At 35.4% G+C, this 144,179-nt stretch overlaps 4 protein-coding genes across 6 annotated transcripts in view; 2 read left to right on the top strand and 2 right to left on the bottom strand.

Moving 5' to 3' along the window:
• The window catches only part of pbdc1 (polysaccharide biosynthesis domain containing 1), a 2,825-nt gene extending 640 nt beyond the window's left edge, over nucleotides 1-2,185 (bottom strand). The window contains exons 1-6 of the mRNA XM_056466352.1: nucleotides 2,123-2,185; nucleotides 1,653-1,718; nucleotides 1,404-1,463; nucleotides 1,173-1,313; nucleotides 403-514; nucleotides 1-62 (exon numbers count right to left, since the gene is read on the bottom strand). The exon at nucleotides 1-62 is cut by the window's left edge and continues 640 nt beyond it. Coding sequence (XP_056322327.1) covers nucleotides 1-62; nucleotides 403-514; nucleotides 1,173-1,313; nucleotides 1,404-1,463; nucleotides 1,653-1,718; nucleotides 2,123-2,152 — 471 coding nt within the window. The 5' untranslated portion in view covers nucleotides 2,153-2,185. The remainder of the gene's footprint in view (nucleotides 63-402; nucleotides 515-1,172; nucleotides 1,314-1,403; nucleotides 1,464-1,652; nucleotides 1,719-2,122) is intronic.
• A 2,693-nt stretch (nucleotides 2,186-4,878) lies between these two features.
• Nucleotides 4,879-47,495, top strand: dmtn (dematin actin binding protein). 2 transcript variants are annotated; one of them, XM_056466371.1, is made up of 16 exons: nucleotides 4,879-5,021; nucleotides 23,228-23,280; nucleotides 23,609-23,671; nucleotides 26,550-26,705; nucleotides 27,554-27,598; nucleotides 29,879-30,011; nucleotides 32,383-32,427; nucleotides 32,539-32,682; nucleotides 34,011-34,120; nucleotides 34,291-34,396; nucleotides 35,830-35,894; nucleotides 41,796-41,841; nucleotides 41,981-41,988; nucleotides 44,266-44,331; nucleotides 44,571-44,651; nucleotides 46,350-47,495. In XM_056466371.1, exons 2-16 carry the CDS (start codon nucleotides 23,272-23,274, stop codon nucleotides 46,461-46,463), a joined length of 1,191 nt encoding a protein of 396 aa, XP_056322346.1. In that variant the 5' UTR covers nucleotides 4,879-5,021; nucleotides 23,228-23,271; the 3' UTR covers nucleotides 46,464-47,495. The 2 variants fall into 2 exon arrangements, with proteins under 2 accessions (XP_056322346.1, XP_056322345.1); XM_056466370.1 differs by lacking the exons at nucleotides 4,879-5,021; nucleotides 44,266-44,331; nucleotides 44,571-44,651; nucleotides 46,350-47,495 and adding an exon at nucleotides 9,547-9,688 and having other exon boundaries at nucleotides 41,981-42,202.
• A 17,922-nt stretch (nucleotides 47,496-65,417) lies between these two features.
• Nucleotides 65,418-83,071, bottom strand: LOC130235858 (5-hydroxytryptamine receptor 7). The gene is made up of 2 exons (XM_056466369.1): nucleotides 82,608-83,071; nucleotides 65,418-66,168 (listed from the first exon to the last, which is right to left on the bottom strand). The coding sequence occupies exons 1-2, from the start codon at nucleotides 83,069-83,071 to the stop codon at nucleotides 65,418-65,420; spliced, it is 1,215 nt and encodes a 404-aa protein (XP_056322344.1).
• Nucleotides 83,072-88,718: 5,647 nt separating this feature from the next.
• Nucleotides 88,719-143,804, top strand: ppp3ccb (protein phosphatase 3, catalytic subunit, gamma isozyme, b). Of its 2 annotated transcripts, XM_056466367.1 has the most exons (14): nucleotides 88,719-89,092; nucleotides 102,093-102,290; nucleotides 103,326-103,450; nucleotides 116,017-116,128; nucleotides 121,408-121,553; nucleotides 125,651-125,790; nucleotides 125,997-126,074; nucleotides 126,166-126,260; nucleotides 128,566-128,691; nucleotides 128,896-128,973; nucleotides 130,959-131,043; nucleotides 133,180-133,277; nucleotides 136,599-136,625; nucleotides 141,071-143,804. In XM_056466367.1, exons 1-14 carry the CDS (start codon nucleotides 89,041-89,043, stop codon nucleotides 141,244-141,246), a joined length of 1,536 nt encoding a protein of 511 aa, XP_056322342.1. In that variant the 5' UTR covers nucleotides 88,719-89,040; the 3' UTR covers nucleotides 141,247-143,804. The 2 variants fall into 2 exon arrangements, with proteins under 2 accessions (XP_056322342.1, XP_056322343.1); XM_056466368.1 differs by lacking the exon at nucleotides 136,599-136,625.
• Nucleotides 143,805-144,179: the final 375 nt, after the last annotated feature.

Genomic DNA, 144,179 nt, shown 5'->3' with positions numbered 1-144,179 from the left:
AAAGTCATTGTAGCCTTCTCTGTTTCTGGCAATCTCAATGGCGTAAAACTGGATTCTGGTTGCTGAAAAGAAAACGGTGCAATATATTAATTAATGATTCCCAACGGAGGTATATGGGCAATTCTGAAGTTGCATCTATTGTCTACCATCACATCCAAATGATTGTTTTAACAATAGCTGTGTGGATATTTTCAAGCATGTCACTCACTTAGCAAAGCATTCACTGGGTGTCAAATGTAAATAACTCTAAAATTCAAGTGATATCACTGTATGGGTTTGTGCTTTTAATTAGATAACATTTAAATTATCACACAAGCAAGAGTGCTATTTTCTTCTATTATCATTAATCGTGTGATCATAAACGTGATATTTATTTTATCCAGCACATGTGGCATCACATACCAAATATTGTGTTCTCTTCAGTGTAGTCCTTTTGACAGTCTAGACGTAGTAGTGTACCATAGTTGAAATCCTCAACAATCCCTTCAAACTGGTTACAAAAGGGTCTCCAGTTCTGGAAAAAATCAATTTAAGAGCTTGAACCATAAGAACCTAACCACATGTGGGACATTCTACCAGAAACATACATTTTTACCTATAAATAATGTGACAGGGCCAGATTTAAGCTTGTCCTCAAAAAAAAAAACATACAATTCAATGATTCTCAGTCAAATGATCATGTCACTTCCGAGTCATATCCTTAAAGGGTATTGCACGCATTTTAAGTTAAATTTAATGCAAATGTGACGGGACTGACAGAAACATGAGGACAATTGTACATTTATTTGTATAACTTATTTATAATTTCAACTTTTTAATCTATTGTGAATGACAATTCACAAGTATTTTTTTTTTTTCTAAATAACAGATTTAGCGTAACAATTATTAAAACTGTTGGATCAATTGGGCTGAGGACGAGGACAATGACAGGATTTGTACATTTGTAAAGTGTTTTTAATAAAGAAATAAAAATCTGCGAACCAAATGAAAGACATATTCCTTCACAGAACAACTCACAGAAATCAACCATCAGTCCATATTAGACGTTTTTGGGATGAAACACTTTTTATTCACTGTATTTGTTTTTATTTCAGGGACAGATCATGTATGTTTCTGGTAGAATGTCCCATATACGAATTATTAACCTCCAAATGCAAGATAATATTACAAACCTCTTTAGCCTCTGCTGACTTCAACAGCTCCGGGTCCAATAGTTGAATATTGAGGTCAGGAAAAGCTTCCCGAAATTTAGTATAAATCTCCTCATCCGATTTAGTTAGTTTTAGAAATTTAGGATCAACTGATGAAATAAGCTGTAGAAAAACAAACCATAAGTAAACTCAAAATATATACACCAAAGCTATCAAAACAGCCTAATAGATGGTGGCATTTTGTTCACTTACGTTGAAGTAAACTTCAGCATGATTGTAGGCTTTCATAGCCCACATTACCTCTAATTGGGCCTGAAGGGAGAAAAAAAGGTGGTATTTTAAGGTGATTTTAAAAAGTTGTGTGTATATGTATGTATGTGTGTGTATATATATATATATATATATATATATATATATATATATATATATATATATATATATACACTGACACACACACATTGGTTTATTATAAATATGCAAAATCAAAACATCCCAACTCACATCATTTCCATAGGCCTCAGCTGGAAGAGAGAGCGCATGCGCAGCCGCGGTGGCTCCCTCTACACCCTGTTTATTAAAAGAAATAGTACATTCAGTGGAAAATTAAACACTACTGTAACGTACAGTAATGCGTAAAACCATTGCATTGGTGAAAAACAATGACACAAGACGGTTTACATTACAATGTCAAGCACTTTAAAGACATATAAAAGCACTTCTATCTTTGGATAAATGTAAATAATACGCGATGTAAGCGCTATTCACTCGTATTCCTTATTAATTTAGTTATTTTTTGCCATACGCTCAAAACATGCTTGTTAGCATGCAAGCTAACTAAGATACACATGTAGCCATTTGGACTGTAGACAGCAATGAATGTTTGTGCGCTGAACGCGTTTAAATAACTACTCTTGTCGCGTTATTCTGCAGTGTTTTTGTTTGTTGATAAGTTAAAATAAATCGCTATTTACCAGAGATGCGAGCACATCTCCCGTGTCCATGCTGACGACTTCTGACCCGGATGAGCTTTGAGCACGTCATGACGACAGCTCACTTGATTTAAATACGTCGTGTTTTGTTTTCCCTCAGATTACTGTTTAAATTAGGTCAAAAATGCAAGGAAACGTAATTTAGAAGAATGAAAAATAAAACACGTTTGCTGTATATGGCGTTATATAATAAAACGACAAACACAAGAAGGCATCACAATACAATAAATGGTTGCATTGCGTCCTCTAGTGGTCAGGTACAGCTCTCAAGTTTTGTGAAAGTAGCATTGTTTGTTTATATGTGTCATGTGTTAGGCCAAACGGTAACTTTTAATTAGCTTATATCGTATCTATACAGCATACCATCTAGTCTAGTGGATACGCTACGTAAAATCGATGTCTATGTCTATACCATGTTTTCTAAATGTCCTGTCTGGTCTAGATCCATTCTTCTGTTCTATTTTGATGTTTTTTTTTAGATCAATTCTCTTAAACTGTTCTGTTCAGTCATATATTTTATTTATTCCTGCCACATTCTATTTTAGGACAGGACTATTCTATTCTTCTATTCTCATCTCATACTTTTTAATACATGACATATACAGTTGAAGTCAGAATTATTAGCCCACCTGTTTATTTTTTTCCCCAATTTCTGTTTAACGAACTGAAGAATTTTTCAACACATTTCTAAACACAACAGTTTTAATAACTCATTTCTAATACCTGATTTATTTTATCTTTGCCATGATGACAGTAAATTATATTTTACTGGATATTTTTCAAGACACTTCTATACAGCTTAAAGTGACATTTAAAAACTTAATTAGGTTAACTAGGCAGGTTAGTGTAACTAGGCAAATTACTGTATAACAATGGTTTGTTCTGTAGATTATCAAAAATATATATAGCTTAAAATGGGTAATAATTTTGTCCTTAAAATAATGTGTTTAAAAAATTAACAACTTCTTTTATTCTAGCCTAAATAAGATTTTTTCCAGAAAAACAAATATTATCACCCATACTGTGAATATTTCCTTGCTCTGTTAAACATCATTTGGGAAATAAATTTGGGAAAAAATTTTATTCTGTACATTCATGCCATTTGCTGTTTTATTCTATTCTGTGTTCTATTCTATTTTATGTTCTGTTCTATTCTATTCTTTTTTAATGTTCTATTCTATGTTCTATTCTATTCAATGTTCTGTTCTATTCTATGTTCTACTCTATTCTTTTATGTGTTCTATTGTATTCTTTTCTTCTATTCTATTCTATGTTCTATTATATTCTATGTTCTGTTATATACTATTCTATTCTGTCCTGTCCTGTACTGTCTAGCCAATATACCCCCTGCACGCTACTGTCATAGTTCTCCTGTCCAATTCTTTTCTATTCTAATCTGCTATGTTTTTGTGAAATTTTATATTCTATTCTATTCTTTTCTATTCCATTCGGTCTAGTATAGGCTACATCTTTTCCTTTCTTTGTCATATTCATTCTTGTCCAGTTCTATTCTATTTAGTCACAACTTCTTTAGGGCAAGAGACTATCCACTTTGTTAATACTCAGTACATCTCTTTTTTTTTTTTTTTTTTTTTTTTTTTTTTTTGGATTCTCAGACTAAGAAATTGCATCTTGATCTTACAAGAAACATTACAAGACAAAGTCTAAACAATGTGAAACATAATCACAGACCGGGGGTTCATTTAAAATAGCTATGCCATTAAATTCATAAAAAAATAAGGCATGCTGTCTACGTCCAAAGAGAAATAAATGCCATAGACATAAACAGAACAATCCCAGTAGTCTACAGTTGACTTGGTTTAATGGTAATCTGTGCCAAGAAACCAGGGGCGTAGCAACTGGGGGGGACGGGGGGGATCCGTCCCCCTCACTTTTAGAGACTGACCATTTAGAAACAGGTGATTGATAATTATATGAACATATGATCTCATACAGCAGTTCCCCCACTTTTAAAATGTCCGCTACGGCCCTGCAAGAAATGCACCCCTGCCGTAAAAAAACACCCCTTTTATAGACTTTCATTAGCATTCTCAGACTACATTAAAAAACAAATCAAAGGCCATAATTGATTAAACTGTAATATGATAAATTGGCGGTTTATTCCGCTGTGGTGACACCAGATTAAAAAGGGATCAAGCCAATAAGAAAAAGAATGGATTATTGTTAGTTTGATGGCAAGAACAAAAAGTGAAATGCGTTTTAAAACACACTAGGTTTACAAATAAATGTTAAATAAAAACATTGATTGTAGTGTAGCTTAAAAATAGACTTTTTGGTGGATTTTAAACAAACATTTACATGAAAAACATCAAATTGTTGATGTTGTTTTTAACTAAACCACGCATTAGCAATTCACTCAACTTAATCTCATCGGTATTGCATTTAAAGTCAGTATACATGTATATCTTCAGTAAGCGAAAGGTTCCATTCATAAAACTCACCTCAGTCACTCTCACTAGTGTCATAACTCTATAATTAAAAATTTGTATCAATTTCAGTTAATAGATGCACTTTTCAGAAGAAGTGCGTTTTACGGCAGGGCTGCGTTTCTCTGGACATCACCCTTTACTGTAAAAGCCGCTTCAGGCGCACATTTCCTCCACAATGGACGCGTCTCAAAAACTACCCACCGCATTTATTGGCGCGTTTCCAGTCAGCTGACGCCGACAGCGATTATGACGCCCAAAACTGCGGTCTCTAGGTAGGCAGCACACTGGTGTTTGAGACACAGCCAATGTGGCACTAGCAAATGAACGCGTAATCCACGCAGTGCTCCAGAATGAGTGTTTAAGAGAGAAACACTGAAATCCTGCATCCCCGCACGGAAAGGACTGAACAAACCGCTGCCTTTTAATCTGAGGTACGATTTGCACGACATATTTCTCTATTATTTTTCAGCCGAGATGCAGTGAAGGATCTGTAAATGTTGATATTATTGACGTGTATGGATTTGCAGTCATCGTTTGGCAGTTGAGTGATGTATTGATGGATGTATCGGTTAATATTTTGCCGTGTAAGCATCAGCAGAGGTTGTGGTTTACAGAAGCAGCATCATACACTTGTCCTTCTATAACGCACAGATGAGTCTCGCGGTCTCTAGAGGACATCACAATTACAGTTTTATTAGGAGAAATATGGCGGATTGTGATTTTTAAAGACACGACTAGAAAATAAAAGGTGTTATTTGATTAGGCCATGTTGATATAACCTTAAACACAACCGTGAGACCTCAAATAAGGTTTGTGGACTGTATAGGCCTGTCCTTTAACTGCCCTGTGCGCGTTATTATTCAGCACTCGATCCATACGTTTAATAATCTTCACAAAATTTGCTTTTTAACATTGTAATACTCTTTAAAAGCTTCATTTTGTAACCGTGTTATCCTGTACGTTTTGTTTGATATATTAATGAATTATATTTGTCATGTGCCCTGCTAACGTCACGAAATGACAATTAATGGATTAAATAAAGCAAGAAACGAAGGGAAAGGAGAGGATAAGAACAACGTCTTATGGCAGGCACTTAAAGACGCGCCCCCGAACAGCTGCGCGTCCCCGCTGCTTCAGTGTTTTCCTGTCAAAAGCAACAGGAAACCACTGCTTCCTTAAAGGATACCTCAATCCTGCAGTATTTCTCTTTGAAGAACACTATTGGGTAAAATTGTACATTTTATTAGAATAAAATTTTACTAACATTAAATTATTATTAGAATTTATTAGAAAATTATTCTTTAAATATAGTAAATAATATAGAAAATAATTGTATTAATTATTATAACTATTTTTATAATTTATTTGTATAATATTGACATTTTTTGGGAAATTATCAGTATTTGTATTTATAATAACAGCAGCTCTGATTGTTATGTATATAAATATTATTGTTATTATTATTATTATTTGTAGTAGTAAACTCTGCACATATCAGTAATTATTTAACTATTACAGTATATTTTGCTTTATTTCTGCTAGAGGCAAATAAGTATTGTTTGGCTAATTCCAACAGCTCTAATTCTTATATCTTTAGAAATATCAATCAGAGGATTACTTGCACACAAAACCAAACAAAGGAGTGATTGGCTGTCATATTTCCTCATGAACACACGCTGATAATTGACAGCACTGATGGCAGCAGTAAAAAGACTGTCTCGTCATCAGATAAAAGGCTGTAAGATGTAGAGTAAAGAGTCTCATGTTGATTGTCTAGATGTAGAGATCGTTCAGTCCCGCATGTCAGATTCCCTGCTGGTATTTTCCACCTTTAGATAAATATTGTTTAGTGTTCATTAAATCTTCCACATAACTCTGGAGAGAGACTGTATGTTCTGAAACAGCTGGAGATGTGTGGGGATGGTCTGTAAAGTAACTCTGAAACAGACTGAACTTCCTATTGATATTATAAACATCAAACCTGCACTGTTGCATTTAGATCAGATTTGCACAAATGATCAGTGCTGAAGTGAAATTTATATTCTATTATATCCTGACATATATAGATTTATTTATTCTTTTCTGTTCATCCTGCATTCTATTCTATTCTAGTTTAGATCATATTCTATTCCATTTTGCATTTTAGGACAGGGTGGGCCTTTTTCTGTTCTGTATTCTGTTCTATTTTCTATGTATAGATTTATTTCAATATCATATATTTTCTGTCATATTTTGTTCCACTCTATTTTACTGTGGCTTAGATAATTCTATTTCATTTTGCAGTATAAGACAGGCTGGACATCTGTTCTGTTACATTCTCTTCTATTGTCTGGTCTGTTTTTTCTCTTATCCTGTATTATTTTCTGTCATATCATACGCTATTCTGTTCTATTCTTGCATATTCTATTTTGTCATATTCCATTCTAGTCTTTAGGTTAAACTCTATACCCATCTCCTCATTTTTATTCTGTTCTATTCTGTTATTTCTTGACAAATGGTATTCTATTCTGATCTAGATCTAATCATGTCTGTTCTATTTTATTTTCATTCTCCCATATTCTATTCTATTCTATTCTATTCTATTCTATTCTTTGTGTGCTTTTGTTTAGTACAGGGCTATTCTGTTTGCTTATATTCTATTCTTTCATGTCTGGTTGTTTTAATTCTTTTCTTCTCTGGTCTAGATCTATTGCTGTTTCTTCTATTTGATTTTTATTTGGTCATATTTTATTATTTCCTATCATATTCATTTATCTTCTCTTCTAGTGTTATTTTATTATATTTATGCTATTTTATATTCTGTGTTCAATTCTCTTCCATTTGTTCCTACAGTTAAGGCTGGACTATTCTATTATGTTCTGCTATATTCTGTTAATTCTCCCAGTAATGTCCAGTTTGTTGTTTAGTTATTCTATTTGATTTGATTTTGTTATTTGCTGTCTGGTTTGTTTCCTTCTATACTACTCATATTCTCTTAATTCCCATCCAATTTTTATTTGATTCCAGTATTCTAATTCCATTCCATTCTATTCTATTCTGTCCTGTCTGTTCTACACTGAAAAACATATTCAAAGATGATTAATTGAATTTACTAATTTTCTAAGTTAAATGGTTGTAAACAATTTAAACAAACTAAGTTGAACATTACTAAATTTAATTTGTTTGTTTAAATTCAACACATATAAATTGGTTGCAACAATTTTTCAGGCATCATTTTTTTCAGTGTATTATACTCTACTATATTATATTCTGTTCTTTTTTGACTATTCTATTATATTCTATTTTATACTATTCTATTCTTTCCTGTCTGTTGTATTATACTTTGTTTTATTTTATTCTATTCTTTCTTGGATGTTCTGTTATACTCTATTTTATTATACTCCATCTATTCTATTATACTCTATTCTATCCTGTTTATTATATTTTATTCTATTCTTTTATTTCTGTTCTTTTCTATTATATTATACTCTATTTTATTATTGTTCTATTCTTTCCTATGTTCTATTATACTGTATTTAATTCTATTTGTTTACATTCAGTTCTTTCCTGTCTATTCTATCATACTCTATTTTGTTTTATTCCATTCTGTTTTTTCCTGTCTATTCCATTATACTCTATTTTATTCTAATTTTTCTGTCTCTTCTATTATACATAGTTTTATTCTGATCTATTCTTTCCTGTCTCTTCTACTCTATTTTATACAATTCTATTCTTTCCTGTCTGTTGTATTATACTTTGTTTTATTTTATTCTATTCTTTCTTGTATGTTCTCTTATACTCTATTTTATTATACTCCATCTATTATATTATACTCTATTATTGTTTTATTTTTTCCTATATGTTCTATTATACTGTATTTAATTCTATTTGTTTACATTCAGTTCTTTCCTGTCTATTCCATTATACTCTATTTTATTCTATTTTCCTGTCTCTTCTATTATACTTTGTTTTATTCTATTCTATTCTTTTCTGTCTGTTCTATTATTATTTTTTAAATTCTATTCTATTCTTTCATGTCTGTTCTATTATACTTTGTTTTATTCTATTCTATTGGTTTCTGTCTGTTCTGTTATACTCTTTTTTTTATTTGATTATATACTTTGCTGTCTATTCTATTATACTCTATTTTATTTTATTCTGTCTATTTTGTTATATTATATTTTGTTTCATCTTTTTCTATTCTTTCCTGTCTATTCTATTATACTCTGTTTTATTCAGTTCTATATTCTTTCCTGTCTGGTTTTGCAGCTTTGGGACTATTCCAAACTTCATTGTATGCTTTCCTTTTCCATTCTGAAATTGCAATACTGTTTTGCTCATTTTAAAAACAATTTCCTCTCCTAAGACTGCCAAAATGGGCTGTAATGTTTAGAATTTAATAACCCGTTTCTAATAAAGCAGGCCACTGTCGGTCTCCTCCTGTCATCCAGTTAGCCGTCAGCTGATTGGCTAAGACCAGCAACTGAGAGGCATTGCAGGTTTAATCAATATAACACTAATCTGATTGAGCAAATCCAGCAGTCAGTCTCTGCGCTCTCCAGGATGATCACAGCACTGTAGTCTAAACCAAACTAGCCTCTAAACCCCCAGGCTTATGACCCCGATAACACAACAAGCGGAAAAAAAAACGTAAAAAAAAAACATGGCCGCCTTCAGACCACGTGTAGAAGTGACTGATAGAAAGGTCATGTTTTCTGAATCATGATGTGCAGTAGAGTCATTGTTCCAACAAGAAAGAGCTTCCTCGGGCTGTTGGTATCCATGCAGAAACACAATCCCTGTCACTTCACTCTCTCTCTGCCTCTCCCAGCGGAGCAGCAAGGTAATGGATCCCGTCTCCATCAGCGCTGCTTGGAGAGTCTCAGCAGACGGAGCATCGTGACGTGTGATTGGGCGTTGGCTGCTCTTGGTCTGCTGAGATAAGTGCGTTTCAGTTTGGGTGGAGAGACGAGCGGGTGGCTCTACTAGGCTAGCGTGTAGACAGAGAGAGAAACCGAGATGAGGACTGGGGAGAACGTGAGCAGGATGACAGGAAGTCTGGATCTCTCAGTGTAGGATTTCCTCTTCATCACAGGGCTGGAGCTGGAGTGAAAGCCTGGTATTGTGGCTTATTTTGACTTGGCTTTCCTTTTTGGCTAGTTGTGGCTGTTTTCTATTATTAATAATCATTATTTTGAAATGATTCTTGGTGCTTGGCCTTATGAAGTTGGTGATTTAGATATGCAAGATACATGTAGGATTTAATTTATTATTTGTTTCATACTACAATAAGCACTTGTTTGTTTTGTTTTCTTTAGTAAAAAAAAATAAAAAAATTAGTATTTGTATTAATATAGTTTAGAAGTTTTTTTTATAAAGTTTACAGTTTTTTTCACAGTTTTTACAAAACAATTATTGTTTTTAATCCTCAAATGATTATTAATTAAAATACACTTGATTAAATTAGATTAGATTAGATTCAACTTTATTGTCATTACACATGTACAAGTACCAGGCAATGAAATGCAGTTTAGGTCTAACCAGGAGTGCAACAGTAGCAAGTGCAAGATATAGGTTTTATATAGGTTATAAAGTGCAATTATAGAAAAATTATGGTAATATTTAAAGATGGATGTACTATGAACATTATATACAGCTTGTATTAGCTATGAACAGTGATTAACAATAGATTAATATGTGTACAGGTTGATATTAGTAATCAGAATTGTGCCGATATATATAAACAACTCTATATGTATATATAATTACAAATGTGTATGTGCAGTGGATATGTACAAGTGTACATGTACAATTACATTAGGAGACAAAATTATTGGCCATCCTGTGAAGTTTTTAATTATTTTTCAAATATTCCGCAGTTGTTGTTTAACTTAGCAAGCACATTCTCACAGTATTTCCTTTTTTACTATGATTCTGGAAATAAAATCTTATTTCTATGAGTTTATCTTGAATGGAATAAAGGAAACAAAAAACTTTAAATGTAAAAAAAAGCTAAGGTCATTATTATTATTATTATTATTATTATTATTATTATTATTATTATTATTATTATTATTATTATTATTATTATTTAATTGGCTACACAACAAACCACTGTTGTCCAATGACATGCCCAATTAACCTAATTTGCCTAGTTAACTTAATTAACCCAGTTAATCATTTAAATTGCATTCTAAGATAAATACTAGTATCTTGCGAAATAAAATTGTATGTACTGCCATCATGCCGAATACAAAAGAAGTGAACTATTATGAGTTATTAAAACTGTTGGATTTAAATCTTCACTCCATTAAAGATCATCTGGGAAATTTGAAAACGAATTGAAATTTCACAGAAGGGCTAATCATTTTGTCTTCAACCATGTTGTATGTTAGGAAGTGTGTTCACTGTAAAAAAATCCTGGTTGCCTTAAATTTTTATGCTAAATCAGATTCCATTGAACTTATTTTATGTTAACCTGACTTAAAACAGCTTGTATAACTTATAAAATTAAGTTAGAACAAGATTAACTTTAGTTTAATAAGTTACAATGAACTAAAAACAAATGCTGTCAGGATTTATTAAGCATATCATTTTTTACAGTGTTAATGCTATGAAAAGGTGCTCTGTTTGCTTCAGTATGTCATTTTTCTTAACCCTTTAACTACCCCACCGAGAAAAACATGTTTGGATTGCATTTCTTAACTCCTAATGTTGTTAGTTAACACAGTCAGTGCATTTTTTCCAACACATCCCATAATTTCTAAAACATCAACCTCTACCAAATGGTAGATATGTCGGTTTATGGTAAAAGTATCAGAATTAATGCGAAAACTATAAAAAATCTGAAAATATGAAGTGTAAGACCAAGTTATTTAAGAACATAATCAAAATAAAACATTTTTGAATACTAAATCATTATTCATTGAAGTATGCCATAAAATATCTCAGAATCTCATTTAACAGATTTTTTTTTTGTTGTTTGTTTTTGTTTTTTTGTTTTTTTTTTTACAATAAAACCAAAATCAAGTGTAGTAGTGCAACAGGATTATATTACTTTGATTTATTTATTATTATAATTTTTTTGTAAACCAACGGTATCGATAGATATTCAAAATCAAATGACTCGGACTCAAGTCCAAAAAAACCTGACCGGGACATCCCTATATAGTATATAATTTTGTAGTTGTTACATACCAAACTTATTACTGTATTATAAGTGATTATTTACATTAACTAAACTATGTGTACCTGGTATCGGGTCTGTAACATTATTTACTTCAGCATTCTTTACATTGTAAATGTCTGTTCTGACCCAATACCCCCATGAGTGGTTCTGTTCTCTCATCAGTTAGAATAGAATAACTTTTGCATAGATTATGATAGAGACATCTTTTTGATTACTGACATGTGCAGGAACCAACAAAATTAATTACAGCAACTTGGACCACACAGAACCTAAAGGTACACTTTCAAATTTGAGTTTACAAAAAAAAGTGCTTCTTTTTGGAGGGGTTTATTATATATAACAGACAACATATACAATTATTTTACATCTCTGCATGTGGATTTGTGAAGCTTTTGAATTTGGGTAGGCAAAATCCAGGCAGAAACCCTAAAATAGCACTTGACTTTAAAATGTTAAGGTTCAGATTTAAATCTTGTACAAGTACTTGTTCTAAAATCTAGTAACTTTTTTGAAATCATTTCTAAAATTCCAATGTCCTTAACATTCTCTTAATCAGCATTTATTTTGTCAGTAAAATATCTTAAAAATCCATAAAATGTATTCGGATTATTAGTTTTCAGACACAAACAGAATGGTTTCTTTGCAGTAAATAAGAAGCATGTTCCCCCTCTGCTCCCTCGCGCATGTCTCTCTGATGGAGATAAGAGCATTTTCTGGATCTCATGAGTGCACAGCCTCACTTCCTTATTAACACACACTGTTTTCTGTAATGCCTCAAGCAGGCCATTAATACCGCTCTGACACACTAATGCTGTCTTTAACAGGGTAATGTTTGTGTGCATGCATGGCTGATCAGCATGTTTTGTGGTAGTATGCAAGTTTTTCTCCTGCTATGACCACGACAAGCAGTGCATGTGTTTTAAGTACACTAATACTAATAGAAGAGATCGATCTGAAGATCTCTTCCTACAATTGTAAAGTGTAGTAACAGCAGCCCACTGTCTGTTTCTGTGGATGCTTATTATTTTGATTTATTCACCTTCTGGCCATCTAAGATGTAGGCGTTGATGTGGGTGTTTTTTTTTTTCAGAAGAGCGTTAAAGATGATTTTTTTTAGCTGAATCTGGGGTCCTTAGTGGTTCATACAATGCAAGTCAATGCTATCTGTGCTGTAGGGCTGCACAATTGATTGTTTCAGCATTTATATTACAATATATCTGCAATAGCTACATCACAGGTTATGTATTGTTGAGTTAATATTATAGGAGCCAGTTCAGATTTGTGGAGTCACTGCAGAATTAAACCATAATGGAGTGAAAGTTTGTCATTTGGCTGTGTTTTAAGGCCTGTGAGGGAGTTTAAAGCTTTTTTGTAATAATTATATTTCATTATTTATGCAGTGAAAACGACACAGTTATTTAACATTTGATTATCTGATTTTTGTACCTTAATACTGTTAGAATGTTCAGAAAATCCTAAGTATGACTCATTTCACTTTTATCTTTGCTCTATTTGCTTGTAATTTAATTATTTTTTGCATGATTCACTCAACTACAGAATCATCTTTCTCAATCAATAACTATGCTTGCATGGACATCAGTAATTGAACTATTTGCCTTAATCTGAATAAGACAATAGCATGATTAAGGTGTTTACATGAGTTTCTTTTTGAATGTTCCTTTCATGATCCCGATTTACATGTTATAGCACATTATTCGATTAACATCATTGCGTCACTGCGCTATCCACGTTTCCTCTGGTGCTTCATGTAATTTCGGGTGTTTCATTTTTAATTTGTCAACTTAAATTGAATGTCTGACTTTCATTCAGGAACATTTCATGGATGCCCCCCATGACAAATGAGATATTTGATGCGAGTATGAACTGCTGGAAGAGTGTTGTTTTAATCAAATTTGGTACTGCGTACCGTATGGAGGAAAAAAAAACTCCGCTTTTCGCAATGCAGGTGGTCCTTTATTGGCTCGATAGGTGCAGAGAATAGTGTCAAGTAGTCTTGTATGCAATATCCTGTCGCAAAAAATGGTGAAAAGTCCTACATGACGTTAATAGTTTGATAAGGTGTTTACATGTTTGGACTGCTCTTCAATAATGCCACTACAATAGGCATACTCCACATGTCTTAATTCAATTTCTGTTTAGTTCGATTATGATTTTAATCAAGTTAAGGTAATCAAAAATCACTGTTTACATGGTAGACTCTTAGAGTATTGTCTTAATCATTTTAAAATAAGATTATTGGTGTCCTTGTAAACCTACTGCCTATTTCCAAATAGAGCTGTTTAAGTCATCTGGTGAAATTATATTCATATCACAATATATATTGCATAAAAATGAATGCGTTGGCAGATTTTTACAGCTATAACATGGGCTTTGAGAGTAGGGATGCAATGATTAACTGATTTCACTATTAACCACGCCTTAATTCATCACGGTTAATTAATCGTAATTGTCTCTCGATACAGTGTTTCTGCATGGAACAAAACTGCTGCAACTAAAAGTTATGCCAACTGTATCTCATCTTTTGTGCAATCAAGTTCGTCATTTCCAATGGACGCGCACATATTTGCAGTGGTCAGCGCGCCACGCTCATGCTTTCAACGTGCACCTAGTTGAAAGAATGGCATGTGCGCACCACAAGTAACGAGACAAGAACTGAACAGTCAGCTTCATACTTTGTATGGAATATACACATTTCTACTCCAATGGGAAAAAATACTAAATGAAAATACCAAACAAGTTCATAATATCGTTGATCAAAAGTGCCTTTCAGACAGCGGTTCAGCAGCCTTTGACTACATTTGTTCTCTTAAAAAGGGAAATGCTTAGCTGATATGTAGCTTAGATATACATCAGACAAATACTTCATTCATTTATTCATTTTCTTTTCGGCTTAGTCCCTTAATTAATCCGGGGTCGCCACAGTGGAATGAACCGCCAACTTATCCAGCACATGTTTTTTCGCAGCGGATGCCCTTCCAGCCACAACCAATCTCTGAAAAACATTCATACACACGCACTCACACTCATATACTACGGACAATTTAGCGTACCCAATTCACTTGTACCGCATGTCTTTGGACTGTGGGGGAAACCGGAGCACCCGTTTTCTTTCTTATTTATTTATTGAATAGCTGTGGCCCCTGATGATACACTCAGGTCTTATGAAGTGAAATAATCAGTCTGTGCAAGAAACGAAACATTATTTACAATGTTAACAATCTAATCTAGTCTAAATGTCCAAACACATACGTGGCAGAGTAAAGTGTGAGCTTTCTGTCACATAATGCTCAGTGTATACTATAGTGACTGGTGTTACTGTAATTATGTGTTGTCTTTATATGTTTCTGACTCTCAGATTGCTGGACGCTGACTTGCATATTATTGACTCATTAAAGGACCACAGTTTCTGGTTAAATCCTCTGCTTTAATATTCCACTGAAGAAAAGAGTCAATGGAGAGCAGAAGCTGTCATTTCTGCTGTGATAGTCGCAAAACTACACTTAACACTGTGGAGTTGTGTTAGCATCAGAACTGCTAAGAAAACATTATGCTTCATTGGCTTTCAAACCAAACTTACAATGTCAGATGGCCCTGTCTGGCTGGTACACATCAACAACAACTCCTATAATGTTGGTCAGAATGAAAATCGGTATGAGGCTAGTAGGAGAAAAGTTGGTCTTTTGTGGATGGTTTGACCTTATGAGCGTTTACACAATGAGAGCAATCTGCTTTCACATGTCTCTAAAAGTAGTCTAAAGTTTCAGTGTCCGTTTACACCTTTAATGACATCTGATTGCGATTGGGTTATCAAAAAATGCAACTTGATAGATTAGTTCCCTCAAAAAGTGAAAATTCTGTTATTAATTACTCACCCATGTGTCGTTCCAAAACTCTAGTTCATCTTCAGAACACAAATTAAGATATTTTGGATGAAATCTAGTCTGACCATCCATAAACAGCAACAGTCACAGGACATTCAATGTCCTGAATCGGAACCAAAAACTTTGTCTGAACATTTCATGTGCTTCAACAGTAATCGTACGAAGCTCCAAGAACACTTTTGTGCACCAAAATCTGTAAAAACTACTTTGTTTGCCAACGTCTTCATCAGATCAGAGTGCATTTTTACTTTGGGCTATATGAAGCTTGCCTATTGCGCTGCTGACTCTAATGTGTCGTATTGACTGTAGTGCTTGCGCACACTGACCTAATGAAAAAGACATTGGTAAACAAAGTGGTATTTACAGGTATTTTGCTGCACGATTGTGTTTTTGGAGGGTCATATTATTACAGTCGAAGCACTGACGCCATATGGGATGTTCTGACAATGTCTTTGGTTCCTTTTCTGGACTTTTGCTGCATATGGATGAAAGGTCAGAGAGCTCCCGGATTTCATCTAAAATATCTTAATTTGTGTTCTGAAGATGAATGAAGGTCTCAGAGGTTTTGGAAGGACATGAAGATGAGCGATTAATAGCAGTATTTTCATTTTTGGAGGAACTAATACCTCCCACGATTCATGAAATTCAGGAATAATTTGTCAAATCTTATTTTTTATCAGGCTGTGTTTTGTCTGTTGTTATGTTTAAGCTATCAGCCATTTTATTCCTTTTCAGTTTGTCAACCAGCAATCAAATGCTGTCGCCGGGCTGGCTGTACCTGTTAAAATACTCTCTGTGGCTGCTTCTTGCATCTTCTTAGTGCTCAATCTGTCCCTCGTGAATTATTTTGGAAAAAGATCTGATTATTGCTGGCTAAAACAGCTCAGGAAAGTTGATGATAACTCGAGTTATCACTCACCAAATGAACACTTTATAAAACAATATAAATATAAAACAGCAATACTATTATAACAATATTAATATAAAACAGCTTCATTCCAGTGTCCCGACTGGCCAAAATCAGCAGCAATTAAAAAATTGTAAGCTCCTCTAAATTTAACATTAAAATTTACATTAAATTCAGCAACCGCGAATCACAAAATTCTTGATGCACTGCTCAGCACAACAGTTTATCTAAATTCATTTGCAGGTCATGGAAATTCAGCTTCTTGGTCAGTTAAAGTCAGTGGGAAAAAAGTGGGAATCCTGAATATCAGATGTAAACAGAGCCTCGGCCTCTGCTGTCGCTTGAGGTGATTTTTGCGATCAGATTCCAGCAAAAACAGCAAATGGCTCCAATTTGAGGTTACCTTCAAAGCACACTTCACAGCATAAGCACGATCCAATGTGTGAGATCTCCATACAGATGGTATAATTGAATATCCACGCACGTGTGAAGTGATTATTATGTGTTAATTGTCTTCAGTCGCCTCTAGATGAAGCTTTATTTGCGTCTGGAGCTCAGGGACTCCTCTTAGCCAGATTGAAGCTGAATTGCAGATGGCTTGATGCACATGAGTCCTTCATCTCAAATGGTAGAGCTCCTTCAGGGTGATCAATCACGTCAGGTTAAGCAGGCACCTTCACGCCAGACTAAACCTGACCTGAGCTGATGGCTAACCCTGCTAACCGGCACAGACAGATGCTTTATGGCTAAGAGAGATGGAGGAAAACAAACCGACTGTGATGTTTGGTGCGACAACAGATTTCTGTCCTACTGCCTTTGTTTGAGGTAAACATGCTAATCAGGAGTTTTAGCTTTAATATGCTGTTTGTGGGCAAATTTCTGATCTGGGTAACCCAAAATTAATTTAGCCGTAGTAGATGTTGCCATATTCCTTCTATTTTTATGTTTTTTTTACATTATGTAACTTTAAAATGGGGAAAATGTAATTATTTAAATCATTCTATATTAAGATTTGAAAAAACAAATTAGGGCGTCACGGTGGCGCAGCAAGAAGGTCGCTGGTTCGAGCCTCGGCTGGGTCAGTTGCCATTTCTGTGTGGAGTTTGCATGTTCTCCCCATGTTTGCGTGGGTTTCCCCTACAGTCAAAAGACGTGGTAAAAGTGATTTGGGTAGGCTAAATTGTCCGTAGTGTATCTGTGTGAATGAGTGTATGGATGTTTCCCAGTGATGGGTTGCAGCTGGAAGGGCATCCGCTGCGTAAAACATATGCTGGGTAAGTTAGCGGTTCATTCCACTGTGGCCAGAGAGCTCCTGGTTTTCATTTAAAATGTCTTAATTTGAAGATAGTTTTATCTTAATAATAATTATGAAGATGAATGAAGGTCTCGGGTTTGGAACGACATGAGGGTGAGAATGGGTTGCGGCTGGAAGGGCATCTGCTGTGTAAAACATGTGCTGGATTAGTTGGCGGTTCATTCCACTGTGGCGACCCCAGATTAATAAAAGGACTAAGCCAAAAAAGAAAAAGAATAAATGAATGAATGAACAAATTAATTTAAAATAAAAAGTTAAAATGTATATTTAAATTAAAAAAATAATTTAATATTTTTTAAATTGTTTACTGTTTGTTATTTTTTGTATAACTATTATCGTTTTATTTTATTATTAAACATTTTATAGTACTGTTAAAAAAAAGTATAATTATTATATTTTGTCATTTCATTTATTTATTTTTCATAAACTTTTTCTATTTACTATTTTTAGTTAATTTTATTCCATTTTATTTTTTTACTTTTATTATTTTATTTTAAGGATGTATGCTTTATTGCAGAAATAAAAATTTTATTTAAATTAATATTTAATTTATTTAGATTTTTATTTGCAGTATTTTTAAACACCTTTTAAAAATACATTTATTTTACATAAATAAATCTATTATATATATATAAATCTAAATTATTAATAAATCTAATGTATTTAAAGTATTTTCATAATTATATTGTGTTGTGGGCGTCATGGTGGTGCAGTGGGTAGCACGATTGCCTCACAACAAAAAGGTCACTGGTTCGAGCCTCGGCTGGGTCAGTTGGTTCTTTGTGGAGTTTGCATGTTCTCCCTGTCCAAAGTCCAAAGACATGTGGTATAGGTGAATTGAATAAGCTAAATTGGCCGTAGTGTATGTATGTGAATGAGTGTGTATGGGTGTTTCCCAGTGATGGGTTGCAGCTGAAAGGGCATCCGCTGTGTAAAACATTTGGTAAGTTGGCGGTTCATTTCGCTGTGGTGAAGCCAGATTAATAAAGGAACTATGCCAAAAAGAAAATGAATAAAAATTGTGTAGTTTTGGGTGGAACTTAGATGGAAATATGCATAAAAATCTTAAAAATATTGTTGTAAACTCATAATGCAATACATCTTCAAGTCGTAAAATATACCACTTATTTTTTAAATATAAATACAATATATGTTTGCTTTAAATTTCAAGGAGAAACAACATCCAGACGTTTCCTTTTGCGATTTAATCATAAATGTTGTGTTATCCATGTTCTTTGTCAATTGTTTCTCCCTAAAGCAACTCATAAATAGTCAAAACAAACCACAATGAGAATCCTCTAGCATTACCACAAGCGAACTTCATTACTTCAACTATTTTTTTGCCAATAGAGCATCTTTTGTAGACCATTTTAATGCAAGGAAATGGATTCAAATGCCTTTAGGCTTGTGCCCTGCTTAAAGTGTGTTAATCAGCTCTTTTGATAAAATATTAAGCTCCTTATATGAAATTGAAATTGCTGTTGAAAATAATTAGCACATTTCCATCTGTAAGCAGTGTAATTCAGTGCTGCTATCTGATGCTGCAGTCTGAGAAATGCTGTGGACAATAAAAATCCTCATTTCTCTGTGAAGGTGAAATTGGGTGAGCAGTCATGATGTCACTTCCCCTCCCCCACACGAACAGGACGTCCCTGAGCCTATTGAATGACCGTCTCGTTTCATAAAGACATCATTTCATTAGTCCACTCTGGAGACGGGACGGGACAGATAGTATGACTGCTCTCCTTTATATTTCTTCAATCTGGAAGCAGCTTCAATCAATTCTTGCAGTGAATGGACAAAAATAGTCCCGCCCCCAACTCATGCTATTGGCTGGGGTGATGTTGTTGTGTCAAGCTGGTTAAGATTCAGGTGTTAAAAGAATCACAGAATAAGTGTCACTATTGTTAAAAAAATGTTGGTTTATTGAAATAAATGTGAAGTAAAGAACAAATTGGTGAAACATTTTCTAATTATCACTATTAATAGTTGATATATTCAATATATAAACAAACTGGATGCACAAGTCATTTAAAAATCTTATAGTACTTTAAAAAAAAATATTGAATGTTTTTAAATTTGTTAATTACTTTAATGAGTTAAAGTATGTGTGTACGCATATTTTACCATGAGTTACTACACTGTAAAACCCAACAGTCAACTTTATTAAATGAATTGAGTGTAGTAAACTGAAAAATAAATTGATTCTACTCATTTGAAGAGTTTTGAACTCAGTGTTGAATGTAAGGAGTTAATTTAATACTTAAAGGGGGTACTGTAAGTTCACAGTACTTATATGGATTAGTTTTTTAACTCAAATGGTTTGTTGTTATCGGTTTCCTCAAATGGTTTGAGTTGTCTTTACTTGGGTTTTACAGTACTCAGTTGGATTGAGTTCTCTTCATTTATTGGGTTTTACTATGCTCAAATTGCTTAGTTTACTCAAATGGATTAAGTTCACAGTATTCATTACGATTAGTTTTTAAACTTAAATGGTTTGTTGCAATCGGTTTCCTCAAATTGTTTGAGTTACCTTAACTTTTAGAGTTTTACAGTGTAATTATAAATTTTATATATATATATATATATATATATATATATATATATATATATATATATATATATATATATATATATATATATATATATATATATATATATAGGCAAGGCAAGTTTATATAGCACATTTCATACACAGTGGCAATTCAAAGTGCTTTACATAAACAGGAATAAAAGACACAAGTATAAGAGAAATAAAAACAAATAATAAAAATGGTAAAAAAAAATAAATAAATAAGCATAAAAACAGATAAAATGTGTTATAAAAGAATGAAAAAGAAGAGAAAAACATAACAGTGCAATCTGTCAGACGTAGCACAGTGCTCATTTAGTAAAGGCACAGCTAAACAGATGTGTTTTCAGTCTTATATATATATATATATATATATATATATATATATAGCTGTTTTTATGAAAATAATATTTTAGTCACCAAACATATTTAGAAATTGAAAGAAAATACAATTAAGTAAAATATTCAAAAAAAAAAATGTAAAAAAAAAATCTAAATTTTTCCATTTTTTTGCTTCTCTTGATTTTTCCCCTTTTTTAAAATTTGGGATTAATATTTTTCTATAACAGATAAATTAGGGTGTTCTAGTTTTTGGACCATTGCAAGTGTTTTTGTTAGATAAGCTACAGATTTGGCTTTAGTACTGACCAATCTAATGTATATGCACAAATATAATATTTACATTTACATTTAGTCATTTAGCAGACGCTTTTATCCAAAGCGACTTACAAATGAGTACAAGGAAGCAATTTACACAACTATAAGAGCAGCAGTGAACAAGTGCTATAGACAAGTTTCAGGTGTGTAAAGTCTAAGAAGCAAAGCATTAGTAATGTTTTTTTTTTGAGAGAGTACAGTTAGTGGTATAGCCAGAGAGGCAGTTAAGATTAGGAAGGAAAGTGGAGACTATAGTCGTTTCTTGAAGACAGCAAGTGACTCTGCTGTTCTGATGTAGTTAGGGAGTTCATTCCACCAACTGGGCAGGTTGAATGCGAGAGTTCGGGAAAGTGATTTCTTCCCTCTTAGGGATGGAACCACGAGGCGACGTTTATTTACCGAACGCAAGTTTTTGGAGGGCACATAAATCCTGCAGAAGTGAGAGCAGAATATTGCAAAGCTTCCTATTAAAAATATGAATTTAAAGGATAGATTTGTGAGGGGTGTGCTTATATATGCTGAGCACTGTATATAACATTATATTTGGATATTAAGTGAACGTTTTTTTACTCAAATGACATTTGGTAACTAAATAGAAATGATATGGTGGCTTTGCATTATAAAAGCAGATGATATGCAGCGTGGAATAACCTTGTGGTGAGTGATGAAGTGTGTGTGTGAGATTTCAATGAGTGTGTTGAACACTCTGAGTGGGAGGCAAATTAAATGGATCAGCTAACACTCGATTTCAGCACTGTTTTGGTGATACAGTGTGCTAATGTGATGTTTCATCCAGAAACAACAGCTTTCATGTGAGGTTTAGGTGAACTCTATTCAATTTCACAGAGTTGTTTTGTATATTTGCACTCACTACTTCAATTTTTTAAAATATATTTATTATCTGTTTTTTGTTCTGTCTCTGTAATCCTGTTGCACTGTAGAAGCTCTGTCACGAAAACAAATTCCTAGTATGTGTGAACATACCTGGCAATAAAGCTCTTTCTGATTCTGATTGTTTTGGAAGAGATTGTCATTTCGGCTATCATCTTTTTTATAATTGCTATAGGTTTTGACATGCTGCAAACCACAAAATAGGCAAGACAAGTTTATTTATATAGCACATTTCATACACATTGGTTATTCAAATTGCTTTTTATAAACAAGAATAAAAGAAACAAGGAAATAAAAATCATTAAAATAATTAAAAAGATTTAAAACTGATTAAAATGTGTTAAAATGATCTGTGGGATGTAGCACAGTGCTCATTCAGTAAAGGCACAGCTAAACAGACGTGTTTTCAGTCTTGATTTGAATGTGCCTAATGTTGGAGCACATCTGATCATTTCTGGAAGCTGATTCCAGCAGTGGTGGGCGCAATAGCTGAAGGCCGATTCACCCTGCTTTGACTAAACTCTTGGATATTCCAGTTTGAACTGTTAGGTTTGTATTCAGTGAGCATATCTGTAATGTATTGAGGTCCTAGGCCATTTAGTGATTTATAGACCAGTAATAATACTTTAAAATCTATTCTGAATGTAACTGGGAGCCAGCTTAAAGACCTGAGGACAGGTGTGATGTGCTCGGATTTCCTGGTTCTGGTCAGAATCCTGGCAGCAGCGTTCAGGATGAGCTGCAACTGTCTGACTGTCTTTAATATAAAAATACAAAACTAATATCTTTAGTGTGTCTAAATATCTAGGTAACAGTTAAAGAGGTAGCTCAACCAAATTGCTTCGTTTACTCTCAGACTACCAAAGATGTAAGTGATGTTTTCTTCAGAGAACTATTAAACACCTTTTACCTGAAATTGTGGCCTTGGTCATTTATATAATGGAAGTCAATGAATACCAGCACTTTGAGAGTCTAAATTAAACAGATGGAGAAAACACAACATTAATACCTGTAGATCATGACGACATATTGAGCAAAATGAATGGCCTGTGCTAGAAAGTAAATATTAATTATAACATAATTACTCTTAAACCAAATCCACAGCAAACAGACGAGAGATTGTTTACCAATCCATCCATCCATCCATCCATCCATCCATCCCTTAAAAGTACTTTTATTATACATTATCTAATTTGCTTTTGGCCTTTCTATGTTTTTTTTGCAGATCTGTGTAACTGAAAGGAGGGAGTTTTATAGTTTACCTCAGTCATGCAGAAGGTAAATCCTATTTTATTTCCTTTACATCCCAATTCATTCTACCATTATGCCCACTGTTGTCATAAATCATTCATCAACTAAAACTGAAATTTCTGAAATATTTACAGAGCTTTTTTGCAGATGCTAACCTCTGTTATATTTCTGTCAAAGTAAACTGAGTATAGTTCAATCAGATCCGCGCTGTTTTTCTGAGGGGGCGTGGCTGAGTGACAGACATCATCAGTATGATTGATGATATTAGATATAGATCTTATTTCTCATTAACAACGTGTCATTGGATAGGAGCGGTTCAATTATGACCTCTGACCTTCTTGCTCTACCTCTGCAGGCAGGGACGGCCCCGTCTTCCCGGGGTCCAAGTGCGCCAGGGTCCCCCGCCACCTCTATTGTGGTAAGTACATCCTTTCATTAATTAGGCAGTTGAGTAGGATGTGCGATGTCAGGTAGGGATCATGCACTGAAAAAAAGTGAAACAACTGTGTCTTTCATTCAAAGTAGATTTTTATATTGAGTTAAGTAAAAAATATGGTTTCTGGTTTTAATTTATTCAATTTATCTTAAAGCAAAAAACAAACCCCCATTATGGCCAAACTGAAAGTACTAGCAGAAAAAAATGCAATAGCATAATCGAACATTATTCATATTTAATATATTTAGTCCAAAGTACACTTTTACATGGATTTTTTTAATTTCCAGGTTCTGCAGGTTGCATTTCCCAAATTTTCATTGCCTATCTTAAGCCAATTCTAATCTTTGTTTTGGTTCAATTTGGAATTTCCCTAACCAACGCAGAGCCCGGGGGATCAGAGAGAGTGCTCCAACTCTCATCCTGGATTTTTATTTTAAGTTGAACCACAGTAATTTAATTAACTTATCAATATTAGATTAGATTAGATTAGATTAGATTCAACTTTATTGTCATTACACATGTACAAGTACAAGGCAACGAAATGCAGTTTCGGTCTAACCAGCAGTGCAATAGCAGCAAGTGCAGGATATAGGTATAAGTTATAAAGTGCAGTTATAGAAAAACTATGGTAATATTTACAGATGGATGTACTGTGAACATTATATACAGGTTGTATTAGCTATGAACACATATTCATTGCACTGATTCATTTACTTGAACTATATTAACAATAATATTGACATATTATATTGTTGTTATTATTATATAAACAGTATTTTGCCTTTGAGTCAATGTAATTATTTCCCTTTGGGCAGAAGAAATATTTTGATTGATATTAATTTACGTTTCAAAACTATAATTTGAGTGAAATTTATAAATTTAGCTTTTACAAATTACAGTAACTTTTTAGGTTGGCCCAAAGCAAAATTATACTTTGTTCTAAGGATAAAAAAAGATAAATATTCCATTCCATAATAAAAATCTACAATATTTTGACTTTGTGGGAATACAGTTTTGTTCATAACAACAACAAACATTTTTGATTTAGATTTAAAATTTTAAAGTTTGAACCAAAGTTAAATCCCTTTGAGAAAAACAATATATAAATTGCAGGGTTTTTTTTAAGTTGGTTTAAAGTATAATTTTTTTCAGTGTAGTTAGGGTTTGGTAACAAACTCATTATCAATATGGCACCAGTACCTCTATGCATTTTGATAAATCACAATACAGATTTTAATGCGACTTTAATGCCTTAGCTGTCAAAAAGACATTCGAGACACTTGAAGTAGATGATTGGAAACATGCTTGTTTATATGAAAAAATTAGTAAGCTGTAAGTGATTTGTATTTATTTTTAAACTTGCTTACTGAATGTGCACAACTGATGTAAGAGCTGCTCACACGTGCTTTGAATCGTTTTCGCACTCAGTTTGTTTGTCCATAGGTTGTCAGCACTGAAATAGGCTGTTGTTTGTCTCAAAGTTGGAAAAGAAAAGGAGACAACAACAGCACAACTAAAGACAATTACTATAAACGCAATGTGTTGACAAAGGGCATGTGTGAAGGGAATAATTGATATCAGCTACAGTACTTTAAATCAGTCCAAAGACATTTTTATTAATTATGACTTTTGTGAAAAGCGCAGACATGACATGCTATGGCATGATAGATTGTGACTTAGGCTTGTCACTATTTATACTTATCACTAGTAACATTTATACTGACTTTTATTGTGTACTCAGTTTTAAATGTATCAATGTTAGTAGGACAGGTCATGCAGTAACTCAGGAGAGGTGTTGTTTGTCAAAGACTGCAGATATGGTCATATTTCTGCAAAAGAATAGCTGAAATCTGACATTAATTTGTGGTTATTAGTACTGTAACTGTTATTTAGAGTTAAATTACTGTTGAGGTAAGTGACTTGGGTTGTAATATAAATTGTTGGGTTTTGAATTTATAAATTTCTATTTTTGTATGTACATATTCTTTAAACTTTTACCTATTGTCATCCAGGATCACTTTGTGGTTCTTTTTTCTTTTGTAAGTATAGGTTCAGGCATTGAATGCCACTGATGCCATTTTTAAAGTCTTTTCAAAAGTATAATAAAATGCCCTAATAATAGCTGAACAGGCAGCACTCATCAGAACACATGTGATTAGTGGGATTGCAAATATTAATATTGATAAAATATTGTTTTATGGTTCAGTGGCCTTAACACATAAATTTAAGTTTTACATTGAAGAATATGCAGTTTATGTAGGATTTATTAATGAAATTTCTCTGCATAAATACTGTTTATATATATTTTTAATACAGATAAAATATTTATTTGTATTTGTATGTGTTAATTATATTTTACACAGATGTATTCCGCTACTAAATGACCCCAATCATTATAAAATAATGAATTATATCAGTCCTGGTGTTTATTGTTGTTTGTTGTTGATCTTTTTCCATCTCCATTTCTTTTCTGCTTGTGAAACAGTGGCCTGGTTCAGTGTTGCCCCCTTGTGGACAATATAAGCAGTACAAAAACAACTCAAAACAAACTGCATATACATTGTTCGTGCCATCAAAATTGTGCTGCATTGTGCTGTATGCATACAGCATGGGTATACTGTGCCGATGGCAAAATTCACACGTGTACAGTTTTAAAAAAAAGTTTACTAAAGTTCAAAACTGTAGTCTGGACGCTAAAAAGCTTTCAGTTTCACAGATAACACATTCCGCTCTGTTATCTGCCATTAAGCACATGCTTGGTATCCCAGTTCCCAGGAACCCCGTGAGGCATTTCAGAGGACAAGCATTTCTTTCACGCCAAACTGAACTCTTTGCCTCTTTTTTTTCAAACTCCCCAAAGGCACGAATGGACAATCAGGTCATTGGATATAAAGACTTGGCCGCCATTCCCAAAGACAAAGCCATACTAGAGGTGGAACGGCCAGATCTGATGGTGTACGAGCCACATTTCAATATGGCAGCACTGGATCATGTGGGTCTCTCCAGAAGCAGAGAGGTCAGAAAAAAAAGTCTCTTTAGAGAGAGTTTCTGTTTGATTGTACCATTGGGAAGCATTTGATAAGGTCAATTGTACGTTTTACGACTTCCACTTAAAGCGGAATCAATAGATAGTGCACTCCACTAATATTGGCACCCTTGGTTAATATAAGCAAAGGGGGATGTAAAAAAATTCTTTGTTGTTTAACCTTTCAATCTTTTACTCAACAAAAAAAAAAACAAATAAAAAGCAAACAATCAACAAAAACAAATGAATTGCAATCAATACAGTTTGATAACAAAACAAATATGAATTTATACGAGTAAAATATATATATATAGTAAGTATTTCCATTGATATTTACATTTTTGGGGTGATAAAAGCTGGAAATTGTTCAATCATGAAGTATACATGAGATTTAAACGAAATCCAAACGCAACCAAATTCCTCACAATGGGAAAAATGAAAGAACATTGCTGTTATATGTGGGGAAAAAGGTTGTTGAGCTTCACAAAATAGCAAATGGCTGTTTAAAAAATGTCCGAAACACAGAAAAACACTCATTTCCATCATCATGGCAATAATTAAAAAACTCCAGTTAACTGGAAGAGTTATGAATCAAGCTGAAGGAGGACGTGTGTTTATCTTGTTTATCAGCCATTTTTCATATCTTCATATTCACCAAGGGTGCCAATATTAGTGGAGTGCACTGTATCTATTTCAGCAAGCAGTCAGCTGGATGTAACAGTGAGATGTTATTAGTCAGGCTTTGTTAAGCGTGTTCAACCATCTGTGTGTGTGTAAAAGTGAAGGCGACATGTGTCTATGTGTGCGTGTTCTCTGTTTTCTTTCCTTGTCTCCTCCAGAGATCAATGTCTCCTCATTCAATCTCGCCTCCTCCTTCCCCTGAGGTGAGAAAGCCAGTCTCTGTCCATCACTAGTCACTGATCACCAGCTTTAACTAACACAGTCAACACTCAATTAATGAGCGCTGCAGACGCTTTCAATGACTCTCAGTTCCTGTGTTGCATTTCAGTTGTTCGTCAGTGTGAAAATGACATGTTTGTTTGTTTGCTTATTGACTTATATATTATTATTTTAATAATCAAGAATGTAGTGTGTTTAATTCACATTATTTTTGCATATAGAAATTCATCCATTCGGCTTAGTACCTGACCACAGCGGAATGAGCTGCCAATTACTCTGTCATATGTTTTATGGAGCAGATGCCGCCTATAGAAATGATTCAACAAATCACTAATTAGCAAATAATAAGTGGTAATAAATCTTAATGTTGTCTATTTATTGATTATCTGGCAAAACATGAATCTAATTAGTTGTATATCAATATATAATATCGTGTTGTACATTTTGATAATCAAATAAAATGAATAAGATTATTCTCAACACCATTAATGTAAGTAATAAATTACAATCAATTTGTACCCATTGATATATTGTTGTAATATTAAATATGGATTCATAATATTAATTTAACACAAAATAAGTAGCATCTGGAATTTTTATGTAATTAATTTTAACATGGTTTGTTTTCTATAAACTGACAAAATTCGATAATATTCTGACAGTTTTATATTAACATTATCTATCATAACAATTAAAATTATCCACTGATTAATATTATACATTTCTCTTCATAATTAATACAATTGTTTATATATATATATATATATATATATATATATATATATATATATATATATATATATATATATATATATATATATATATATCTCAGAAGTCAGAATAATTAGCCCCCTGTTTATTTTTTCCCCAATTTTTGCTTTACAGAGCGAATTTCTAAGCATAATAATTTTAATAACTCATTTCTAATAACTGATTTATTTTATCTTTGTCATGATGACAGTAAATAATATTTGACTAGATATTTTTCAAGACACTTCTATACAGCTTAAAGTGACATTTAAAGGCTTAACTAGGTTAATTAGGTTAACTAGGCAGGTTAGGGTAATTAGGCAAGTTATTGTATATTGATGTATGTTCTGTAGAGTATCAACAAAAAAAATATATATAGCTTAAAGAGGCTGATAATTTTGACCTTAAAATGTTTTTTGTTTAAGTTTAAAACTGTATTTATACCAACTGAAATAAATCAAATAAGACTTTCCTAAAATATCATCAGACATACTGTGAAAATTTCCTTGCTCTGTTAAACATCATTTAGGAAATATTTAACAAAGAAAAAAAAATTCAAAGGGGGGCTAATAATTCTGACTTTAACTGTATATACTATACTGTTTCCCAGTGATGGGTTGCAGCTGAAAGGGCATCCGCTGCGTAAAACGTGCCGGGTAAATTGGCAGTTCATTCCTGATTAATAACCCCTGATTAATAAAGGGACTAAGCCTAAAAGAAAATGAATGAATATACTTTACTGGTATATTCGAATGTTGTTGTATTATTAGATTTTTAATTATTAAATCGCATTAATGTTTTAACAAACTAACATTTATTTGCAGAACATATAACTCTGTTTTAGTCATTTTAGGATTTCATCATGTTTATGTTGTGCATTGTAGAGTATAAAAAAAAAAACATTATTTATGGAAATTAATAAAACCTTAACTACTTAGTAGTTTTACATTTAATAGTTTTACATTAGTAGAGTTCAGTCGCAAAAAATACAGCAATTTCTAAAAAATGTAGGAAAATTTGTTGGTTTTGCAAATAAATGCAAATATTTCATTGTTTCGTGACTATAATTTATATAGATTTTTATTTTATTGTGATGCAGCCATATCAACATTATTCAACAAATCATTATTTAGCATATCTTAAAAGCAACGTCCACTCATCCACTAAATATAATATCCATATTGCATTTCATTGTGAAAAATATTAAAACATGAATATAATTTGCTTATTACTTATCAGCCATAACAAAACAACAATTACCTGCATACCACTATCAGCCATAATGTTAATATTGTGCATTCTATAAGTCAAACTGAAGTGTGTCAGTCTTCTGCTGACCACCTTCAGCATATTTTACAGTCAGCCATGAGTTTGCAGTGTCATATTATTGATGGTGGCAGTGAAATATGATGATCTGGATTTGTTGCTCACATGCTAAGTGATTAAATTGTGGAGTGTTTGGATTAGAAGCACTCCAGAATAACAGAAGTTATATGAACGTCTTGTTTGGTCAGATATCCGCATCTAAAGAGCTAAAGGACTGGTCAGAGCAGGGCTCTCCAGGAGGCTCCAACATGGGCTCCACGACGCAGCTCCGCAAAATCAGCCCTGCATCCAAAGGCCCCATGCAGCACTTCCACAGGCCAGGTACTAATATTTATAACATGCACGCTGTAAAAATAATAATGACAAAAAGTCAAGACAACTTAATATTTTTATGTTAATTAAATATTTATATACTATACTTGATTTAATACGTGAATCGGGTTTCAACTAAAACAAGTTATAGAAAGTTTAACTTCATATTTTTAGTCAGTTTGATTGATGCAAGTTAAGATGACTTGAAAAAGTTAATTGGATTAAACTGAAATTTTGAAGGTAGAAAGAATTATTTTACAGTGCACTATTTATGCTTATTATTGTTATTATCATTAGCATTATTATTAGCATTCATAAAATATATATTGTGTTATATACCCACTTTTTAATCCATATGTATTATTAATTTTTTGGTTTTATTTGACTTTATTCCTTTGCATTAAAGCACAGGTGTCAACGCCAGTTCCTGGAGCGCTGCAGCCCTGCACAGTTTAGTTCCAACCCTGATTCAACACACTAACCTGTATGTTTCAAACAAGCCTGAAGGACTCAATTAGTTTGATCAGGTGTGTTTAATTAGGGATGAAACTAAACTGTCCTCCAGCAACTGGCTTTGACACCTGTACATTAGAGTCTTGTAATATTCACTTACTGGTTATGATTTCATACTATTAAAATATTAAACAGCAAGTGGTTGTCAATCAATTAAATTAATTATTATTATTATTAATATCATTATATTAAATATTATAACATGAATTAATTTAATTCAAATTATTTAATTGACATTATTGCAGAGTCATGTAAACGTTATTCAGTGAATCATTATTCAGCAAATTTCAAAAGAAATACTCATTTAATACTCATATTATTGTAATAGTGAATATTAATATGAATTTATGATTCAATTATTGTAATTATTGCCCTGTTATATTTCAATTCAATATATTTTTTTATTAGTGATTGACAAAGGTTAATCATACTCAAAATAAGTTTGTTTTGACATAATATATGTGCGTGTACTGTGTGTGTGTGTCCATGCATACATACATTTGAGACTTTTAGGTAAAAAAAAAAAAAAAAAAAAAAAAAAAAAAATATATATATATATATATATATATATATATATATATATATATATATATATATAATATAATGCTAATAACAATAATAAGAATATATATATATATATATATATATATATATATATATATATATATATATATATATATATATATATATATATATATATATATTCTTATTATTGTTATTAGCATTATTATTAGAATTCATAAAATTATATTGTTTTATATACCCACGTTTTAATTCATATTTATTATAAATGTTTTGATATATATATATATATATATATATATATATATATATATATATATATATATATATATATATATATATATATATATATATATATATATATATATATATATATATATATATATATATATATATATATTGATGCAAATAGATATATATATAGCCAGCAGCTAGCTCTCTGCAACTCTCACATGGTCGCCCACTGAAGCTAAGCAGGGCTGCGCCCGGTCAGTACCTGAATGAGAGACATCATGGGAAAGCTAGGTTGCTGCCAGAAGTGGTGTTAGTGAGATGAGCAGGGGGCGCTCAACCTGCAGTCTGTGTGGATCCTAACACCCCAGGGGACTCTATACTGCTCAGTGAGTGCTGTCTTTCAAATGAGATGTTAAACCGAGGTCCTGACTCTCTGTGGGTTTTAAAAATCCCAGCATCCTGGCCAAATTTGCCCACTGGCCAGCATGGCCTCCTAACTATCACCATCGCCACTATCTTCATCAATCTGTCTCCTCTCCACCAATCAGCTGGTGTGCGGTCTGGCGCAATATGGCTGCCGTCGCATCATCCAGGTGGATGAGGCACACTGGTGGTGGAGATTGCCTCCAGTGTGTAAAGCGCTTTGAATGTCCAGAAAAGCCCTATATAAATGTAAGGAATTATTATTATATGGTACAAATTATATATGAATTTAAATATGTATAATGAAATACTTTTAAAAAGTTTAGTTTTTTTTGTCGGCGCCAATAGCCTAGTGGTTAGTGCGTCGACACATAGCATTCAGATGCTCGCGGCGACCCGAGTTCGATTCCCGGCTTGAGGTCCTTTGCCGATCCTTCCCCTATCTATGCTCCCCACACTTTCCTGTCAGTAAATCTCCACTGTCCTGTTAATAAAGGTTAAAACCCCTAAAAAAAAAAAAAAAGTTTAGTTTTTATGTATGTGTGTATCAAATATATACGTAATATAAATAACACACACATATTGTCAAAACCAACTTTTATTTTGGATATATAAACAGTGATATAAACATTGTTTTGTGAATGATTATTTATCACATGCTCTTATCATACATTCAATCATCTTTCAGACAGTGGCATCAACCTCTATAAGAAGCCGCCGATTTACAAAAACGGTATTTGTTCTTTTATTACCCGTGTCATTTTAATTTTCTATTATTTGTACTTGTCTGTGATGTATAGTGTAATGAAAGGTTGACTGGTCTGATGTTGATCTTGTTCCTCAGAGAGACAAACTGGAGCGCCTCACAGTAAACAGGACTTGATCATCGTGTCCTCTAAGTTTCCAGCAGCTCAGCCTCCAGACCCCAGCCTGCCGTCAAAGATCGAGACTGAGTACTGGCCCTGTCCTCCTTCACTCGCTACTATGGGTAAATGATCCACTGATGCCGTGTGTCCGTTGTACAGGGTTGCCAGGTTTTCACAATGGCCAGTCAAAATCAGCCCAAAAGAGACCAGTGATTGTCAAAACTAGCCTATGACCAGTCAAAAGTAGCCCAATGTTCTACTGGAAAACCACAGACTTGGCATTCTGCTGTTGTGCGGGGCTTTAGCTCCACCCATGATCAATTTGATTGGTCTAAATCAGGGATGGGCAAACTCGATCCTGGAGGGCCGGTGTCCCTGCATAGTTTTGCACCAACCCTAATTAAACACACCTGCTTGTAGCTTTCTAGTGATCCTGAAGACACTAATTAGGGTGTTCAGGTGTGTTTGATTAGTGTTGGAGCAAAACTCTGCAGGGACACCAGCCCTCCAGAATCGAGTTTGCCCATGCCTGGTCTAAATGAAGCTGTGTTGTAAAGGGAAATGCCATATTTTTTTGTTCATCCTAATAAACCTTTGGCTAATGGAAGTTTAAGATGAGAGCATAGTGGCAGGAATTGTGGAAATAAGCTTGCGTGTTTAAAATGTAGTGTGGTTAACATTAGTTTAAGTAATAATAACTGATAGTTATCAATAATAATAATATTTTATTTAATATTAAATGAAAAAAAAATTATAAACATTGCGTTATTAAAATATTACAACTATGCTGGTGATAATAATTATCACTGTTATTATTAAATTATAATTATTTTAATTATAATTAATGCAATATATTTCAATGCAGTATTATAATATCATGAATATTAATATTAATGAAAATATGACTGAATATAATTCATAATAAAAAATATTAAATAATTAAACAGCAATTAAATAATACAAATATTATATAAATATATAAATCATTATAAGTACAATTCAGTCTATATTGTACAAAATGACAATATTTTTGTAGTAATAATTTTGAACAATCAATTTAACACAAATAAAATAAAATAAATTCATACTAATCATGAAATGCTTCTATTAATAATTATTATTATTTAAATCATTAAACTACAATCATTGGTTTACAATGTAAATAATGTTAATTATAATAAATGCCATTATAATTATTATTATTATTATTATTATTATTATTATTATTATTATTCATGCCATTAATCATATTATATAGTAATATTCTAATACAATTGTGATATTAAAGTTATGCAATCTAGTAAATGTCATTATTAGTATTATATTAATTATAATAACTAACATATTTTAGAATAATGAATAGCAGTATTATATTGGAATATTTCAGCACTTTATCAGACTGTAATGAATCATCAAGACCCTCATTGGTGTTTTTTTTTTCCTCTGTCAGAGATTGAGTGGAGGAGGAAGGCAGCAGAACAGGGAAAGCCAATGGAGGATGATGAGTTTGAGGATTTGACAGAAGATGCAAAGAGACTCCAGGAGCAGGAGCTTCAGAAGGTGAGCACTCGCATCAGAACATGCTCACTGTCTGCAACAATACATCAGATGCCAGACTTGATGATCAACTGTTTTGTTTTCAGCCGTATAAGTGAAATTTGCAGTGCTGGAAGGGTATGAGGAGCTTAATGGAGCTCTAATCATGACAGGAGTGTTTGTTTGTTTTTCAGATACAGTCCAACTTAGGCAAACTGATCCTGAAGGAGGAAATAGAGAAGTCCGGGCTCATCCGCAGAAAAACACGCTCTCTGCCAGACGGGACAAACATACATTTGGGTATGTAATGCTTGTTTTACTTTAGCTCTTCAGCCCAAAGGAACAGTTCAACTAAAAATCAGCATTTGCTCACCTAATCACCCTTGCTGAACACAAAAGAAGATATTTTAAAGAAAGTTGACAATAGCTTTTGACTGCCATAGTAGAGGAAAAAATATGGAAGCCAGTGGCCATCAATTTAACATTTATATGTAACATTTATATAGGTATAAAATTATAATAGTTATTGTGATATTCTAATATTATTGTGATTAAAATAAAACTGATCAATAAATGGTAAGATTAAAAATTGTTATTATAGAAACAATATTTTAAATTGTAAATTTATTCCTATAATTTATTATATTATATTAATTATATTATTTAATTATTTGTCCAATTGTATTATTTATATTATAATTTTATAATTTTATATAATGTAAAAAATCTTTAAAATATATATATATATATATATATATATATATATATATATATATATATATATATATATATATATATATATATATATATATAAATATAAAATATTTGTAAAAAAAAAAAAAAAATTTATCTGCCTGAAATATCATTGTAAAATCTGCCTGGAAATAAAAACCTGAAACAAAACAGTATAGTTTAGTATCTAAATACATGTAATTTCAAGATTTAAAAAATTATATTAATATAATTATTAATAATAATAATAATAATAATAATAATAATACCAACAAATGTGAGATATTTGTTAATAAAAATAAAATAATGATTAAAATAAATGCAAATAATGATGATTATTGACAATAGTAGTATTTAATAATTGCAATTAATTGGCATTGATTTATACACACATAATATTACAAAAACAAATTGGAATATTAATATATATTAATATTCTAATGTATATTAATATTCATATATTAGTGTAATATTAAACATACCAATGCCGTATCAGTCAATATAAATTATTAAATACTAATATCATCAATAATCATCATTACTTTTGAGTCAATGGCTTGTTTACTCTCTAGTTTTCAACATTCTGTAAAATATCTTCTTTTGCATTCAACAGAATTAGTTTTAGAAAATAGAATTAGATTTAGAATGAGTTTCTTTATTAAAAAAAATAATAATAATAAAATAAATAAATAAATAAATATATATATATATATATATATATATATATATATATATATATATATATATATATATATATATATATATATATATATAAACAGGTTTGAAACCAGAAATTATGTAAAATACATGTAAATTATGATGAGTCATTTATAATGAAATGTTTATTTTGGGGTGAACTGTAACTTTAAACACCTGATGTGTTTTTCCTCAGCCTGCAGGTCACTGAGGACGCCAAGTGTTTGAATGATGAACTGCATACAAAATCTATTCAGAATGTCTGTTGTGTTCATAATTGCATGTTTCATTTCTGTTTGCTGCAGGATCATCAGCCAGCACTACTAAATCTGCCTCTTTACCTCCATGCAGTCGAACAGGCCTTACCAGGGTAAGAGACCTTCATCATTTAAAGGACTCTATAATACATTTCAGCTATATTATGTGTTCCCCTGGGTTTGTCTGTGATGTTTATGAGAGATTTTTTTGCTATTAAGACTTCATATTAAATATTAACATTTAATGTACAGCATGATTTTTAGAATGGTGGTGCTTAATAGATATATTTTTATTATTTTAAATGATTATAAATTAATAATATCAATTATATTATATTAATTGTATTAATAATTGATATTTAAAATTTTTATATAGTTTTTAATCACTGATTTCTGTACAAAAACACAAATATCTTTTATATGATAATACTGTACTTTAATTGTCTCACTTCAGATAGTTTTTTATTAATAATAAAACATTATATTAATAGTAATAATACATACATTATTTCTGCTGTACATTTAGGACTGTGTGTACATTTGAATATGAAAGTAGCATCTGTTTTGATTGGCTCACTTTTAAAATATTTCACAGTTATTATTATTATTGTTATTATTAAAAATAATAATAAAATATTCTTTGATTTTGAAATTACATGTTGTTATGAAGCGGACAGGAGACAGAGGTAAGGAAACGTTAGGGTGTTTATTAAATGACAACAAGGAGCACATGAAGGATAGCCAGGAGGATCAGGAATGATGTTGGGGTCTTTTCCTCCGTGGCTGGGTAACAGGAATACACGAGGATGGACAGCACACACCAGATACAGCTGACAGAGGATGACACAGACTTGGAAGGACTGGAAGACAGGACGATTCGGGAGGACCAGGAAGACTAGGAGGGATACAAAGAGAACAGGTAAGTAAATCGTTTGTTTTAGCTGAGGATGACTACGCTGAGTGGTCGCTCAGTTGTCCGCTTTCGTCGAGACGAGCCCGGACAATGAGCGACTGGAGTGCTGTGCTTTTATCTGGTGCTCGTGAATGTGATGCAGCTGTGTGCTCATTAGAAGTCAGGTGATGGTGATCTTCGTGAGTGGGGGTCGTGAGAGCCTGACCAATCCATGACAGTACCCCCCTCCCCAGGGCCCGCTCCTGAGGGCCGACACCTCCGACGCCGTGGTGGTCTCCCTCTGCCTCTAGGCGCTGGGAACTCAGGGTGGCTCTCATGAAACTCCACCATGAGACTAGGATCGAGAATATCAGCTCTGGGAACCCATGTCCTTTCTTCGGGGCCGTACCCTTCCCAGTCCACCAGGTACTCCAACTGGCCACCACGACGTCGGGAACGCAAGATCTCCTTCACTGCGTAGACGGCTCCTTCTTCTAGGAGCAGTGGAGGAGGGGGTTCCTCTTCGTGGTCAGGCTCTGTGGAGGGAAGAACAGGATCGTGATAGGGTTTCAGGAGTGATACGTGGAATGTAGGGTGAATACGGTAGTGAGAGGGTAATTGTAGTTTGTAGGTGACGGGGTTAACCTGTTCCACGATGGTGAAGGGACCAACAAATCGGGGACTTAACTTGCGAGAGGGCAGTCGCATGCGTATGTCCCGGGTGGATAGCCACACCTTTTGTCCGGGTGTGTATCTGGGTTCTTCAGACCTTCTCCTATCGGCGGTTACCTTGCTTCGACGGACTGCCCTCTGCAGATGTTGATGAGCCTCGTCCCAGACTCTCTCGCTCTCCCGGAACCAGTGATCCACTGCGGGGACATCAGATGGTTCGCCATCCCAGGGAAAGAGCGGTGGTTGGAAGCCCAGGACGCACTGGAATGGCGTGAGTCCGGTGGAGGGTTGCCGCAGTGAATTTTGGGCATATTCTGCCCAGCCCAAATACTGGCTCCAGGAGTTCTGGTGACCACTGCAGAAGGTCCTCAGGAACCGTCCCACCTCCTGAATCTTCCTCTCTGTCTGCCCGTTGGTTTGGGGATGATATCCAGAAGAGAGGCTGACGGCCACACCTAGGAGCTTGAAGAAGGCTTTCCATAGACGTGAGATGAACTGTGGACCTCTGTCCGACACAATATCTTCTGGAATACCAAATGACCTGAAGACTTGATTAAAGATATTGTCGGCAGTTTCAAAGGCTGTGGGAAGACCTTTCAGAGGGATTAGTTTGACAAACTTTGAGAATCTATCTACTATGACTAGAATACAGGTATTACCTTCTGACGAAGGGAGGTCAGTGATAAAGTCCACTCCTAGGTGTGACCAGGGACGGTTCGGAATCGGCAAGGGATGGAGCTTTCCAGCGGGTAGATGACGTGGGCTCTTGGATTGGGCACAGTCCTTACAGCCCTGAACATATTGCCTCACATCCCTTGCCATGTTTGGCCACCAGAATCGTTGGGATACTAGCGAGAGAGTATTGTTGATCCCTGGATGTCCAGTGCCTAGCGAGGTATGTAAGGAGTGGATCAGATCTACCCGGTGTTCAGGTGGTATGAACTGCCGATGAGGAGGGCATCCCGGCGGAGCAGGGGCTTCCGGAGTGGCAACGACTGGAGGAGCGTTCCAGGTGATCGGACAAATGGAGATGTGTTCGGGAAGAATCTTCGTTGGGAGTTCTTCATGATCGTGATGCTCGTGTAAACGAGAGAGAGCGTCTGCTCTTAGATTCTTGGGTCCTGGACGATAGGAAATGGAGAAATCAAAACGTGAGAAGAAAAGTGACCATCTGGCTTGACGTGGACATAGTCTCTTGGCCTCTTTGATGTATTGGAGGTTTTTGTGATCTGTGATCACCTGGAACGGATGTTTGGCTCCCTCCAACCAGTGACGCCACTCCTCCAAGGCTAGCTTGATTGCTAGAAGCTCCCTGTCTCCTATGCTGTAATTCTGCTCCGCCGGGCTCAACTTCCGAGAGAAATAGGCACAGGGATGCAGTCGGGGCGGTGTATCATGATGTTGAGATAATACTGCCCCGACGCCGGTGGTGGATGCGTCCACTTCCACCACGAAAGGAAGATTTGGGTCAGGATGAGTCAGGAGTGGGGCCCTTGTGAACTCCTTCTTAAGAAGGCGGAAGGCTGCGGCTGCTTCTTTGGTCCACTCCAGTCCTTTGGGTTTACCCTTGAGGAGATTAGTGAGAGGTGATGTAATCCTGCTGTAGTCCTTGATAAACCGTCTATAAAAGTTAGCAAACCCAAGAAACCTCTGGAGCTCCTTAATGGAAGTGGGTTCTGACCAGGATAGAACAGCCTCAATTTTCTTCCCATCCATACGTATACCGGTTTGGTCAATGATGTATCCCAAGAAATGAATCGACTTCTGGTGGAATGAGCATTTCTCCGCTTTGAGGTAGAGGTGATGTTCTCTCAATGTGTGTAGGACCTCCGCAACGTGTTGGCGATGTTCGGCCTCACTCCGGGAGTAAATGAGGATGTCATCTATGTACACTATTACACAGTGGTGAAGAAACTCCCGGAGGACTTCATGAATGAAGTTTTGGAATACGGAGGGGGCGTTGACCAGACCGTAAGGCATGACCTCATATTCATAGTGGCCAGTAGGGGTCACGAATGCTGTCTTCCATTGGTCCCCCTCACGTATTCTTATCAGATTATACGCGCTGCGGAGGTCCAATTTAGTGAAGACTTTAGCTTCTCGGAGCTGTTCCAAAGCGGCTGGTACCAGAGGAAGGGGATATCGGTATTTTACTGTACCGTTATTTAGGACCCTGTAGTCGATGCATGGACGCAGCCCTCCGTCCTTCTTGGCCACAAAGAAGAAGCTTGAGGCGGCTGGTGATTTTGAGTGACGTATGTACCCCTGACTCAGAGCCTCCCTTATGTAATCTTCCATTGCCTGATTCTCTGGAAGCGAGAGCGGGTAGATCCTACCTCTTGGCAACTGGGCATCTGGAACTAGGTCGATCGCGCAGTCCCATGGCCGATGCGGCGGTAGCTGGGAAGCTCTCTTGGGGCAGAAGACATCATGAAAGGAGCTGTACTCCTTAGGAATGTGGATAGACTGCTTCTCAGGAGGGCTCTCGACCGATGTTGCAAACAAAGAAATGGGGTTCCGACCTTGAAGAGGGAGATTTGGAAAACAGGCAGGTGTACATCCAGATCCCCATTTCTTTATCTCTCCTGTGCCCCAAGAGATGATGGGATCGTGCTTCACCAGCCACGGGCGCCCTAGAATGATGTCCATATTTGCACCCTCCAGAACCAGAAATTGAATCCTCTCTTGATGTAACAACCCCACTTGAAGAAGGATGTCTTCGCATTGTCGATGGATACGGGTCGAAGATCGAGTGCACTGGGTTATCGGTTGTATCTGGTATATATGCGAGGACGCCTCAGTACGGAGGTGGAGTTGACGACAGAGGGATTGGGAGATGAAGTTCCCTGCTGACCCGGAGTCGATGAGGGCTGTGACAAGGAGAGAAATAGAGGCAGTAGTTATTTGTACGGTGGTAGTAAGTGGTTTACATTGTTCAATATTCGTACTGAATACACTCACTGAAGTCCGAATGGGACGAAGGGGACACTCCATACGGGTGTGTCCACTGACACCGCAGTATAGACACAGACCCCGGGTCAGCCTCCTCTGTCGTTCCGCTGATGTCAGTCTTCCAGACTCTATTATCATGGGTTCTGGTTCTGGAGAGGCTGTTGACTCAGGCGATTGGAGGAGTGCAGACGAGGGGGTGATGGTGTCCTGTTGATAGGAACGGAGACGATCGGAACATCGGAGAGAATGTTGGATGAATCTCTCCAGACCCATTGTATCATCTAATGTGGCCAGTTGGATTCGGAGAGTGGGTTCCAAGCCGAGCCGGTACGTGGTCAACAACGATCTCTCATTCCATCCACTTGCAGCTGCTAGAGTGCGAAACCGGAGAGCATATTCCTGTGTAGATAGAGTACCTTGCTTTAGATGATACAGCTGCTCTCCAGCGGCTACTTCCCCATCAGAACGTCCAAACACCTCTTTGAAATACTCCGTGAAGGTAGTGATGGAATTCATGACCGGCCCGGCTTGGTTCCAGATCGTCTCAGCCCATTTAAGTGCAGGTCCAGAGAGTAGAGATACGATGTAGGCGATCTTCGACTTATCTGTGGGATATAGAGAAGGTTGCATTTCGAATATGAGGGAACATTGTAACAGAAAACCATTGCACTCCCCCGCTCCGCCTGAGTAGGGCGCTGGTCGGGCCATGGGACTGGAAGGAAGGGCCGAAGAAGAAACTGTGGAGGCGGAAGTGCTCGGTGCTGGTGGTGCGTTGGAAAGTGGAGCTGGTGGCTGTAGAATCCGCTTCAACTGGTCCACCAGCTCTTGAAGGTGATCGGGGGTGCTCATGTTGTCGTCGTTATAGGTCCGGGCTTCTGTTATGAAGCGGACAGGAGACAGAGGTAAGGAAACGTTAGGGTGTTTATTAAATGACAACAAGGAGCACATGAAGGATAGCCAGGAGGATCAGGAATGATGTTGGGGTCTTTTCCTCCGTGGCTGGGTAACAGGAATACACGAGGATGGACAGCACACACCAGATACAGCTGACAGAGGATGACACAGACTTGGAAGGACTGGAAGACAGGACGATTCGGGAGGACCAGGAAGACTAGGAGGGATACAAAGAGAACAGGTAAGTAAATCGTTTGTTTTAGCTGAGGATGACTACGCTGAGTGGTCGCTCAGTTGTCCGCTTTCGTCGAGACGAGCCCGGACAATGAGCGACTGGAGTGCTGTGCTTTTATCTGGTGCTCGTGAATGTGATGCAGCTGTGTGCTCATTAGAAGTCAGGTGATGGTGATCTTCGTGAGTGGGGGTCGTGAGAGCCTGACCAATCCATGACAGATGTATTTAGACACTGCAACTAACTTGTTTCAGTTTTCAAGCAAAGTTGCATTTAATGTGTCATAAATGTGTTTCATGTTTGTGTAGTTCTTTAGTGTCTGTGGTGATTTTAACTGTGTTGTTGTTGTTGTTGTTGTTATAATGCATGTAGCTGCAGTCTGCTGACTTCTCTACAGACAATGGAAAAGCAAAAACAGGTAAGATTTAAGGATATTAAAATAACATATTAATTAGGCTTAGGTTATAAATGCATGATTATTAATGACGTGTATTACTGAATGTTGCTAAAAAGCTTTAAAACTAATTCTCATTTGTTTTCTTTATATTTTTCTTCAGGTGTACCGGTAAGATGCTTTTGTTTATTTGATTAACCAAGCATGGCCTTTTAAGGTTTGTTTTCTAATATGCCAGCAGCTTTTAGACTCTGACATTAAAACCACATCCTGTTCCTGCTACTAATGTCTCTTTACCCTGACATACGCATTGGCCAGGGGTGTAAAAAAAAACGTTCTAGTGAAAGCACAAATGCTGAATCAAAATATTAGCAAAACATCTAGCAAAAAAATGACTTGAGTAAAAGTAAAAAAAAAAAAAAAAACGCAGCTTTAAATTATACTTAAATATTAAAAAGCAAAAGTATGAAAGTATAAATAAAAATGAAGGATAATATTTTTGTTTTGTGATATTGAATCCTCTAATGCAATGTGAAATTAATATATAAAGTAGGGCTGCACGGTTTTGGAAAATTGAGATATTTTGTTTTGCTGCTATATAGATACACTACCTGACAAAAGTCTTGTTGTCGATCCCAGTTGTAAGAGCAACAAATAATAACTTGACTTCTAGTTGATCATTTGGAAAAGTGGCAGAAGGTAGATTTTTCCGATGAATCATCTGTTGAACTACATCCCAATTATCACAAATACTGCAGAAGACCTACTGGAAACTTCATGAACCCAAGATTCTCACAGACATCAGTTAAGTTTGGGGAAGGAAAAATTATGGGTTGGGGTTACATTCCATGTCGGGGCATGCGAGAGATCTGTAGAGTGGATGGTAAAATCAGCAGCTTGAGGTATCGAGAGACATTTGTGCTGCCCATTACATTACAAACCACAGGAGAGGGCAAATTCTTCAGCAGAATATCACTCCTCCTCATACTTTAGCCTCCACATCAACATTCCTGAAAGCAAAGAATGTCAAGGTGCACAAGGATTGGCCAGCCCAATCGCCAGATATGAACATTATTGAGCATGTCTGGGGTAAAATAAAGGAGGAGGCATTGACTATGAATCCAAAGAATCTTGATAAACTCTGGGAGTCCTGCAAGAACACTTTCTTTGCCATTCCAGAGACTTTATTAATAAGTTATTTGAGTCATTGCAGAGATGGATGGATGCAGTCCTCCAAGCTCATGGGAGTCAAACACAATATTAACTCTTTTTTCACGGCACCATGACTTTATATTTTATACTGTACATTATTTATGTTAAGTGACAAGACTTTTGTCTAAGCAAAGTCAGACCCTACTGTCCTAATTAACTAATTAAAAATCAAGGTATGATCATATTTTATTTTGGTAAAATAAGCGTAATCTAGAGGCCTTTACCTTTCATATAAGCCACTTCTGACACCAAATGATCAACTAGAAGTCAAGTTATTATTTGCTGTTCCTAAAATTGGATAGGTAACAAGAGTTTTGTCAGGCAGTGTAAACTACTAATACAGTAGTATAGTACTAATATAATAGTAATACTCAAATATTAATGATAAATCAATTTCCAATTACTGGATTTTTGCACTCACTTGAAAATTCTCTTTTTTTATTCTGGATTTATTAGGCGTGTGTTTGAGTAAAATATAAATATTTGCTATTTTATAAAGGGCTGATAACACTTATTTCCAATTTCAAATAAAAATGTAATCATTTAGAGCGTTTTTTTTTTTTATTGTTTGTTTCTCAGAAAAATAACAGAATTGGTCAGAAAAAAATTGTGATTGAAAATATGCAGAAATGCGAGTTTAAAATGGGAAGGAAATGTCATCAGTAGTTTTACAGTATAAAACAAAAATGGTGTTACTCAAAGATATAACTATAAATCATAAATTCTAAGGAAATGAGAATTGTCCATTTCCCCCAGCTGTATTACAAGCTGAAATAATGCTGTGTAAAAACAAACATCATTGCTTGTTGCATGTCAAGACACATACATTTCATTTCCACTTGCCAAATTTATTAGCAAATAATGGATGTGTATACATAAATATGATTTTCAAAATTAAAAATAAGTATAAAAAAGTACAGTTTGTTCTTCAGAAGTGTACTCAAGTAAAAAAACCAACTGTAACAGAGTAAAAAAAGGAATCCACAAAATAATATTTTAGTACAGTGCTGAAGTAATTTACACCCCTGTGTTAGCCTGCGCCTTTCTCTCATGGCTTCAGACTCATTAGATCTGCTCACACACACTCTCTCTTTCTCACACACACTCTGAATAATGAGTCACGTGAGGCTGATTCATTATTGTGTATGCAGTGAGGCCTGCTCTCTGAATGTACCTGTCTCATGTTGATCTCCTGTGTCCCGCTTTTTTGGGGCTCGGGGGGGGCCGTCTTCATAGAATGGCGATTCACAGAGCGGCCGCATGGACAGAGGAAACTCTCTTCCTAGTATTCTGGAACAGAAGGTGAGGCAGATCTCAAGAGACGCTTCATAACCCCTGCCATACATTCACTCACATGCTTTCGAGCCTGGCATCGGTCAATGCTGAACTCTGTATGCAAGTATGATTTAAGACGATGCTGAATGAAAACATCCAAACCGCTGGATGTGTGACGGCTTGATTTCGGTGTCTAGTTCATTAAAATGCATGCATACTGAATGTAGTGTTTATAAAGTTGAATGAAATCTTGTGTCTTTCTTCAGATCTATCCTTATGAGATGCTGATTGTGACCCACAGAGGGCGCACTAAACTTCCTCCTGGTGTTGACAGGACCAGATTAGAGGTAAATCTTAATATGAAATAATTAAACAAAGTTAAAAGTTTAAATTAGGTGAGCTTCTTTGGCAAAAAAGTAGCCATTAAAGTAGCCAAAATTGTTATTATTGTTTAAAAAAAAAATTGTATTATTAGCAATGACATTATTGTTAGCAGTATACATGTTTTTTTTTAATAAATTCCAATGTTTTCAAATGATTCGTTATAATAATTATAGTTCAGTCTTATCATTATTGCTTTTGTTGTTTCTCAAACACTCCTACAAATAAAATATAACTAAATATATAGGTTTTTAAAAATCTAATTAATAAAATATGTAAGTTATATTAAAGTAAATATATTAAATAAAAACAAACAAATATTATTTTATATTATAAATTATATTTTTTATATCACTCGTTACATGTTGTTTTAATATCAGTTAGGGCTGCACAAAATTGGAAAAATTTGACATTGTGATATTTTGTTTACTGCAATATATATTGCAATATTAGTAGTAAAAGTGCATCTGCATAAAATATAATAAACCCTCTACGGGCATGGATGAATGCAATAAAGTAAAAGATACAAATGAAATAAACAACAGTTTAACAGAGTCTAACGGTATTCAGGCATACAGTAATCGAATAACCAAATGTAAAATAATACAGCATAGTCTTCATCGTATAAAAAACTAAATAAAATTAAGTTATTAGTTACAAATGATACAATTTCTTACGCCTGAATGCTTTAAAAAAACTTCATAGAGTAACAGGCCTCAAAAACACATGCAAATGATCAATATAATCCAGAATGAACATTGCATATCCTGAAATGTGACTATTGCAAATGATCACATTGCGATATCGATGCTTAAACGGTATATTGTGCAGCTCTAATAGTAATAAAAAGAATAATAATAATAGTTAGCATTATTGTTAGCAATATAAATATTATTTTCATTATTCTTTAAATATTAGGTTCATCATTATTATTAATATTATTGTTGTTGTTGTAGCTGTTGTTTCTTAAATGCATCTAAAAATAAAATATAACTAAATTAATTTTAAAAAACAAGTAAAATATATAAATATTATTTTCATTATTCTTTAAATATTAGGTTCATCATTATTATTATTGTTGTTGTTGTAGCTGTTGCTTCTTAAACGAGTCTAAAAATAAAATATAACTAAATTAATAAAAAAACAAGTAAAATAAATAAATATTATTTAAATAACAATATATCTTATTTAAACAAAATTATAATTTTTCAAATGATTTGTTACATGTTGTTTTATTGATGATGATGATGATGATGATGATGATGATGATAATAATAATATTGCCAAGATTGTGGTTTTGATTCACATGGAAATCAAAATCTGATCAAATGTTTTTACCTTCAATGCAATGTAACTGTAACACAATGTAACTGTAACTGTAATATGATTATATTAAAATAATGTTTTTAATTTATAAATACATACTTTTGATAATTTTAATAATGGACAAAATATTTAAAATTAAAAACCCCAACTTTATATATATATAACATTATATTTTTAGATTTTTAAAACTAACTAAACATTATAACTACATTATGCATAGATCTTAACTCACATTGAAATAAAACCACCAAACACAACCGTTTCAAAAGTAACAGTCTTTAACATTTGAAATTCAGTGTATAGGGTTTTCTCTGACGGTTTTGCTTTCGCCTTCACAGAGGCATCTTTCTCCGGAAGAATTTCACAGCTTATTCGGGATGCCCATCACAGAGTTTGACCGTCTCTCACTATGGAAGAGGAACGACATGAAGAAGAAAGTGTCCCTTTTCTAACACTTGGACACATCTGCTTTTTGAACACTGAACCACTTTTCCCCTCCAGAGACGCCAGTAAAAGCCACTCTAGTTTAATACGGATGCTATGCAGACAGTTGAAGATAAGCGAAAGAAGACGACTTTACCAGATGTTCTTTCAATCACATTTCCAGTGGTCTCTGGTGTACATAATAATAAAGATGAAGATTCACCCAATCCCACACAAAAATCGGAAACAAATAAAATCGGAGTAATATTGATGGAATATCATCTCCCGCAGCCCTTTCTTTACGCCTTACGTCTATTTCAAACTTAAAGTGCCCAGAGAAGTTTATAATAATAATAAAAATAATAATAATAGGCCTATATATTTACACAAAGTTTTAATCGTGAACCATCACTTTTTTTGCTCACTAATATTACACTATTTATTGTATCACAAACATATCCAGCACTGTACATAAATCACATTATTTTTATTTATTCTCGGTGTTGACATGTGAAAAAAAAAACACATAATGAACACTTCGCAAAAAAAATCAATCGTTCATTAAATTGCATGAACTCTGAGTCTTCTTCTTAATTTATTGAGTTTTACCGATAAAAGGCATTGCGATATATGACAACATCTATTTGTGCTAATAGCGACAGTGTTATAATATTGTGGACTAATATGAAATATCTAAGCTCAGGCTTGCTGGTGAGCTCTGGCTTTTGGTTCTTGTACACTGTTGGTGCTTCATACGTTAGGTTGTAATAACTGAACAACGCTAGAAGATCTCTGCTCCACGTGAAGCCATGCTTTTAACATGGATTTCCAATGTCTGTTTTTGCTGCATACTTACGTTTTTTTTACTGTCTTTTGTAGTCGGTCTCCATTGCGGTGTGTTTTACTGCGGCATAGGTGTTCTCGAATCACTCTTCATGTGCTTTTATCAATGGAGACCGTCCAACGATTATGTGTCCGTTCATAGTTCTGTGTCTCATCTCCGTTTTTCTGTAACAACATTGTGTATTGTTGAAAAAACAAACAAGACTAAAACAATAAAAATATTCATGTTAGTTTGTGTCGAGCAAGATTATTCAAATGTGACACATTGTTGATGCGTTCATGACAGAAATTTGATTTATGAATCACTTATTCACCCTCCAATTGTTCTGAACCTGAATTTCTTTCTACTGAACACACACACACACACTTATATTTTGAAGAATGTTGATTTCTGTGACTTTTTTGTGAAATAAGTGGCAACCGGTTTCCAAAATATCTTCTTCTGTGTTAATAAGAAAAAAGAAAAGTAACTCCTAATGGTTTGGAAGCATTTGAGGGTGAATAAATTACCATTTTTGGTGAACTGTCACTTTAAATGAAATACCATTCAAAGTTTGGGTTTGTGATGGTGCGTTTACACTAGACGCGGATGAAGCATCAAGCGCGAGTGATTTACATGTTAAGTCATAGGTCTCAAAGTCAATTCCTGGAGGGCCACAGCTCTGCATATTTTGCTCCAATCCTAATCAAACACAACTGATGCAACTAATCAAGGTGTTCGATGCTCTTTTGAACAACTCGATTATTTGGATCAGCTGTGTTTGATTAGGGTTGGAGCAAAACTGTGCAGAGCTGCGGCCCTACAGGAATTGACTTTGAGACCCATGTGTTAAGTCAATGCAAAGATGCGTATAGACATCCTGCAGCGCGAACTCAGTGTTTTGTGCGTTTGGCGCACTTAACGCACTATTCGCGTGATTCACTCGAGTTGCATCATCCAGGTATCATTTCTGGAGGAGTTGATGAACTCACAGAGCTGGGTGCACCTCTGAATTCCCAATCTAGCGGACTCAGACACAGTGCTGAACTATGCTGTTTTTCAGCCTTCCTAAAGCACAGATTCTCTCAATAAAATCCATGTTAGCCATTTAGAAACAAAACTAGAGTCGTCAGGCAGACAGAAGCCCCGCCCATAATGCAAATCCACATCTATTGTGAAGTGAACTCAATGCGCAAATGAAGCAAGATTTTTTTGTGTGTTTTTGAAAACTTTCATGCTCATCAATGTCGCAATTATTTGACATTAAAAGCAGTAATAATATTAAATATTATTAACATTTTAAATATATTTTTATACATTAACCCAAATGATCCCAAAGCTTCATTTTCACAGTCACACAATCCATCAGAAATAATAGCAAAAGATTTTTAAAAGTTCTGTGATGAACAGAATAGTTTCAAAGGTTCAGTTTAAACATTTTCAAACATAAGTCTGAGGTAATATGTACTCTTTTAGTTACTTCTGATCAATTTAATGCATCACTGATGGAAAAAGTTAATTATTTCAAATCTTACTGAGATAGTGACCAAACTGACTTTTTTACTAGATGCTATGAAAAGTGTTGCATAACATTAGTTTTAAAAAAAATATCTTTTATCTTTTTATTATATTACACACACTCATATACAGTACCGGTCAAAACTTTGGGGTCAGTTTTTTTCATGCTTTTTTATTATTCTGTTCATCAGGGTGACATTTATTAAATGTAAAAAAAAAAGTAAAATTGTTAAATATTTATTACAATTTTAAATAACTGCTTATTGTATGTAGTTTCAAATGAAATTATAACTCCAGTCATTATTGCTTTTATTACTACCTACTACCATTAATAATAATAATAATCAATATTATAATGATTTCTGAAGGATCATGTGACTCTGAAGACTGGAGTAACACAGCTAAAAATTCATAAATTATTAAATTGAATGATAAACTGTATTCTGATTAAATAAATGCAGCCTTGGTGAGCAGGAGAAGCTTATTTTAAAACATTTAAAAATCATCTTGACCCCAATCTTTTGACCGGTAGTGTGCTGTATACTCAACTCCAGATTCCTTAATTTTTTTGCAGTTGTTCTAATTCTGGTTGTAATGCTCGCTCATCATTTTTTCCTCTGTACTTTTTGGCCTCTTAATTGCTGTATTCAGCTACATTTTAAATTCAAATCATTTATAGGAAGTTTCAGTGTGCCAGGCTTTCGCTGATTTTAATCAGCTAATGAGGACACTGCAAAGTACTTTAGTAAATGAAGACACTTTAATGTACAGCTGATCCATTCATCTTTCTTGAAATCTAATTAGCATCTTATATTTGACCAATAGCATAGGCTGGCTTCTTGTGATTTATTACCTGTCTAGTCTGTTTCCATATAACTGAACACAAGGTGTCAGCAGTGTTCAATAATTCTGTCAGGACAATATATTTTGAATTTCTATATACATCACAGAAAAACTGAAGAAATCACTTGGTAATTATTAGTTTCTCTGTTTTACTATTTGATATGGGACTGACTCAAGTAAAATATTCATATTTATTTTATAAATAACATTTCCTTCCAATTTCTATCTTTTTTTGCCCGAATAACAAATATTTGATGTGCTTGAAAAGTAGTTATTCCATCACATATTGCTTTCTTTCAACTTTTTTGAAGTTAAAACATTGATATTGTACTGTCCAGAATGAATATAGGGTGTCACGGTGGCACAATGGGTAGCACGATCGCCTCACAGCAAGAAGGTCGCTGGTTTAGTTGCTAAATTGCATGTTCTCTGGGTGCTCCGGTTTCCCCCACAGTCCAAAGACATGCGCTATGGGTGAACTGTGTAAGCTAAATTGGCCGTAGTGTGGTGTTGTAAATTGGCCGTAGTGGGTTGCGGCTGAAAGGGCATCCACTGTGTAAAACATATGCTGCATAAGTTGGTGGTTCATTCCGTTGTGGCGACCCCTGGTTAATAAAGGGACTAAGCCGAAAAGAAAATGAATGAATGAAAATAGTAAACATGTGTGAAAGTGGCACGGTGGCTCAGAGGTTAGCACTGTCGCCTCATAGCAAGAAGGTTGCTGGTTCGAGTCCCAGCTGTGTCAGCTGGCATTTCTGTGTGGGGTTTGCATGTTCACCCCGTGTTTGAGTGGGTTTCCTCCGGGTGCTGGTTCCCCCTCAGTCCAAAGACATGTGCTGTACTATAAGTGAATTGAATAAACTAAATTTGGCGTGAAATGTGAATGTAGGAGTGTATGGGTGTTTCCCAGTGTTGGGTTGCAGCTAGAAGTGCATCCGCTTTGTGAAACATATGCTGGTTAAGTTGGTGGTTCATTCCGCTGTGGCGACCCCTGATGAATAAAATGAATGAATGAAACGTCATTTTATGCAACAAAATATCTAAAAGTGACATATATTCACATGTAGGCCTATTTGTAAAACGTTATTTGTTTCATTAGCCTATGTAATATACAGATGACATCTGAAATTTTAAATAAAAATTAAAAATTCTCTAGGTTATACATTAAAACACTACAAATAAAACTGTTTTAACTTCAGTTAAAAATCTTGAGAACATTTTGTTATTCTGACCTGTTATAATTGACATTTTAATCGAAATTCTGAAGAAATATTGTCACTTTAGCCTAATTATTATCACTTAACTCATACTAAGTGTTAAATCCAGAAAAGTGAAACAGAAAATGGCCAAGTTGTCTTTTTTTCCAAAGTTTTAATGCTAAACAAATGCCTGAAATGGCGAAACATAATGCTAATTAACACAAATGGCGTATTAGCATTCTGTGCAGCAGCAAATAAATGTATCGTATGGTCGTTAAATGTCAAAATGTTAAAAATGAAAACTTCATCCACATTTTGTGAGCGTGACTTCCATTCTATTCCGACTCGCCTCCCTCCTACACATCTCATGAAATAACCTGTCCGTAATGTCGGCCTGGAGTGTGTGGATTTGCAGGTGAGCCGCCGCGGATCTCCATTGTGTGATTAGAGCGGCAAACCCTCAGCTGCCCATCAGGTCATTAGACTTCGCTGCCATCGCCTTTCACTTTCTGGAGCTCTAAATGGCCTTCTGGCTGCTTTACTCCCACAATAGACTGACTGGAGGCTGGTCACATGACCGCCGGTGAGTCACCTCAAGACAAAGGAAAACCGCGGGAGACTGAGAGCCTGAAAAAACGGTGCCCGTTCACCGGCAGCCTGCTTCACTATAGCGAGTTCGTTTTATGCAGCGCTCTTTTGTGCTTTAACGTGGTGCATATACGGCTTAGAAAGTCAGAACACGGTAATCCTCTATGAGTTTTTTTCCCTTTCATGTCTTAATGCGTAGAAAAAATGTATTTTTGGAAATGAATTAGGGCTAACCAAACTTTGGTGCAGGTTGACGTCAGTGCACTAATAGTAGCTAAAGTAAACTCCTTAGGTAAAGTTAATTAAAAGTGTAACATTGAAGTTTTAACTATTTAGCTTTGATCTTATTTTAATTAGTAGATAAAGTAAGGTGTGCAGGTGCATAATGTTAATTTGACTGTCACCAACATTCAGTGTGGCCTGGAATGAGTTATATGCACACAAACTTTTAATTTCAGTCAGCCAGCCGCAGGGCTTCCGGTTAATTGTCATCCCATACAAAATCACTGCATTTAAGATCTGATTTCTTTAAAAAACAGCTATTTTCACGGCCTGGCTGAAATAAAGAAATCAGACCAAACAAGAAGCCCTGCTTTAAATTATATTTTTCTGCACCATGTCTTTAAAATATGGAAATTAATTTACCCCCAGTATTTTCAATAGAGTTTCTGCGCTAGCCTGCTGCTAATGATGGCGCCTGCGTTTAGACTGTCTTTCGTCTCTTTTTACGCTTTAACAACCAAATGGATGCTTAATTTTATTTAACTGATTATATATATTTACATTACTACATTACAACATCGATGCTTTAAAAGGAACCATGTGATATTAAAAATAGTCACACAAAGATTTCACCAGAAGTTCATCACTGGCTGAAAAACACTAGCTGTGCACATTGATCATTGGTCACAAAAAACATCAACTAGGCTATTCTGAATGTTATATTCTGCGGTAAATTTTGATTAATTACACTGCCTACAGCAGTCGAGTGTAAAACTTGTAAAATGTAAAACTTTTTCAAATACAATATGGAGGCTATTAGATAAACACTACGTTCTATTCAAAATGCATTTAAAATCTACTTAGTCTAATGAGACAAAAATTATCATTTAACTGAATTTAAACAATAGTGTTAACTATACACACAATTATATGTATTGACACTGTTTTACTTTAAACAAGGTTTATGAGGACTTCCGAAATCAAAAGGCTTATGAATCAAACTTTTTTATTCAGAAATTGGCAGTTTTTTCTTTGAAGTTTAATAATAATTATTAATTAATAATTCCTTACATTTACATAGCGCTTTTCTAGACACACAAAGCACTTTACACATTTTTGGGGGAATCTCCTCATCCAGCCTGATCTCACGAGAAAAATTAAGTATTTTACGTTTTGTCAGTTTAGTGGCTAATTCGTACAAATTCGTACGAGTTCAGTCGTATGAAATTGTACGATTTTAAAAAGGAGGCGTGGCACCTAACCCCACCCCTAAACCCAACCAACATTGGGGGATGAGCAAATCGTACTAAATTGTACGAATTAGATCGTACGAATTTGTACAAATTAGCCACTAAATCAAAAAGTTACGAATTGCCGTGAGATTGTGTTGCCTCATCCACCACCAGTGTGCAGCATCCACCTGGATGACGCGATGGCAGTCATATTGCCCCAGACTGCACACCACACACCAGCTTATTGGTAGAGAGGAGACAGAGCGATTAAGCCAATTATGATATGGGTATGGTTAGGAGGCCATGATGGACAGAAGCCAGTGGGCAAAATTGGCCAGAAAGCCGGGGTTAAACCCGTTTAAATGTCCACATAGAGTCAGTACCTCGGTTTAACGTCTCATCCGAAAGTTTGTTTATTAATTGGAGGAAACGTTACGTTTGTATATAAATATCATAATATCGACAGAGTTCTTGTAAACCACATATCCAAGTGTATATGTGTGTAAGTGAGATTAATATAAGAATAGCTTTGGGTTATGTTTTTCACATAAATTAATTCTGTTCACATTTCATAGCCGCTTTGAGTGTTGAAACACTGTGAAATATCATCATCATCATCTCATTTTTTTTTTCTTTTGATGCAGAACTTGATGATGTTGTAAAAACCAACAGTCTTACATCTTATCTGCTAATGTCAGCAGGTCAGCTCGATAGCTTTTGCAGGCTGTGCCAAAAATGTCTCAAAAGTTAGAAGTTAGAAGCTGTCACTTCAGTCCAGCAATGCTGTGGGATGGGGAGTCCAGATGGCAAATCCTCTAGTGAGAAGCTTTAATTCAAAACTTATATGTCAGTACACAAGTGAGCGTGTGCAGAAGTCCTTGAGCCTGAGCAACAGACGTGCACTATTTGCTTACTGCTAAATGGTGCATGCTGCAGCTTTATCACTCACCAGCATAGATGCTTGTGGCGTTTGGTTCTCCAGTGATCTGTAACTTTGTACTTATTTGCAATTCTAATTTGCCATGTGCAACTTTTCTAATAAAAATTTTGATATAGAAATACCTCTAATGGGACTGAAAACCACTTTGATTCCAGTTCTAAGCTTTTGAAATGATTCACTTTTGTTCGATTCTGGGTCCTATACTTCCATTAACATCCATTTTGCTTAAATAAATGAATTCTCCCTTCTCTCTCTCTCTCTCTCTCTCTGCTAATGTGAAAACTACAGGCTAGTATGTCCTGCTCATTGATCAATGTAAAATGTATTTGCAATCGAGCCAGTGTTGAATTTTTTTTAATTTCCCAAAACAGTTTATAATGGTTGTTTTAGAATGATTCATTAAAAAGAACAAGTCGATGACAGTCAATTGTTTCAGGAATGAAGGAGGGCTTTATTGGCATTGACGATTTTTTGAAGAACCTTTAAAAGTGCTGTATATATGTTTTTGACTTCTAAAGCATAAAAATTCTATGTTTGATTCCACACTGATTCCTGTGACGCTCCAGAGACAGACGAGTCTTTGCTGAGGCCAGCTTCCAGCCTCCGCCACTGAGACTGCAGCTCTGCACAAGACGTTTGGCCAGCGGAGAAATTAAAATGGTCGTGCCCAACTGAGCCTGGTTTCTCTCAAGGTTTTTTTTCTTCACTTCAGCCTTTAGTGAAGTTTTTTTTCCCTCTCCACTGTCACCACTAGCTTGCATGGTTCGGGATCTGTAGAGCTGCGCATCGTTGGATTTGCCCTTCAATATTTGGACTCTCAGTTGTGATTATTAAACCACACTGAACTGAGCTCAACTGAACTGAACTTAAACACTACAAACTGAACTACACTGTTCCTATTTACTGTGACCTTTTATGTGAAGCTGCTTTGACACAATCTACATTGTATAAGCGCTATACAAATAAAGGTGAATTGAATTGAATTTTGCAGATATTTAAGAAACATGCCAAGTGAACATTCTTGTTTATCTGAAAACCAATGCTGAAGTAAGATATTCTGTTCTGAAAATGTCTGTTTGTCTTTGTTTTGCTCATTTAACCTGCCCAGTGCCAGTTTAGCCAATTATATTTCAGCACCCTGCTTTGCCTTGTTGGAAAAACAGCGTATTTCATTCATTCATTCAGAAAGGCTCTCAAAGCATGTGTAACGGGAGAAAATGCAACAATAGATTAAGTGTGAATGGTGTTAAAATGCTTGTTTTTGGTTAAAAATATTTGTTCTAATTAGACACCTACAGGCGAGAAGGGGTGGGGGGGGGGTATAATAGGTTGAGTCACCCAGCCATTTTATCTGTTCACTTAAGCTGTTGAGAATGATGGTAGGTGAAAAATGGTTCTTCTCTCCTACTGATTTCATATATTCATATGATTCATTGTGTATTGTTTTCTAACAGTGTTTGTGACCGGACCAGTAATACTTATTGTCTGTGTGGTGCTCTGTCTTTTCTAAGTATGATGTATTGATTCCCTAATGCAAGTTTGTTTTCTACGTTTAGAAAAAAGACTGAGTCAGATTCATATGTAACAAAACGTGTTTACTCTGGTTCACTTAAGCTGTTTAGAATGATGTTTTTGTGACTGACCAGTAAAACGTATTGTCTGTGTGGTGCTTTGTCTTTTCCAGTGAACACTAAAAAGTGAATGTGCGCAGCCAATCTGCTTTCGCGTCATCATTACTAGAAAAAAAAGAACATGCGAACTAAGAGGGGTTACACATGCACCTCTGACTGAAATGCGACTTCCGGTGGACAGTAGCAGACTTCGAAATGCAACCCAGGCTCATTTTGAAAACGTACCTCCACGGACGTTTCTGGAGGCCGCGAAATACGTCCCGGCTGCGCGTTTTTCTGCAGTTTTTGTTTTCGCGAATCCACCAGAGGACGCCGTGTACGCTTTTCGGGAGCTCAAATTTCCCTTGCGAGTGCCATTCGCGCCTGCTGTTCTCGTGTAAACCCAACAGAGGCCGCTGTCGACTCACTTTTAGACAGACTTTCTGACTGACTGAGCGAATGATCAGCTGACCCACCCTCCACCTTCCCTAAACCCAACCAATTTTATCTATTGACCCGCCCACCCACTTCCCTAAACCCAACCAAAACGTTTCAAAAGCAATCCAAAATAATAAAAGCCCTCGACTTTTTTTTACCACATCCTCACCCTGCTATTCACTTGTTTGTTTTATATTTTGGATTCTGTTTTTGTCTTACCTGCTTTCTGGAACCGCTCTTCACCAGACTCGAACCCCCGTCTTCGTGGTCAACTCCTCTCTGCATCTCAAATCTGCCAACGAACATGGCGCGCTAACGGGACAAACTGGTTACAGCCGGAATGCCGTCCATACGGAGGTAAGTGATCAGCTGGTAAGCACGAAAAGGAACGGCGTCACACCGCCCCGTAGCGTTCGTTTAAAGAAATTAAATGCAGCCATACATACCTCCGCCTACGTAATTCGCTGTCTCCAGAAACGTCCGCAGGGCTACGTTTTCACAATGAGCCTGTGTTGCCGAGATGAGATGCTGATTCAGAGTTCCATATGATATTATTAATTAATAAATAATATAAATATTAGGAATGTAAACATTTGGTGAGCAGGTTACATTGTAACCCCGTGTCCTAACAACATGCTGATGAGATTTGCAGCGATAAGCAATTTGGCTGTTTGCACCAGACGAAACACGACTGAAATTGAAATACATTCAGAAGCACAGAATATGCACTCACTCACGAAATGGTAAGGTTTATAGTCTAATTATTACAAACCTCTTTAACATTATTAAAAGTACATGCTGAATCACTGATATGTGTTGTTTTTGAGTCACAGTTCAATTTCAGATTTCAGAAGATCTGAGGTGAACTATCTGCTGCTGCTTTCAGTATATGGCAATAAATGTCATGTAAAATGGCATTCAAACTCACATTGTTAGCATTTGACACTGTATAAAGCACATGACTTGTACCTGAGGTGATCATTCTCAAAAGGTGCGTTCAACTTCATGCAGCGCTGCGCAGATCGATCGAAATCTGTCTTAAACCGGTGCATGCTGGTTAGAAATGTTGACCGGATTGACACTGATGCCACATGTGACAGTCACGTGGCATCTGCGCAAAGTACTGCGACAGTGCTCCGAGATCAGACATTTGATTTAGCCGATGCAGCTTCTGAAGAGTGACTGCTGGAACTGCGATGACGACACCAATATTACACGATTGGCCGAGTTCACCGCATGACAACAACACGTGTGTTGCAGGTTTATTATTGGACAACTTCCGATTCAAAAGTTTCTAAACAAACAATTAACTTTTCATACCCTCTCTGTCTTGTACACATCATGCTTATTAAAAGACCACAAATATTTTACTGCAGTAATAATTTTTTTGTTAAATAATCTGATTATAAAGGCTAGATTGTTTGCACAGGTATATTTTTTACCTTTTTTATACAGACTATTTACTGCATTCAGCTCCATGAACGATTTAAATGATATATTTTAGTGAATAACCTAAATATTATCTCAAATTACAGACTTGAAATAAAATAATTATCATCGTTGATTCTGCCACACTAAAGCTTTCTTAACAAATTATGTTAAAGCTATAAAATGATTTATATGATTATAAAATATACAAGTTTTAAAAGTGACATTGATATATCCTGCTCTTTCTGGGAAACTTCTACTGAAAGTGTAGCTCATTTATTTTAGGAATGTCCTTTTGTTCAATCTTTTTGGATTAAAGTGTTTTTGGTTTTTTTAAATGTTTTCCTTATCAAAAAATAATCTTAATCAATGTTTAAGACTTAAAACACCTTGTTTTGGGTTTGAGACTAATATATATTGGAAAGTTTTATATCTATAAATGTACGTCCTTTTAGCATATTCAAACAAGAAGTATTAGCCTAAAGAGTGATGTTTAAACTCCTAAAATTGTGCTTATTGCTTTGTATTTAATAGGCCTATTCGTTTGTATGTTAATTTAGAAGTTTCCCCTTATTCATAATTTACAATTCCGTTGTTTAAAAATGAACTATAGTTTGTAGAGACTGTATTCTGTTTTATTTGTACTGTAAATCTTTTGTTGTTATAAATAAAAAAAATGATGATGACGTAGTGTGATCGATCATCATGACTGCCGCAACTTTGAGCCCGGAAAGCTCTCCGTTTTCAACTCCGCCCCCCCTGCTCTCGGCTAATCTCGTTGATCACCGGCTGCAGCTGTGCTTCATGTCAAACGCACCTAAAGTTTTCTGTTGTTCAGCTGCAATAAATATAAGCTTATTCCAAAATATAAATTTGAGGTGTTGGTTAGAACAAAAACTCCTTTTAATATAGAAAATATTCCTTATATTGCATGCCGTTGCTTTTACATAGAACACGATTTGATTCAGCCTTTAGGCTCGATAGTCAGACTCACTCCTGTAGGTCCTCAATCTGGCAAACAGCGCTTGTGTTTGTTTTGATCCAGAAATGCAATACCCTAGTTCAACCACTGGGTGTCAAACCTACATACTGCACCTTTAAGATCAATGGAATATTTTCATTCTACAAAAGGTTCTCCACAGTGAAAAGGGGTTCTAGGCGATAATTTTATTTAACGGTAACAAAGAAATTGTTCTTTTAAGAGCTTGTCATTTGTTTTTTTATTTTTATCTATTATTATATTCTTTTGATAATAGTATGCAGCAGTTAATTAGCTGGGGACTATTTTCAGATGCTGTGTAATATCATTGGATCTGCTACAGTTATTGTTTGTCAGCAAAGTTCCTTGATTGTTAATATGGCCAGAATAAGAGTATAGTTCCTATGCATATCAGCCTTGTTTTGAAACTTTTCAATTTCCATCAGTCTTGATGTAACTACAGAAGATTCAAGCTTTAAATATAAAAATTATTTAAGCTTTCTTTTTATTTTGAGAAACATGCTAAAGGTCTACTCCAGGGGTTCTCACCCTTTTTCAATTTGAGACCCTCTAAATCTAAAAAAAAAAAGTGTATTACTCACAATTTGAGTGTTTTTCTATTATGGTGCTTTGCTACATGGTTGCTAGGTGGTTGGCATGATGTTCTGACTGGTATTCAGTGGTTGAGTGCTTTTAGTACATTTTCACAACATAGAGATATAAAATGCAAGCCATTTTCTTTAAAAAAAAGATCTTGTTGTGCACCCTGGTGTGAATCTATTAAAAACAAACCATATTTGATAAAATACACAAGAGTGTTGCATTTGCATTTCACATATTTTCACCTTCAATCAGCTTTAAAATGCTGGCTTGATAGGTAAACACATTATTACTAATCATATTCAAGATATACCAAATGGTAAACAAGTACAGAAGACGCTCGGGCGTCTAATGAAATACATGTGCAACTGAATATTCATTAGGGTAATATTTATTAAGAAAACATGAGTATTGAGACAGCTATGTTTGTATATAATCTTCCAAAACAAACACTGAGTCCACAGGATGTACAAGCAGAATACTGATACAAGCTCTCTGACAATATTTGATGTAAATTACAAACTGAATATTTAGCACATCTTATCACAATATACAGGATATGAACTATCTGTTTAAAAAAAAAGACTTTTCCAATTCATATTATATTACAGCAAGCACATAAACACACAGAAAACAACATGTATGTTTATTATTGGTATAGTACATGACAGTTAGACAAAGTGAAACTGGAATATAATCTATTATACACACACACACACACACACACACACACACACACACACACACACACACACACACACACACACACACACACACACACAAGCCACAAAAGTGAAATTAAAACAGTAGACTTTAATGCAGATTTACACAGTACCAGATGTATCACATTCATGAAACTGAAATTCTATTACACCTTCATTATATTCAGTATTTTACATATTTTGCACTGGTATCATATTTTATTCTTTTTTAACATCATATTTATTCAAGCCATTATGTATTAAATACATGTGTGTCTATATATATATAGACAAATTACCATGTTTGTAAACATTCAGGATGCGCACGCAGGGAGGTTGCAGAAAAAAAACGGGAGCGCTAGCATTTGCAGTGAGGGAATGACATCTGATGCGGTACAGAGTTTGTTGTTGTCTTAGCAACAAGATATATTGATTACTTATTATATATATTATTTACATAATGCTTTCAGCATATTATAACAGCTCGTCACCCAGTGATAAGCACAGTGATTCTGCAAAATTAACGTTAAAGTGAGCGGCGTTCATCTGACAGGCCATTTGCGACAGCACCCTCCCAATGAATATTAGATAAGACGAAATGACCAAGCATCCAGCCCCAAATATTCGACTATCTCATTGAAACTCCAAGTGATTTTACAAGAGAGAAGTTAAAGGCCTACAAGTCTTTGGATGCCAACAATTTTGTTCTGTGTGGTCATGGTCAAGAAATATTGTTCCATGATTACCAGATTCAACATTATGTAGTGCTAAAAAACGAGTTTCTGCCGAGCCAAAGACAAGGAAAGAAGACGGAGCTGTACAAGGCCTGGGTAATTAATCATCAACAAGTAAAACGACTGCATTCTGACAGCGAACTGCACCTGTACGGCAGGGTATGGGACCTTACACATAGAGGTAAAGTTGGTTTTATATTTGCACATTCTGACTTTCTCCTTAATAATATAATTTCACAAAAGTATTATTTGCAAACTTTAAACAGCGAAATCATATTAGCAGCCAATGACTATCAAAGTACAACATTGTTCACAGTCAAATAAACAGTTTTAATGTTGTTTTCAAGTCACACTTGCAGGTTATTTCAGATCGAATATTCAAAGTGTCGTGGTAAACAATATAGGGAGTGTGTCACAAGTTGACAATGAATGAATGTGTGAATATAAAACCAACTTTACCTAAATAACTTACACTTTCACATTTCATTCTTAGCATTCAGTATCCGCTGTTTAATTAACCATATTTAACTGTTTTTGCTGAAATCATTGCTGCAATCAAAAACGAGTAATGTGTATGATTCAACATAGCGTGAACTTACCTGATATAACATGAGAAGTGCAGAGTTGAGCATTTCTAATTATGTCATCACTTCATTCAGCTCCTTTTAAGCCAAAGACATCTGCAGTTGGCATTAAAGCAGTGTGGTGTATGGTAAAAGTTAAGTTTTCTATTTTTGGACTTTTGAATTTGGCATCCTACTGCACAACACGACAATTGCTATTGCAGCCGGTCTTTTTTTCTAACCGGGGAACGGTGTGACGTCATGTGTGACGTAGGTTGGTAATTCGTCTATACATTTAGGCCCTTTCATGTCACGCATCACAGCTCCGCACAATACCTTAACACGAAAAACATTGCTGATAGGGAGATTTGGCAAAATGACAATGTAGCATTAGTAGGGATGAACCGATACCACGAGTACTTTAATTGTGTCTACTCGCAGATACAGAGTCCCGATTCCGATACTTCTTAAACCGCCTTTCCATTGCACATGACAAACAACAAGCTGGCCAAAGTCCCTCAATCGGCCCTTACAATCATGGCCTCCCAATCATCCCCATTCACCGAATTGGGGAATCATCGAATCCACCGCTCTATTACTGTCTCTCCACTTTACCTATAGCTGGTGTGTATGGTGAGCGCACTGGCGCCGTTGTCCTGTGGCTGCCGTCGCATCATCCAAGTGGATGCTGCTCACTGGTGGTGGTGTAGAGAGACCCCCTCTCATGATTGTGAAGCGCTTTGGGTGTAGGGCCATACACAATACATGCACTATATAAATACACATTACATTACATTATAAGTGACAGACCGAAAGTCATTCAAATCCAATGGAGAGTATTCGGGAGCTACATGGAGTTTCGATCATCTCCGTATGTGGAAAATTCAGATCCTATTTGAGCTGCGGATACATAGAAATATTTAAACTCCTGCGACTAGACCGTATGCGACTGGCCGACTGGATGTGATGTATTCCAGTGTTGTCCAAGCAGGTCCGTGCGCACGAGATGAGAAATAGTAGTTTTTTTTTCACTATTTTTTAAATCAGAAATAAGTCTATATATAAAAAAAACATTTCTGTTCATAAATGAGTAATACATTTTATTTATTTTTTGTTTTGTCGCCACATTGCCTCCAAATTTTATAGCGGTCTGTGAGTTTCTAGTATATTAATCTAACAATGGTGAACCCACGGAGAATAAAGGCTCTTGATTTTGCAGACACTGTCATAATTAGCTTCTCTCCCATGGTGCATGACAAAACTGAAAATTCTGTGCAACTGCTACAAGGGGATGTATTCCGACAGTCATGTCCAAATGTCGAGTGCAGTGGAAAGGCGGCTTTAGATTTGGTTTCAATGAAAGTGCAATTAATTTGAAAGGAGGTTTTATTTTTTGCCTGTAGCAAGGATAAACACAAAAATCTTTAACAGAAGGCTATGCCAAGCCCAAAATATACACACATTGTTGATAATCCTGTAAATCGATAGACCAGGTAATCAAGGTCAGTCAGGTAATCGAAAAGTTTAACTACAGTATATGGTTGGGTCGTGGGTGGATAAGATCAATAGATATTAAGATCAAAATAAGATGTTTTAAGCAATTTTATCTTGACATACTGCTACAAATACGTATGCTCTCATATTCCGTTTATTCGTCAGAATTGATTTGTTAATAATGTAATGTAAACAGATTGTTTATATAGATTAAGCTATTAATATATAACACATTAATGCAGTAAGACATTGAAGTCAGGTAGGACACCAAATCACATCCGTGTAGTGAAATACTGTAGAGTGGTATCAGTGCGTGGTATCAGCCTTTCATGTACGATACGAGTACGAGTATTTTAAGCAAGAATCGTCCCAATACGCAACACTTGTATCGGTGCATCCCTAAGCCTTAGGAAGGAAATGTACAAAGAACACTCAAAAGTACATTGAAAAACCCAGGCTCTTTGGAAAAATGTGTCTGTAGCACAATTTTTATTTTGATGAAATGGTTGCAAAGTGCACAATTTCAATCTGCCATTTTTTTTGTTTGGATGTTGTATGGACTGCCATTTTTTATTGGTGCTGTTTATTTCAATACTGTTGTGCATATTATCTGCATTTTAACACGATGTGAGCAGAATAAAGATCTGTTTTATCTCTGAAAAGTAATAGAAGATTGGCGCTCTCTATTATTCTCATGTCAGCCTCCATCACAATACAGGGATTTATCAGCAATATTTTACTAGGCACAGTGGTTCCTAATCAATAGTTTGATTTTGCTGATTATAGAGATAATAATGCATTTGTTGATGTAACTATTGTGTAATAAAGTAGACCAGCTTGTTAGAGGCTGTTGTAGTGTTCCAACTTTCTTAGCTGGAAAAAACACTTTAAATACTTCTTGGACTTGAGAGAATAGAATGGGAAGCAATACCTAGGTGCCATGGCTCATGGGAGTGAGCTTTTGGGGTGTTTGAGAGTTTGGGTAAACATAACTCTCGTGTTCTCAGGAGGTACATTTGTGAATGTCTTTAGTGTAGTTAGTGCATCTTCCTTCTAAGGCGGAAAGTACCAGTTTAAAGTATCTTTGTAATGGGAAAAAGGAACCGGGTTGTTTGTATTGGGGCTGATGGGAGTGAGGCTTAGAAGTGGAAAAGGCAGCCACTATTGACCTTATTCTGCATCTGACCTTATTCTCAGTCATTTTTGCGATTTGTTTTATTCAATTCAATTCAATTCACCTTTATTTGTAAAGCGCTTTTACAATGTAGATTGTGTCAAAGCAGCTTCACATAGAAGATCATGGTAAATAGGAACAGAGTAGTTCAGTTTGTAGTGTTCCAACTTTCTTAGCTGGAAACAACGCTTTTTTAGAACTTTCTATTCAGTTGCCTATGGAAGAAATGACTACAAATAATAATAAATGGCTGAAAACGATCAAACTACTTGCTATAGTGATAGTTTACAATTGCGTTCATGACTAGACATATACACTCACTGGTCACTTTATTAGGTACACCTTACTAGTACCGGGTTGGACCTAGTTGGTCCAAGGTTACTAGTTCCTCAAAGATTTTGGTCCATGTTGACATGATAGCATTACGCAGTTGCTGCAGATTTGTCGGCTGCACATCTATGATGCGAATCTCCCGTTCCACCAGATCTCAAAGGTGCTCTATTGGATTGAGATCTGGGGGGGTGGAGGCCATTTGAGTACAGTGAACTCATTGTCATGTTCAAGAAAACAGTCTGAGGAGATTCGCGCTTTATGACTGGAAATGGCCATCAGACGATGGGTACACTGTGGTCATGGACAACTCAGGTAGGCTGTGGTGTTGACACGATGCTCAGTTGGTAGTAATGGACCCAAAGTGCTCGCTAATACACTGTTTCCTGTATTCATATCTATTCAAAAGTAGTATTGCCATTAAAACTAGATCTTATCCATAATGCAAATGCCATTAACATACAACTAATCAACATGATATTGCTAGCATTCATGTTGTTATTGTTACAACTTAAAAGATCACAGCTGACCTTGCTAGCTAGCTAACCCATTGCATTATTGCACATTCCACTATTGGCAACAGATAGATTTGATCGATTTACAAAAAACTAATTTGATTAAAAAAAAAAGATGTGAATATGTCATCATAACTTACTGGAGGTGATGTTTCAAATTTCTTTGTGAATCTGACGTAATTTGATCTTTTGTTTTTATTGACGTTTACATTTGCATTCAGCAACTCACAATAAACTCCAGTCTGTCAGAAATCACGCTACAGAAAAACACTGCATGTCATGTGACTTAACCAAAGCACATCATTGGCTACACTAAGGTCTTCTGTTTGCAACAACAAAAAAATTAATGTTGGTCTTAAAGAAACAGTGGCAGGGAAATGAACACAAGTATCATGTTGCCATATGGCAACACCATGCGGTAGAGGGTTAAATCACCTTTCTTGCCCATTCTGATGCTCGGTTTGAACTGCAGCAGATTGTCGACCATGTCTATATGCCTAAATGTATTAAGTTGCTGCCATGTGATTAGCTGATTAGAAATGTGTTAATGAGCAGTTGGACAGGTGTACCTAATAAAGTGGCCGGTGAGTGTAAAGTAGAATAATCTAATAAGAAAATATCAGTTTGTAACATCAAGAGGCTTAACAAGCTGTTTTTATCGTCTATAAATCAATGTAAGTGAGTGAGACGTGAAGTCTTGAGCCAAAAAGATTCTAATGGCTGTGGCCACTCGTTCGTAAAGAATAAGGTCAATAGGAGCTGTGTGAGGAGCCTCACATCACATGCTTGAGGCTGTGGTCTTTAGGGCAAATAGGAGCAGAGGGGTTACTTTTAGTGTTATAACCCAGTTGGGAGTGAAGTTTTAGAGGGGTTACACGGGTCAGCTGGAGATATGTGGGTAAAACTAAATCTGTATTCTCAACATATGCTGCTAGATGCTGCGGCCTTTTGTGTCCTTGTTAGTGTGCCAGCTTTTTTTTTTAAATGTGGGTAGAGGAACATTTTTCCAAGGAGCCTTTGTTTGAAACCAAGTATATAAAGATTATAAGCAGTCAGAGTTTTAAAGCCTCATGCACTCCCATAGCTGAGAGTCGCCGGTTGATGTTTCTATAACGGCAGCGCAGCAGGTCTTTATATGTAGAACGTAGGTCTCGGTTGAAAAAGGCATAGATGAAAGGGTTCATGAGTGAGTTGGTGTAGCCCAACCACAGCAGTACTCTTTCCAGCCAGACAGGGGCACAGTTACAGAGCACCCCACAGATGAACGGTCGTGCTGTGGTGAAGAGGAAAAACGGCAACCAGCAGAATGAAAAAACCCCCATGATCACTCCAAGAGTCGTTGCTGCCTTCTGCTCACGCCTGAAAATCGATGCGCTCCGCCGTTCACGATTCAACAAGCAGGAGAGGGTGGAAAACTCCTCAGAGGTTGCACCATTCTTCATCCCGTGCATGCAGAACCCATCTACAGTGGCCAAAGCTGGTTCGGGACAGGCCAACTGAATTGGAGGAAGTGAAGTGAAATTATGTTTGGCCCCACTTCTGCGAGCAGCTTTGAAAATCTTGTAATACATGAAAAGCATGACCACCATAGGGATGTAGAAGGCCACAGCAGTAGAGTAGAGGGTGTAGCCCACATCCTGACTGATCAGACACACTCCCGCAGTGTTGACGTTATGTGCCCAGCCGCAGAATGGCGGCAGAGTGATGGATGCCGACACCAACCAGACACTGACTATCATCTTGGCCATCAGCTGTCCGTTCTGTCTCGCAGGGTAGGTCAGAGGACGAGTGATTCCAAGGTATCTGCGGAAATAGAGGATAACACGGTTAATGAGGTCAATCAAAGGATGAGTTTGACGTTTTGACAGCATTCCTCAAAACGACTGAACCCAAGCATCTCACATCTGCCCCAAAATGTGCCAGAAATGGCTCAGAATACCTCAAAAGCATCAGACCTGAGAAATTCCTCAAGGTCACCCAAATTTAACAAACTAAGTGAAAAGACAATGGCATTGCTAGGAATACTGTGCTTGAAGTACAGGTTTCCACTCTCGGCCCTCGTAGTAAACTGGAGTTCTGGAGTGGCATCTCCTAGGTAAAGATTTTGTCCACCCTGAAGCACCCAAAACAATAAGTAAAAGCTACCTGAATGACTACACATCTAATAAGGGCTATGCAATATATCGTTTCAGCATCAATATCACTATGTGTGCATCTGCAATAGCCACATCACAGGATCTGCAAACACACATGACTTTTGGAGTAATTGAAATGTTTATATAATCCATCAGAAGGCAAAAAAAGGTCATCTTCAAATGCGTTTATAGTGGTTCCAAGAAAGCATTACTTGTTGAGATGCTATCAGTCTTATTTTATTTTATTTGTACAAAGTGCAAAAATGTGCTGAGCGCATGTGTAAAAATCAACAAAACATCGTTGAACGCCAATGAAACTAAGTACAAGATCCTCCTTTTTTATTTTTGATGATTGCAAATTTTAACCATAAAGTTACCAAAAAGTTTAGCATTTGAATGTGTTTTAAGGCTTGTGACTGTGTGAGCAGTTCAAGCCAGCTTAAAGCATTCGGTACAAGAAATTATAATGTTTGTAACTTTAAGAAAGATCAATTGTATTTATGTATATACAACAATAGTGTTCATTTCATTCGATGATTCAATCTGCTTTCCTGAATATTGCTATTGTCAACCGTACAGCATTGTTTATTTTACTTTTGTCTTTGCTCAACTGCATCGGTCTCAAACTCGATTCCTGGAGGGCCGCAGCTCTGCACAGTTTAGCTCCAACCCTAATCAAGCACAGCCGATTCAACTAATCAAGGTGTTCAAGACTCCTAGAGACTATTAAGCAGGTGTGAGTTGGAGGTGGTTGGAGCTAAACTTTGTAAAGCTGCGGCCCTCCAGGAATTAAGTTTGAAACCATTGCTCTACTGTATTGATCAATGCTTGTGATTGGTTCACTATATTTTATACAGAACCATCCCAATCGATGTAAAATGACGATTTCTGCCCAAATAGAGCTATTCATTTCATCTGGTGAAATGCTACTTAGTATTGCAACATACACTCACCGGCCACTTCATTAGGTACAACTGTCTAACTGCTTGTTAACGCAAATTTCTAATCAGCCCATCACATGGCAGCAACTCAAAGCATTTAGGCATGTAGACATGGTCAAGACTATTTCTTGTAAACTTAGCATCAAAATGGGGAAGAAAGGCGACTTTGAACATGGCATGGTTGTTGGTGCAAGACAGACTGGTCTGAGTATTTCAGAAACTGTTGATCTACTGCGATTTTTCACACACAACCATCTCTAGAATGGTCAGAAAAAGAGAAAATATACAGTGAGCTATTATGTTGGCGCAAATGCCTTGTTGATGCCAGAGGTCAGAGGAGAATGGCAAGACTGGTTCAAGCTGATAGAAAGGCAACAGTAACTCAAATAACTCGTTACAACTGAGGTATGCAGAAGAGCATCTCTGAACGCACAACACATAGAACCTTGAGGCAGATGGGCTACAGCAGCAGAAGACCTCACTGGGTGCCACTCCTGTCAGCAGAGAACAGGAAACTGAGGCTACAATTAGCACAGGCTCACCAAAATTTGACAGAAGATTAAAAAAACGTTGCCTGGTCTGATGAGTCTCGATTTCTGCTGTGACATTCAGATGGTAGGGTCAGAATTTGGCGTCAACAATGTGAAAGCATGGATCCATCCTGCCTTGTATCAATGGTTTAAAGCTGCTGGTGGTGGTGTAATGGTGTGGGGGATATTTTCTTGGCACACTTTGGGTCCATTAGAACCATTGAGCATCGTTTCAACACCACAGCCTACCTGAGTATTGCTGACCATGTCCATCCCTTTATGACCACAGTGTACCCATCTTCTGATGGCTACTGACAGCAGGATAATGCTCTGTAAATGTCATAAAGTGCAAATCATCTTAGAATGGTTTCTTGACATGACATGTTAATGAGTTCACTACTTAAATGGCCTCCACAGTCACCAGAACTCAATCCAATAGAGATGCTTTGGGATGTGGTAGAACGGGAGATTGGATGTGCACCTTACAAATCTGCAGCAACTGCGTGATGCTATCATGTCAATATGGACCAAAATCTGAATCTATTGTTGAATCTATGCCACAAAGGAATAAGGCAGTTCTGAAGGCAAAAGGGGGTCCAACCTGTACTAGTAAGGTGTACTTAATAAGGTGGCTGGTTATTATATATCACACAAAATTATAATATCGCAAAGTCAATTTTTCCCAATATCATGCAGCTCTATATCTAATTAACACTTCACTCTCTAATGAAAGATTATATCTATATGGTGTATATCTAGATAACCTTTGTGAAGTTTGCTCCTTTCTAGATGTGTAGTAGTATTTGCTTATCATGAGATTTCAGACTCTCGACCAGACTGGTTTGCATATAAGAAACATATTTGATTGAGTTCTCACTCAGTCAGTTGTCAATTTCTTATGAATGCACTCAACATCATGGTAAAAAAACAATTTTCAGTGCGCTTTAAACTTGCATTGAGATGTTCAGTGTGATGCTTTGTCAAAAAGTTTCTGACAGCATTAGCATATTCATTCTAGATGGCTTCAAAAGCTTTCAGAAAAGAACTTCCATAATTATGAATATGTAATGTTTGCATTAGCAGTCTTTCATGCTGCATCTTTCTCTTCTCCATCCTGTTAAGTTATAGAGGTTATAGAAACCCTTGGGCATAATGATACGGACTGATCTCATTTTCCACATTATGCTGAGATTGAAATGCATCTAGAAAATTGACATTTAAGTTGCAGCTGTGGCTTGGTGGATGTTTTGATCCAACACATTAAGCCTTGGTGCTCATCCTGGATGGCATGAGTTTGAATTTGTGAAATAAAAAAAAAATATTCTCTGCAGATTCCTCATTGCGTTTATCAAAATCTGCACTTTCACAGCAGAGATCCTTTCCAAAGGCTAACTAAAGGTTCTATGGGTCTAGATTTTGAATTGAACATTCGTTTGGCTTCTCTATACCTGTTAAAGCACAATGTCTCTATTCTCTGCCCACCTCTAAAAATAAAAGCGTTCATTTCACGCATGAGGATTCCTCTGATCCAGGACAGGCTTAGAGGCACACTTACTGAACTGGACTCTTAAAGTACTTAAAACCTTTCATACATCTACATAGAAACTACAAATTAATTGCTGGACCGTGAACCCATTTACATTACTCTATTTAGGATATTACAATTATTTACTGTCAATTAAAACATATGTTTAAGATATAGACTGTAGCCAAGAGAATTTTGAAAACACACAAACAAAATACATCCAAACACACAGCATTTTTGAAAGAAATATATTAGACTGACTGATCAAAAATATAATAAACCAGTAATGAAATAGATAAAAATATGTGTTCATTCATACACTCATTTTCTTTTCGGCTTAGTCCCTTTATTAATCTGGGGTTGCCACAGCGGAATGAACCGCCAACTGATCCAGCATAAGTTTTACGCAGCGGATGCCCTTCCAGCTGCAACCCATCACTGGGAAACACCCATGCACTCTCATTCATACACATACATATACACTATGGACAATTTAGCTTAACCAGTTCACGTATAGCGCATGTCTTTGCACTTGTGGGGGAAACCAGAGCATTTCATATTTTAATAAATGTGAATTTTCAGCATCATTACTCCAGTCTTCGGTGTCACACCATCCTTGATCCGCTACTATCAGCTATTACTAGTTGTAAACAGGGTTATTTAGTTAGCCAGAAATAAAATTATGAACTAAAATAATATTTGTTGCTTAAATTAAAACAAATATTATTTGGACAAATAAAGCCTATATAATCTAGAACTAAAACTAAAATTAAACCTTAGAAATAAAAAACTAAGATTCTATATGTACTATGAACTTAATTTAATTGGAAATGCTCTTGTTGAATAGATCTGTTCAGAATCAGAATCTTTATTGTCATTTTACAAAATACAGTGAAAATGATGTTTGCTCCTTCCCTTCAGTGCAGTCGTAATTGACTAAAACAACAACAATAATAACAAGAGATGAAAAAGGTCAAAAGGCAACAATAATTATAAAAATAGTAACAATACAATGTTAGAGGTGTATATAAAGTGGCGAGTTCATTTTCTAGCAGCTTTCAAGTTAAAAAGTGAGTAAAATGTTGTCCAGAAAGGCATACAATGTAATGTCCGTGCATAGAAATTGACAAGGGCACAATAATACATAAAGATTTTAAAACAGCAGTGCTTAAAGGGCACATAGTTTACCTCTTTTTTATGATTTAATATTAATATTATGGTTCTTTTAAGTGTGTCAGTTTAGGTTCAGTTCAAAACACAATTCAGATTTTTTTATTATAATGTGTTAAAAAGTGTCATGTTGGGGGCGTGTCCACAGTTCGCTGATTTATGGGTGTGTTGCTTCACATGTAAATTAGTTTCAGCTTCCCGCCAACGTAACAAGGGGGCGTGGCCATGAGCTTACCCGCTCTGCGTTTGCAACAGTCTGACAGGCAGACGGAGGAGAGAGGGGATCTTACATGTACGACTCTGACACAGACCAAGCAGAGAGTACACTGAATTAACTTTGACTGAGGCACCGGATGCGCCGCTCAATGCCGCGACACGGCACACTAGACACTCTCTGCAGCGCGGCAGAAGCATGAAGTGTCCCGAATCATCGCGCCACGCATTTTTGAATTCTAAACATAGGTTTCTGCAGCGGTCCGCGGCGCCTAGCCGTCGACTTGAGTGTACCCTGATAGAAACCGATGTTTAGAATTCTAAAACGCATGCTAGTTAAGATCACAGGGAGCTTCTGGGATCGTGAGAAATGCTAACGGCTGAAGTATAAGGTAGACTCAATGAGAAGTACACATGTTTGCAAACCTACCTAAAGATACAACCAATAATTCCGATTAGAGCGATAATGTGGAGAATATTGCTCTTGTGTTGAGCTAAATGAGCCTTGCATCTAAAAATAGAGCTAGGGTGTTCCTTTAGTGATATCGCTTCGACTCACGCTGAAAATGGCGGACATGAATCAACAAACTGAGGATAAGATGACGCGCCTGTCAATCAATATTGGTGGGTGGGGGGACCACTCTCCTACGTCAGGTAGCGGTCGATTTGAAAACAGCTACAAATTGGTCCACCTTTTTTTATGTTGTTAAATTGAAAAAAAGCACTGGGTGTGCTTATATCACCCCAATATGACAGTCTATACACCATACATGCACATATGTCTGTCCAAACAGCTTGAAAAGTAGATTTTTTACCATAGGGGCCCTTTAATAGCAGAGGTTATACATAATATTTACATTTCTCATAATTCTGTACAGAAAAAAAAGATGGCAAAATATCATGTTTCACAAAACACCCCGATTTATTTAGTAAGTAAGTAAGTAATGTGTATTCATATAGCACATTTATTGTGTATGGCCAGAATGATTGGAGTTTGGGCAGGACACCAGGGTTACAGCCCTACTCTTTACGAAAAGTGCCATGGGATTTTTAATGACCAAATAGAGTCAGGACCTAGGTTTAACATCTCATCCTGACATACTGACAGTATAGTGTCCCCTTTACTTCACTCGGGCATTAGGACCCACACAGACCTCAGGTTGAGCGCCCCCTGCTGGCCTCACTAACACCACCTCCAACAGCAACCTAGTTTTCCTATGTGGACTCCCATCCAGGTACTGACCAGGCTCAGCCCTTCTTAGCTTCAGTGAGTAACCAGTCAGACTGCAGGGTGACTTGGCTGTGGCATATTTAATCAAATCTCTTAATCGATCTCCTTTCTTTAGAGGCATCACAAACTGTATTGGTATCCACTAAGCACAGACAAATAAACAAACCCCCTATAGACTAAACAAACTTAGTTCCAAGACCTGTGTCAAAGGTGTAAGAGATCTACTGGGACACTTCTTCATATGCTCTGGAGCTGTCCAGTTTTGGAGACATTCTGGAAGTTGTCATTGCAACATGATCTGAAATATCAAATTGATCCAGATCCTGAAATTTGGATACTAGGTGATATCAGTTCACTTCAATTGACCTACCACAACAGCTATTTTATTTTGCTTGCAAGTACGGATGCACGATATATTGGCAGCAATATCATTATCGGCCGATAAATGCTAATTTTAATGTTATCATTATCGCACCGATATCAAAATTAAGCCGATATCTTTAAGCCGATAGATTATGTCATTGTACAGAATTGTCTGGCTCTTGTTTTGTTATTTAACCTATTATTTATATGCAACAGTCAAGTTGCGTGTTAATTTGCTATGCAAAGAAAAGGAAATAATCTACTTTTGGTATGCTGATTCATGTGAAATCGGGAATATAGGTCTATATAATCACTTAGCAATTTTTAAATGATTGCATTTTTTGCTTTTAGTAGGCTATTCTAAGATCAGTTCAAACTTTTATGAAGCTTTTAAATCAGTTGTTCACTGTACAAAAGTATAGCATTTTGAAATATTTATATTTATCAGCCAATATATTGGTTATTAGCCTACAAATCTAAAGAGTTATCTGTAGGCCCACATGGAATCTGCGTGCGCAGAAATCTGTAGATTTCCGCAGATTTTGCCCATCATTGAGTCTATTTATTTACTTGTGTAAATGTGTGTAAATTTGTATTTATTCAGTTTTTCAATTAATTTCAGTAATATTATTGACTAATATGAAAGTGTTCTTTTGATTTATTTGCAATACAGTCTTTTAGTAGATTATATATATTGCTTTGTTCACCAAATAAGTGGATCTAATTGGATTTGCACTGTAAACATTAAATAACAGTTAAAAAGCTATTATTTTATGTCATATATTAAGTTTTTAGTTAGGATGCTCCCAAAATAATTCCACATAAATCTGCAGATTTTTTACAAAATTCTTCACAAAAATAGCAAAAAACGTCTGCAGATTCTGTCTGGCCCTAGTTATCGGTTTTCAATATCGGCCTAAAAATTTATATCGATGCATCACTACGCCAAAAACGATACTTCAAAAATGGAAATCTAAGGACCCCCCTGAGAAAAACACTTGATCAAAGATTCTGTTTTGATTTCTTGATACATTACCTCTGTTAGACTTTAATAATTGATTATTTCGTATAATTAGTTTTGCTAGGCATTTTTGTATTTGCTGTTCTTACTTTCTCTTATTTTATGTTATTGTTTTAATTCAATGTTTTATCATATTTGTAAATGTAATTTATTTGTGCATCATTTCTAGACATTACTGCTTTTATTTATTATTACCATCAACCATTTCAACTATCTTTACGTAACATCAAAATGAGAAATGTTTTGACAAAATTTGTGACAATTATACCCTGTATAGATGAGGGGTGGAGGGTGGGTTGTATTTGCATTTTTTATTTCTTTTTAATTGTCATTATTGTTTTTCCTTTGCTAATTGTTAAAAAAAAGTCCTGATTCTCTTTGTATTCTTACATTCTACATAATGTTTATTGTCAATAAACATACTTTCTTTAAAAAAAAATGCACCAAACTATAGTATATAACCTGAAAAATCTGATTATTCATTCATTTATTTTCCTCTGGCTTAGTCTCTTATTTATCAGGGGTTGCCACAGCGGACTGAACTGCCAACTCTTTCGGCATATGTTTCACCCAACGGATGCCCTTCCCATGTCTTTGGACTGTGGGGGAAACAGGAGCATCCATAGGAAACCCACAGGGGAGAACATTAATTAATAAAAACTACACTATACTTACTCCATGACTACTCAGTTATTAACAATGATTCTAATTATTATCAATATTGAAAGTTTAATATGACTTTTTAAATTCATTTGCATAATTAACTCTGTGTACACTCAATATTAGTGTTTTTTTTTTTTAGCAAGCATCATATGATATGCCAATATCTGAAAGCCTCTTCATAATACACCGTGATCTCAAACTGAGTAACTCAGCAGGGTGGCCGGGCATCTTTTGATGTTGAGTGCCATCTACACTTGAGTTTGCTCTCTGTGCCCCTGTAAGACTGGATGAGGTACAGCACATTTGCACAAGCCACTCAGAAAACAGGAAATAATAACTGGATTAAAAAAAACAGGATAAGTGGAAATGGAGATGAACAATGTAGTCTGGGCACTTCTCAAGATTAGGCAGATGCTGACAGTGGCAGGTCCATCAAACCAATGGAAGTTATTGTGACTGTCAGTCAGAATTAATTTGAGAAACAGAAGCAATGATAAAAAGAAAGCAAAAAGATTACATGAGACTAGGGCTCGGCGATTTGACCTACAGTAAAATCAAAATATCGATTAACTGAATATGTTAATTCGATTACGATTAGTGAACGATTTTACCAGTTGATTTATTTTGTTGTTTGCCTTCATAGTTCGCTGATCATTTTTGAACAGTAAATGTCACATATTACAAGTATGAGATTTCTGAATGAAAGGTGTTACTTGATTTTAAAATAATTGAAGGAAACACACACTATCTACTATTTATGATTATTAATTGAACATCAACGTTGAACAACTTTAATTAAAACACACAATGCCTAAAACCAACAGTCACAAAATTTATTATTTTCAAAGTGTTTCATTTTAAAAATAGAAAATAATCTCTCCTAAATAAAATAACTCTTGTATATCCTGTAAATAATATTTTAAGCAGTGCATTTCTTGAATCTTCTGTAAACAAATATTTTAATGTAATAATTTTATTGTAATAGAAAAGATGCCGTCTCAAGGCATCTCTGGCATAGTTTTGTCAGCGTAGTGCAAACGTACATTTTTGCGCATAGTTTATAATTGTTTACAAGTTTCTAGACCACCAGTAAAGGTGAGAACATATCACTCTGTCTGGCAAGCAGAAGAGCTAATTTTTTTTCTCAATATTTTATTTGTCATCATATTTTAGCAAAAACATACCTTTCAAACTTTTAAAAAACAGCATTATCGCTTCAGTGAAAAAACTTTGCTCCTCTGCTTGCCAGACAGAGTGATGTTCTCAGTTTTCATGTTTGAGTTTGAGGTTTGAGAGTTTCAAGAAATAATTGTTTGCTGAAATACATGCTGTAAACACTGTACAGACATGCATCAGAGTGGTAAATGAATTTCAGTAGTAAATTCCAGATGAATTGTCCAAGGTAAGGCTCTTCTTGGTTAGGCACGTGAGCACTGAATATCCATTGAAGTAGGGCTGGGCGATTTGGACTACAATCAAAATCTCTATTAATGAACAATTATTTTATTTATTTATTTATTTATTTATTTATTTATTTATTTATTTATTTATTTTTGGCCTTCATGGTTCACTGACAGGTTTTGTACAGTAAATATGCTCAGATATTACAAGTATGATATTTTTGAATGAAGGGTGAATTACTTGATTTAAAAATAATTGAAGGATTATCTACTATCTGTGATTATTTATTGAACCAATGTTAAACAACTGAAAATAAAACACAGATCGCCTAAAACCAACAGTGACTGTTTTCTTATAAAAAAAAAGTCTCAATAAATAACTTACTTTTGGAAACAAAATAAATTATTTTCCATGTTAAAAGTGGAAAATGAGCAGTATCTCTTCTAAATAAAATAACATTTGTATATCCTGTAAATAATATTTTAAGCAGTGCATTTCTTCTCTAAACAAATGTTTTAATTTAAATGATCATTTTAATGTAATCTCTGCATCTCTGGTGCAGCCTCCAATCATCGGCAATGTAGTGCAAAGTAACACAAAAGTAACAAACAGAGCAGGGTCACGGGACTCCACATGCGGTAAGGTAAGTAATTAGTAATTAGTTCTGAATGTCGATTACGATTACTTTTCAATTAATCGCCCAGCCCTCCATTGAAGCCCTGGAGCTCACGTCTCAGTAATTGTTTAATCTACATATATGAAGTCTAAAGGTTATAATTTTCGTCTGTAATTAATTTGAACAAATTTCTTGAATTAAAAAATTTAAAAAATTTAAAATAGTCAATGTTTCGGTGTTAAAGAAGAACTTTAGTTGATTGGTTGATTCACAAAAAAGGAAAAAGGCTACTGGCACTTTCAATAAAACACATAAGACAAAAAACATTAATAAATGTAACTCCTGGCAATATAATGAGGTCTTAATAAAAATTGGTCTGTGCAGATTTCCACTATTTTCAGGACACATTTTTTTTCTTTAAACTTTCAAACTCAAACCTGAAAACTCAAAAACTGCTCTAATATTTGAACCACTAAATGACAGCTTAAATAATAAATAAATAAATAAAGTGACGCAGTGGCGCAGTAGGTATTGCTGTCGCCTCACAGCAAGAAGGTTGCTGGTTCACTGGTTCAAGCCTCTGCGTTTCTATGTGGAGTTTGCATGTTCTCCCTGCGTTCGCGTGGGTTTCCTCCGGGTGCTCCGGTTTCCCCCACAAAGACATGCAGTACAGGTGAATTGGGTAGGCTTAATTGTCCGTAGTGTAAGAGTGTATGTGTGAATGAGTGTGTGTGGATGTTTCCCAGAGATGGGTTGTGGCTGGAAGGGTATCCGCTGCGAAAAAACGTGCTGGATATGTTGCCGGTTCATTCCGCTGTGGCGACCTCGGGTTAATAAAGGGACTAAGCCGAAAAGAATGAATAAATAAATAAATAAATAAATAAATAAATAAATAAATAAATAAATAAATAAATAAATAAATAAAAAGATTCTCCAAAATGTCACAAGTGTTGAGTATTATATCATGCAACACGGATATACTTCTTACATCATGCAGCACAGATATACTTCTTTGCTTCAAATCAAAATAATGCTGTTATTCACATGGTTGCTAATTGGTTTGATTTAAGTCTTGTAATGCTTAAAAAATCCATTATTAAATCCATATAGGAAAATGAATGTGAAAATATTTTCTGTAACGAGTGCTACTGAAAAGTTTTCAGACACTAATAACACTGTTATTAGGCTCCTTGCAGGTAACAAAGCAGCTCAGTTGGCAGCTCAGCTCAGGGCATAAATCATCAGACAAAGCAAAAAAAAAAAAGCAGATCAAAGCAAAGTTGAAGGTCTTAACATGACAGGACTGTTTTGTGTGGTAATATGTTGATGAGGCACATCACTGAATTTGCACCTCATCATTCAACTCTCCGTAATAAAAGGCCCTCTTGAACTATCAAATATACCAGAGCTAATTATTCCGAGAGAACTGCAGTAGTTCAAAACAAAAGAAATGACAAATGTTGTGCAGGAGCATCATTAGAGAAATGTACTTTCAGTATCAACTGAATTCAAACTCATTTTGTGAATAGATTTGTTAAGAGGCCTAATCAAATAGACCCCTCAATTCAAATAATGAATTACACAGGTTTACCTATCAATATGGGATCTGTCATGTCTCTTGTGTTTTATGAACTGGGGGACAAAATATAAACAATATATAGTATATGAAGTATATTTAATGATATTTTTGACATATTCCTTTTGGATTTGATTGGAGCTCACATCAAGTTTGATATGCTTAAACGGATAGTTCATCCAAAACATTTGTATTTACTCACCCTCAAGTGGTTCATGAATTTCTTTTTTATTGATATTTTACAAATGTTGGAAACAAGTAATCATTGTCATCCATCTAGAAGGAATTAAACAAGGGCTGTGGGAAGTCAATGGTTTCCAACATTGTTCCAAATATCTTCTTTTGTGTTTTACAGAAGAAACTGGTTTGAAACAAGAGCAGGGTGAGTAAACGGTGACAGAATTTTCATTTTGGACTGAACTAGACTTTTATCTTCTTCAAATTGAAAATCTGTCCTATCGCTTTTACACAATTCTATTCTTAACAGTGTCTGAAATGTTGTATTATGTTTGTCTTGTGCTTATTTGCCTCTTTGGGATGAATCTGCTACGTGAGTATTGATATATATATATATATATATATATATATATATATATATATATATATATATATATATATATATATATATATATATATATATATATATTGTACCTATTTGATCTATTTTTCTCAGTTTAAATGGATTGAAGGTTGTTGGGGCATGTTAAAAAACAGGCTTTTATTGAAAAGAAAGGTCTTATTGAAAACACAATATCTCCAAACGACGCACAGAGGCCTTGGTTGAGTGGTATTTGTTATTCAAGCGTTCAGCTTCTGAAAGAAGTATTAAAGTTTCGTAAATGATGACTTCAAGTTGTAGAGAGAACTTTTTACAAAGCTTCAAAAGTCTTTAAAAGAGAATATTTCTGCAGCCATCTAAAAATCCTTGAATTATTTATCTTCAGTGCTTGCAAAATGTGCTATTCACTGTATAATTTTAAAGGTTAGAGAAGTAGTCACATCTTTTTTTGAGCCGTTCGTCTGTTTTATTGCCTTGCAATGTTAGTCACCCAGGAAACAAAGTGTTTATGGAAGAATTGTTTTAAACAGAAAGAATTTACAGACCTCCAGAAGACGATGGAACATTTGAAAAGGTCATTGGATGATAATGATTTTTTGAAAGACTATTAGGAATAGTGCTCCTACAAATAAAAATGTGCTTAAAAATATTAAATCTATAATTATTTACATTTATTACAGATTTAAAATGTACTACAATAAATTTCTCAGTTATTTCACATCATTGCGTTTAAGTTTACATATCATTGGAAACGGGTGGATTTAAAGGGCACCTATTTTATCCCTTTTTCAAGATTTAAGATACGCCTTTTGTGTCTCCAGAATGTGTCTGTAAAGTCTCAGCTCAAAACACCCATCAGATTATTTATTATACTATTCAGAATATTGGGATTTTCTGCTCTGAACACAATGTACTGTAGCTGTTTTTGTTGACTGTGCCTTTAAGGCTAGTTCTCCCCACACACCATTGCCACATGCCTGTCAGAGTGTGCCTCAATCTCCGCCTCGGCTGCGTCAGACAAACAGCTCAGAGACAGACGTGAAGGAAACAGATCTCAGGTAATGTTTGTGAGAAATACTACAGTAAGAACTTTCCCAATGATTATTTGATGTATTTGTTGTGGATTTATTTCAAGCCTTTCTGCAATGATGAGTCACACACAATGTCGTTACAAAGTTCACACACACACAGCGCGTACGTTTAACTTTGCACTGTTTTTGCACAGAAAATGTGACAGGATACATGTTAATATCTACTGCTGTCTGAATATCCGTCATGTTAATGTACAAAATAAACCTGATTTAACGTCCACAAACCAGGATTGAAGCGTCTTCTTTGATAATTGTACTAACATGTGGCTGTGGTGATAAAGACGGTAAAATTGCTGTAATTCATTACAAACATGCCCTGTTTTAAAAACCACTTAGTCACTTCGTGCACCTGAAAATTTGAGGGCCCCCAATAAATACCTAGAAGTACAAATGATGCCTATATTAGCTGTGTGAACGATTAGATACACTGGCTAAGTGGGTGAGTGCCGCTTTTTGTATTTCTGTTTATTGTTTAGGGAGCGTATTTAGTGGCATTGAATACGCCGAAGATTTCAGATTCTGTTTCTCAATTTTATTTCCTTTAGTTAGTTTGGAGGGGATCTTGTGTTCTAGCTTATGTGGCTGTTGATTTGGTTTAGTTCTTTGCTTTGGAACCACTCTAGTTCCTTTGCCTCTCCTTTAACTTTAAGTTTGGTTATATTTCTGTGATTGTTTCTATTTATTTTCAGTTGCACTGTAAATAGCTCAAACATGCCTCTCTTTTGTTGGTGTTATCCTTTTCCTTATAGATGAATAAACAAATTAAATGTTAAAGTTGTTTGTCCTTGTTTATATCCATCTTTTTAATTCAGTAGTAATTAATTTTCTAAATGTTGTGTTTTCTTTCCCTAGACACCTTATTAAATCATAACAATAATGACTATCTTTCATATTTTTATAAGTTTTAATGTAATTATTACATCCCCCATCCCTAATCATGTCAAGCAGTCAAATCAGATGAAGATTTCATTTAATAATCAAATAAATGTGGAAAAGAAGATATGAGAAAAAGACAACCAAATAAATAAATATAAAATACAAAAGGTGAATATTAGGACTGTTGGACCACATAGGTAGAATTTGTTAGAGCCCTAAAATCACAAAATCTGCCCCTGAATGGAAAACTGCATTGTTGGTTGAAGGCAGTGGATGCATGTTGATGTTGGCCCTGTGCTTATCATTGAGACCTGTGATAGATTGAATCTAACTATTTAATTGAATTACTGGGACTGAGCAGGGAGTTTCAGCGTGCAGTGCTCACCTCCTGGGCTTCCAGCTCAGAACTTTATCAAAGAGCTCCATCAAAACTGCATGCACTCCAGGAAACAGCTTCAAAGTCTACTTCATCCAGCCTCAAATGACGCTCAGTTTATTTATTTATAGTTTATCTTGTACTTTTGGAATAAACTGATATATCCTTGTACATTTTCTTGAAAAAAGTATTAATAAACATTATGCACTGCTTAACAGAGAGCGGGAGAGCTGTCAAAGGTTATATTTTAGTAGCTACAAAGCGAGGAGTCAAAAGTGCAATTACATAAATGCTTCATTTAGATTTGTGCATTGACACCTGGAACTCTGGAAACTGTCTAAAATTAGGATTTATGATTTATAGACTTGAGTAAGACATAGTTTTTGTTTCATTATTTGGATAACTGATGACATTTTTTCAAAACTGAAATAAATTAGAGCATTTAGAGCATTTTCATTTGATTTTTATTGACAACACAAAACCAATTATTTACCTTCAGAAGAGTTAAAAAAAAATCTTTCATCACAAAAATATTCTTACCAATTGTGAATTTGTAGAACAAAAATCCTCTAAATTACAATATTTTATTTGAATTGTGGAAGTGTTAGCAGTGTTAGCCTTTACAGAATAAAACAAATATATATTTTTCACACCCATACCTAATCAATCCAGTAAATTCAGCAATATAGCTCCATTTAAACCAAAGCATGGCAACAAATAAACACACACATAAACTGCATTTAAAGATAATAGATATTTCAGTAGTTTTGGTTAAAGGTCATTTAAATAAAGACATTTTCATGTACCAGACAAAAGTTTGGGGTCAGTTTTTTTTATTATTATTATTAATTTTATTTAATAATTTAAATAAAATTATTCTGTTCGTCAAGGCGGCATTTATTAAATGTAAAAACAATGTTAAATTGTTAAACACTTGTTTATTAAATGTTTATTTATTTCATTTATTATATGTAGTTTCAAATTAAACTATTATTACAGTCATATTGCTTTTATTACCATTACCATTAATAATAATATTATTATTAATAATAATATTAACAATAATAATAATTAATATTAGAGTGATTTCTAAAGGATCGTGTGACTCTGAAGACTGAATAATGAAGCTGAATATTCATCATTAAAATCACTGGAATAAATTATAAACTACCTTTGAACACACTGTAAAACCCAACAGTTAACTTTATCAAATAAAATGAGTGTAGTAAACTCAAAATTTACTGAAAGTAATTCTACTCATTTGAAATGAGTTTTGAACTCAGTGTTGAAGGTAATGAGTTAATTAAATACCTCATTGTTTCAACTTAAATAGAGTAAGTTCACAGTACTCACATTGATTAGTTTTTTTTTAACTCAAATGGTTTGTAGCAATCGGTTCTCTCAAGCAGTTTGAGTTGCCATAACTTATTGGGTTTTACAGTACTCAGTTGGTTTGAGTTCTCTTCATTTATTGGGTTTTACTGTGCTCAAGTTGCTTCATTTACTTAAATCGATTAAGTTCACAGTACTCACTAGGATTAGTTTTTAAACTTAAATGGTTAGTTGCAATCGGTTTTCTCAAATGGTTTGAGTTACCTTAACTTTTTGGGTTTTACAGTGCAGTTATTTTAAAGTGCAATAACATTACACAATTTTACAATTTGTACTGTATTTTTTATTAAATAAATGTGGCCTTGGTGAGCAGGATGAGCTTATTTTAAAACATTTAAGATACATATATCTGTCATGAAGTTGCCAACAACCAAGCATAGAGCAATTAAGCATTATAAAATGCATTGTTTGTTAAATAATGAATATGAACAAAAAAACAACAACACATGACTATAAAAAGCCACTATAGCCTTGTTTGCATAAAACAGATCTAAATATGATCAATTTAATTAGCCACCAAATTCTCTTCACAATCCTAAAAAAAATGTTTATTTTAAACTTACCTATCCACACTGATCACACACAGTGTCATTATTGATGCTGTGCAGCACATGACATCCATCCCAATGAAGATGTTGCAGAAGACCTCTCCAAAAAGCCAGACTCCTCCGGTCAGGTCGGTCACAATGGCAAAGGGCATCACGGCCACGGCCACGGAGAGGTCAGCTATGGCCAGAGACACCAGCAGATAGTTGGACGGCTGTCTAAGCTTCTTCACCACACAAACCGCGATCACAACCAGCGTGTTTCCCATGACAGTGACCGCGGTGATGGAGCTGAGCATCAGCCCGACGATCACAGTCTTGGTCAAGTCCAGATCCAGGGTCCGCTGCTCCCCACAGGAACCATTACTTCTGGGCTCCGCTGTGGTTATTGCAGTGGGGAAAAACTCTGTTGTCCCATTGAAAAGGGCTAGTTCGGTCTCTCTGGAAGCCAAAACCAGTTCGGCGCCATGTGTCGTGAACATCACTGTATTGTTGATGTTTTCAACGTGAACAAATATTCCGCGCGTTTGAAGTGGAGAGTGAGCGTCATGATGATGATGATGATGAGTTTCTGAGTGCAGATCTGAGCTCCACAAGAGCCAAAAACAGGAGAAACCCCGCTCTCTGACACCAGAAACACTAAACACACACACACACACACACACTCTCTCTCAGTCTAGAGTGTAGAAAAAAAGGCGAGTGAAGCACACACCTTCCAAAATTAAAAAGTTTAGCCTAGTAGCCTAATTAATGTAGCCAGATAAACAGAACCTTTTTGATGGGAACTAAATTCTGGCATTGAACAGCTCTGTGATGACTTTAAATTAAAACAGGTGCATTTTATGAAAACTGCTTAACGCTCCTGAAAAAACAAACAATAGAAACCATCATGAAATTTGTAATGGTAGCCTGGTTATTAAAATGGACATGATAATGTTACAAACTTTTTGTGTTGCCTTCTATTGGGGCATTTTAAAACCAATACATTCTATACAATATAGTTTATAATGTTTAATGACATTTGCAGAGAAAACCGCAAAATGTTCTGTGATGGTTTCTTTTTTTCCAGCAGAGGCATATTCCACTTCTGGTTTCATAACAGCTTTCAGTCCTGTTTTCAGCTTTGATAAAACGTCAGCTGAGTTATTTTTGTTGCATGGCAACGTTCGGTCACATCAGGTATTATGTAGCCTATTCTTTGAATTTATACTATATATGATATACTCTATCTATCTATCTATCTATCTATCTATCTATCTATCTATCTATCTATCTATCTATCTATCTATCTATCTATCTATCTATCTATCTATCTATCTATCTATCTATCTATCTATCTATCTATCGCTATAGTTGTCAATACTAATAGCTAGGCTATATTTTATATTATTTATTGCAAATTATTATTATTACAAATATATATATATATATATATATATATATATATATATATATATATATATATATATATATATATATATATATAAATTATCGATATTATTTTAAATAAGTTGTATTGTAATTAACACATATTTGTCATTATTATTAATAAAATTGCTATTGTTTTTATTAATATAACTATTTTTTATATATTCTAATAGATATAATTGTTACTAAAGCATTCTCTTCTAATTAATATTATTATTATTTACATATGTAACGAAGCACACTTTTGTCAGCACTCATCTGGCACATATTTTTTAATGTTCACGAACAGAATGCAGTACAAGGTCGCCCTCTGGCGAGAAATCTTGACTTTGAAAGCTTTTAGCCCACAGTGTCTACCAAATTACTTAGGCCTACTGTTGTGCTATGTGCACACTAGGAAATATAAAACCAGTTAGTTAGATGGTTATTTTCTTACCTTTTTAAATGCACTCTACTATCTTCATTTTTTTATCATTTATTTAGACATGTATGACTTGATACACTGAAAAAAATGATTCATTGAGTTTACTGTTTAATGTAAGTGGTTGCTATCAATTTATATAGGCTGAATTTAAACAAACTAATTAAGTTCAACATTAACTTCAGCCCATATAAATTGTTTCCAACCACTTACCTTAATTGAGCAAATCCAATGAATCATCTTTTCACTGTCATGTTTCTGTGAAAACAGATATTTAATATTTATTATCTGTTTTTTGTCCTGTCTCTGTTATCCTGTTGCACTGTAGAAGCTCTGTAACGAAAACAAATTCCTCGTAGGTGTGAACATACCAGGCAATAAAGCTCTTTCTGATTCTGATATGGTTTCTCTGAACCAATTCTTTACCTTCAGAAGAGTTTAAAAGAAATCAATCACAAAAATGTTCTTACCAATTGTGATTTTAGTAGACCTTTACAGAATAAAACAAATATTAAAATGTTGTTCAAACCCGTACCTAATCAATCCAGTATAGTCAGAGAAACAGTTTTGAATATATGAGGAGTTCAAATGCAAAAACCTCTAAATGCTCACTTTTATGGCAAAGAAGAAGTCCTTGTCTGTAAAGTGAAATATCTCAATGCAAACAAAGGAGGCTGAGAAAAATTAATTTTCGTTTTCGATGGAAATTTCAGACGGCACTAAAGGTTTTTGCATCTGAAGCATATATAACTCAATATAAACCAAAACATCTTGACAACAAATAAACACATAAGCTGCATTTAAAAATAATAGATATTTCAATAGTTTTGGTTTAAGGCCATTTAAATAAAGATATTTTCAAGTAAAGTTTTGTTATAAAGTTTTGTTTTCGTTGTTTACTATTGAACAACACCCATTCTTGTCCTACAATTTTGAAAAACTTTTGATTCACTTCACATGTTGATTGTATCTGTCATAAAGTTGCCAACAACCAAGCATAGTAAATAAGCATTATAAAATGTATTGTTGAATGATAAATATATGATCAAAAAACATCAAAATCATCTTTCCACTGTTATGTTTCTGTAAAAAACAGATATGGTTCCTCTGATTGAATTTTATAACGGCATAAAAGTCACCAAATTGCTCATCTTTTTCCATGCTAAGGTTTTTATGATGTAGTAAAGCATGAGTTTAGACCAGGGGTGCCCAAACCTTTTCGTATGAAGGGCCAAAAAGCAAATATCAATGAGAGTCGTGGGCTGAAAGTAAATATACCAAACTACATTACACTGAAGTTGCCATGGGTAAATTCATAATATATTTCTGAATATTTAAAAAAAATATATAAAACATTACCTTTAATCACATTAACTAATGCAGTATAACTTTTTTATGATAGCTTAACAAACAATCACATTTATAACACAGTGGAGTTCAATGCTGAATAAACTAGTTAAACAGAATCTGCCTTTGACTTGAAAGTCTCTGCATTGTCAGGTGACAGTTTGTGCATTTAAACAAAATCTGATTAATTTACACCATTTAATTGAAACATTTAATTTCAGTTAGCTTTAAACAATAAAACAAACAAACAAACAAACAAAGGGTTATATTAAATTTAAATTGACAATCTCAAAACCATTCCTATCATTCTCCCACTTTTCTCAGGATTGCGGGCCAAATCAAAGGTTACCATGGGCCATCTTTGCAACTGGGCCCTAGTTTGGGCATCTCTGCTTAAACCTTACATTTACTGTGATGGGCATCACGGTGGCACAGTGGGCAGCACGATCACCTCACACCAAGAAGGTCACTGGATTGAGCCCTGGCTGGGTCAGATGGCACTTCTGTGTAAAGTTTGCATGTTCTTCCCGTGTTCGCATGGGTTTCCTCTGGGTGCTCCAAAGACACGAGGTATACTGTAGGTGAATTGAATAAACTAAATTGGGCGTAGTGTATGTATGTGAATGCAAGAGTGTATGGGTGTTTCCCGGTGTTGGGTTGCAGTTGGAAGGGCATCTGCTGCGTAAAACATGGTGGATAAGTTGGCGTGATTAATAAAGGGACTAAGCCGAAAAGAAAATGAATGAATACATTTACTGTGATCTGTATATCACTATTGGGCGAAACCAGTTTGTAAATTTTTTCAGCGTGACAATTACATAGAGTAGGCCAATAACCACATGTTAATTAATACAGGCTACAAGTTAATCAACAAATAAACAACAAAAAGGGACATTTCTACAATTGACCACTAGGTGACAATGCTGGACTACTGTTTATAGATTTTGTATCATCTCACTTCTCTAACCTTTTCCAATTGTTTAAAACACGTTTTTATTTTTAAAGTAGCCTTCAGAGCAAGTCAGGTTTACAAACAACCAAGAAATGAAACAATCAAAGACTTTTTTAGTTCGATCAATAGAAAATTCTGGATTAATTAGACTATTCACAATTCAAAACTTCCCCTGCTTGTGTAGAACCAAATTTATTTCTTTTCTTTTTTGGCATAAATAAATAGTTTGGTTATAACCCAGTGAACATTAAAAAATCAGACTCCTCAATTTGACCACTAGGTGACAATGCTTGATTACTGTTTATAAATGCTCTACCATTCACGATTCTGACCCTTTCCTGCTTGCGCTTCTGTATATCGTGGTCTTCGGATGGTTAATATCATTATTTGTAACTATGCACAACTCGCCTAGACATCCTATATGTTAAAAACTACACTACCCACAAATGTGCGTGCTCAGCCCAGGCCGCCATATTGTAGGAAATCCGTTCGCACTATGGATTAGAGTTTAATCCGTAAGAAGGGAGTCAGGGCGACTCAGTGGATCGAGCAAGAAAGCGGAAAAACAAACATAAATTTAAACGTTACAGTAAAAACAAATAGAAACCATTTTAGTATTAGCAAGCCGCTGTGATCTCTTGACAAAAACTGCCAAAATCTCGAGCAAAGCCTTCTTATTGTCGTGCGCCTCAGGCTCCCCGCCTCTCTTTCCTCATAGAGATGAAGTACGAGTCATTTTCGGGAATCGGTTCTTGTGGACAGTTCATTTTCAAGGTTCAGAGCTACAACAAATTTATCGATTCTTTTACGTCATGGCGTTATTGCGTCACTGACGTGGCAACATAAACTAAAAGCTACTTTACAAAATGTTGATATTTGCGTTTATTATGTCGATACATGCAAAAAAATCTACCTTTGAAGTGCAACTTTTTATTATTATGGGAAAGTTTCATATACACAAAAATGAACTGGATCAAAGTCAAATTTTCTTCAAGAGACTAAGGACTACTGCACAAGTTTGGAGAACATTGTTAATAAAAAGCAAAGAAGACTTGTAATATTCTAAAGTAATATAATTATATATAAATATAAAGTAATATATATTTTGTATGTACACTCTGGCATATGTTTTTGTATATTGCTATATGATTCTGTATTTGTTGTTAAAGATGGGACATAGCTACTACTTTTTCTGACTCAATTTTACATCCATAAATGTACATTTTTAAAACTAAAAATAAAACTAAAAGCTACTAACAGAAATAAGTATTTTCCCCCTCTAGGTGATTTAAGATTTTTACATATTTTGCATATTTTAATGGCATCCCGACTGTACTAGATGACTCTTCAGTTCTATACAAATCATATTAATTTCCTATAAAAAGTATACCAGTTTAGTAAAACTGATTGTTTAGACAAGACGTGCAACAAATGTTTACAAACATTTTCAAATAATAATAAAAAAAAATTACTTCAAGGTGTAGATTATTCTGTAGATTTAATGAATTCTGTATTTTGCAGACTAAGTGTATTATTTTAAAGTTTATTATTAAGTTAATGTCTTTATTTTGTATGCAATTTTAGATTAAAATTATGTAAGTTTTTGCATTTAAATTTTTTTCTGGTTGAATTTAAATCCATATAAATAAATATATACATACGTGATGTACACAAACCTTTTCTGTTGTCGATGTTTTATTGAGGTCAGCCATGTTTATGTCTATGTATGTATTGTGTTTTGCTTGTAAATATTATGTTTTAAAATGAATAAAGCTGTTGATAAAACATCTGAATTTGCATTTTATCGGGGATTAGTTATTTATTTGCTCAACTCGCTCTCTACACCAGTAGAGAACTCAGTTCAGTGAATCGGTATTGTGTTCACTCGAGAACCGAGTCGTTTTCGTCTGCGAACCGTTCAGACTGGGTTTGCGAACAGGTTCAAACGATTCCTTGAGATGATCCGACTCAAACAAACGATTCGTCTACGAGTCGGACATCGCTACTCCCTCAGAGAAATTGACAGCAGCTGGGTCGCCTGTGTGAGCAAACCCGAAGGACAGACACGGCAGAAAATAAAACTCTGCCGTTGCAGTGGGCTCCCCCTTCCCCTTTCCCCCACCGTTTGAGCGAACATATCAGTAAAGCGACCCCGGACGAGCTCTCTGACTCCGTTTCCCCGCTTTCACAGCGGAGCGGTCAGGACTTTTGTCAGTAGCTTAGCCGAGCTAGCGGGCTAACACGACTAGCTGGGTTCAGCTACAACAAGGAATTACAAATATTCCACCGAAAAACACTGAAGAATGTCGGGGAAGGATCAGAATAAACAATCCACCACCGAACGGCTCGTGAAAGGTACATTTTGTTTGTGAAACTGCGTTTTTATTCAGTTCGGGTGGGTTTTGTGTTAGCTAACCCGCTCTGGTAGCTGATGGGTGACATTCAGTTTATGTCTAATATAAATATAAGCAAGCGAGGACATCTGTTGTGCTGACTGACTTTTGGATAACTTAAAGTGTAATGACACATGTTGATGGCTAATTTGACAGGCTGGCTCGGTCTGCATGGGATGAATTAGCGTGAATTAAATGAGATCAATGAAGTTTTAAGCTCTAGTGTGCAAACATTACGCAGAGGCAAAGCTCTTATTAGTGAATTAGGCCATTATGGGATATTAGTGGGGATGCATGATACTCATAGTGGTCTGGATATGCAAAACACGTGAAATTCATGAAAATGAAACTACAGAAGCTGTATCAAGCTTTGCATTGCAGGTCTTTTTTATTTTTCACTTCTCTGTATCTGGCGGTTTGGTCGTGTCTCTGTCTATACATGCTGATTAGACATACATTCTAAAATGTAGGATGTATGAAACTTCTTTTTAGTGTAAACAGGCTTTGGTTGACTTTGATATGCATTGCAATCTTCTGTATTAAATGTAGTAATCTAGAATGTAACAGTGTTATAAATCTTAAAATGAGAAATCATCATACTTATGTGTGGAGATCATATATACAGTGCTCGGCATAATTAAGCACACCTTGTATTTTGGTGCATTTAAACAAAACATATTCATTAAAGAGATGTATTTATTAAAATAATATTTTAGTCACCAAACATATTTAGAAATTGAAATAATTAAATTCAAGCAAAATATTGCAAAAAAATTGCATCCTACAAAATTTGAAAACATTTTTTCTATTTTTTTTTTTTTTTTTTGCTTCTTGATTTTTCATCTTTTATTTATTTATTTATTTATTATTTTGTATTTAATATTTTTCTATAACATATATTTAGGTGTTCTAGTTTTTGGACCATTATCATTTATTTTGTTAGATGAGATCCGGATTTGCTTTCAGTACTGACTAATCTAATGTATATGCACAAATCTAATATTGTAAAGCTTCTTATTAAATAAATTAATTTAAAAGCGAGATTCGTGAGGGGTGCACTTATATATTTTGAGCACTAGGCATGGGACGATAACCGTTTTCAATGTATACCGCCGTTTGAAAAAGTCAAGGTTTTAAAAACGTTAACATTTTCTGCAAAATCGTTCCTAAAGTAAGAGTACGATTTTTTTTTTTTTATTATTATTTTTTTTCGGACATCAGTATCTCAAGCTGAAAAGAGATCCATAGATGCTGTTTTAAATGGTTAAAAAAAAATCAGTTTTGCAAATTTAAGACAGCAGAAGTCATAATTTAGCCTGCCATGTTTACAGTTTCAAAACATTATTATAAATGTTTCTAAAATAAAATCTATCGTGTTTAAAGGGGAAATAATGTTCTTTGATTTTACCCAGACATTTAAATAGCATATATTTAATGCTAATATATATATAATATAATAATATATATATAATTTTATTTTTTAAAATATTTTTTATAGAATTGAATTGAATTTAATATTTTAAAGCAGTAATCACAATACCGTCAAACCATGATATTTTTATCCAAGTTTTTCATACCGTCAGAATCTTATACCGGCTCATGCCTACTGAGCACTGTAGTGTGTATATATATATATATATATATATATATATATATATATATATATATATATATATATATATATATATATATATATATATATAATTTTTTGTTTTCTACTATATAATGAAAAGGTATATACATCATATATCAATTGGTCAAGTTTATTTTTAATATACTAGTCTTAAACTGAATGGGCATTAAATCTTATTATGAGAGACGAATATGTTTTACAGTTTATAATTGAATTGGTATGTGCATTTCAGAATAAAAGATTAATGTAACTTTAAAAGTTGCCTATTTAGCCCTATATGTTATTTTTGGTGGACTTATCAGAAGGATTTATTTTTATGAAGCCTTCACCTGCTTTATCAGTACACAAAAGTGCCTCTGTTAACATTAATTCAAATTACTGCAGTGCATTTGCTTTCATTCTCCTGCATCCATCGTTCTGGCTGTCGGCAAGGGAATTTGAGCAGAGTAAATGCTGTACTCTCTTGTCTGAAGGTAGAACTAAACTAATTGAACTCATCCCTGTGATCCCAATTAACCTCATACAAATAATCCTACTTTAAAATCAAGGAAGGATTGACCTCTGCTTAGGTAATTCATTTAAACATCAGCTCCCTATCAAGGGCTCATGGGAGTTTCTCATGTCGAAGCGGTGAGACACAGTCGAGTAATGCTCTAATTGGATCATTAGGTCAGTGTCTTCATGGGCACAGAAGCACCCGGGGAACTTTGACTTGTTTTTGATTAAAACTACTGTGTCCGCTGACATATATAGTGTGTTCTTGCCTCTCAGCCTCTTATTTGCCGCCGTCAGCTAGCTGTGTTTTAGCTGATCGGGCTCAATTAGACAGCCTCTGTAATGAGCTGTTGGCACTGGGCTCTTTAGTAGTCTAGTTCTGGAGCCGTAATGACTTGCGTCTTCCTTCCCGAGTCAGTCCATTCAGCAATCTAAATCGCTACAGACAAGAAAAAAACCCTCCTCATTAAAAAAAAGAGCTCAACCCTCGTTCTGACTAGAATTGGAGATCTTCGTTTTTCAAGAGCAGTAGCATTTCAGCTTCAAATTGGTTCCAGGTTTCACTGAATGCCTCCTTTCAGTTTGAGCACTCCAACACCTGGATTTTGCGCTACACATATGCGTAATTGCAGGCTGTCTGAAAAGTGTTTTTGTAGGATTTGTTTTGTCAACCGTGATGGTCAGACATGCATCTTATAGAAGTTTTGAACTAGAGGATTGTGCAAAAAGAATACAAGAGAGGGGAGTGAATATGTTGTCTGTGAAATAATGTAAGGTGCATTCGCTTAATTATCTACATTTCAAGATGATGTTCTGTTCTGACGCTGTTCACATCCTTCGGCTCAGAACTGTGTTTCTATGACAACACTAAATTAATCTGTAGAGAGGTCACATGGTACTAGTTTAGCTCTCAGAATATCCTTAGTATGAAACTTGTAATTGTGATCCAGATGAGTTGGAATCTTATAATTTTGGTGTTAAAAGATTGTGTGAACTCACCTTTAAAATGCAGTGTTTCCTCCCTGACACTTTTTAAGTGCTTGTTTCTTTTAGCTCATTTGTTCATTGATGCTTAATATATGGATCTTAAAGTCTTCATAAAAACCTGAACCAAACCCGCCAATTATGAGGTAAATCTCAATTTTTTTTTTAAAGATATTTGAAAAAGTTTTTTAAAATGCACCAAAGGTACAAGCTTTCAGCAAAGGGGATTACTCTACAAATATTTAAAAATGCATTGAATAGGGTATATGCACATGGACTTTTAAGTTTGTCAGAATTGTCATCCCATACAAAATCGCCACATTTAAGATCTGATTTCTTAAAAAAAAAATGTCTAATCTGATTTCTTAAAAAAATCTTCACTGCCTGGCTGAGATACGATATAAAGTGGGTATCAGACCAAATAAGAAGCACTGTATTAAATTGTATTTTTCTGCATCTTTAAAATATTGAAATTAATTTGACCCCAGTATTTTCAATGGACCTGCGGCTAATGACGGCACCTGCCTTTAAATGGTATTTTGTCTTATTTACGCTTTAAAAACCAAATGGATGCGTATGTCTATTTAACTGATTATATTTGAATTACATTACAACATCGACGCTGTAAAAGGACCCTTATGAAATTAAAAATAGTCACAGAAAGCTTTTAGCGGAACTTCATCATTGGCTGGAAAAACACTAGCTGTGCATATTACTACCTCAACAAAGGGCTGGAAGTTATAGCAAAAATGCAGTCTTAATAATTATTTTCAATATTGACCGATAACGATATATTTTGATATAAATTGTTAATGCTTCCAAATTTTAAAGAATACCCCAACAATGACTGAAGCCACAAAAATTAGAGGTAGATTAAATGGCAAAACACATTTTCAGTTAATTTCTTGTGGCTGAAAATTTGGTACATCTCTAATATCAACCCACTTTTAGATTCCAGTTGTCGCACATTTCTGTCTTGTGATTGGCTCTTAGATCAGTATAGAGTAAAAGGTTTAGAGCTTTGATAACATTGATAATATAATAACACTAATACTGAAACTGTTATTGCGTTTTAAAATGACCAAAACAACATTTTAGATGTTTTACAGTGGGCTCAGCCTGCTGGTTTGTTCATTTATCATCACATGATTTCATAAAACAAAATCACATGACTTTTAAAAAAAAAAATTTTTAATGCGCATGGTGGAATTTGTTCGGCAAGAGTGTTTCCATCACAGTTTATGTGCATTCTTTTCTTATCGAATAAAAAGTTTATCCTACTCAGTTATGCGCACAGTTTTTTATACGCATTTTCAAAATGTATGCGCATCTTGTCGTTTCCATCAACCGTTTTTTTATGCGCATATCCAAAATGCACATAAAAATAGGTGGATGGAAACATGGGTATTGTTATTGAGAGAAATGTTATCGTTTATCGGCCCAGCCCTACCTCAACATAGCTAATTATCAACAACAAAACTTAAATGTATTATTATGATGCATGTCAGGAAAGTAGATAGCAATGTCTCTTTGTAAAGAATTTATACACCTGTGCACCTTTTTTGAAAATCAGCTTTTGTATTTTGCATAGGGATGATAAAGACACTGTTTACAAAAATGTTTGCATTCTCAGACTGCTTATGAGTGGCTGAAATTAATTTGGAGTTAACCTCAGAACTCACAGTAGGTCAGATTTTTTTTCTATTAGCTTTCATTGAAAAGCAGTTTTTCTGAACTCTAGAACCCAACTGTTGCACTTCATCTTAGGTTGTTAACGTCTTTTAAAGCACTCTTATCTAGTGACCCATCAATGCTGAGTGCCAGAATTCTACTATACCACCTCTGAGCTCTTGGTAGGCGTTGTTTTTTTGTTTTTTTCTGGCTGATGAGATTCAGATGAATTCAGTAGGCTCGAATGATGAAAAATTAAAAGCTTGTTGACGGCATGCTTTTGTCAGTTTTGTCCAGAAAACATTGTGTTTAGAAGGTAAAATGACAAAAGCTTGTCTTCAAATGGACTGTAAGCTTTGCACGAATGAACTCCAGCATGATTGAAGTGCTGAGTGGGAGTTGAGGTTCTCTCCAAGGCCGCGTCTTGATGAGTCCTCCCACAGCTAAAGCACGGAGCGTGGGGAATCAAGGATCGCAGCGGCACTTTTCTACTCCGCACTCATCAGCCGAGCCAGGCTTGGAACAATGTGATGGAGGCGGAGGAAAGATGAGGTTAAGTGCCTTTAAAAGCTTTGATTAGTTGCTAGACGTTTCCATGCAACTCTTTTCTCACTTTCGCCTGCTGAGAATGGCAGACAGTGCAGCGGTTGTTGTGTTGTGTATTTAAACGTGGACCAGCAGTCAGTTAAAAGCTTTAAAGGTTAGCATGAGAGAGCAATTCAAGCTGGGTTGCATTCTGTAGATATTTTTTGTTTTGTGACCCACCCGAAGTCATTTCACCATCTAATCCACATTGTCTGGAAATGAGCAAGTTACGCAGCTGACGCTATACAGTTTGGACCCCCATCAGGCTGCTGGTGAATTTGATGTTTTGACCTTTTGGCTTATTTACAGATAGAAACTAGAGCTGTCAGGGTCAACGTCACCCTGCTTGTGTAATTATTCTGTCCTCATGCATGATTAACGGACCTCAGGCCCAGTCTCTCACCCTTCCACCATGGCCTCTCTCTAGGTTCGCTCTTACCGCCCAAGATAGCTCCTGTCCTCCTTGCCAAGAACCTCAAAGTCCATGTGATTTCTTGCCTAAAATGTTCTCTAATATCTGAACAAAAAACAGTTAGTGAGATTAAACCACAGATCTGACTGACACAGGAAGTTACGCCTTTTTAGCTTCCTTATTAATATACATGTACACTGGTCCAAACAAGTCTTAAAGGGATAGTTCACCCAAAAGTGAAAACTCTTATCATTTGCTTACCAGCCTCAGAAAAAAGATGTTACAGTAGAAATCAGTGGTCTCTGAAATGACAAAACTGAAACTAATTCATTAAATGTGTTCAAATGCATCTTTGAAGGCAGTTATGTGTTGTATTTTTATTCTTGGGCTATTGATGAGAGTGCAAAAAGTACTAAGTTGCTTAACTTTTTTTTTTTAACTGGGCGGCGACGCAACAAGAATTATGTACGCCACTAATGTAGTACAGTTGCCTCACTGCTGTGTAAATATATATCCTGGTACTTTGATAGTAAAATCCTCCCCCCGTCCTGAGGGCTTCATTTTCACATGCAAATGCACCACACCGAGAGGTTACACATTTTCACTGCCATTTTCTCAGAGGGGTGAACTCAGCCCTCGAGCCAGATAATAGCCCTGTTACAGCTTTAGTTAAAACAGGCAAATGAGCAGGTGTTCTTCCTTTATTCTGTCAGCCGTGAAAGATTCACTCTCTTTCTCTTCCTCATACTGGCATGCAACAAGACCAACACCCTCTGATGGTTTCTGCCTGAACTGACTCCAAAATCATCAAAACCAGTTTATTTTATAAAGCCATTTGATTCTTTGCTCCTAATTCCACCAATGGAGTTCCAGGTTTGCAGTCAGCTGAGCTCCAAGCTTTATTGTGGTCTATCATGCCTGTGGTCCCAGCGCTTAAAGCCGTGGATGTCGGCCAGGCCCACATTCTTCTGGAGAGCAAGCCGTGCCAACCTGGCCTGTGACCCTGGCAGAGAGGATTCCTTATCGATGCCAACAGCTGGCCTTCTACCCCACCCCAATTTCAGGACGTAACTTCCCAACTCCTCTTAAACTGGTTTGAATGTTGTGGAATTCCTGCAACTGAAAATAGCTCAAGGCTCAGGGGGTTGCAGAGCAACTCCAGCAGGCATTTGTTTGCATGCCGCCTGCCTCAGCATTCGCTCATGCGCACATCGTCTGAATGTAATATCCCAGCCCCCAGGTTGTCAAGGGTTTGTTTAAGCTGTCTTCTCCGCAACGGCAAGGCCTTCATGTCTTCTTAACAAGGCCTGTGCGTGTTCGTTGGGGGAAGGGACGGGACCAGCTGTGGCCATATGTGTTCTGATAACCCACACAGCTTCGTGGGAGAGACCCAAATTCAGACCAATAACATTAACCTTTATTACCGTGCATATGTTTCACTTTTAGTTCCTAGAAATCAGCTTACCACTGCATTTTTTTCATTCAATCTCGTGCAGCAATGCATTTTCGGTTATTGTCATGAATTGAGTAATAACTTGACAACTTGCAACCACAGACTTTTACACATTCCAGGGATAGTTAGGTCATGCATTGTTTTTGCATGAATTCCCCCCAGGCAAAACCAGTTAAGTCCAGGGTGTGCCCTACAACCAATGTTATTGGTCAATTCATCCACACAGTTCAAAATTCATTCATTCTGTTCAGACTTCACAATGATCACATTAGTTTGACTGTATTGCTGTATGCTTTAATGAAGGAAAATGTTTAAAATCGGTATCAATTTAAATTTTTTGACCAAACACCATTGTCAATATTGATTAAAAAAAGATTTGTTATGTAGTTTCGGTATTAAGTGCCATACAAAACAATGCCAATAAGCTTAAGGTGTAAGTTTGTCATTTCCAATGGAGGCATGCGACTTGCACGGCGCGTATATGGGATCGACTGGCACATGTTTTGCAAGTGGCGCGCACGTGCTTTTTCCAGCTGCACCTAGTTGAAAAAACATCTGAACTTTTTGGAATACCATGAGTGCACCGCAATTCATGCAAGTAGAACTAATCAATCTGCTCACCACTTTGTATGGAATATACACATTTCAATAATAACTGCAGACTAATTACGTCAGATGAACACTGCGCACCCAAGCACTGCATCGGTTTTTACGTTTCTCTATAAACTTGCATCGGAGCTGCAGCAATGTCTGTTTGTCATCCTCTAAGAAAATGGTTGATGGTCACCTAGTTACGAGAAACGCCAGGGGACCGTGAGCGCAAAGTCCATTGTGGTCAAGGAATCCACGCGCACGCGCTTGTCACTTTAGGTCAGAATATCAACACATGTGAAAATGAGTGCCGTATAGCAGCAGTGAGGAGATTGTAAATCAAAAAGGATGTAAGGATATTGCCAGAATGGCTTTTTGGTTTCTTTTCTTGTGCGTCCCAGCTACTAACTCCCAGTCATAGTCGTTCAACTTCACAATTTGTAATGTTGCAATAAGTATTTGTATAATGATAGTTCCTTTACTTGAAAGCTCAGATTTAATTGTCATAATTTGTTTTGTTGACAGGAGTTTGAGGTTTACTGTATCATTATTAATCCCACCTTAAAGTTTGCTTTGATTGTTCAACATTTACGCTGTACCATTGCACACACTTTGTATCATTTTATTTGTCAAGCTTGAGTTTTTTTTAATATTTTTGTTTATTTTTCGATGAAGAGATGTGATTTTTTTTATTTTTTTTATTAAAACTTTGCTAAATCCTAATAATCCTAAATGTATTGTTAAAAATTATTCAGTAATTATCGATATCGAATGATATGAAACATATCGTGATCTTTTTTTTTTTTTGCAATATTGCTCAGCCCTAAAGTACTATTACCTGCCAAAAATGTAAATGTTCTAATAATTACTCCGTGAGTAAAGTAGCCCTTCTAAAAGTACTCAAGTAGTGACTATAAAGCCTATGCTGTAAAAAATGATTATACGCTGCAAATAAAAAATGTAGATTACGTCCCTATCATGTTTTGAAAGTTTCAAACAATTCAGGGACTATAAATTTAAAATGTGAGATTAATTCAATGTGCAACACATTGCCTTAATATATGCACCTATAATAAGCAGACAGAAAGCAGGTTGATGCATTTACATGCAAAGCGAATCTGTAACCCAAGGGGCAAAAATCTAGCTGTGACAATACATGAATGCTTATGTACTTTAAAGCCTGACTAACAAGCAATGAGTGTCCAGCAGTTGGTGCCACAAACCAAGCTTGTGTAGCACTGATAGAATACATGCAATTGTGTATGTATTTGAAAACGTAACATTCTGTAATGAATTTGGTTAAATTTTAAGGGCATGTCATAATTTCATTCATCGTACATTTCAGTAGACATTCTTCATTTTATCATCAGTGACTTGGTCTAAATTTAAACTTTTAATTTAAATTTTAAGTCTTTCTGTCATTGTGCTTAATTTCTTACATCTTATATACTTTATGCTTTTCCACTGAACATGTTTGCTGTATTTATAAAGTCTTCCTGTCTTGAGGTTAATCTTTTTGATGCTATTTTTGTATGTGCAAAAGGCCTGCACAATTGATCTAATTTTTAATCATGATCCCTGTTATGAATCTCACAATTACAAAAAATATATAATAATATAAGAGGGGCATTTAGGGCATGTCACAATTTCCTACGAATATATAAAGCCTAATGTTATATATCTGCACTCTTCACTGTTGCTTGTTTATGATGTATAATATTATGGCATACGATTGCAATGGTATAAAGCTCATTAAAACTTAAATTATGTACATTGTTATAACCATAATTGATGATCACAATTACGATTTCAGTGGAATAATCGACAATTGTTACTTTTTGTCATGGCGCATTAGGACTGCATTATTATGTGATTGGACTGGAATCACAGGGCTGGTTAATCTGCTTAGCCAATCACCATAGACTAGATTAAATAAATAAAGTAGTGATGGCAGGTTGAGGGAAAATAGCACAGATAAAGAAACAAAAATTTACCCAAGTAAAAGTACATGTTTTTAAACTGAAGGAAAGCACAATTGCTGTGGAAATTACAGTAATTTGAGTATTTGTAATTTGCTACTTTACACCATTGGGTTTAATTTACAGTTGCTTGTACAAATTTGGCTGGTGGATGACTAATATAGACTAGGGCTGCTCGATTATGGGAAAAATCATAATCAAGATTATTTTGGTCATAAACGTAATCACAAGTATTAAAACGATTATCAGTTGAAGTCAAAATTATTCGTCCTCTTGTGAATTTTATATATATATATATATATATTATTTCCTATAATATTTTTTTCTTCTGGAGAAAGGTTTATTTGTTTAATTTCGGCTAAAATAAAAGCAGTTTTTAAAATTTTGAGACCTATTTTAAGGCCGATATTATTAGCCCCTTTAAGCTATATATATATATATATATATATATATATATATATATATATATATATATATATATATATATATATATATATATATATATATATATATATATATATATATATATATATATATATATATATATATATATATATATATATATATATATATATACATACATATATACATATATACATATATACATACATATATACATACATATATACATATATACATATATACATATATACATATATACATATATACATATATACATACATATATACATACATATATACATACATATATACATACATATATACATACATATATACATACATATATATATATATATATATATATATATATATATATATATATATATATATATATATATATATATATATATGCAGAAGAAACTACTGTTATACAATGACTGTTGTTTTGATTAAGCCTTTTAATGTCACTTTAAGCTGAATACTAGTAGTCTTGAAAAATATCTAGTGAAATATAATGTACTTTACATCATAACAAAGATAAAAGAAATCAGTGATTAGAAATGAGTTATTAAATCTGTTATGTTTAAAAATGGGTTGAAAATAAATCTTTGCATTAAACAGAAATTGGGGGGGAAAGGGTCGCTAATAATTCTGACTTTAACTGTAAATATGCACAGTTATTTTCCTCCCTGTAAGTAAGGAAAGGGAAATAAATACTATAGAATAAAAATATGTAACAAACTGTGCTTTAAGCATCTTCACTGTAAGAAACAAAAAACTTCAGCTACAAAAGTCCTTCAGTCAAGAGCAGTGAGGGATTTTCTCTATTTGTTGTTTAATTCATAATAAAAACGGGCGGCAGGAGGAATATTGCGCTGTCACTTTAAGAATAGTGCGGCTCTGATATGGTTTCTCTTTCTCATGTCTTTTGATTCTCAACTTGTTTGTTTATTACACAAATGAGGGTTAATATGAATACTTACTAAACACCGCACTCTGACATTCATGTTTATTCACGTTTAGTTAATATGAATATTAACTAAACACCGCGCTCTGACACAAATGTGCATGTATTTGACCATTAAAGCGCTCGCATTGAGATAGCGTTAGATGTGTGTGCTCCGCTCATCTTCGAGGCTAAGTGCACACACACACAGAAGCATGCGGTCTCGTTCGCGCTTTTAAACATGAATGATTCGAATGTTCTTCAATGAATGATGCGCATCCCGTGCTGCAAACGTTACATTACAGTACGTGCTTTTAGTAATGTTCACGTGGAACTGAGCTTTGCAGAGCAACAAATGTGTAAAACTGGAAAGGGGGCGGTATATGATGCAATAATCGTTTATCTCGATTAATGCTTTTCATAATCGCTAGAAGCCAAAATCGAAATTGAAATCAGATTTTCGATTAATTGCACAGCCCTAATATCGACATGTTGGCTCGAAGAAAATGGAGCCAACATTTAGAGATGTCCTTAGGCTTGGAATAACCGTTTTCAATGTATACCCTGGTTTGAAAAGGCCAAGGTTTTAAAACCACAAACATTTTCTGTTAAATCGTTCCTACGGTATATGTAAGATTTTTTTTTATGACCTTTTTTTTGTTGGTTTTTTAGAACAACAGTTTCTCTAGCAGAAAAGATATCCATAGATGCCATTTTAAATTGGAAAGATATCTGTGTTTTTGAAACTAATGAAGACAGCAGAAGTCAAAGATTAATTTGAATTATTTAGCCTCACATGTTTACTGTTCCAAAATATTATAAATGTTTCTAAAATAAAGTATATTGTGTTCAAAAGGGGGAAAAGTTTTTGTTCTTTTCCCAGACATTTAAAAAGAATTTATTTTAGGGCAGTAATCTCAATACCGTGAAACCCTATGCCTAGATGTCCTAGCAACCAACCAGAACACCCTAACATCATCATAATGTTGTTTTTGGGGGTGGGAGGGGGGAAATCAAATATATTTGAGGTTTTTGAATCCATTTTAATAGTTATTTATTAGTTAAATGTTAGCATGCTGCTCATCCCCCACTGTTTGTGCTATGTGATACTTCAATCATGCAGCTAATTGTGCCATTTTCGGCTGCTGGATGAAAAAAAAAATCATCTTACACAGAGCACCTTAGCAACTGTAAAGCAATGCCATGGCAACCGCCCAGAATACCCTAACATCACTGTGGCGAGTTTTGCACTGGCAAACACTAGGGATGTGCTGCGTTTCCCAACAACTTGTTTTAAATTCCTGAATAATTGGCTCGGTAAAATCTTGCTTAAAAAAAAAAAAAAAAATTCGAGTTTTTCTCTCAGAAGTCTGAAAGTGGCCTGTTCAGAAAGTGTTGCTCAAAGATATTTTTATTTGGAGTAACACTGAAACATTTGTCTGCACTTTTTGTTTTTATCACACACCATCTGGTTATGAATTTGAGGAAAAGACGCACTTCCTTAACTTGTAGACACTTTGGTCTACAGATGCTCTGATAGACTCTGAAACTTCACCACACTTTTCGAATCTCGCAAAACATGCTGCTTTAAATTTACTGATTCGATGCGACTCTGTCGAACAGTTCCAGATCAATGCGAGTTCTGAATTGCTTTGCCACAAAGCTGTAATCCATTTTGTACAGCAAGAAGTGCTAAAAAGCATGCTTAATGTCCTCTTGCATGTACTGTGTGTATCAAACGCTTGCCAGCAGGGTTTCCCTGTGACTAACAAGAGTAAAGAATTGAGTCTTCCTTTCTTCTCTCTCCCGCAGCGGTGCCGTACCCTCCCACAACGCGGCTCACCATGAAAGAGCTGTACGAGGACGGCAAGCCCAAGGTGGAGCTTTTGAAGAGCCACCTGGTGAAAGAGGGCCGCCTGGACGAGGACGTGGCCCTACGCATCATTAACGACGGAGCCAACATCCTCCGCCACGAGAAGTGCATGCTGGAAGTCGAGGCGCCCATCACAGGTAGACTGTTCTGATGACTCACTTTGCAGTGACACTTAAAAAAATCTGTCGTGATTCACAAGCAACGGCTTCATCCAGGATGTGGTTCTCAAAGGAGCTTTTCTCGCAATGCCTAATGCCGCACAATCACAGAAAAGCACAATGCCCACTGGTGTTGATACTCGCCCACACACCTGCTACCTTAGAAGAGAGTTATTTTGTTGATCTACAGGGAGACAATTCACAGAAACTCAGACTCATGAAGATACCCTCAAGGTTCTGTGGTTACTTGATCGGGCGTCTCTATCATTTGTAATCTTTTTGGTTTAGTCTTGACCCCGATATAATCCTCAAGCCAGCAAGATAAGCATGATTATTTTCATACGGAGTTAGCCTTCCACAGCAACCCCTAATGTGGCTGCTCTATAAAGGTCAGAGAAACAGTTGCATCCTAGACTCTCTTTCGTGCACACCCCCACACTTTAATTCCCCAGCGGAGGCCACAGGAAACCCCCAGCACTCGCCATACACTCGAGCAAACACACAAACAGGTGTGTGGATATAAATGGGCACGTCTATCCACATCTAACCCCCCCTCCTCAACCACCCTTTGCTCTCATGTTTTTCATAACACACACTCACACGTTATGTGCGTAATGGTTCACCTAAAAGAGAAATCTGAACTTTTTTTGGCACATTTGATTGAAATGGTGTTTTTTTTCTTCTCACCTTTTCCTAGAACTTTTTAACTTACAGAAGGTTAAGAGGAAATAGTGTTGGTTTGGCCACATCCTGTTTGTGACCACTTTAGATTTGTCTCACCATGCTGCTTTGAGTGGGCCTAGTATTTGTGCACTTTCGCTTAGTGGGTTTTAATATTTGTGCACCCTCAGGATTTCTGCTTCTATCTCGATTGCAGACATGTACTTGGCCTTTGCAACATTTTTCCAGGTTTTCACTTTGGCCATATCCTTCCAATAAAGTCACACTTGTAGTTGTTGTTGTTGTTGCTGTACTTCAGGCATTTGTCTTACTGTATTTTGTCTCTGTCGTCAGTGTGCGGAGATGTCCACGGGCAGTTCTTCGACCTGATGAAGCTCTTCGAGGTGGGGGGTTCCCCGCACAACACACGCTATCTATTTTTGGGAGACTACGTGGATCGAGGCTATTTCAGTATTGAGGTGAGTGCTACTCTGCAACGATCCTAATGAGGTATGTAAAATAGGGTTAAGTGGTCAACAGCTGAGTCTCTCTGAAAAGTCTGGATAAGCATATTTTAAGAAAGCTGTATGTTCGATACGTGTTAATCTCAGGATAGTCTGTGGTGTTGATTACCATAGAAAATCATTTCACCTTGCCTCTTAAATTTGACAGTAATGCATGCATTGGTATTCAAGCATATTTGACAAAACTATTATACAAGAGAAATATTTTTTTATACCCTTACTGGCTGTAAAGGCATATAACCTTATATGTCTGTTAAAATGAGACTAGTGTGATGTTTCACTTTCTCTCATAGAGTGTAACCCTAATGTAAGAATGTAACTCTAGTGTGGTTTGACTGAAATATGAGTACAACACAGACCAAAGGTCTAAACAAATCAAAAACAGTGCTTAATGCCACCATAGAAAGGACAGAATCCTCAAGCATACCTGTCTTCTATTGACCTTATTCTTCAATGCTGAAGTGCACTCATTTTTGCAATTGTTTTCGAACTTCCGATTCTGTTGCCTATGGGAGAAATGACTAGGAATAATAAATGCCAGAAAACGGTCAAATTACTTGCTCTACAAACAAGTGTTTGCATGACTATACAGACAAAGCAGAATAATATAATAAGAAAATATCACTTTGCAACATTAACCAGCATACCGAGCTGTTTTTAACATCTATAAATGACCGGAAAGGAATAAGACTGGATGTCTCGAGCCAAAAAGATACAAATGGCAGCGCCCACTCATACGTGAAGAATACTATGGAGGCAGTATGGTTCAGATGATGATGGCATTCCTGGTGCAAGTTTTGATCTTAAAAATGACACTTAGAAATATGACCACTAGGCATGGACTGGTATAAGATTCTGACGATATAATAACCTTGGATAAAAAAACCACGGTTTCATGGTATTGTGATTGGGAAAAATAAAAACAACTTTTTATTTTAATATGTCTGGGTAAAAAGCTAACTTTTCCCCCTTTCAACACAATATCTTTTATTTTTAGAAACTTTTAAAATATTTTGTAACATTAAACATGTCAGGCTAAATAATAAAATTCTGCTGTCTTCATTAGTTTCAAAAACACAGATTTCTGTACAATTTAAAACCGCATCTTTGGATATCTTTTCTGCTAGAGGTACTGTTGTCCTAAAAAACTTAAAACAAAATGTAAAAAAAAACCTTACCTATACCTTAGCAGAAAATATTGATGGAAAACCTTGACTTTTCCAATCCGCGGTATACCTTAACTGTTATTGTTCCATGCCTAATAAACACTAAATGAAAAGGACTGACTGTGCAAACAATGGGTTTGATCATATCAACATCTATATTGCACACAATGTGGAGAAACTTCAAGCATGTCAGCAGTTTACAGGCACTTCACTATGACCAAAAAGGTTGAATTAATGAAACTTTATTTTCAAAAAGTGCAATTTCCCCAAAAATCTTCTTTATAAACTGATAAGACATTCAGAAGAGCCCTCCAAGTTCAGTTATGCAAATGTGCCTTACCAGAACCTTTTAATTTTTGGCTTTGGAATTTGCCTAAAATCATTGCACTTTCCTGCTTCAGTTAAAATGTATTTTGGTGCATCACTAGCATGCCACAAATGCTATCAATAAAGACAACTCTTTACGAAATTCAGAGTTCTTTTGAAAAAGAGGCCAGTTTTCTGTTTAAATCTCTTTATAATCTCTGTACAAAGTCTTTTGAAATTTCAAGGCCTTTTGATCACATCTGTGCCAAATGAAGTTACATCTTGTGCTTTGTCAACACTAAATGCGTTTGCATTTTAAGTATCTTGGCACTCTGAATATGCCATGTGGCAGTTCTATTCAAGCACCCTCTGTTGTACCATGCATTATGATGATGCAATCAGCATGTCACCTCTGCCTGTAACACGGTGTTGTCATTGTAAAGCAACCACAAAGATGAAGCAGATGGCATTAAAGGATTTATTGATCCTGCCATCCTGCAGTTCAGAGAATGTGATTCTCAACACCGAGGTTATGTGTACATTTTTTTTTTCTTGTTAGAGAAAACTCCTGGTAAGCTTTATCAGCTGGCGTCTTTTATATTGTTGGGCTTGATGTCTGATGTCATTCTGAATGGGCTGGCGAGTGTGAGTCCTCAAAAAGCTTCCACCTCTGCGTCGCGCTTTGCTTGCAAAGTTCAGGGAAGGGAGAAATGTCATGGTTAAAAGAGGCAGCGTACGAGAGCAGACACACCGCTGCTCAATACCATCAAACACAGCTGAGGGTCCAGGGCCGCCGGCCACCTGAGACGCATAGAAAGAGAAGAGTGCGTGTTTCACAACAAAGGCCAGGCTGAGTTCCTACTCCCACCCTGGACATCACAGGCCACAAAGCACTGAACTTCAGTCATCCGCCACACCACCTGCTAACTCCCTCTGACTGGGACACTGCAGTCATCAAACGCTTCCGTAGGTTACGCCACCAGACTTTGCCCCACCCCGAAACCCAGAGCTGTGTGGAGAACTCTTTATTTTTACTATTTCTGTCAGTGTAGGACTTGATGAAACAGCCACCGCTGATGGGACTCTTTACAGATAACTGAGAGCTAAAGCAGCATATCCTTCCTGAGAGGAAGAAGAAAAAAAATGTGTATTCTGCAGAGTCACCTTAAAATCAACATCGACAATTGTTATTGTTTTTATAGTATTTTTATCATATATTGCATTTGTTTTGGGTTATCCTTGCATATCTCATATTTACTCATATATTTTTTTTAATTAATTTACTTATTGTTGTGTAGTGCTTGGGCAGGTAAACCTGTCACTCATATTAGGTCAACCAGTAGCAAACCACAACCATGCAAAAGTCCAATCAACTCTCCGTTGAGTACATTAGTGGCCATCCACTAGGGCTGCACGATTCTGGCTAAAATGAGAATCACAATTTTTAATGTTTTTGTTTAAAATAAAGATGACTATTTTCTCACGATTTTGCAGATGTAAAATAAAGGTTAATATGAGTAGGCTATTATTATTGTTAAACATGGTAAAACAACAATAATAATGTTAGGCGTATGTGTGGATCTACTGTTGGTTAAAATCCACAATTTTGTGTGGACTTGGAATGGTGGGCTTGAACAGACTTTAAATTTGTCCTGTTAATTCACAGTGAGGACATCAGAATACAACTATTTATAGTTCTGAAGTTAAATTATGTTTGAGACATGCTTGTCATTTGTCATTGACAACATTATTAGACCATTTTATTCACTGATAAAATGAAACATTTGTCATCAGATTCCCTCTTGCATTATATTCAACAGTATATAGGCTAAAGCAGTTATACTGACCTAGTAAACCTTTATTTTCATGCATAACACTGTGTTCGCTATGAAAGAAACGCATGTCAAATGCTTGTCGTAATCATAACTTTAAAATGCGATTATTTGGTTTCGCTTTAACTGCTGAGTGTGCTTATGTCACAGCTGTCGTCACTTTGTAGAAAAAAAAAAACATACAAAATGTGCAAATCATACTTCCCAAACAGCTTCTGAGAATCGATCGTTCTGCAAAACACTTAATGTTTTTTTTGTTTTGTTTTTTTATATACAACTTTATTACCTGTTATTTACAGCCTATGCAGGTTCTGTTCACTAATGTAGACATCATTGCCAGACATGCGCACATCCTCTCGGTAGTAAACAAACAGTGCATCAGCTCATGTGTGATTTCGCAGATACAGTATGTGACACTTTTAACGCAATTTGGAGGTGTCCTTGTTGGAGGTGTCCTTGTTGCTGAGCAATGTATATAAAACAATGTGAAGACCTGTGCATCCGCCTTTTGCGTTTCTCTTGTGACTGTGAAAACATAATTGGCTGAATCGCAGACTAGCAGAATTATTATCATGTGTAGTGTCGAATCAAGATCATGATCTTTTTTGGATTAATCGGGCAGCTCTACCATCCACTTTTTCAGCAGGACTGGTTTTGGGAATATTTTTTCATCTGTATTTTGTTGTGGTATAAGCCACAGATTTGCTAGGTGAAATTGAATAAAAATATTCACTTAAGTAGCTGTGTATATGCATACTTTGTTACTGATACAGACAAAACTATACGTATTTTGAAAGAATAGACTGACTCAGTCCTTCATGAGAGTGGACCATCTCTTGGCAAGCTTTTGATTGGTTAGTTGAACTTTCTACCATCTTATAAATTTTATCAATTCCAATTCTGCTTATCGATTTGCATTCTCAGATTCAATTCCAATGTAGTAGTATAAAAAGCTTGTTGGAAAAAAAACAGACCTGGAAGAGGGTGTGTATGTTGGGTTGAGTGCCCTTGTCATCTCCCTGGAAATAAACAAACATTGCTAATAGGCTGGTTTATAGTTATATAAAAGAGAGATTTTTCCCTCTGAAGTAGCACCTACCAAAACGATGATGACTTGACAACATAAAAGGGGTCCCGTCCTTTGACTGAACACTGTGATTGACCTGTGACACTCTTCAGTTTTTTTCTTGTTTGAGCTTTTGCTTTTGAAGTGAGGGAGAATGGTGGCTCACAAATAACATTTTGTGTTGTTGCCGTATTAGAGTCAGTTAATGAAGGGCGTTCTGCTCTCGGGATGCGCAGTAAATCAAACACGGTGCATTATTTTAAATCAGTGTTGTGAACCAACTAGGTCTGCACAATATATCATTTCAGCATTGATATCGCAATGTGATCGTTCGCTATAGTCACATTGCAGTATATGCAGTGTTGAGTTTGTATTGCAAGTTATCATTTGCATGTGTTTTTGATGCCTGTGATTGTATAATGATTTTAAAAGGATTAAGGTATAAGAAATTAGGGCTGGGCGATATGGGCAAAGAATCATATCTCTGTATTTTTAGGAGGAATGACGGGATACGATATATATCCGGTATTTTCCCATAAATGGTTACTTGAGTTAAAGCCTTTATTAAAACTTTATTAAACCATTTTTGAGCAAAATATAATTTAAACACAGGGGTTTCCCTCCCTGTTTACAAATAAATAACAGCTGCACATCTTTGATAAATAAAATACAGCACAGGGCTCTCTCCTGTTTAACTATAAATTGCACAACATTTCAAATTCTAAACAAATAAAAAAATTAAAATCTTTGAATACAGTACAGGGTTTTTTCCCACTTAACACTATACACAGCCCTACTGTGCTGTTGTGCAAATAACAAAGTAAACAGAACCATAGAAAACATAGCTACATTGTCAGAGCAAAAAAGGAACACACTTAAATAGTAACACAACAAAGAGTATTGTAGGATAGAAAAGAACCACACTGAATGTAAATATGAAACGCACTATTTTATGTCACAGTTACAGTGTTGTTATCAGTAATCCTGTATACCACAGTTGTGTGATTTTATAAACAAATTAAATCTATACAAGTTTTTTAGTTGCACATTTACATGTATTATGCACAATTATTAAACAGTGCACATACTGAAGATAACTCAAAATAAGTGTTTCACTCCATGTAAAAAATCCGACACTTTTTCTTTTGTTTTGACTAAACTTGTTTTACTAAATATTAAATAAGCAGATGAAAACGAATAGACTATAGAAGTAACGAAATAGTTTCAGAGTACTGTGATGAAATGCTGGTTAAGCATATAAATGTAAACAGTCATTATAACAGACCAGAACACAGAGCTAATTGTGTTATGATCGGTAAAATGTTTCTGATAAACCGATGTGACAGCCGCAGGCGCTGTGTGACGTGCGTGCACGGGAGAGGGAGTCAGATTTGTCCGGGGGGTCAGATTTCGATACAACACCGACACTGCATGTTCCTCCATGTCGCGTCAGTGATTGGTCGTTCTTTCACGATTCGTTCATTTTGAACAAATCTTTTGTATGACTCATGGAGTGAATCATTCATTTGCGCATGCGCACATTTGTGCAAGTGGTGCTCGCATGCTTCCTCGGAGTGGTCCGTTTCGTGCAGAATGCACACGTGTGGCCTCAAACCATATCGATATGAATGATATTGGATAATCCCGCATCGCGTTGGGGAATCCTATAGATATATCCCCAGAACTCGATATACCGCCCAGCCCTATAAGAAATTGTATCATTTGTGACCTTAACTACGATTCATTTTATTGAATTTTATTTTTATCATTCAGTTCGTGTACTTGAGTACTGTTAGACTCGGGAAACGATAAAACACTTTAATTTAGTTGTGTCTTTTTCTTAATTGTATTTATAAATTAAGCATGAAAATACTCTCAACACATGCAAATACAGATATGCACTGCAAATAGTACAGACCACAATGAAACCGTGTTGGGGACCCCAAAAAGTTTATAGATTTATTGGTTTTTATGGAGATGCAAATAGTAAACCTTAATTTATCAATCTCTGACCAAACATGTGCATGAAAATACTCACAGCACAAGCAAATACAAAAATGCACTGCAAATAGCACATACAACAACGAAAATGTGTCAGGGGACCACGTGTAGCCCTAGAACCACCATCGGATTCTTGGTCATATTGGTTGTGACACCTTGCCTTTTAGCATTATAAGTTTTACAATGATCACACTTATCTTTGTCTTCATTCTTTACAAAATGTAGCCACACATTTGGGTGATTCCTGCAATCCATATTTAGGTTTAAAGTTATGGTAGTTCACCAGCGCTGAAGGGTCTGGCAGATTAAAAAAAGGATTCGAAGTGTTAAGTATCTTAAAATAATCTTAAGAATCGGTTTTCAAAATTGGAATAGATTTTTTGATTCCCAACTAGGCATGGGTCGGTATAAGTTTCTGACAGTATGATAACCTTGGATAAAATATCACGGTTTCACGGTATTGAGATTACTGCTCTAAAATATGTTCTTTTTAAATGTCTGGGTAAAAAAACTAAAACTTGTTTCCCCTTTGAAAACAATATATTTTATTTTTTGAAAGATTTATAATATTTTGTAACGGTAAACACGTCAGGCTAAATAATGAAAATGATTCATTGACTTCTTCTGTCTTCATTAGTTTAAAAACACAGATTTCTTTACAATTTAAAACGGCATCTTTGGATATTTTTTTTTTTTCTGCTGGTACTGGATACTGTTGTCCAAAAAAAACAAACAAAAAAAAAGTCAATTAAAAAAATAATCTTACACATGCCTTAGGAACGGTATTATAGAAACTTTTGTCTATTTTAAAACCTTGACTTTTCCAAACTGTGGTATACCTTGAAAACGGTTATCATCCCATGCCTATTCCCAACGTTAACTAGGTTTATCAGTTATTGTTCATTTAATTTTTTATAAACACTTTTAAACCATGGAACCTAGCAGCTGCTCTCTATGCTCTCGAAATCCATCCCCCCATTTTTATCATGATGTCGTTTCACTTGGATGTTTCACAATAGGGAAGAAAACTATCACAACTTCTGTTTCATGCTGACTTTAATACTGCAGTCCTGTTCACCGTTGTGCAGCGTTATTCTGCGGTTAATCATCTAACCAGGTGTGAACTGTAAAGCCTTGTGGGTGTTTAATGGGATAGTGGAGATGAGCTAATGGCACACGCAGAGTGACTGGCATGTATGAAGCTAACCGTTATGATCAGTTTACAGAGTATAGTTCTAGCTTAAGCTTTGGTTTGAGGGATTGTGTCAGAGGCGAATGTAAAAAGAACATACAGTCTTTCTTAATTCTGCCATATGTTCTACGTTGTGGTAGTCTGTGGTTGTGTTTGGAGTGATGTAATGACATACTAATTGCTGTATGCACTTTTAAATGAAACCCTACTGTTTAAAAGTTTGAGATAGGGCAAGTTTCTAATGCGTCAAATTATATTGGCCAGCATTTTAACAATGACAAGAAAGTCCAAGTATTTTTGAGCATCCTTTATCTTTAAACATTTTGCTTTTGGTTTGTTTAGATACCTATGGTGTGTGTTGTTCATATTTCGGTCTACTGCAGAAGACACAGGCAAATCTTTTCAGCAGTCTGAGGGACCATTCACACAGAATGATGCTTTGTCTTTAAAAAGATGAGACGCAACACACAGGATGTTTTTTTGTTTGTTTTGTTTTTAAAGTGCCTGCCATGTTGTTATCAAGTAAAACAGTCGTCATGCCAACTTGCTACAGTAAACAAAAGCTTGCCATTCTTGCTCCGCCTTTGAGTTCCTCTTGGGTTCCACTGAAAATGACATTGAGCAGTGCTGTGTGTAAACGTTGAAATTACTTTAACTTGACACAGCATTTCAAAAATGTCAAGCAAAATGGAAAAGTAGCGCATTGGAATGGAAATGCATCTTCTGTGTGAATGGCCCCTTGTGCATAGCAATAACTGCATTAACAGAGCAATTTGACCAGAATTCATTTTTATCCAACCAAAGCTTCCAGGTCTGAACACAGCCCAATTCAACCCCATTACACTTTGGATGCAGTATACTAACCAAAGTTAGAGTCCTGCACGGGCCTTAAATCTAAGCCCTAGCCCGAGACGCACAGGCTGTAGCCCTGCTCTTGTCTAACAGCTTATCAACGTTTTTGGCCCGGGTCCGACCCGAAGCTTGTCTTTTTTCCGCCAAACAGCTTATACCGTTACAGCCATTAAAATAGACCTGATTTGTATTTAATAGAAAGGTTTTTTTTTGTTTCGTTTTCTTTTTTTTATCTGAATAATTTAGTGACATGTTTGGAGGTTTTTTTTTTTTTTTTTTTTTTTTTTTTTTAATTAATTTTTTTTTTTTTTTAGTTTGTGACATCTAGATCCAAGCGGTATGTGGTCCAAAGCGAGTTTTCTCAATTTACAAGTTGTGCATTGTGCATAACCAGTTGGCTCCTCTTTAAAGTTACTATTCGAAAAGTTGACCAGAAGTCTTCCTTTTCCTCTAGCGTTTTTTCACCGTTTTAAGTTTGCCATTTGTCAATTTTTCTCTTTTACAAGGTGTCTGCGGGGTCTTAAAGTATTAAAAGTTGATAAATCAACTATGAGAAAATTAAGGACCTTAAAAAGGTATTAAGTCTTTAAATTTTATTCAAGCTTTGTCCAAAGTGTTTGACTCCAACAAAGCTTAAATATATTTATTTTCCTCCTAATATTAACAACGGCGTGCTCGATCCACGCGATTGGTTCGGGCCGGGACATGTCCGGTCAAGCTCCTCTGTCTGGGTGATGTCATGTAATATGCGACAAACGCGGGAAGGTAATGTGACTCTCTCCACATGTACCGAAACCACAGAGCGAAACAGACGGCAAAATGGGAAAATGTTAGTTTGTGTACTGCTGGTTGAAGAAAGACGAGTTTAAACAATGGCTAAAGCTTGTCGCTGAAAACAACCGCGTAATTTATTCTTTCAAGCTTTGTTTCTTCCGAGCTTATCTTGAGTTCTGTTGCAAGGTTGTGCTCCATTGATTTATTTAACTACAACTGTTTATTAACTACTGTTTATTAAGTTAAAGGTTTGATACTGATTAGAACTTGAACTGGCGATGAGGTCTTAATTTTCTGAGAAGGTCTTTAAAGTCTTAAAAAGCTATTGAAATTACCTTTAGGATTCCTGCAAATACCCTGCTTTATGTTCTCCATTGCACGTGGCTGGAAATCTCAAGCACTTCCGGACTGCACACATAAAATCTCATTAAACTTTTTATTTTTTTTAAAGCAAACCTGAAGCCCAATATGCGTGCTAGCTATGCCATGAAAAATTGTCCTGAAGCCCGGCTCTAGGGGCACAAAGTCAGTCCCCGACAGGCCTGGGCTCAAATGCAGGGCTCTAACCATAGTGACAAATAAGAACATTTGAGTAAACTATGCATTGAGAAAATGTGCATACTCTGAATGCTATTGCACTCCTATGATCAAATGGGTTTCATTTTTGAATGATCTATTCTTTTTAATAAAATATCAGGAGTAATGGAGGTATAATCCTCTTAAACATTAAACCTGCTGTGCCGTGGCCTTCCAGCGTATTAGTTTGAGAACGCTAATGATTGTGTTCACCGTTATTGTGTCAGTATGTATTCGATGGAACATATATTAATATCAGTCTGTTTATTTCATGGTCCATGTTGACTGGGTAATATGATTCATGATGGTTGTGATGTTTAATTGTTTTAAATTAAAATTCTGTCTGTGAAATTCTAGACTTATTATAGTAATATGAATAAAACATGCAAATGGTCTGTTCAATGATTTCATACAGTAGCTGTAGTTGTTTAAATTCACTGCATAACACCAGCCCAGTTTTTCACATTACTCCTTTTTGTGACTAGACGTGGTTTCATTTCACAGAATGAGGAAGAAATCCAGATATGGTCACAAGCGTTTCTTTGTGTTCAAATATAATCCCTTTCATTAGGTTTCTATCATCTTGGTCCTCTTTGCTCTCTAGCATCCAGTATGAACGTAACCGAAAAAACATCAATGTGTTATCACAACATTATTTCAGAGGTCTCGAACTTCTCGTGGTGACCTACTGTCCTACAAAGTGCATTTCAAACCCGGTTCAGCACATCTGCTTGTATTTTATATGATCCTGAAAAGCTTGATTCAACTGCTTCATTGTGTTTGATTATGGTTGAGCTCTATTGGATAGTAGACATCCGGGAGCAGGTTTGAAGGTCTCTGCACTATATACGGTTGAAGTCAAAATTATTAACCCTTGTTTCTTTTTTAAATATTTTCCTTGTGATGTTTAACAAAGCTAGGAATTTTTCACAGTATTTCCTGTCATTTTTTTTCTTCTGGAGAAAGTCTTTGTTTTATTTTGGCTAGAACAAATGTAGTTTTTATTTTATTTTTGAAACCATTTTAAGGTCAATATTATTAGCCCCCATTTTTTTTATTGCCTACAGAACAAACCATTGTTATACAGTGACTTGCCTAATTAACCTAGTTAAAGCTTTAATTGTCACTTTAAACTGAATACTAGTATCTTGAAAATAGAGCTGGGCGATATTGCAAAAACAATTATCATGATATCTATGGAGTCAATCGAGGGCCGTTAATACTTGTAAAATTAAAAAAGTTTTGCAATCAAAAAATAAAGTATTGAGCAAAAAGATAATTAAATGCAAATCTTCAAAAATCGTAAAGCAAAATTTTTTTTGTGAAGTAAAATAATTTTGCTAACAAAAATAATGAACTACAAAGGGAAAATTGAGTTTTGAGAAATAAAAATAGAAAAAAAAATAGAAAACAAAAAAAAAAGAATGGCAAAAGAAAATAAGTCTTTGTAATTGCAATGCTATAAAAATGTTTTGCAAATATATATAGTTAACTGCAAATATTTTATTTATTTATTTTTTTGTACAGCTTGATTTTTTTTTAATTTTATTTTTTATTTATTTATTATTATTATTATTATTTTTATTATTATTTTTTCATTTGCAGTTCTTTTTTGTTTGCAAATTTCATTTTTATTTCTCTAAACTTTTCCCTTTGCAGTTCTTTATTTTTTTTTAGCAAACTTTTTATTTCTCAAATTTTGATTTGTAGATTTTTGGAGATTTGCATTTATTATTATTGTTTTTTTAGTCAATACTTTTATTTTTTTGTTTGCAAAACGTTTTTTTTATTTTGCAAGTATATACAACCCTAGATTGACTCCATAGGTATCATGTTTCATATCGTTCAGTATCGATAATTATTGATTATTTTTTTAACTATCCATTTAGGAATATAAGGATTTTTCTTTATTTTACCAACATTACTAAGGCAAATTATTTCAATAGTCAAAAGCAAAAACATTTAAACTAAATATTTCATCTCTTTATAATATAATAAACAAGTGTTAAAGAGACTCTTAAACTTGATAGATAAAATGTTTGTGGCATTCTAAAAAAAAGTTCAGATGTTTGTCAACTAGGTGTACCGGGGAAATGCGCACACGTCACGTCGCTCCCATGTGTCATGCAAGTCGTGTGCCTCCATTGGAAATGACAAATGCGCGCGCAGCAGCCACACTTCATTAAAACTATAGCCTTCTAACCGAGACCTCATACCAAAACTTTTTTTTTTTTTTTTATTCGTTATTGACAATGGTGTCTGGTCAATTAATACTGATACCGATTTTATTGCCCTTCACTAATCTACTTAAAAAAAAAAAAATAACAATTATATATATATATTAAAATGTTTTGTAAAGTCATCATGGCAAAGATAAGAATCAGTTATTAGAAATGAGTTATTAAACTATTATGTTTAGAAATGTTGAAAAAAATCGTTAAACAGAAATTGGGGAAAATATACAGGGGTGCTAATAATTCAGGAGGGCTACTAATTCTGATTTCAACTGTATTTTGTCAATAATACTGTTATCGCAATAAATCCCATCCCTAGTCTGCAGGATGTCATGTTTGGCGCACTGAGAAATATTAGTTTTAAACTTTCAGTGACCTGCATTTTCATACTAAAACTACTGTAGAACTTTATTATAATTACACTTACAAATACATGGGTATTGAAAGCACCAGTGGAACAGTAGCTCATATAGTTGTTGGCAGTTTATTTTGTTGATGTGCTTTTTGTGTTTGCATCTGCAGTGTGTGCTCTATCTGTGGGCTCTGAAGATCAACCACCCGACCACCCTCTTCCTCCTCAGAGGCAACCACGAGTGTCGGCATCTTACGGAGTACTTCACCTTTAAACAAGAATGTAAGCTCAACTCTTTGGCGACTCGTAGCTTGTGTGTGTCTGTAAACGTTATCAAGTGAACGAAATGAGATTTTACCACATCCTATCATTCAAGTCTGTCACAGCAATTTTTTCCCCATTACCATGGTGGCATCCCGAGAGGGATGGTGTCAGGAGAGTATTGGATGACGGGCCACAGGCTCAGAGCTCAATCACATCCCTCGGCACTCGTCAGGGCTCTTCACTCCCCACTTAGATTTACATCAGCCATCATCCCTGTCATGACAAACGCTGACAGCTAACTGAAGCCCTCACACAGGAACGGCTGTCTGCTTTCCTCTAGCAGCTGATGATCATAAGCAGACCCACACAGAATCTGTGCAAAATCGTAACACCTGCCATTCATGCAGTTTTATTATTCCCTTGTTTAACGTGTTCGATAAATATTTGGCTAATATAATTATGCTTCCAGCTGCTGCTGTGGCGTTTTCAAAGTCCTTTATTTTATACTCATTTTTGCAGTCTTACCATTTACACTGGTAAAGTTGTTTTTTTGCGCCCTCGAGTCGAAGTCATTTGTATTTGAGTATCTGCCGATACCGAAACCCGATCCAATACTTATATAATACATAAAAAGAATACAGAAGAGCGAAGAAACAGATCCAGGATGTTTCATATTTTTTATTTAATTCACCCTATTTTAACATTCAACAACTGTTAACAAACAGAGCACTTCTGTGAGGTAGCTTGAACAATCAAGTAATAAATAACAAAAATTCTACACTTTTGGACTTTAGTGCAACAGTAAATATATTAAAAAAATCTAATATAAAAACAAATAGCACCTCACCTGAAAAATACCCGGCAGGCAATCCCCAGTTTACATATCTCACAGTTTGCAATGGCAATGTTGTCGTCATCAACTTTATAATACCTCCAGACCGCAGACATACTCTTTCCGCTTCAAGTTGCTTCCATGTTCTACTTTGCCAGCATTTAACCTATAGCGTCTCTGAAACAAAGTGATATCATGCTGCACGTGTTGCTGTTTCTGTGTGTCAGTCAAGAAAGAGGTCTAACTATGTGCCACCGCATAACTATAGCTGTGTTAAAAAATAAGGAGATTATTTTTATTTTAATGAGATATACATGCATGTATATATCTCTCGAGTCCCGTTTGGGAGGTAACGACCGATTTCGATCGAGTTTGGAACCGTGTGATCTGACCTGATTTTGCGATTACGTGATCAGATCTGGACATACCTTATTATTATACTTAAAATCAAAATGAAAATCATGTTGCAAGTAAAGCAATTATCAAGTTAATAATTTCTTGCAAGGCTCCATATAATATTTGAATAGCATTTATGAAATTATTTTTGCCATATATTTAATATCAAAGTTGCATGTCTTGTCTATTAGAAATGAATGTCACCGCTTGAGTGGATAGTGGCAATATCTTGAATTTGAGCTTTAAGATGTAAATTCAACTGATTGTTCATTAAAAAAATACTAGAAGTATGCAAAAGGAATAATGTAGTTTTTCTAGTAATTCACATAACTACTTGAATAAAAATTACTTTATGGTTTGTATTTATGAAGATACTAGCCTAATGACGTTTAGTATAAATATAAAATTTATAGATAAATAGAGATGTTTTTGTTTTTTATTTTCTGCATTTAAAAGGCTTTAAAAGATTTAAATCAGAGCAGTTAGTCTTAAATTAATGAAGTCATGGTATGAGATGTTACATACACTGAGAAAACTGAATATAATAATCAATATTTTTGTTTTTGCTTCCTATGAACATCTTTCAGTATGTCCCTTTCAAAATATTCAATAAATGTTACATATATCATTATAAAAGTTATGTTATTTTAATTTGTATGTAAACACATTTGCTCTGTGCTTGTGCTGTTTTTTTGATCACACTGTGTGACTGGTTTTAAATGAGTACAGCGGTTCTATTTGCCCTGCCATTTAATGTTTTTCATATGCATTAGGACATGGCAGCCCTTATCTGGTAGGCAAATTGGTAGCAGCACCAGTGCAACCTCAATTAATTGCTACCAACATGGAAACACACACACATACAAAAAACAGCCATTTAGTCACAGTCTGGAGCCATAAGTTTTAGTTCTACTAAATGATTCAATTTTAAGCTTCGATTCATACCAAATTGTAATGTCAAATGTATCAGTGGTCTGCATCAAGAACTCCATAATTTAGCCAGTCAGAATCCACCCATTGTCCAATGACATTTCTGTTTGCATCAGCAGATCCTGGTCGTTGATGCGTTTATTCAGCCTAAAATTGAGGTTGGCTGTTTTTCCAATCCAGCTAATCCAGCACTGGATCTCGCAGTGCTGTTAATAATGGTTGGTTTATCTGGATTAGTTAATAAAGCCCCATTCACACCACCAGCGACAACGCAGCACAATCCCATTCATTTCAATGAAGATCTGGTGACTTCTGGCAACTAGACTTACACTGACCGTTGGCGACAGGATGTGGCCATGCCAAGCAATGGGAGACATGCAACAAACTCGCTTGCTTCATTCAGCCACACTGCTCCTGCACTAGCCATCAGTAGTCACTGTGCTGACTCGAGCCTAAAGTTGTTTCTTAAACTCCGATAGCTGGTTGGGTTTTATTTATAGATGCATGGCAATGATGACATTGGTTCTAACTTAATTGTTGGCATTAAACACTCCTACCAATTCTCCTCAAATGCTTGTTTTTAGTGCCAAGAAAACTAATTCATTCCATACATAACACTGCCCTAACTACATTCAATGCAAGGCTGTGACATTCACTAAAGGTATCGTTTCCCGTTAAATGGAGGTTTTGTCTTTACCATCCATGACAGCGACATGTGAAATGTCTATTTTAGAAACTGCTTCTATTTCTGCGGAAATTTTTTATTATTATTTTTTTTAATAGCAGCTGAAAAACAGCATAAACTACTATGACAATGATCACCTCAGGTGCCTTATGTGCATTATTCAGTGTTAAATGCTACTAATGTGAGTTTGAATGCCATTTTAGGTGACATTTATTGCCATGTTAAACACTGAAGCAAATTTCAGTCGCTTAGTAAGCACTTTATAACGTTAAAGAGGGTAATATGTATTAATTAGACGGTAAAACTTACAGCTTCAATGGGAGTGCAGTGCACTATTCTGTGCTTCTGAATGGCTCTGGTATTTAAATTTATGCGATTAAGACAATACTCTGATTAAGAGTCTACTGTGATTTTATTTATTTTTTGTTATTTATTTATTTTTGATGACCTTAATCCGACTAAAGTCACAATCGAATTAACAGAAATGGAATTAAGACGTAGAGTATGCCAATTTTAGTCACATTATTGAAGTGCATTAGACATGTAAACACCTTAAATTATTACCATTGTGTAGGATTTTTGCAGAATTTTGCAACAGGATGGTCTACACACGCGTCTGTTTGACACTGTTCTCTGCACCTACCGAGTCCGTAAAGGACCACAGACGCCTGCAACGTGAATTTTCCCATACAACGTGCGGTATTAAATTCCATTAAAACAACAGTCTTCCAGCAGTTACATACTCTCAGACAATATCTCATGTCAGGTGGGGCGTGCATGAAATGTTCCTAAATGAAGGTAAAAGTGCCAAACTGCAGATAGTCAACAAATTAAAAATGAAACACCTTAAATTAAATGAAACTCTGGAAGAAATGTGGATAGCCTGGTGACGCAGTGACATTAATCGAATTATGTGCTTTAACATTTCATGATATAACAGGGACCATGAAAGCAACTCATGTAAACACCTTAATCCTATTATTGTCTTAAGGCGAATAATTTGATAATTGAAGTCCACGTAAACGTAGTCAATGTCATTCGCAAACATAACTAGGCAACCAGAGGTGGATATGTCCACTTGCAAACAAACCATTGCCACACTGTAAAACCCAAAAAGTTAAGGTAACTCAAACCATTTAAGGAAACCAATGGCAATAAACCAATTAAGTTCAAAAACTAATTCTAGTGCGTGCTGTGAACTTAATGCATTTGATTAAACGAAGCAATTCGAGCACCGTAGAACCCAATAAATGAAGACAACTCAAACCAACTGAGTACTGTAAAACCCAATAAGTTCAACTCGAACCATTTGAGGAAACCGATTGCTACAAACCATTTGAGTTAAACTAATCTAAGTACTGTGAACTTACTCCATTTAGGTTGAGGTAATGAGATCTTTAATTAACTCATTACCTTTAACACTGAGTTCAAAACTCTTTTCAAATGAGTAGAATTAACTTTCAGTAAACTTTGAGTTAACTACACTCATTTCACTTGATAAAGTTGACTGTTGGGTTTTACAGTGCACTGATGACAAGCATTCATGCATTCACTCTACCCTGTTGGTGCTGAGGATCAAGTTGCTAATTAGTCAGTGTAACTTGGGGATTAAATGTGAACCCTAGTAGCATTCTGTTTTATTCTTTAACGTTTCACATACACAACAGAAATTGCATCACATATCAGTTTAGCAAATTAGTAGCGGCACCAGTGCGAAACTCAAAATTAATTGGCGCCAACATGAAAACCGAACAAAACAGCCATTTAGACACCGTCTTCTACTAACTAATAATTAAACGTTTAGATTTATAACGTCAAATGGATCAGTGGCCTGCATCAAAAGCTCCCCCAATTTAGCCAGTCAGGATTCAATGGCGTTCCCGTCGGCATCAGCAGAAATCTTGGCTCTTAATGTGTTCATTCAGCCTAAATGGAGGCTGGCTGTTCATCCAATCCAGCTAATCAAAGAGCCTTTGATAAGGATGTGCTGCTTCATCGCAGTGTTGTTCTTTTGCTCATCACGAGGCCGTCTGTTTCTCATCTGTCAGTGCTGCTGTTTACAATATGCGGCGCGGCTGGCCCGTTCTAAAATGTCAGGATTTAACGGCGGTATGCGGGCCCCTTGTTCCACGTGTAACCGGTCTCTGGCCTCAGCCTCCTTTTAATCAGCCTCCCGCCGCGCTTCTTTCCTCGCTTCATCCCAATTAGCACACGCGTCTGCTTGCAACATCACCTAACAAGGCATGCGACATCCTTCTCCTCCTCCATCTATTCCTTGGAAAGTTGGCAAGCCCCCTGTTCTGCCCTCACCCACCCAGCATTACTGTGATATGTCAAAGGGAGCAGCGTGACAGCCTTGGCTTGAAAAGCTCATTCGCTCCATTAGCAAGTGTTCAGAGATACATGGGTGTTTTTTTTTTTATTTATTTTTTTATTGTGCTTCTCTCATTGCAGGCAAGATTAAGTACACGGAGCGGGTGTATGATGCCTGCATGGAGGCCTTCGACTGCCTTCCTCTGGCCGCTCTGCTCAACCAGCAGTTCCTCTGCGTTCACGGAGGCCTTTCTCCTGAGGTCACCTGCCTCGACGACATCCGGAAAGTAAGTTTTTGAGGCATTATCTTGATTTCTGTTGTGTTGCATACAACCGTATTGGATGGCGGGGTGTTTGTAACTTTTTTAAGACCGTGTTTTGAGTGCTGTTGTGATGGTTCTTTTGAAGGGGATGATTTTATATATGCAGCTTCTCAGGGAGTTGTGCTGTTAAACCACAGCGAGCTGTCAACGTGCTATAGCACTCTTGTGAGAAGTTGCATCTTTAAACTGATCTGTTTCAAGCATTGCTAAGAATACTTAAGCAAAAAAAAAAAAAAGACATGGAGTTTAGATGAACTCGCTGATTTGCCTTGCTCTTTGTTGTCTGAGCACTACCGATTATGTTGACTTATTTCTTTAATTATTGTTAGAAATTATTGTTATTATAAAATATACAAGAATTCAGTTTAATATTTTAAACTTAAGATTCATCTTCTACTAAAAATTCTTTAAAGTGTAGTAACAATAAGTAAATAATTGAAATGCATTTTATTCAAATACTTTTTATTTGTAGCGTAATTAAAGGCAATTTAATATAATATTATTATTATTTCTACACTGTAAAACCCAACAGTCAACTTTATCAAATGAAATGAGTGTAGTTAACTCAAAGTTTACTGAAAGTTAATTTTACTCATTTGAAAAGAGTTTTGAACTCAGTGTTGAAGGGAATGAAGTAATAAAGTACCTGCATTATTTCAACTTAAATGGAGTAAGTTCACATTACTCAGATAATTTTTTTAACTCAAATGGTTTGTAGCAATCTGTTTCCTCAAACAGTTGGAGTTGAACTTATTGGGTTTTACAGTACTCAGTTGGTTTGGGTTCTCTTCATTTATTGGGTTTTACTGTGCTCAAATTGCTTTGTTTACTCAAATGGATTAAGTTCACAGAACTCATTCGGATTATTTTTTTTCAACTTTGTTTCAATCGGTTTCCTCAAATGGTTTGAGTTACCTTTAACTTATTGGGTTTTACAGTGTAGTAAATGCTAAATTGAAATAAAAGTATAATGATGTATTCTTTTTGTTAAATACCTTAAATTTATTATATAATAAAATGAAGATGGTCTGTTTTAGGGCTGGGCGATTTGGCCTAAAATCAAAATCTCGGTTAATTGAATATTTTAACTCTTATGATTAATGAACAATTATTTAATTCATTTATTAATTTTTTTTGTCTTTATAGTTCACTGACAGGTTTTGTACAGTAAATATGCTCAGATATTACAAGTATTAGATTTTTGAATGAAGGGTGCAATACTTGATTTTAAAATAATTGAAGGAAACGCACACTATATACTATCTATGATTATTAATTGAATGTCAATGTTGAACAACTGAAATTAAAATGCACTATACCTAAAACAGTCACTTTTTTTATAAGAAAATAAATAACTCACACTTTTGAAAACAATAAATTATTTTCAATTTTTTTCATATTAAAAGTAGAAAATGCAGTATCGTTTTTAAATAATTTAACTCTTGTATGTCCTGTAAAGAATATTTTAAACAGTGCATTTCTTGCATCTTCTGTAAACAAATAATTTGATGTAATCAATTATTTTAATCTAATAGAAAATATGCCGTCTCAGGGCATATCTGGCACAGCTTACAATCATCGTCACTGTAGTGCAAAGTAAGCCTCAAGAATAAGTCCATCTTCCTACTTGACCAGAGATCAGATGTGGCTGCAGAGCCTTTAAAAGCTGATTTATACTTCTGTGTTGAGTGATCGCCGTGACTTATGGTGCATGTAGCCGTGCATTTATACTTCGTGCGGGTTTTTATGTTTCTCTGTTTCTTCGCGGGTTTTTTGTTTTCTGAATGCTACCTTAATGTACGAGAAGCTAAACTCGCTCATTTAGAGGCGGGAACCAGAGGAATAAACAACTTTATTCATAAGGTAAATGCAAAACAAAAGTTTTCAACTAGAGCTCCTCCACAGGACTCGACACTTGTAAACAATTGCTCCATCAGGCTTGCTGGTCTCCCTCGGCTCTGCGCGCCATCCATGCTAGTCACCACTACCAAGCTGACCAATCACAGAGCTTGCGCTAAGCGTCATCGCAACGTGTAGTTACATTTTTTGAAAGGTGCGAGGGTATGTGACCGTGTGAAGGCTGAGCCGGACCATATGCATGCGCTCGAAGTAAATCAGCCTTAACAGCACGGGGTCACATGTAGGGATGGGTACCGAAACTCTGTACTTCATCGGTATGAGTGCTAAATTATAAAAGACCGAAGTATCGATAAGCTCTGACATCACAATGGTTCTGCTACCGGTACTGGAGAATTATTGCTGAATAAACATTACATACAGTAGCATAATTTAACTGACCAACATTTTTCTAATTTGCCATATTTGATATCCGTCTGCACAGTTGGCAATCCCACATGGGAAATGCTTGTGTTTCCGGTGAGCGCGTAAAAAAAGGGCTTCGCAGGGTAAAGTCTAGATCGGATACGCGGCCAGCTGGAAGTGCGATTATGTACATAAATTATAATAGCATTTTATATGACACTGTATAACGATAATTAGTATTTTTACAGTACTGTGACGGTTGGGTTTAGGGTTGGGGTGGGGGTAGGCATTAAAAAATACAATTTATTGGGTAATTTAATAGATAGCATAAATAATACTCTGTACAACTACTGTTTTTTCGTTACTGTAACTGTTGGGTTTAGGGTGGGGGATGGCGTTAATAAAATACAATAAATGAAAAATTTAATAAATAATATAAATCTCATTAACTTCCGGCCGCAGCCATATCCGATCTTGCAACAACCCCTTCACAGTTCTCGGCTGTGTACGCGCACACACAGCTCGTAAGCTTGCAGAGTGGTGGAGAGAACCAAACGGGTTGCATTTCCCGAGTGGACAATGCTCGTTGCAACAAATGCAACAAGTTTGGCTAAGCATCTTTCAAAAGTGCATTAACTGCAGAAAGACGAATGAAAAGCTTTCGACTGCCTAGCTTAAGGTACATCATCCACATCATTATGCTAGCAGTCAATCACATAAGGTGTCTCTAATTTAGTATAATATTAGTTTAATAAACACACACATTCGGTTACATTTTAAAAAGTATTTTTTTCTGCAGTAGCCTAAATAAATCTCAAACATAAATGCTTTTACATTACTGTATTTACAAATATAGTCTATGTATAGCCTAATACTGAACTTACCTCATTAAGAAATGATAAAAAACAGCTTATTTTTACATTAACTCCCAAAACACTGTTAACTCATTTATGTGAATGTGTTAATGAATAATCTTAAACATTATCTGATTATTTAACTGCATTTTGCAACTCAAAGAGGGTATTTTCAACTGCAGGGAGCACAATAAACCAAGAACTATCCCGACCTCTGCCAGAAAAGGCAAACATGTTGATTTTTATTCAGAAGAATGGTTAAAAACTGAGACTCGTTTTCCTTCAAACCATTGTACATTCTTTTACAGGAAATTTTTTTGTTTAGTCGTTTTACAATTGTTGTTTTTTTTCTTTAATAAAACGTAATAACAAAATAGTGTTTTTTCATAAAAATAAAAAAAGTTACAAAAAGTAACATTAAGAGAACCATTTACGTACTGAACTGATAAGTAGTATCCATAAAAGTAGTAATACCGTTAAAACCTTAACGATACCCATCCTTAGTCACATGATACCACATACAGTAGGCAAAGTAATTGAAAAAATTGTCCTGGAAAAATTAGATTGATTATAGGTTCTGAATGTCGATTTCGATAACTTTGAGTAATCGCCCAGCCCTAGTCTGTTTACAATATTTTAAAAAGTATTATCACTATTATTATTTATAGTAATCTTTATTATTGCTATTGAAATACACTATTTATAACTGTAATGCTAATTTGAAGTATTGTTAATTATAAACTATGAATGTATATATTATTTACCTTTTAAATGTATACTGTTAATATATTGCTTTTTGATGGATGGATGGATCAAATTTGAAGTTTTAAAAATCTAAGCAAATGTAAACTGATGACGTTTGTATTGTTGAACTGATGAATAAGATAGAACAGAAACATGGAGTTCTTGTGCTCTGACTGTTTGCATTGCGCTGCTGTTCTGCAGTTAGACAGGTTTAAAGAGCCGCCAGCTTTCGGGCCGATGTGCGACTTGCTGTGGTCTGACCCTGGCGAGGACTACGGCAGCGAAAAGACCTCCGAGCACTTTTGTCACAACAGCGTGAGAGGATGTTCCTATTTCTACAGGTACTCCAGCTGACAGTCTGCCCACATGCGCATTTGTTTGATCGCTGCCTACTCAGTCCACATTCACAGTCGCACCTCTCAATGTTAGTCATGCCATTTTGACTGATGGACTGCTGGAGTTGCTAATTACACCTCTCTCTCTCTCTCTCTCTCTCTCTCTCCCTCTCTCCCTCTCTCTATCTCCCTCTCTCTCCGCCTCTTAACAGTTACCCTGCAGTATGTGACTTTCTGATGAATAATAACTTGTTGTCAGTTATAAGAGCACATGAAGCTCAAGATGCAGGGTGAGTTCACTGCACACCACACTTCGGTTTCTCTGCTTATTTGGACGAGCCCTCGCTGACAATTGCTGTCCCATTTCACTGACCCCTTTAGGTATCGAATGTACAGAAAAAGTCAGACGACAGGCTTCCCCTCATTAATCACAATCTTCTCTGCACCAAACTACTTAGACGTGTATAACAATAAAGGTAAGAGCTCTTGAGGAGCGTTTGAGCCGGTGCCATCATGCTAACATAATGTACGTTTTAATCATGATGCTTTTCTTTTATGATTTGAGTGTGTAATTAATACACCTAATAATTATACAAGTTTGTATATCGTAAAGTAATTTACGATTACGCACTGAGGAACAAATGTAACTTGAAATTCTAAACGATGACTATATATTCTATATATTTACAATAAACAAAAGAACTATCATTTGTCAGTAGCAGTTATGTAATATGTAAATGTAGGTCTTGGAATTCTTCTCTGGGTCATTTTCTCTGCTATGCTAAAAGCAGCTTGATGTGAAATTGAAGTGTTAGCTATATATAAAGTGCTATGTAAATAAGTAGGGTTGCACTGACTTAAATTTTTTGCCAATACCGATAAATCTTATATTTGAAAGCTGATAACCAATACATAAGTTGTATAAATGCATATCTTGACATGCTTTTTTTTTTTTAAATACCTGATTACAAACGAATAAAATGTAAACGGTGGACAGCTGGTTTTTAATTTAAATCCTTAACTAACAAGGAAACTGCAAGGAAACATCCAAATATTTTTGCTTTTTTACAATAAGTGCAATAAAATGTAATTGCATCATCTTGAGGACACTAAAGCTGCACAAAATATTGAAATATTACCGATATCACAGTAGTTCAATGCACAATATCCTCAACGCAGAGAAATTCAATTTATTTCAGCTGACATTCACTTTTTGATGCATGCAAAGTTATCCAGATTTGACTAATCAGATGGGGCCTTAGCTTCTTTATACCCACCTCCCCATCCTTAGTACGTTCTGTTCTGCTAGAGTGACCCAAAGGTGAACCTAGAGCTGAAAATAAATAAAAATGACAGGAGGTGAGATGACAGGAAAATGACAACAGCCAGAATCAGAATATCTGTTGAGATTTTCACTCATTCATAGTGTTTTAAAGTCTGAATGTTTGCACTTTGACACTTCTTAAAAAATAAAATACTGAAGTAGATTTAATTAAGTCAGAAAATATCTATTACGTCTTTTAGTCTGATCATTACAATTTAATACATTTATTTTAAAATGGTTAATAAATGGCAATTCTCCAGGGAAATAATATTTAAAATATAAAAAGTAAATTAAATATTGTATAATGTAATATAAAATATAACAAAGGTACACTACCTGACAGAGGTCTTGTCGTCAATCCCAGTGGTAAGAGCAGCAAATAATAACCTCTAGTTGATCATTTGGGGAAAGTGGCAAATGGTATATTTTTAGATGAATCATCTGTTGAACTCCGTCCTAATCATCCCAAATACTGGAGAAGATCTATTGAAATACGCATGAACCCAGGATTCTCAGAGAAATCAGTTAAGTTTGGTGAAGGAAAAATCATGGTTTGGGGTTACATTCAGTATGACTTCACTATGTACAAGAGATCTGCAGAGTTTATGGCAACATCAACAGCCTGAGGTATCAAGACATGTGTGCTGCCCATTACATTACAAACCACAGAAGATAATTCTTCAGCAGGATAGCGCTCCTTCTCATACTTCAGCCTCCACAACATTGTTCCTGCAAAAAAAGAAGGTCAAGGTGCTCCAGGATTGGCCAGCCCAGTCACCAGCTATGAACATTATTGAGCATGTCTGGGGTAAGATGGAGGAATTGAATATGAATCCAAAGAATCTTGATGAACTCTGGGAGTCCTGCAAGAACGCTTTCATTGCTGTTCCAGATGACTTTGAGTTATTTGAGTTTGCAGATATGTACTGTATGGATACTGTTGCTGTCCTAATTAAATAGTTAAAAATCAAGGCATGATCATATTTTATTTAGGTAAAATAAGCGTAATCTAGAGACCTTTGCCTTTCATACAAGCCACTTCTGACACCAAATGATCAACTATAAGTCAAGTTATTATTTGTTGTTTTTAAAACTTGGATAGGCGACAAGACTTTTGTCAGGTAGTGTAATACAGAAGATTTCCTCTAGGGAAAAGAAAAACAGTTATCGCATATTTTCTCAATATCATGCTGCCCTATAAGACACTAGAAAAAACCCTTCTTAAATCTATGAATTATTGGCTAAAAACAATGTGACCTGCAAAACATTATGCGTTGCTATATCTAAATGTCGCTCTGGATGTTTGCTATCAGTATAGCTCTCCTCTGGTATTTTAATCTTCTTTTCAACCGATAAATGACGATCGCAACTGAACTTTGCTGTGAGTATATTAGGGCGTTCAGTCATACACAATCAGAAAAGGGTTTCTGACATGTTTTCCGATTTCATCCGTCAAGCTGCTGTGTTGAAATACGAGAACAACGTGATGAACATCCGGCAGTTCAATTGCTCTCCTCATCCATACTGGCTGCCCAACTTCATGGACGTCTTCACATGGTCATTGCCCTTCGTCGGGGAGAAAGGTAAATAACAAACAGGAATATTTATTTATCTTAATTTTGAAGTCCATTGGCTGGTAAAATGGTTTTTGATTCTCAATAGAACATTCAGACAAAACAGTTATAAGATGGAAGGACATCATGAAGCGTGTTTAATGAATTATTATTTTAGACACAGGACTGGTTTGTGGTTCAGAAAGCTTATGTGTAACCATTTTTATTTTCTAGTAACGGAGATGCTGGTCAACGTGTTGAACATCTGTTCAGATGATGAGCTCATGTCAGAGGGAGACGACACCTGTGAAGGTAAGAACTTCATTCTGTGATTGAAGCTTTTCAGCATTGTAGCTTCCGCATTTTAACCGGCTAATGAATTAAGATAAGCACTCTGTGGTAGGTCTACATGAAATTAGGAAAACTGTAGAAATTACTGCAAAATTGCTAAGCTTTTAGGGCTCAATGAATGGAAAAAAAAAGCTTCACAGTAATAATTTTTGATGAAATGATTGGAGTACTCTTCAGGGGGATACTATTTCATTCTTTCAACTTTAATCTCTCATGTTTATTTCAGTGTTACTAGCAATTTCTGAGCGATAATTGAACACATTTTTTTTTCTAGTGTTTTTTTTTTTCTTGTTTTCAAATGCCATTATTTTGATCAATTCTGTATGACCATATTAAGATATAATAATAATAATAATAATAATAATAATAATAATAATAAAAACAAACAGAAATACAGCAAAATGTTTTTACTTTTAAAAAAAAGTTATAGTTTTATCATAAATTTGTCAACATTTTTTTTGTTTTGTAAAAAACACTTATTTAATATATTATATATATATAAAAAATGAGCTCAGTTGGCCATCTCATTGAAAAGTTGTCTTCCTTTCTATTCTTTTGTCTCCTCAGTGTGGATTTGAGCTCTGTTAAATATATACCAGCATGCCCCTCTTCTCATCAAATAATAGTTCTCTGATTAATGTGCATTAGTCCTCAGTGAATAACCCATATATTTCCATTTAGGACACTATATTCTTGTGTGAGGGTTGCTTTAAATATGAATTCAGCGTTAATTGTGTGATTTTATTTTATTTTTATTTTTATTTTATTTTTATTTTTTTTATTTATTATTGTTTTTTTTTTAAGTGCTACCTGCTTTGTTTCACCTGTTTTGAAGCATTTCATGATAAGCTGTTGTTTTTGTTTCCATTTTATTTCAGACTACAGGTGAATGGGGATAAAAAATGAAGTTATACTTTCCCAGTCGATTGCAATAATAATTGCAACATTTTTCTATTAGACGTTTTCTTCAAATGAGGCATATTTTAATAAATGTACACTAATTTTCTTACATTCCTAGCACACAAAATATCTAAACATTGGAGGAGGTCAAATAGAATTTTTTACATATCAAACTGTAAGGTTTTGAGAATTTCTTTTTATCTCTCGGAAAATACTGTGCACAGCAAAAAAAATGTGTTTATATAATTGATGTGTATATATAATCTGGCCATATTATGCATGGTCTTATCCTTTTTGTAAAAAAAAAAAAACTAAAAACCTTCAGAATATGAATAAAACTTCGAAGTTTGGTGTTTGTAAATGTTACTATGAAGTAGAAATGTATCAAGAAATCTCATCTTTCAGACGTGCTCATGACTTAAAAAAAAGTCAATACATTAAAATGATCATCGCTTTTTAGCCAAACATGCCCTCGGCAGTTTACATGAGACAATCTGGGTCTCTCCAGTCAGTTGCTTCAGTAATTGCAAATGAATTAGTGTTCTTAATGCAAGAGCTGTGAAGTACAGTGAAGCCTCTCTCCTGCTGTACTGAAAGCAGATGAAGCTGATCTAAACGCCCCCAGCCCACATCTGAAGAGCTGTCATGAAGGAATACAGTGTCCCATTTACACTTCTTGATGCCCGATTGATTTGTCCTTTTTTTTTTTTTTTTTTTTTCAATGGTGCATAATTTTAACTTGGCCTGACACACTTCCTCTGTGTGTCTGTGAGCCTCTGAGTTTCGAAATGGGGTTTATTTATTCCTTATGGGAGTTCAGGATGTAATGCCTCATTTGATCTGGAGTATGTTTGACTCCAGCTGTGAGATTAAGACTCGTTTGCAGGTAATGATCTGTCTTATCGTATTTATACTAGTTTTACAAGGTCTCAAGTAGACGTGTGCATTTTAAAACTGTTCTCAGTGTACCCTCAGTGAATCTTACTGTATTTTTTCTATCTCTATCTCTGTTCTTGTTTGTTTGTGTGTGTGCGTGTTTGTGGCAGGTGGTGCCCCGGCAGTCCGCAAGGAGGTGATCCGAAATAAGATTCGTGCCATTGGCAAGATGGCCAGAGTTTTCTCTGTTCTTAGGTGAATATAAATCCTTCACATACAGAGCAAGTCCCCTCATGGATTGTGGTTCTGCACACACACAGTGCTTTTTTCTGCACTGACATTCAATCTGTAAAACAAACCAACCACAAAAATATGCTAAGCCATTTAAAAACGAACAATAAAAAGGAACAATATTTGTTAGTGGTATAAAATGTCATTATTGAATATGCAGGATTATGGATTTTACTTTCTATTAGGGTTGTTATATTTAAATGATATTAAAGGCAGTAATTTTTATTACCATTTTATTAAAGACAAATTACTGTAATAAAGTAATATATAGTATAATTAACAAAATGTAACGTATTAATAACTATTGTTGTGTTGTACTCTATGCTGAAAAATACATATCTACACTCACCGGCCACTTTATTAGGTACACCTGTCCAACTGCTCATTAACACAATCACATGGCAGCAACTCAATGCATTTAGGCATGTAGACATGGTCAAGATGATCTGCTGCAGTTTAAAGTTAGATCATCCGAATGGGGAAGAAAGGTGATTTAAGTGACTTTGAACATAGCATGGTTGTTGGTGCCAGACGGGCTGGTCTGAGTTTTTCAGAAACTGCTGATCTACTGGGATTTTCAAGCACAATCATCTTTAGGGTTTACAGAGAATGGTCCGAAAAAGAGAAAATATCCAGTGAGCGGCAATTCTGTGGGCGCAAATGCCTTGTTGTTGTCAGAGGAGAATGGCCAGACTGGTTCAAGCTGAACAGTAACTCAAATAACCACTCATTACAAATAGTGTGTTTAGAGATGCTCTTCTGCATACCTATCACATTGAACCTTAAGGCGGATGGGCTACAGCAGCAGAAGAACACACCGGGTGTCACTTCTGACAGCTAAGAACAGGAAACTGAGGCTACAATTCACCCATTCTCACAAAAATTGGACAATAGAAGATTAGAAAAACGTTGCCTGGTCTGATGAGTCTTGATTTCTGCTGCAACATTCAGATTGTAGGGTCAGAATTTGACGTCAACGACATGAAAGCATGGATCTATCCTGTTTTGTATCAACGGTTTAGGCTGGGGGTGGTGGTGTAATGGTGTGGGGGATATTTTCTTGGCACACTTTGGGCCCATTAACACCAATTGAGCATCGTGTCAACGCCACAGCCTACCTGAGTATTGTTGCTGACCATGACCCAAAAGAGTACTGTTGGGATGTGGTTCTGAAGGCAAAAGGGGTCCAACCCAGTACTAGTAATGTGTACCTAATAAAGTGGCCGGTGAGTGTATATGTCTTTTCATGTGTAAATGATATAACATACTGTTAAAACAATGTATGTAAAAATATTTTAAATGTTTTCAATTGGAAAATTAAAAAATGTAAACATTAATTTGGATCCCCTAAAGGTTACCTAATTGGGAGATATATCCTGTATATTTATGTTACTGTTAACCTTGATGTGGTAGTTTTTATTCTTACTTGAATTCCAGAATAAAGTAACAAGCCTAAGTCACATAATGTGCTCTTTTTGTGAGGCAAGGCTAGTTCAGATTGTAATGTCAACCCTAAAACCCAATAATAATTGATCAAATGGGGAAAAATGGCATTTGAATAAAAGCTTTCTTAATTTGTACACACAACTCAATATAGCTCAACGTTTAAAGAACATTTTGTTGATCTGCTCACTTCACATTACATTCAACTGGAACTGAAAATGAGATAATAGTTTCAGAACCACATGAAACCAGCAAGAGTTTTTTTTATTGCTATTTTGAACTCCTGTTTGAAACTGATATGAATTCATAAACCCGAAAAGAAAAGTTAATCCAGTCATTTTACTCTTCCTCCACTTTCCTCCAAACCTCTATGAGTTTCTCTCTTATTTTGAGAACAAAAGATATTCTGAACCATTGATTTCCTCATTTTAGTTCGCCACAGAGTAAGTGAATGGCTATTGTCAACAGTCTGGTTGTAGACATGCTTCAAAATGTTATGTCTTCACCAAAAGAATAAATATAGACCAAATAAATGTTCGTTTTGGATGAACTTTCTCTTCAAATCTGTCCCTTTCATTACCCTCCATTTTAAACTAAACACTATCTGACATTGTCACCATCTTTTAACCATGCATGCATGTTTTTGTTTTCTTCCAGAGAGGAGAATGAGAGCGTGCTGCAGTTAAAGGGCTTGACCCCCACTGGGATGCTGCCTCTGGGTGTGCTGTCAGGGGGCCGTCAGACCCTCCAGAGCGGTGAGTCTCTCCCCCGTGCCTCCTTCAGCTCTGTCTGCGCTGCTGTGGAGGACCAAACCTGCTCTCCACCAAACCCCTGCTACCCTCTCACACTCTTTCTCTCAATCTTTCTGTCTCTCCATTTCTCTGTTTCTGTCAATCGCCTGGACCTCTCTCACCGTGCAGCTCGCCCGTTCCTCAAATTAAGATCTGGGTTTGGTCATGATTTTCAATCAACCTGTTTCGACTTCCAAGCGCTGCAGAGATGGCAGCAAAGTGCCAAAGAGCCGCTGCGGGTGATGCTTTCACAGTGAGAGGGGCTCCGTGATCTTATAACTGTGACGCAATATGACCCGATTTAGCTAGTGCCTGTCGGTGTGCCATCCTTTCTCTCAAGGCCTTCACTGTACAAACTTACCAGCCTGCTGCATCCCGAACGTCCCTTCTACTAACAAACACATTAACACGAGCAGGTTTGTTTTCGATGAAACGTGGTGCAATTCTGATTATAGCATTAATCTAAAAGAAGCTTAAATGGGAGCTTTCTTTGCAGAAGTTTGAGTTTGTGTCTCACAGTTTTGACATTCCAAACTTGGAATTGTTTTCTTTTTCTTTTTTTGCAAGAAATTTTATTCAGAATTTCAAGAGAGACCATCTAAATTGAAATATTATCAAAATTCTCCAGTTTTTTTTTTTTTTTTATTATTGTCCACAATTCCAGGGTGTCTGCTTGGTCTAAAAGTCTTTATATCTTAAATTACCTAAACATTATTTTTAGGCCTTTAATATATTAAATTGATTTAATATTTAATATTAAATATATTTATATTAAGACTTTAATATTGTTTAATATTTACTGAAATATTGTGTTATAGGTATTAGTACCGGTGTCCGTGGGGTCTCAAAAAGTATTTATCAATGTAGAGAAATTTAAGGCTCTTAAAAAGTATTAAAGTCTTAAATGCTATTTTGCAAGGTATTAAATTTGATCTTTTTAATTATGCAATGTTGCAATGTTGCATGCTAAAGTTTGCCTGAATTAAATCTGCCAAAATCAGGATGCTGTGTTGTTTATGAAATCAATTAAATCCTACCAGATTTGACATCATGCTGCTTTTGGTTACTGCAGTAACCAAGGCAACACCATTATTTCTACAGTTCTATAGGCGCCTACCTGCTGAATTAGCTATATTTAATGGATTTTTATTGAGTATATGACTTTTTTTATTGTCTTTTTATTGAATTAAAAAAAAAGTTTAACTCTCATAAACTGAAGATCTTAACACAGCAACTCAAACATCTACATGAACAAAGTACATAAAAAATAGTAGATAGTACAAGGTGAAATATAATAATAAATAAATAAATAAACAGTGTGGGGGGGAACTAGATTCCTTAAGTCATCTTCCCACTTTGTAGGTCTTAAATCATTTTAAACAGGTCTTTATTTTGCTTCGCCTAAGTAAAGCTACTCAGTCAGGCAGACATCCATCCATTGACTAACAATGCTTCTCAATAAAACCTTGTTTTTTATATTTAAGTTTTTTCACAACAGCTGTTAGACATTTTTACAGCAAATTTCCTAATCATGGAAAAAAACTAAAAATTACACTATTCCTTATGATAATACCAGGCAATTTGGTAAAATTCTAAGTCTTTAACACTATATAAGTCTAAAATTTCATCCTTAAGGGTCTTAAATTGTCTAAAATTTGACTTGGATTAATTTTGCAGAAAGCCTGAATTCAGACCTTTGTGTCTCTCTCAATTCTGAGTTTAAATTGCAAATCAGATTTTTTAATTCTTTTTCAGAACTGTGAGATGTGAAGTCAGAATTGTAAAGAATTGTAAATTGTACCTGAAACAGACTACCACAGTTTTGTACACACAATTACAGTTGTTTCTGTAAAGTACAGATGTCATTTCTGTCAAATTTGGGATGAAAATGTTTTAGTTTTTTTTGGATTCAATTACAAAAAAATGCCAAGTTTTCAGACATGTCTATATTCAGTTTTAGACAACACTGTTTCATGTCATGAGATGCTCAAGACTGGGAGGCAATAATACTGAACCACTTTGATGGGCTTTGGCTGAGGCATTTTATAATGACCAAAACACAATGTGGTCAGTCCACTGGTTTGTCCATTTAATGCCATCTATTGCACCATTTCTTTTTAAATCATTACATGATCCCTAATAACACAATCACATTACTTTTTTGATGCTTTTTGATGCGCATATTACAGTTTATTCAGGATTGTTTTCTTACCGGATAAAACATTTATCCTACTCAGTTGTGCACAAATTTAAATGCACATTTTTTAAATTACACTTTGTGTTTCACTTTTATCATTTGTTAATGTAGTATTTCAAAATGCACATAATTAATAGGTGGATGCCAACATGACTATTTTCTAAAAAAAAATAGCCACTAAAGGGATGGTTCACCCAAAAATCAAAATGTGCTCACCTCAGGCCACTAGCAGAACATTAAAGAGGATTTTTAGCTAAAATTGTGGTCTCATGGGGACTCAAGTGCTACCAGCACTTAACTTGAGCTACAAAAAGCCATAAATTCATATAAACACTAATAACCATGACTCTTGACGATACGCTGAGGTTTTATGAAGCAAAACAAACAAAACCTGAACATCAAAGGTCCTCTTTAATGTTCTAATGAATTCACCTACATCATGGATGTAACCGTGAGTGTTCGGTTTTGAGTGAACTGTCCCTTTAAATTCATTGACCCTCTTTTTTAGGCGAAATGTCAAGGAACAATGAAGCAAAACAGTTTCTGTAGCACTGGGGGAGGGGATGAAAACAAAAAAAAGCTCTTCAGTAGCTGAAATTAACAGTAAAACTACACATTGCTCAAAACTGTCTTGCCTCTCATCTTCCTGTGAAAGCCACAAATAAGCTGTCATCAAGAGTATACAGTACGTTGCATGCATTTTTTTTTTATGGAGAAAGCCTCTCCTTGTTTGGCTGTTGTATACCTTCAGCTATAAAAATAGACTCATTCATGTCAAGAGTGGTTCAGAAGGCCTTTGCATCTCAGGTTCAAAAGCATGGTTTCTCGAAAACAAACCTCACCAGAAAAAAAAAAAAAAAAAAGCAGTCTTGAGATCTGTTTATGTCCCAGATGAAGCAACTAAACTAACCTCTCAAGTTTCTTCCTGTGTTGGCATGTAAAGCATTTGGGCTGATGGTGGGATGGGGAAGATGAATGAATGGGAAACGGGGAGGGGGATTGAATGGACTTGTGATTGCATTGATAACTTGACTCACTTTCTTTCCCCGTTCGTTTTGGGCATGGCACTACTACTCATGCTTACACAGCCACCGTAGAAGCAGAGGAAGCACGAGGTATGCAAGACATCTGTGAAACCTTCTCTGTGTTGTCTGTCTGTCACCCTCCCCCTGTGATTAACTGCCTGTCCTTCGTGTGCATCTTGTCCTTTTGTAGTCGCCGGTGTCTTCATTTTAATCTGTGTTTGTGTGATTTCACGTGCTTGTTACGTTTACAGCTAGCACTTTTGTTTGATTTGCACGTTGAGGTGTTGTGTGCTGTTCCTTTGTGTCGTTTGTTTTTTATTTTCATTTGTTTGCATTTAATGATGAAGTTAATTATTGTACAATTTATCTCAGTTTTACTTCTTTTTATAGTGTGATAAATGGTAACACTTTACAATTCTATTATTTAATGTTAGTCAATGTGTTCACTAGCATGAAGAAACAGTGATCAATACATTTATTACAGTATTCATCTTTTGTTAACATCAGTCAATGCAAATTTTAAGCAACGTAACTGGATTTTAATAATGTTGAACTATGAATAATAAATGTATTGTTGCTTCCTAGCTCTTGTTAGTACATACAATAACTAACATTAAACTCACTGTAAAGTGTAACCTGATAAACAAATGACATTAAAACTGCCAGTAGGGGGCGACAAGTACTTGTATAATGATTGATTCACTGAATCGTCATTAAAATCATTTGTTCAACACAGATGATTTATTTGGACCCCAAGCAAGTGACTGTCTTTCTGAATGGATTGTTAAATTATTGACCTACGCTCTACGCTTAATTCAGTAACTAAACATTGTAGAATTGTTCTGAGCCGTTCAAACTTTTTGATCGGGCTTACATTTGTTGGCAAAACAAAAACAAACACACAAAAAAACACCAACGCAATCTTGTCTGAAATATAACTCCCTCAATTCCAACTATTTGTTTGTTGAGCTATAATCACATTAGTGATCACACTAACTTGCTTATATTCGGGTCTGTGTTGATGTACTAACTTGGTGTTAGTTCACCCAAAATGAAAATTGTTATTAATTACTCTTGTTCTTCCAAGCACTTGAAACATTTGTTTTTCTTCTAAACACAACTTTACATAATTTAGATTTAATTTCAAAGCACCTCATCTTTTATAAACCCAATGGTTCCCAATTAGTTGAAAGTCCAGTGAAAAAAAGAAATGTTTTTCTAAACAAACCATATATATTATAAAGCTACGAGAATACTTTTGTGCGCACACAAAAAAATGACTTTATTCAAACGTTTCCTTTCCTCAGTGTCAGTATATTGTGCGTGTTTACAAGCACTGTGCATTGACACATACCCCTGTGCAACTTACTCTGTTTGAAACCAGTTACAGGAGCATCCTAGGTAATACGTCAGCAGTGCGACATGTGAACATGCCCCCTATACTGACGCCAATGAGAAGAAACTGTTTAGTAAAGTAGTTATTTTCTTTTTGTGTGTGCACAAATGTGTTGTTGTAGCTTGATTATATTCCAGTTGAACCACTGAAAGGATATGATGTGTTTTGAGCATGTTTATGGTCATTCTTTGGACCATCTCAGGACCATTGCTGTCTTTGATGATGACCGAAGCTTGAATGTAATTTAATTACACAATTTTTGGGGGGTAAACAAACACAATTAAGAGTAGTTCACCCAAAACTAATTGTAATCATTTACTGACCTTTAGTCTAACCCTATATGACTCTTCCATGGAACACAATATATTTTTGACGAATGCATCCAGACAATGATAAAAATGATTTGGATTTTCACAGTATTAACCGTAAATGTTTCAAAACTTCGTCCTTTTCTTGTGTTCCTCAAAAGAATGTCAGTTTGACTTGAGTGACTTGAGGATGACTAAATGATTGCATTTGATTTTGAGCGAACTATCTTTTTAACTCATGGTGAAATTGATAGATGTGGCTGACAGTAAAGGACGTTTCAGAAATTTCTCACAATCATGAATACAAGCGTTTCAGTCACAGCTGTTTATAGAGGGGAAGCCGGAGGCAGGGGTGTGAGCCGACCACAGCAGGAGACTGAATCTTTGTTTTTATCAGTTTCACTTCCTGACCAACCAACAAGCACACAAATAAACTCAAATCTAGACCTCATTTTGCCTTTAAGGTCAGGCTTGACATACAGTACATTAGATTTTCTGGTTATTGCTATCTAAACTAGTTGAAGCTTTACTGCACGCCCTTGACTTGTCTTTCCACTCGTCTCAACTGCCTGATTGGTATATTTAGCTTTATTTCATCTTTTTGTGGAAGAACATCCCACTTTTAGTAGTTGTGCTACTTCAGTGGCTGTAAAGGTTCAGATCTAATTAAGTTCAAGTTGAGTTGAGTTTAAATGCGCAGTTAAAATTATATTAAACTATTTGTGCACCGTATTGGTTAATTTTTTTATTGTAATAAAATCTGGGGTGAGCAAAGTGTTTTATGTTTGCCTGGTATTTGGTACAAAAAGTAACACTGCATAGTTTTAACTAAATTAATAGAATATAACAAATAATAGAACAGTAATAAATAAATAACAGAATATTAATTGCAATACTTCTATTCCCCGTTCACTTTTAATCTAAATAAGAGTTTTTTTTAAAGAAGATTGGATCCAATATGGGGATACACGTGTCTTCTATATTAGGATTCACTATAGATGTAACTAACAGTGTTTTAGGATACTCGGCAAGATTGAGGATTTCTTTCTGTCCATCCAAGCACAAAAAATGCTAAAATCAGAGATTCAGCTTTCTGTGATTGTGCACAATTATCAAATAGTGTTCTCTATCATGTCGGTTTACACATCAATGTTTAAAACCAGATTTCATGGTGATGCAGATTATGGTTAAACGTTGAATCTTAATCCACTGATTAATTCCATCTCGATGCATTCTGAACCATAGATAGAGGTCCATACTGATGTATGGCTTCACTATTTGGCTTGGAGGGGGAAGAGGTGTTTTCTGGAAAATAAAATTCACTTTACTGTAAATCACAAAACGTCATTATTTCGAGAAAAACATGTATATCTCAGTATAAGTACTGATACATTTAGCCCTTAATTAAATGTTTACAAACATTGTGAACTTATTTTTGTTTCTCTAATATGTGTGAAACGATCAAATTATCATCACTGTAAACCACATTTATTATAAACGTCAAGCCTAGACAAATGTCCTTGAGGTGAAACGGTTTGTGTTTTATTGCACTATACATACACGTTTATCTCATTTGGCATGAAAGCAAATGTGTGCACTGTTTTTCATGTTCCCCTTTTTTGGCATTTGTTGCTTTGTAATATAAGTCATGGCACATTCCCCAAAAAAGGAATCCCCATTCACACTAAGAATAAATGCAGTAGTGCACACCCCAGTCATAATCGTTCCCTGCAGCTTTAAATGCTTACACTCTCTTTTGATTGGCTGCCAATTTTTATCATTTATTAGCTGGAATATGTTCTACATAGAACGTTTTTTTTTTAAATATAGTAGACACTAGTATGGGAAGAATGATGTTGTGTGTTTTGTTCCCAAATAAAGATTATTAAGCATGTACTGTAAAAAGGTAGTAAAAAAAATCTATTTTGAAATACTATTTATGCATATACTGAATAAATGTACTAACAAATGAGGATAAAGGAAGCACCTTTTAAGTCACTTTGGTTAAATTTGTTTGCTGATTGAATAAATGTAAAAATATACTTAAATATTCTGTAGTTAATTACTCGCCCTCATGCCGTTCCAATCCTCTGAAACCTTTTTTCATCTTCAAAACAAAGATGTTTTAGATAAAATTCAAGAGCTTTCTCCTCCATAGACAGCAATGGTTCCCAAGACAAAGTTCAAAGTACAGACAAGGAACCAAAATCATTGTCAAAACATTCCATGTAAATTCAGTTGTTCAACTGTAATCATACAAAGCTCCAAGAACATTTTTGTGTGCCTAAACACCACTATAGGCTCTTGCATGTTGCACTGCTGATTGTAATGGCAGTATGTTGTATTGCTCCTAATAATCACACTCGCTGATCTGTTGTGAAAGAGAAGTCGTTTTTACAGGTTTTTTGGTGCACAAAAGTGTTCTTATAGCTTTGTATGGTTTCAGTTGAACAGTTGAAGTCACATGAAAAGTTTTTGGTTCCTTTTCTGATCTTTGAATGACTCCGGAAGACCATCACTGTCAACGGAGGATGAGGGAGCTCTCGGATTTCAGCTAAAAATCGTAACTTATGTTCCTAAGATGAAGGAAGGTCTCGGGGGATTAAAACAACACTAATTAACTTCATGTACTTCAGATGACAATGTGATTTTGGAGTGAAAATATAGCCACAAGTCTTAAAGTCAAGCCTAGTTCAGTTCAATAACTTTCACTATCATGCACTGTAATATTCACACAATATGCACAAGGATACCTAAAAGATCCAAAACTAACATTTTTATTATTGATCAGCCACTTCATGTCATCTAACATCCTCCTTCCATACTTGCAGCTATCCAAGGCTTCAATCCTCAACACAAGATCCAAAGCTTCGAGGAAGCACGCGGACTGGACCGGATAAACGAGCGAATGCCTCCACGCAGGGACACCAAGCAGCCAGACGGCACTGCCAACTCCATCAACGCAGCCAATTCCCCCGACAAGAATGGCACCAACGCACAGGCGTAGTAAACTAGCAGCTACCTAGCGCTCTCCCTCATCCTTTCCTTTCTGTCTCTTTTGTTTTTTTATTTTTGTTTTATTTTCTTCTCTCTGTCTGTCTCTCTCTCTTTTTTTTTTCCCCTCTCATTCTCTCTCTTTTTGGTAGAGGTGATGCCCCCTACATGCTAAAATCTCCTGGACCATTTCGGGGAGAATCGCACAATACCATGAAGAGGGCGTAGTGAAAAAACAAACCATGGTTCTTATTTATTTATTGATTATAGATGATAAGAAATTTAAGATCTGTAACGGTGGGATGAAATTGAGATGAATGAATACCTACATGATGGAATATTACATGTGTACATAAAATACAGAATATATATATATAGACATAGCGTTGGGGTGGTGTAAGGTCATCTTAGATTCTGTAGTTTAAAAAGAAAAACAAACAAAAAAAATACAATCCATTTTGTAAATTTGCATTTATAAATTAGATTTACTTCTGACGGTTTTTCTTTTTCCGTTTCTTTTTTTTTTTTTTTTTTTTTTTTAACTAAGACTTGCTTTATCATTGTTTGTGCTCTCAGCAAATGAATTCTTGGCCCGATATAATTATATTGAATGTTTTAATTATGTAATCATTATATTTGTGAATACCCAAAGCAAGAATGATAATTGTTAAAGCAAATCAAACAAAAAAAGAAGTTTTGTTATTGAAACCATATGTGGGAAAATATCTTCATAATGCCAATTATAGCTAAGGGGAGTGCATTAATAACAAGTGTTGACACATTTATACGTACGTGTACATTTTCAAGTGTTCCCTACCAAACATGATGTTTACTTAGTTTCATTTGTTTTCTTTTTCCTGTTCATAACTCAAACTGCACTCATTCGTAATCAAACGGCGGTAAAAGCAAAAACCATCCCCCCAAAAAATCAGGAAGGATGGTAGGAGGAGCAATCGCGTCTGCATGTTTTTTGTTTACTTTCTCCCTCCATTTTCTAGTCACGCTTTTATCAGTCTTTGGCCTAATTCTGCTCACTTTTAGATGTTTCACCAATACTACAGTTGTTAAGGCATGATTTTACACTTTGTTTTTTTTTTTTTTGCCTAACTGCTTAAGCAGTCAAACGAATCCCATACAATGTGCGTTAAATAGCCAGGGTGAGGTTATACATTTCAGAACTTGCGCATACATGCCTTAGATCTCAACATATATGAAACTTGTTAATCTGAAAATCTTCTTTCTCTTGCCTTTTTTATTTTCTGTTTCTACAAAACAATTCTAGCCCACAAGTTGGATGTTTTAAATGTTAAAACTCATTTAATTAGATCTTATTTTGTACCTATCAACACACTTGTAAGTATCTTCAGCGCTAGTATTTCTATAGCTGCGCCTGTATTCTCTAGAGTGGACCATTTTCCACGCATATGATTGACTAAAGCCTCATCTTTGCTTTTACCTGAAGCAAAGCGACGTTCTTTTGAATGCTTTTACTGTGCTGTGTGTTTTGAGAAGAACAGAATTTGCAAGAACTGTTTACCAAATCGTCTTTTCAGATCTTTTGTTTTGCTTTTTCGTTTTCTACACTGTACTGTTATCATTGCGTAAAATCCAGCGGCTGGAGATTTCACTGCGCTAAGACTCTGACGTCCTGTACGTTACACGTTTGAGGTCATGTGCCATGCTAATAACTATAGCAAGAGTCCTGCGCGCAGGCATCGAGACTGTCGCTCGCATGTATTTTTTCATTTTATTTAACGCCGCAAGCGGTTCAGGACTTGCTTGCGCTAAACTCCATTTTACGTGGTGCACATCTTAAAACGAGACTCGGCGAGGGGAAACCTGCATGTTATCATTAATGTATTTAAAAGTAACTCTCTCATCCAAAGAAAAGAAAATCAGTGTTTTAATGTAATATATGGCTTTATCATTTAAAAAACAAAAACAACAAAAAAAATAAATCTGCTGATTGTATTTGATCGTTGCCTCTCCATTCACTTGAGAAGAGGCGAGCGCTCAATCGGCGTAGTCGTGTAGACACTCTTTAACGAAAAGAAAAAAAACCCGCCTCGTTTAATTTAATGCTTTACTGTTTGCGATATAAAACAACAACCTGAGAGAGGCCTACACCCTCAAACAGGTACCAAAAGTTGACCCCATGACCACCTTTTCGTGTCCTCTTTTTAAGTGTTTGTCTTCAAGTCTTTTGTTTTATGTAATGAGCCTCAGCAAACTATTGTTTTGTTTAGTTTCCTTCATGTTTAATTTAAAAGCGGATGTCTGGTGTGGGTTTTGGGTCTGGAAGGGAGGTTTTTGTTTGATATTGGAGAGGAATTGGGGGGCGTTCGGACCACCGACCCCTATTTAGGAGGGCTTCTGTTACAAATTCCAAACATATCTTGCAGAATCTACACAATGTTTAGACATTTTGATTTCATTTTTTTTTTGTTTTGTTTCTTTCTTAATAGCTAATAAAAGAGGATGGCGGAGGAGTTTGTGTCAAGTACTTGTATTGCGAGGCCTCTATAAATCTTGATTTATGTTGATGTATCGCTCCATTTAAAAAAAGAAAAACGAAAGTAAAATGAAATACAAAAAATGTTGGGGAAAAAAAAACTGGTGTCGTTTCTTTATTTTCCTGTCTTGAATTGTGTTGTTTTGGAAATTGGACTGTTTCCAGATTCTTCTCCCTCTATATTGCAGCTGCTTTTACTGTTTGAGTGGCTGATTGATGGCACACTAGTGTTTTGTAAGACCAGCTTTGTCATTTTCTCCTCTTTATCCAAGTCTGTGCTCGTCAAGGTTTTCACTGATTACGACGCACACATTTTGAACATTCTGTGCTTGAAGGACAGCTAGTGTATTGTTACCTGTCTGAACACGGCCCACACACACACACAAGCGCATGCCTAGCAAGCCTGAGATTGTATCACATGAGATAAAGAATTC

The sequence above is a fragment of the Danio aesculapii genome, chromosome 10 (assembly GCF_903798145.1).
Source record: "Danio aesculapii chromosome 10, fDanAes4.1, whole genome shotgun sequence".
In the NCBI taxonomy this organism is placed as follows: domain Eukaryota; kingdom Metazoa; phylum Chordata; class Actinopteri; order Cypriniformes; family Danionidae; genus Danio; species Danio aesculapii.
The sequence above is the reverse complement of the archived record's forward strand: the minus strand, read 5'-3'. Positions and strand labels throughout refer to the sequence as shown.

Coding starts and splice junctions, on each gene's coding strand:
- ppp3ccb (XM_056466367.1), top strand. CDS start 89,041: ATGTCGGGGAAGGATCAGAATAAACAATCCACCACCGAACGGCTCGTG. Junction 116,129..121,407: donor CTTCACCTTTAAACAAGAAT/GTAAGCTCAACT, acceptor CTCTCATTGCAG/GCAAGATTAAGTACACGGAG. Junction 133,278..136,598: donor CCGTCAGACCCTCCAGAGCG/GTGAGTCTCTCC, acceptor ATGCTTACACAG/CCACCGTAGAAGCAGAGGAA.
- dmtn (XM_056466371.1), top strand. Junction 32,428..32,538: donor GCCGCCGATTTACAAAAACG/GTATTTGTTCTT, acceptor CTTGTTCCTCAG/AGAGACAAACTGGAGCGCCT. Junction 34,121..34,290: donor AGGAGCAGGAGCTTCAGAAG/GTGAGCACTCGC, acceptor TTTGTTTTTCAG/ATACAGTCCAACTTAGGCAA.
- LOC130235858 (XM_056466369.1), bottom strand. CDS start 83,071: ATGTTCACGACACATGGCGCCGAACTGGTTTTGGCTTCCAGAGAGACC. Junction 66,169..82,607: donor TGTGTGATCAGTGTGGATAG/GTAAGTTTAAAA, acceptor CTATTTCCGCAG/ATACCTTGGAATCACTCGTC.